This window comes from Numenius arquata, chromosome 16 (genome assembly GCF_964106895.1).
Source record: "Numenius arquata chromosome 16, bNumArq3.hap1.1, whole genome shotgun sequence".
NCBI lineage: Eukaryota > Metazoa > Chordata > Aves > Charadriiformes > Scolopacidae > Numenius > Numenius arquata.
The window spans coordinates 11795427-11925795 of record NC_133591.1 but is presented as its reverse complement, the minus strand read 5'-3'; the positions used below and the strand labels follow the sequence as shown (position 1 = coordinate 11925795).

Below are 130369 nucleotides of genomic sequence, written 5' to 3'. Positions count from 1 at the left end.
GATAAGACCTATAGAGCCGGTATCCCCCCGGTCCCGTTTCGGTAGACTGAGCACCCAGGCGGAGCGCTCCGGTGGGCCCCGGTGCCCACAGCGTGCTGGCTCCCGCTGGCCCCCTCGGAGGGACCTTCCGAGGGACACGCGTGGGGGGCCACCCCGCGGGGCAGGGGTGCTCGCCTTCCCGGCTCTGCCCTCGCAGGCACCCACCTCCTTCCCTGGGAGACGCGGGAGCCCCGGGGGTCAGGCCTCCCTCCCCGGGACCCCTCCGGGGGCGATGCTCCCGCGGCTCCGGCCCGCCGCCGCGCTGGGGGGGCCGCGGTCCCCCCTCCCCGCCGTGCCCGGGGCCGCCGGGCCCTGCCCGCCCGCCGCGCTGCGGGAGCGCCGCCCGCCGCCGCCCGCACCCCCTCGGCGGCGCCGCTTCGCTGCCGGCGCGCCCCGGCCTGGGCCGGCCCCCGGCGGGGGGAGGCCCCGGCTCACCTGGAGAGGCGGCGGCGCGGGGGGGAGCCCCGGCGGGGGGACGGTGCCCGCCAGCCCGCGCCGGAGCGCCCCTTCCGCGGCCTTTGTCTGCGCTGTCACATGGGCCGCGGTGCGGGATTTAAGCGGGTCTCCGCAGGACATGCCGTGAGCGGCGCGCCGCAGCCCTGCCCGCAGCGGCAGCGCTCCGCCCGGCCGGGGATGCGGCTCTAGCGGCCCCGCGATGAGCGGCTCCTCCATGGCGAAAAGCGAGTCCCGCACTTCGCTGCTGAAGGCGGCGGGGAGCCGGAGGGCGGCGGGCGCCCAACCCCAGCCCCGCGGCAACCGCGCCCGGGACGGCAGAGGACAAGGCGGGCAGGCGGGGAGGGAGCAGAGCCAGGAGCCGCTCCCCGGGGAGCCCAGTGCCCGCAGGCCGCTCTGCCACCCGGGCGCCCGGGAGGACGGAGCGAGGGGCGCGGGGAAGCTGTCACATGGACGGGGGGAGAGCCAGCCGGAGCCGGCGGAAGGAGGTCCAAGGAGAGGCAGCGGCAAGGAACCGGTGCGGACATCCAGGCATCACCACCACCTCCCGCAGCACGCCAGCCACGGTCACCCCCAGGACCAGCATCAGCTCTCAGACAGGGATGGGGAGGAGGCAGAGGAGGACTTTTTCTTCAGTCACAGGCAGAGGTCCAGCAGAGAGTCCCTGAAGCTCGCGGAAGGCGCGTCACCTCTGTCCAAATCCAGCAGCAAGTACTCCACCAAGTCCAGCGGCAGCGATCGGTCGGTGGAAGCGGACCCCCTTTTCCACCAGCTGCACCCCATGCTCAGCTCGGTCTTTGGCCAGGTAAGGGGCAAAGCGGCTCTCGCCCCCTCCGTCCCCCCTGCCTGCCAGTCCCCCGCGCCCCCTCCTCCTGCCCGCTCTCGGACCTTCGGCTCCTCGTCCCGGAGCCCCCCGCGCCTCCGGGCGCAGCCCGCAGCTGTAAATGCACTGCTTCCTGGCCGCCCCTGCCCAACTTCTCCCGGCGCTGCGGCACCGCCGGGGCGCTGCGGGGCCGGCACCGGTACCGACACCGGCAGCGAGGAGAGCTCCGCGCCGGGGTGGGGGCGCGGGTCGGAGCCGCCCGCAGCCCCCGGCCGCCCGCCCGCCCCGCCGGGCGCTGCGGAGGGCGCTCTCGGTTGTGCTGGCGGGGGAAGCGCCGGTGCTTTCCCTGTCGCCGGGGGAAGTTGTGGCTCTGCCTGCTGAGGGCGAGAGTCAGAGAAGCGGATTTTTAAAATGTATTTACTTATTAGATTCCATCTCTCTGGCTCCCCGCCTTGCTTTGCTCTATTTGTTTACATCTCCTTATGGTACATTTCTGTACAATCAGCATATGAATCATTTCTGATGGCAGAAGCTGTCAGGAGAAGGTAGTGGGGAGAACGACAAAAAAAATCCTGACCCAATTCCGAAGCCTTCCCAGTCACTATGTTAGGATGGAACAGATGCTTTCGGTGTTTGCAAGCTCTTTCAGTACAAAGCTGTTGCTTTTAGCTGCTTCTGGTAGTGAAATTACCCAACACGGCTACCCTCTAAAAATGAAAAGGCAGAGGGAGACTGGCTCAAAATTTTCTTTTAGAGCCATTTAGGGATGTTACTGGGAGATGTAATCTCCAGGAAGATTAATGTAACTGCAATCTCCCAGAAGCACAATTATAGGTATAAGCCAGTAGCCTGGGCGGCTAAGTTCCAGCCCTGGAAGTGATCGATTAAACCAGAATTATGATTTGTGGGGTTTGTTGTTGTTGTTGTGTCTTTTTTTTTTTTTTTTTTTTAAAGCGGGTTAGCGGGTTGGGAAGCTTTGCAGGGTGCCCATTCAAATCAAGATTATGGAGAGAATGGAAAGAATTTTTGTAACTGGGTGGAAGGAGATGATACACCCCTATCTCTTTAATCTGGTGTCAGGAAATATTGCCTACTTCTGTTCGTTTGGACTTCTCCAGAGAAAAATCAAAGCACATCTGTTTTCCTCAACGATTTTGCATCCTCACTGACAGTCTGCTATTTATGAACATTACGGTTGTGTTTAACTCAGAATGAGTATTACCCTCCCTGTGCCAGTGGTGTACCAGAAGTCTAGATTAAAATTTTGTAGTAGCGATAAGGAAGGGCCTGGTGAGCGGCTTGGTGCTCAACCAGGTTACAAAAAGCAAAATTCTAGCACCAGGCTTTGAAATCTGTGGGCTCTGACTTGTGCTGTCCCTGTAGTTCTGAGGAAAGTGAAGATGTATCTGAGAACAGATTTTAATTCTGTGGAGCTGTCTGTCCCCAAAGTGTCAGAAATACAAACAAATCCATGCCAGAGCTCCCGCTCACAGAAAGCTCTCTGGTTTTGAACTCAGTTCTTACCTGAAGGGTATCTTTATTTTACCTGCTTTGCTGCTTCCATCCCAGTGTCACAAGACACTTCTGAAAGCCGTAAACTTAGCAAAAACTAATTGCAGTGTCGAACGATGCCCCTTACAGAAAAGAGACGGATACAATTCTAGTTTTCACCCTTTCACTGGGTACATTACACCAGTGCTTATAAACAAACACCAACACCTTTCTTTTAGAGCGCAATATTGTTTATTCCCATTTCTCTTTGTATTTATCTCTCACTTGCTTTGTTTGAAGTAACTATGAGAGAATGACCATCTAGTGGAGATTCTAGGGCTGGCTTTTAGGAGTGGGCTGTACAGGTGATTTGTGGATACAAGAAGGGGACCTATAATGCAGGAAACACAAAGAGCTGGTTACAGGAAGGGAGATGTGAAAATTTTTTGGTAGTAATACCAAAATTCTGGGATGAATAAAGGCCCAAGGATAAGAACTGGAAATTCTGTCGTGGAACTGAATGATGGAAATTTTGTTTCTGTGAGTGAAGAAGCAAACGCTAAGCATTGTGTAAAAATGTGAGCAATGTTTTGAGACAGGCAGGGACTTAAACCTGCAGGAGCCTGAGTTGCGGCCTGGGCTGAGGCAGGGTCACAGGTACAGAAGTGTCCAGGGTTGCGGTGTAAGGCTGCAGGTTCTGTAACACTAGTCTGCTCCACTTTGTAATTAGTAGAGAGCAACAGCTCAGTAGACAATTTATTTAATACAAGAACTTCTCTCCAGCCCACACAGCCCACTGTGAAACAGTTAAAACAGTAATTTTGCAGTACGTAGAAGGAGAGGAGCACAGTGATGCATACCTGCAGCAGCAGAGCACTGTGGTCCAGCAGCACCAGTATATCTTGTCCCAGCTCTACAGATGTGGAACATCACCCTGTTCTTCCACGGTGGTGCAGTGATGTGGTCGCAGATGCAGACACTACAGTGGTACAAGCAGATACGCAGAAAAGATCGCAGGGATGACTTCTCGGAGGATGTTGTTATTGCAGTAACAGCAAAAAGGAGCAGCCCAGGACTACAGGGTTGTGTCTGAGGGAGACAGATTTGTGGCTGTGCAGAAAAAAAGACAGAGTGAAGGCAGAAGTGCCGTGTTTATATAACCAGCACAGCAATATAGTGCACTGTGGGTGTGTACTCCAGGAGAATGCTAAGATACTGCCAGGATACAGCATGCAGTGATATTTTATTAATTAGGCTTATGCTATATCAGTGCAGTGATGTTCTAATATAATAAAGCAATAATACTCTTTTAGGGCATTTTACCATTTTGTAATTGAGTGGTACATGAATTAACAAAGGCAGGGTAGTGTAATGATGTATTAGTATAAGCCAGGATGTCACCTTAGTCTAACAATGATGTGCTTGCACACTGGATTGGGGAGGCAGCTGCAGAAAAGCACTCTGCTGTGGAGTTTATACCGGGTTAGCATGCAGTGCCGCACAGCACTGACAGCGCGCTGGTGTGGTAATGCAATCCTGTGGCAGAACAGAGATGTGATACTGGTGCCATGCGGTAGGAGTTTGGCAGTGCACGGGTGTGATAATTGTGTACTGTTGTAGCCTGACAGAAGAGTTTAACAGTCTAATGATGTAGTAATACAATATTCCAGAAGGGAGCTAGTCTGTACAGCAGTGATTACTTCTGGTGTGATATTAGCAAAGGGCTGTGCTGATCTGACAGCACCATCCCCTTGTACCAGAAAGCAGTGAGTGAGATGTTACCACTGTGCCGTGGTTTTGGAAGCACGGCTGTAAGTTAGCACAAGGGCAATGTCACAGACTGACATGGTGACAGAAGTGCAGGGTGAGTACAGGCTGGCTATACGACGCGTGTGATAGCGGGGTGGCTGTGTTTTAAAGTAGCCCTGCAGCGGCAGTAGCTGGGTGCAGTGTGAGAGCAGTGCAGTGACTCACGGGTGTAATTGGCAAGGGATGCATGTGGGATAATGCCGTGAAGTGGGAAAGTGGCAAGAAAAGTGGGCGTGGGGAGCGCGTTTCGTATAATTTTGGCCTGGTAGCAGGATAGTGTTGGAGTGGCCAAGTGGCAAAGGAGTGTCATGGAGCAAAAAGGAGCATGCTATCACCCCAGCAGGGCAGTATAGCGTGATGGTCCTATAGCACTGATAGCATGGCTACAGGACAGAGTTTAGCAACAGTGTGGTATCGAGCAGTCACACATCTATAACAGGAGAGGAGCAGTGATCCCTTGGCAGCTGGGATGGCAGTGAAGTGGCAGCCTGGCAGCAGGACAGAGTTTATTAATGTGACAACAGTAGCAACAGCAGGACAGAGACTGGGACAGCAGTGCGGTGGCAGCAGGGACCACGGTGCAACAGTTTTGTGGCAGCAGGATTCCTGGGGCAGCAGAGATGCGGCAGCAGTACCTACAGTGCAGCGGCAGCTTGGCAGTGGGCTCGGGCACAGCACGGTATGGGTACTGCGGCATAGAAACCTGCCGCTTCTCCTCACTTCATTCCTCCTGTGCCACAGTGCTGGCCTAGCTGGCATCTTTAAGAAGAGCTTTTTCCGGGCCTTTGCTATGCAATATTAATTTGCAAGCGATCCTGCCATGTGAGACCTGACCATTTTCAGAGCCGTTTAGCTTTCACACCCTGCCCGACTGTTAAATTTTTCAGTGAAGTGATTCCCCAACAGTTTTCTGTCAATTGCCTCTGGTAGCATGGGGATCAGAGGGGTCAAACAATGCTGTAGGGAGTCATGAAATATTTACAGGCTTCTGCTGTTAGCACTGTGGCCAAAGGGGCTTTTGTATTTCTATTTGTACAGGGAGTTAAAAGCCTCTCCTATCTGCACCGATTCCCATTCCTGCTTTAATGTAAGCATCCACATTATCATGAAAAGAGGGAAGAAGTCTTTCTGCATTTCCTGTATAATACTCCTTTTCTTGTCCTGCTCCATCTTCCTTTACTCAAGGGCTTTAGTTCATCTTAACAGGTCTCAATGGGCCTTGGAGCAAACCGGGATGACAGAAGTGGCCCCGTGTTTGGTCCTGATGTGTCCCCAGGCTGCCTGTGTGGGAAACTGGTGTCAAGAACATTCTCCTCTAAACCAGCCGGGAGCGGCAAGGTAAAAAGCACCTTGTCCAGCCCCTCACTCTTCTGATCTCCTTGTCCAGAGGGTGACCTTGTTCCCTCCAATGGCTCAGCTCAGCTGATTCTGATGGGAGTTTTGCCCAAGAGCAGTCGCTGCGTCAGGACCATGTTTGGAGCTCCACCAGCAAAGAGCTGGGGAGCCCCAGCCAGTCCAGCTGAGGGAGAGGGGTTAATGGCTCAGTAATGGAAGTTTTTGGTTGCCCCCATGTGTTGCCGAGGGAGGCTGCAGTGTGTTGGGCTGTGCTGGAGCCGTGATGCCAGTGATGGAAACTTTTGGGTGTCGTGCTGTGGGATGGCAAAGGTGAAGGTGAAAGGTCTGTGTTTGCAGGTGCTGGCATGCGGTTTGTACCATGCTGTAAGGCAAGTGAAGCAGCGGTGTGCCAGGGCTGGTGGCAAACGGAGGACAGGCTCTAACAGCTACTCATTTACAATGTTAAATCAGTGCAGTAATTTGGGGTGAATAGACTTCTTCTGGCTCAAAATGACCAACCGCCGTAGTGATGCTGATCCCAATTCATAGTCTTAGCTCGCTGGTACGGAGCGTGGGTGCACAGGTTGGGAAGAAAAAAAACCCAGAAGCAGCACTGGATCCTTCCCCGACTTTTCCTGCTCTTTTACGGCACCTCTGAAGGCATGTTCCGTCCCCAAAGGGGTCCTCAAAGGGCGCGGAGAGGGAAGGCTGTCCCCGGGGCCGCGGGGGACAGTCCTGCAGCCGGCGGTACGCCCCGAGCTGCTGCCGGGGGCAGCCGTTCACAGCCCTTCTCTCCGCCGCGGGGGACACCCTCCCGCGGGGCTGCCCCGGGACAACAGCCGCTCCGCCTGGTGCTCCCCCGTCCCCCTCCCGTCCCGTCCCGTCCCGTCCCGTCCCGTCCGGTCCCGCCGCGCTCGGCGGCCCCAGGGCGCCCCCTGCTGCGGGCGGCGCTGCGCGGCCCGGCCGGCTCCTTCCCTCCCCGGGGCCGCTTCCCCGGTCAGTGCGCCCTGGGCACCCCGGGGCTGCCCGGGCCACCGGTGAGGGTGTCAGACCCGGGGATTGACCCGTGGTTGCCCTCATGTAGGCGAGAGCTGGACCGGTCGTCCCGCCGATTTCCAGGCGTGTATTTGCTGGGGTCTGGGTACCTGCATGGGGCTCGTAAAGCCTCCGTGCTTCCATCCCTGCATGTGTTGGCACAGCCCATGTCCATGCATGTAGCCTGACATAAAGAGCCTTCGTATAAACGTCTTGTCTGTATACACACAGCCTGTATGCGTCCAGCCTCTGCTAAGTCTTCTCTGTGCCTATGCAACCACCCCTGTACATGTATATGCGTTTCTGTGCTTAAAATGACCAACGTATTCATACATCCCTGCCTGCTGACACTCGCCATACCTTCCAAGGTACGTCTCATATGTTTTCTATATGTAACGGACACAGACACAGATGAACATTGTTCCACTTGAGCACATCCACTCAGCTCCCCCCTTGCTCAGCTTGGAGGAAAATTTATCACATTTATTGCTTGTGAAGAGCTTGAGGGATGGGAGCCAGACGTACAGAATCACTGAGGGGCAATGGATAAGCTTCCTGCCTGCAGTGGGTCTGCCAGCAAACATTAATCTTTGTCAGTGATTTACTTTTTAAACAAATCTGTTTTAAAAGGATATGGAAAGACATCAAAATAAAACCAAGCTAAAAGAACATTCATTAAATATTCTGTTCATGAAATATACAGCAGCATGATCTAATGCACTGAAATACACAAACCTTCTGGTTAGATTCAGCTTATCTTTTGAGGGAAGAAAATCTTTCAATAATAAATTAATCACAATTTAAATTAGTCCACTGTGCATTCCATCAACCTATACTGCCTTGAGTTTTGTTTCATGCAATATTGGGTTTGAACAAAGTGTCAGGGAAGAGTTTAGCTTTAGATGTAGTGGCTGGACTGCAGGTTTGTCAGCCGAATTAGCTGTGGTTCTTTGTAGCATCACAGCTTCAGTAACTGTTTTTCCCCGATGAGTCCATGAGTGGTATTGATTTCCAATAACAAGCAGCTATATGGTGTGCATCCAGTAAAAGATGCCTAGCTAACTTTGGGCTCCCTTTCAATAATCCTCTGACATTCCTCTGACCTTAGAGAGCAACAGCAGTGCCCAAGAACTTGAGTAATCCTCCAATTTCAATCAAATGCTCTGCTTAGAAATAAAGGCAAGCAGCTGTTGTAGCTCGTATGGTCAAATTTAGTTTTTTAGTAGCTTTCTGCACCAGCATAAGACCATGAACTCAATACTATCTATGAATGACGTCATTAGCAATATTTGAATATTTCTTCCACCTATTCCTCCCTTTGCACCTTGCAACCATCTTTGGAAAGAATATACAGCATTCCTTCATCCCACACAGATGAAATACATTCTTTGCTCTTGGAAGAAAACAGGCAACTGTGTAACGTTGCGAAGCATCATGTCACAATGGTTGAAGGCAGGAAGTAGAAAACCACCAGCAACCCCCCTGCATTCTGCTGAAATGACGCAAAAAGGGTTTAGGTAGCTTGTGACCAGCTGTGTTGAGATATAGCCAGAGATCTCATACTGGGATACACAGTTTGATCCCTTTGAAGGTGTTGTCAGGTCCTTACTCAAAATAGAAGTGAGGCAGACCTCGGTTTTATGGTGGCGTGTCTCTTGTAACGCTGCAGGGTTGCTTTCTAGCATTTGGTTAGCACTGGTTTCCAGGCCTCTCCTCACCTAATAATCAGCCACACTTTTCGTAGCACCTCCGTGTGCCAGCCGAATAGTGACCCCCTGTCCCTTTTACTTTGAAAGAGGGGAGGGAGCCAGGGCAGAATTAACTGCTTTTGCTGTAGTCCCAGACGGACAGAGAGTGACTTGCAATTCTCATATTTCTGAGCAAAGGGAAGGGACCACGTTAGGCTTGTTTTAAACAATCTTTGTACTGCTTATACATGGCAAATTGTCACAGCACCTTCTGGGCTGTCAAGCTTGTACTTGTCTTTTTGTAGCCCATTGATGATCTTGAAAGCAGAAAATTTCCACAACACGTTGTGCTCCGGCCAACACGTCTCCTATGCAGGGACTTGGAAGTTGGGATAGTGCAAAATACGTGGACCAGATCTGCATGGAAGGTGTCAAGAGATGGCACAGTCCCATCTCTTTTCATCTAATGCAGAATAAAGCCAGCTAATTACAGTCAAAGCTGTTCTAAACAGAAGTTGACAGTCCAGGCTTTGTTACCTTGAGAGGGATGGAAAATATCCTTGGTCTTTTTAATAACCTTTCTGTTGTTTGTGATTGAATATGATCCAATTGCTCTAATGGAGGAGAATATTATGCACAGCATGAGTCAGCAACACTTTCTTCCTGGAACAGCTGACAGCAAAGAAAGTTCCCAAACTCTCTGCAGAAATATTCCTCCCCCCAGATGAGGATCTGGACTGCATCCACCGATACCTGCTGGTGCCTCCCCTTGAGATGGACCTGTACTTGTCTGACTGGAATATGGAACCATCCAAGGTTCATTTGAGGTTAGAACAGACAACTCGGTGTGCAGCAAAAGCACTTGGGAGCCTGACGCAGAAGAAGAGAGGGAAGCCAGTTGCAGAAGTTCAGAGTGCCAGTGCGTGTTCCAGCGGTCAGGAGCTTTCAAATGAGGCCCTCGACAGCACTGGCAACAGGAGGATATTAACAATTCCAAATGCTTAGGCTCATCTGAGGTCATCCAGTAAACAAGATTGAGTTGTTTCTTGTAAAATACAGATCTATAACCACCAGCTAAAGGGTGGTTGGGAGCAGATTTAAAGCTACTGATCAATATGTGCACTCTCCACTCTGTGATAGGAAAAAATAGACCAAAAATTCTTACCCTGTTAGGATAAATTAAATAAGGTGGTGTATTTTAAAATACTAAATCCTCAAAGCATGCAATGACCTCTTAAGGAAAACTATGGACTTCAGTGAAAAGATGCTAGGAATGAGTTTTCCCTACTTTACAATGTACTCTCCTCAGAGAGTAACCCTGCTACCTACTGACACTGCCCTGTTGCAGTGTTTGTGTTGTGCTGAGAACAACCATCTGATATAACATTCCAGCAAGTGAAACACCATGCACTGAAATGGGCCTGGCATCTGAACAGTCTTCCTGTACAAATCCATACTTCCACTGGAAGTTTTTGCCAAGCAAAGCTACAGACCAATAAGCAATCACAAGATTTGGACTGACTTTTGTTCTTTCTGTTGTGGCTGTTGGATATTTGCTGCCACTGGATAAAGTTTCTGGCAGCTACAAAGTGATTAGCTATGGTGGGATCCAACATTTTCCTATGGAATGGGCATTTCTGCCAAAGGTGCCAACCTGAAGCACAGCACTGCTGCTTTTTAAAGAATCCAGACATATTAAACCACCTAAATCACTCCCTGTTCAATGCCAAGTCACCCAGCCTCCTCCCTGCTCTGTGCTCAGGTCAGTCAATGTGCCAAATGCTTCTTTCCTGTGAGCTGAGACCTTGCTCTGTGCCAAAGCACATCCACTGAGGTCTCTGCTCTTCACCTTGGGCCTGAGGGAAGAGGAAGGGATGTGGGCACATAGGTAAGACTCGCATTTCACAAAGTTCCTACTGATTTTTAGAAAGTTTACAACACAGCCCCAGACCTTAAAAGAACAGTGTGATTGCCACAAAGAACAGTGTGGGAAAACCAGTATACATGCATGTGCAGCCCTCCCACACGCACACTGACTACCCCAGATATAGGCATACCCACAGATCAGCACCTACACACAAATGTTTTTGACACACTTATTCTCAGCATCCTGTTCTCTTACAGCAGCCTCAGTTGGAGGAAGGGAGAAAATATGTTCCTTCTAACCTAATCTTCTAATGACCTTTCTGCCAACTCCACTTTCCTGCCTGACTCTTAAGCTGCTCGTGGTGGTGATGGGAACAAGATCCCAATGTAGAGGGCGATTTTCCTCCTCAGAGGTCAGCAGGGTCTGTCTGCTAAATTGTGATGTGCTGCCCAATTGCTCTTAAGAGATTCAGGATAAATAAGGAGATAAGCAAATTGTTGATCATTGCGTCTCTTGGGCCCCTTGCATCTCTGCCAGAGTTCTTGCAGAGTCGAAGCACTATGATTGTGCTGCAAACCTGGTGCAAGTGGGCTCCCATTTCCTCTTCTCTTCCTGGACTGTGACCTCCCTGCCAAGCCTGGCAGCAGGTCTCAGCCCTCTCCCTCTGCCCTGCACATTTCCTACAGCTGTCTGCAACTGAGGGGAAGAAAAGCAGGACTGCGGGCAAACGTGGCAGCGTGCCACGGTGGCTGGCTCTGCATGCTCGGGTACGAGCTATTATTTAGAGGATGACCATCTCAGTTTCTGTTGAGAGGCTTTTAATGGTCTGTAAGGCACACTCAATGCCTGTCTTCCAAAGCTGTCCCGTGGCAGTCTGGGGGCTGTAATGGATTCTCCTGGCAGGAGATGCCCGACTCCCTTGTTCCACTCCCTCTCTCTGGGAGGATGTGGGAGATGGGCACTTCTCAATTGCAGAGCGTTCCTGGCCTTCATGCTGCCTGTCAAGGGGAGATTCATTAGCAGCAGGGAGGCGATTCTCTCTCCTCTCTGCTCTGGAATTGGAGTCGTTTGTCTCGGGAAGGAGCCCAGGCGCCTCACTCGCTGTGTGGCAGCTTCTGCTCAAGGGAGACAAGCACTTCGTCAATAAACAAGCAGCCTGGGGAATGGCTCCAGCTGACAGAGGACATTATTAACGACCGGCACTTTGGCTGAGGGTGGATCAACCTCCCCTTAGCTGCTTTAAGAGAGGAAAGAGAAATAGAGCTAAAGATGGCAGCCCTGAGAGGAGCTGGGAGTTTCAGCATCCTCCCGCAAAGTGCCCTGCTGTGAGGTCCAGGGCTGGCACAGCCCCCAAGGAGTGACTGCATATTTCCCTAGCGTCAGGGGTCCTCAAACTGTGACAGCAGGAGACAGGCCCATCTCAGGAACAGTTTCGCTTCCCAGCCCACAATGGGTGGGCTCTGCTATGGAGGTCTTCCAGACCAGAGCTTTCTTACCCCCTCTGTCCATCTTTCAGTCTGCCCTGGGTACAAAGGATGTCTTCCAGTATCTGCTACTGCAGCTTTTTGCTTTGGAGAGCCTGTGGACCTTTGTGCAGCTCCTTCCCAGGCCATGCAGTGAAGAAAGCATTGAGGGGATCTGAGAGGAAGCAGTTTTGCTGCCTTCACTCTCGGGAAGCAGTTAGTACAAGGAAGAGCAAGAAACACCGTCCCGCATGGCTGTGCATTTCTGGTTGTGACTGGAACTGGAGAAGCTGTTGACTCTTGTTGTGGTTGGACTCCTAAACCCACCTCCTCAGGTAGAAGAAGCCTCTAACCTCTAAAGCAACCGTTGATTCACCTTACAGTCATACTTAATTTGACACAACACCATCAGGGTGGAAGCAGAGAAATCCCTGCTTTGTTGTGACATTGACAGTTCATCCTTCTCTGTCCTACAGCCCTAGAGCCGCCAGGAGAGCGAGTCCTTGGCTCCTGCATGAAAAAGCATGTGGTGCAAGTACTCAGCCCATGGATTAAGTCTTTGTAGAGCCTTTTGTTTGGAACCACACTCTCAAAGAAAGTTGTGAAATCTTTCAGCTGAGCACCTGAGTGTCCAACCGACCTACTGCATAGACAGGGTGTAGGATCAGTGTCATCTTGGTCTTCATGGTTCTTGAAGGAGGTAGCTCTTTGTGCCCTGGCTTCTTATTACTGTGGAGCTGCAGCTGTGGTGGCTTCATATCTAAGGGTGCATTCACTATCCTGTTCAGATCCTGTTGCCTGGGTGTGATGGTGAGGTTTTTATGCAATTTAAATCTCTTTTCAGACTGAATGCTCTTATGCTCAGCCTGAGATCAGAGGAAAATGTATTGGGGACTCATCCCTTTTCTTTCAGAGATTATTTGGTTACCACAACAAGCCTAAAGTCCAGAGTTCAGAGCTGGCTCTAGGCTTGGGAGCCTCTTCTTTATTTCATGACCTGGATGCTTGGAAATGGAATGGATGGATCTGACTTTCAGATTCTTTGCTTCACATTATCTAGCCTGGGGCTGGTCAGATTTAGGATTCAGGTGTGAGCCCATCTTTGGCAGACTTGTGCTGGTAAACCACCAGTTGATTTCTACTTGCAGAAAACTGGAAAAACTTTACCACAAGACTGGCTCAAGGTCTCTCCCTTGTGGTTAAAAGTTACTACCCTGGGGCTGAGAGTGTTTTAGGGTCCCTGGACCATTGCCTTCAGGCTTGCTTCTACTGTGGCAGGAAAAGGAGGAACTTCTAGGTCTGCTGGTATTTATAAGGTGAAACAGGTCCCACCCAGATAAATGGTCCATTTCTGCTCCGAAATGAGCTCTGGACTCTGCTCCAAGCCCCTAAGTGGATTGCCTTCTGGCCAGCCTAGCTCTTTGGTGATTGAAAAGCCAAGAGGAGTTAGAAGGGGGGTGGGTAGGGATGCGATGTTCAGAGGCTGTGTGGACCCAAACTAGCTGGATTCACTGAACTCATCACTGAAATCACTTCTTGCGATGCCTCTCTGTTTTAATTCTCCCTGAATCAGCCCTCTCCCATGAGTGAAACAATCTTGCCTGCAGATTGAGGGGGGTGGGAGGGATTTGAACATTAATCTGATGTAGATTATACATCCGCCTCCCTCTCTCTCCCCTTCTCACTCTCTCTCTCTCCCTCTCTCTCCCTCTCTTTCTGTCTGTTTCTCTCCCCTCCCTCTCCTTCCTGCTTCATCTCTTCAAGAAAGTGAACATAAAGTAAAAACACGGAGAGAGAGAGGCAGAGAGAGAAAAAGCTCCCTGAAGAGGGAAGCCCCAGCAGCCAGTAGCTGTTTGGATTTGCCTGGCGCTGCCTTTCTTACTTTGCTCCCAAGGAATACCTTTAATGGGATCAATTGCTTCAGTTCCTTTATAACCAAGTTCACCGGAAAGGCAGACTCAACATATTATGGGCAACTGTGTGAAGTCTCCACTGAGAAACCTCTCAAAAAAGGTATGTTCCCTGAATCAAAGTGCATTGTGCATTTCCAGCCCTGCTTCTTGGGACGGGTGACGTCGTGGGCAGATGGGAACGGGAGGTGGGAGAAACACAGAGATGTGTATGAAGGGTTCAGCTCACTTCACCAGACTTTTTTTGTAAGAGCTGCTCATGCAAGTGCAACCGTTAGAGCTATAACGTGTATAAATAAACGTGTGCGTGTGCATGCACGGGAGTAGGCTTGTGTCCTGCTCCGTGTGTGTGTATAGCTGTCCTCTGGGTACCTGCAAGCTTGTGCTTGGCGATGTGCACGGTGTGCTGGCACACGTCTTCTGTACGGGCAGCTTAATGTCGGTGTGTTTGTGTGAGTTTGTGTGTGTGCGTGCATGTGCTTCAGCTGGGAGGTATCTGCATGAGTCTAGCCATGTGTGTCGTTTCTGTAGGGATGTATGTTCATGTGCATGTGAATGGGGGTGTTGTGAATGGTATTCATGTTCGTGTGTAAGAGTATGCACACCTAATGAGCCCATCTGAAGTGTGTGTGTGTCCTTAGCTCCTTATGTCTCTGTGTACACATCCTGAGGTGCAGGAGCAGGCATGCATTGTTTGTTGTGAGCGTGTAGGGGGAATTTGTGCGTATCACACACGTATGCCCGCTTGTATGGCACTCTGTGTGTGTGTGTACCTGCTGGTGTATGTCCTCAGAGGTCTGTATGTAGACATGCATGTGTTTTTATGTATATCCATCCTCACGTATGCACACATCTAGTTTTGTTGGTATGTGTTTGGGTACAGAAGCTTGTTTTCCTCTGTGACCTGTTTGTCCATGCCTCTGTTTGCAAGGGGACACTCTGGGCCCTGGCTGCGTGTTCGTGCATCATGTTGCTCATCAGCAGGGCCCGTGTGTCTATATGCTTGGGCCCAGCTGGACTTCATCTGCGAGCCATCATGTGTACGTGTTCGGCTTCAGCCTGTGGTCCGCTCTGTGCTGAGGTTTTACAGTGATCCCAGGATAAATTAGATTCAGGAACGATTCTTCTATTAGGGACTAGATTGAAATGGGAATGACGTGCCCCAGAAATATTTCTTGTTTGACTGATGTCAGTGTCTCGGAGCACTGTGTACCTGTCAGCCACATGCTTCTCACTCAGCATTGCCGCAAATCTAATAACTCAGCAAAAAGCTATGCAATTCACTCCTCGTAAATGAAAAAGTTATGCTAAGCATCCAAAGTATTGCAATGAGGAGCTACCTCTGCGGAGACCTTGCCGACAGTGAAATGCCACTGCCATCAGGAGTCTCCACCCAGGAGACTTTGCCACCCGGGAAAGCTCCTCTGGAAGTCTCCACCCAGGAGACTTTGCCACCCGGGAAAGCTCCTCTGGAAGGGAGCTGTTGGGGAGAGGACCTCCCTAACAAGGAGTTTCTTCTGGCCAGAGATTTGCCTTTTCTGTAGAAACACGGTTTGCTTGTTATCTCAGCTGCTGTAAACAAGGCCAGTAATGGCACAGTGCTGCTGCGGGGGAGCTGGGATACATGAGGAGGGAATTCATCACCAAGCAGTTAGCCAGTGCTGAGACCAGTCCCTAGGTCGGGGTGACCTTCAGGGAGAGGCAGAAGTCGTCAAGGTTTACCCAAATGTTGCACATACAAAAACCCAACTTGGTTGCTTGTAGGTCACCTCCAACTTACAAAAAAGGCTGCAGCTGTGCTCAACATGATCAAGATGATTGCAATTAAATTCTGACGTGTGGCCAGGCTGCTTGAATCAAAATAAATTCAAGAACTTATAAGCTCTGTGTCGTCAGTCTTTTAGGTAATTTATGCTTTCATTCCTAAAAGCTGCTTCAAATAATGCACTTTGTGCCTGGTTAGAAGTCCTGAGATGGCAGGACTAAAGAAAGTTGCAAAGCTGAGTTAGAAAATTTCTCAGACGTCACTCCAGCTAGCTGTGAATTAAGGCCTCAGGCACTCATCCTGACAGGTCCTGCGGCTCTGCTGCTCTTTTGATCACAACACACAGGACTGTAGTGGAGACTTTGCAGATCAGTCTTAACATTGCACAACTTCACTTGGCTGTTTTACGATCCCGGTTGTTTTTTCTCAGATTTTACCTTGGGCAAACTAGTTTTGCTTAAATGGTAGAGGAGGGACTGTAGACAACATGTGTGAAACCTGCTCTTGGGTGACAGACTGATCTCTTGAATACAGGATTTCAGCACTCCCAGGCACCAGCTGTCTTGGTCTGGGTCTGGCTTGACACAGGGATAGCTTGCCTGTTTTGGTGTCAGTGCTCAGGCTTTGTCTCCACAACGTCTGTTGTTGGCAGCTTCACTTTCCCACTGTCACAGTGTCCCCCTAGTGATCCCAGCAGCCAGCCTGGCTGCTTTTCTCTCTGAGATGCACTGCAGTTGGGATGAAGAGGCCCCTCTGGGTTTTCCACTCTGCAAAGTCCCTCTGACACCCAGGCAGGAATATGAGGCGAATCCTGTTGCACTTCTGCTGCGCAGAAAGGAAAAGCTTTGGCGTCAAGATCTCTTGCTTTGCCACCCTTCACCATCACTATGGCCATCTCTAAGTCATGCTGGTCTCTTCCCTTTCCACAATCTGCTGGTTTGACACAGCCAAGGGCTGGACTCAGTCAGGAAGAGTAGTGGTCTTTTGTTCAAGGAATGGACAAGGAAAGCCTGAGGTCCCCAGTCCTGTCCTTGCATTTTTCTTGTCATGCACACTACTGTTTCCTCTGTAACAGGCGACTGACGTTGCTTTGCCCTGTACCCATATCACAGCTCCCTTCCCAGCTCTGCCAGGATGTAGGAACATGGTGGAGGGAACCTGTGGGGATACTTGGAGGAGAAACCTGGGGAGCTTCTGGCAGAGGGATCATGGAATGCCATGAATCCTGCCTGCAGTGGCAGAGCAGGGCAGGGATCCCCTGTTGGGGTCACACTAAACCATGCACCTTGATACCCTGGCACTGTGGCAGGTTGTCTGGTCAGGATCCTCAGTGGCTCTTGGGAATTGTTTCATCAAACTGGAAATCTCTACCCACACAGGAAAATAATGGGGTGACCATTCTGTGGTACTGCTCTGTGGCTTGGTAATAAACTCTGTTGACTGGAAGGGTCAGAAAACAAGGATTAGGGGGCTTTGGGGCCTTTGATCTTTCACGTGGCTTCGCTGGACTTAAATGCAGAACTGATGAGGGCTATTTTAAGTGATTCATATTATTTGGTATATTAAACTGAAAAATGTGCCAAGAAATAAAGCTGATAATTTTGAAAATATATTGCACTGATATCACGAAGCTGTGCAGTTCAACACAGATGCCTTGACATTTAGCTGAACTAGTAATATGCCATTTGTGGACGGATGCTCATCTTTCAGGTTTTTAAGGACAAGCACCCTATGTGTCAGATTTAATCAGAGACAGTTTTCTTTCCTCATCCATGACTGCAACGAAAATGCTTTTCTGCTTCATTATTTTCTTTCTCCATGGCTTGCTTTTTGAGTTGTTTTTGTTTTGATGCTTGTTATTCACATGACATTATACATGAGCCGATTGGTGTAAGACTGTGTACAAAAAAGCAAACTACAAACCATGTGTGCAATATAATAGCACACGGCAGACACAGCAAGTAGATACAAGAGACTTGGACAAGTGTGAACGGGGCATGTGTAGTATCTGGTCTTTTAGCCTGAAAAAGCACCTCAGGCTTTAAAGAAAGGGTTAATAGAGACAATGACAATTGACAGAACTTCTCTGATCACCCCTGGGAACACCGGCTGTAAAAGTAGAATCATTCCTGAAGAAGAATCTGATGTATGATTAATGTTTATTCTATAAAACCAAGGGTCCTGTGGGTTGTGCTGGCTTTTTATAGCTGCATGGGAATATCAGGATAAGAGTTTTCTTGCAGAGCCAGGGAAATGCATTTCTATAAAAGGAAAGCAGTGCCTCCTTATAAAATCCAGTGCTGGATTCTGTTCTGGAGCCCTAGCTTAGCAGGACGTGTGCACTTAGGAAAATGTGCAAATGCAAACAGCCAAAAATGTTGTGCCTGTGCCTGATCTCCACTTTGAGACTGTCAGTGATTAGAAGAGGGCAGTGCAGTAACTGCCTGAGACCCTGAGGATGTAACTAATTAGAAGTGGCACAGGGAGTGTGAGCCTGCAGTTGGCAAAGCCACCTGATGCCGTAAATGGCCTTCTAATAATATTACAAAGCGTGTGATGCTGTGTTGCTGAAATGTAACGCAGAGCCTAATGCGGGGTCTTTGCGCAGGCTGTGCCTGGTCTCCTGGGGATGCCCTGGCCGTGCGGCTCTGCCAGCAACTTTGCCCTGGGCACGGGCTGGCACACGTACTGTTAGGCTGGAGCGTGCTGGTCCTGTGCAGATCATTCAAGGGATCGTTAACTGTGGGGCTGATAGTGGGAGCGTGGCCCTTTGGGCTGTGTCTGGGTAGATGTGAGCAGTGCTGAGAGTTTGATGTCATTTCAAAGCGAAATTCTCCTGGTTGGTTGTACTTCTGTCAGCTTTTGAAAGTGAACTCCTGGACTTACTGCTTCTGTATAAATCCTAATAGACCGGTGGGGGGGACGCAGTGTGGACCAGATGAAGGAAATTTAGCAATAATGTCTCTGCGAGGCGGTTCAGTAAAACTTCAGAGGAACGGCTGGGCGAGACGGGGAGGTAACATCCTCTGTTGTGTTGTTTGCTTGCTGCTGGTTGGCTGGGAAGATCCGCCATGAGGAGAAGACGTGCTATAAGGCTGTCCAGACGAGTGAAGAGGGGCCATCGTCTTGCGAGTACCAGGGTCCGCTCATGGTGCTGGCCCAGAACTGCGCCGTCATGCACAACCTGCTGGGGCCAGCATGCATCTTCCTGAGGAAGGGCTTCGCAGAAAACAGGCAGCCTGTACGTAAGTTACACCCAGCCGGGCAAGACACGCACAAAGCCGTGTGGATGCGAGCCGGGGATGCGGAGCTGCCCACATGCTCCATCTGCTTGGAGCTCTGTAACCCCCATCCCTGGGTCTCGAGCATCCCGGCTCCAGCTCCAAGTGCAAATACAATCACAGGCAAATGTCTAACCCGAAGGATGTGCAGAGATATCCCTGTGCCTAAACACCAAGAAAGAAGGATTCTAAAAATGCAGCTATGGAAGATAGATCCAAGCCTACACTCAAGTAGGCATAATCATATGGACTCAGGAGGAGTCCAGTGTTCAAAGGTGTTATTCCAGCAAGACATCCACATCTCATTCCCAGAGGCTTGGATTAGCATTTAAGGCCTAAATAGCCACTTAAATGCAAATCAGGGCATCTGTATTGGGAACAAGCTGTCCCACAGAGGTGCCCGTATTTGATATTGTTCCTATCAGCTCACAGTAGGCACAATATTACCCGCAGAAATAAGCATGCATCTGCTTCCTCGCAGATACCCAAACACAATCTCTTATGCACTATCATACACAGCCTGACACTGCAGCAATCCCAGCCAAATAAACCCAAGAACATCAGTCTGTCCTCATATTTGCAAATAGTGCCAGACTACCAAATGCTATTACCCATATACACACAGATAAATAGCAAAAACACATCCATCCATTCAGTCACACTTCTTTGTAGCTATGTGTTCATATATATCTGGTGTATGCATTTATATACAAAAATGAAAAATATTTGTATGTCAATTCAAATGTATACAGCTGGACATGTTAAATATACAGAAATATGCACCCTATTTGATTCCTACAATAACATGAATTTAAAGACCTACACAAACATACGATTAACACACTTTTTAGGGATACATATGAGTGAATATGTGCATTGTTTGTCAGATATTCACCCAGTGCACTCCATGTTCTTCTGGTGAAAGAAAGCTCCCCTCAGTTACCTGAGAGTCAGAGCTTTCTTGACTCTGGAAGAAATCTGTCTTACTCATGCATTGATATCTGCAGCTGTAGGAGACACCTAGATCTTTATTTCTGAAACCTCTTCTTCAACCAACAGCCCCCAAAAGAGACATTATTTGTCATTACTGATCAAAGAGCTTTTGTTCCTCCCAACCTTTAGCCACTAAGTGATCACATATTCCTTGTGCCAGTTCACTAAAACACAAAACATAATTTTCTCACACAAGCACACTGCTGGCATGCACAGAGCTACCTGTCATAGGAGGTAGGTCCAGCTCCCTAGTGGAAGGCTCACAGCTGGACAGGTGTCCATCCTGTTTAGGCCCTGGAAACTCACGGTTCCCTAAGAAGTCTACAAAGTAGGATTAGTGATGTCTCCAACTACCCTGATGTAGAACAAGTGTATCTGATAAAAAGCTTTATTTTTACTGACTCTCTAGACCAACAGGATTTATTGTGCATAGAGCAGACATAAATGAGGGTAAGGCCATTATGTATAATGGACTCTTTGAGGGTCACCTCTGCTCATATCTAGGATCCAAACTCGCTGAACAGTTTTATTCCTCTTTCCATATGTTCTCCAAAAGCTTTAGGGTGATTCAGCCCATTTCTTCCCGAGCAATTTTCCTCATTTATCATTTTAGGGATCTTCTTTCAAATTTAAAACAGAAAACCTCTTCATGACGTTAGTTATCGCTTGAGTCAGATTTTTGGAGGGACACAAACCCTCCCCCTCCTTTTGCATTCGCAGTCTGTGGCTCTCTGATGGTAGAATCTGCATGTGCAAAGATATGCTCAGAGCCCTGCAAACGCAAATGCCTTGGTGTGCAAAATTAGAGCCGGTGCTGAAGCCCCCGTTTCTGACATGTGTCAGTCATGTCGGTTGCCACGTGGTCTTCAGCGAGCGAGGAGGAGGATGGCCTAGGTCCTACCCCAGCCACTCTCACACGACAGCGGTTACCGCGGGTGAGTCACGGCCCCCTTTGCACCGTGGCGGTGGTAATCAAACCCCTTCATCTGCTGCCGCGCCGAGCGGCTGCCGGCACACAGCAGTATCTCCGGGCATTAATGACTGTGAACTCTGGAATGAGGTGCACAAGGTGTTGGTACTGGTCACGGGTGGTTTTCATCTGCTATTTTATCTAAGGCAGGAGGGCAATAACGCCTCCTGCATCCGGTCTAAGGAGCTTGAATTGTTTTATTACTTGGTGTTGATGAAAGCGGAACAAATGGGATGACATGTTTGAAAATACCAGGTCTGTGAAGGATGAAACGGCAGAGCCAGTGTGCTCCGACAGTTCCATCCAGCACAGAGATGCCTCTGGGAAGGTTATGAGTGGCAAGCTGGTCATTTCTCTGGCACAGCCCACTTTTGCACAGACGTAAACCAGTGTGTGTCCTAGTTTGCTATGCACTCTGAGCAGCCGCCATTAGTTTCCAGAGGAGCCTGTGGTTAAATAGCAAAGGATCATCCTTCTCAAACTGATCAAGGGCACCATCTCCAGGGACGTGTGGTGAGGCTGGAGGACACCTGGAAGGCAAGGAGAAACTCCCCACGGTTGAGGGGAAAAGCTGAGAGTGAGACGACAAAAGAGATGGCGTTTCTGTGTTTCCAAATTCTCAGATGTTTTGGATTTGCCTGGGAGCCATGAGAGGAATTAGAAAGGGCATTTAAACCAGAAAGCAGTGCATTTCCATGCTCATCTCTTCTTCCTGGTGCAGTGTTGGAATTTTCCTATACTCTTTTATATCCTCCCCCTTCTTCCAAGAAATTCAGATTGGATGTTTGAAGTTGCAGTGTTTCCTGAACATGGTGAATCCTTGTCCTGTTTTGTTTGTAGATGACCTTGATGATGTATATGTCGTGTGTCTGCCTTCATGCCTGGTTTCAACATGCTGGGGGGAAGGGGGAAGTTCCTACCTTTTTGTGGGGACTGACTATAGGAGATGGCACTGGGATGTTGGCTCTAAGAGAGCTCGTGGCTGTCCCTGTCCTGCCAGAAGGACAGGGATCAAGCAGCGATCCAAGCACATGATGGTATAGACCTGCTGGTTACAGGGACTGCTTCCAGCTGTTTTGATCTGGCTGTCTCAGTGGAAGCTGCGGTAGGAAATACAGAGCTCTAGAGGAGATCATAATTGCTGCAGGACCAGTCTCTGCTCCAGGGCTTGGTGCTGGGAAGCTTCATGAAGGTGCTCAGAGTACTGTCAGGTGGGGAGGCCACACATATGGCTGTGCTGGCCCAGGTCTCTTCTATTTTGGGGGAGCACCTCTCATCCCCCTGTCCAGCAGATGAGATGGAGAGGGGCTTCCACAGGGAACTGTACAGGCTAACATGCCTCCTGTTGGGGAGGAGGCCTTGCTAGGTAGATGGTATTAAACATGTCATCACCTTCTTGTTTCTTCTCTCACTTTCTGGCTTGTCCCAGAACTGTTTGCACCAACAAGTGTTATTCTGAAACTGTATTTGTGGCAAGCTTGAACATAGTATGTTCTCTTTTTGCAGGATAGAGAACTGCGTCCGGAAGAAATTGAAGGTAAAATTTGTCACTCCTTCTGTGTCACCTTTCTCCCTGCCCAGTGAAAACCTACTGGCTGGCCCTTCCAGGTTGGCCCCCATGGGGTAAAATAATTTGAGGCAAATCAAAGGAAACAATTACTGGAATAATTCCTGGCAACCCCAGCAAAAAGAAATAATATGTAAAACTGCAAGAGTGCTAACTGTGAAGGAATTTGCGTCCATTCCAGCTTCTTCAGGGTGGGAGGATAAGTAAAGTAATGGGATATTAGCTGTCAGGGAACTGCTGTCCACCCCAGCTCCCACAGAAGTGTTGTAGAGCATGATGCAATAGTATGGCTCCAGGGAAGCTGTTTTATCTGCTAATCCCTACAATGAGTGCTATATAATATAGTGCAGGGGTAAAAGTTGGGAAAACATACTGCTTCCAGTTTGTTTAGGGGGTGCAGTTTAGGAACGATCAGTTCATGGCACTTGTAGTGCAAGCAAGCTTTCCTGTAAGGAATGGGTCAGCAGCGCTGCTGATAGAAGAGCTTAACATTGCTCCAGTCACTGCCTCTTTGCAGGGAGATCTGCTGGGAAAATACGGAGTATCTTAGGGAGTCTGGCCTCATAAAGGTTTCTGGGGAGGTTTCTTTGAAAAGGTATTTCAAGCTGTCACTGACAATATTGTTCTTTTTTGGATCCACTCCCACAGAGTTAAGAGAAGCCTTTAAGGAGTTTGATAAAGACAAGGATGGGTTTATTAACTGCAGGGACCTGGGGAACTGCATGCGAACCATGGGCTACATGCCTACTGAGATGGAGCTAATAGAGCTCTCCCAGCAGATCAACATGAACCGTGAGTAATGTCCACTTGGCTGTACCTCCCTGTTGCTGCTGTGCCCTGCATCGTTTCCTCTTGCTCCCTCAGTCTCCTGCTGTCTCTTTTCCTTTGGATTTTTCACTCCTCTTTTTTTGGTTCTCATTTTCTCTCCCTATCATCTCTCCTGTTTGATTGTGGTCCCTAGCAGTCGATGCCTTTGTTTTGCACTTATCAGAGGGGCTGGGTGGACTGTGCTGTATGGGAACAGTGTGTGGAAGGACTGTCCTTTGTGCTTACGCTGTCAGGTGTAAAACTGCCCTTGATGTGGGCAGTTAGACATCAGTGCACAGGTTGTGGGTGCTGTCGTATTGAAGCTGTTGTTAGATGGTGTCAGACTGAAGAAAGAGCCTGGGAAGATGGAGATGCTTTGGTTGGAATGGGTAATGGATGGGCTGTTCACTCTGTGGTGGGTGTTCATGGATCTGCTGTGTGCCTGGGGAAGGGCTGCGAGCGAGCTGTGCTGGCAGCGTCAGATGGGAGCATCTGATGGAGTCATGGAAAAATGTGACAAACATGTCCGATTCACTGTAACTGTGTTTGTGCCCCTTGCCTTTCACCATAATGCTTGTTGCCTCTTGTCTGTAGAAGTGGGAAAAAGGTTATCTAGTGCATGTTATTTCTGACACAGGATGATGTAAAAAGGACAAGTTACTTGGTCAAGGGAAGGAAAACAGTTGTGACACACAACCAGTCACACACAAAAGCAGCTGATAACCCTGCCAGACAAGTGCTTAGGAATTTCAGAGTGTTACCAGCTTTCAGATGGAGGACAAACAAGGAAAAGGACCAATACAATTAATAAACTGTTGGACATACATTAGCCACTGCCCATGGAGCAAGATTCCACCACTGCTGCAGGGCACTGCCCAGGCCATGCAGGAACATCGTTCTGTGCCCTTGCTGTACCCTTTGGCACAGGTGCAGCAGAGGGTTGCTGTAAGCACTAGAATGAGGCCTAATAATAATAATAAGCCTCTAATACCTAGTACGTGATACCATAAGGATGTGACAGTCCATGGCAGCCTAGGATAGAATAACTTGGGCTTATTCCACCTAGCCCACAATCCAGAAAATATAAAGACAGTGTAAAACTACCTCTGCTTTTCCTTCCACTGTCCTGCACCTTCTGTGCTCTGCTTCCTGGAGAACAAGCCCTCTCTGGGGCACACAGAAGTGCAAAGTGACTGTTGGGCTTGGCTAACGTATGGAGTCCTTACACATGATCTTTCATCTTGTCCCAAGTGGGTGGCCATGTGGATTTTGAAGATTTTGTTGAGCTGATGGGACCAAAGCTGCTAGCAGAAACTGCAGACATGATTGGTGTAAAAGAGCTCCGTGATGCCTTCAGAGAGGTGAGTGCTCCCTACCGCGTGCCCCCCAGAGAGGTGAGCAACAGGAGACAGGAAAGAGACAAGACCCACTGGGGAAGAGAAGAGGAGGAGGAGAGAGAAGCACAGTGGAAGACAGAGAAAGAGTCAAGCCAGGCATGAAACAAGGGAGGTGCAGAGAAAGTCACTAAGATAAGGGAACCATTGAGGAAAGGAAGAGGAAAGCTGATGCAGACACAGCAGTTACAAGGGGTTTCTGAGGAGAAAAGACAGACTGGATCCAAAGGGCACCCAAAGGAGGAAAAGCAGGGACAAAAGGAATACAGGAAAAATAGGGCACTCAGGAGCAGGACAATACAAAATCCAACCCAGAGCAAGATCTATTTCTGTTAACTGTATTTCCCCTGCTGGTGTTTTTCATGTACTTGCAGTTTGACACCAATGGTGATGGGGAGATCAGCACCAGTGAGCTGCGAGAAGCCATGAAGAAACTTCTAGGGCAGCAGGTGGGCCATCGGGATATTGAAGAGATCATCCGGGACGTGGATCTGAATGGAGATGGGCGTGTTGATTTTGAAGGTGAGAAGGGATGAACGCTCCCTGTCCATCTGCTCTGGTATGAGTCAGAGTTTCAGCTCAGAGGTGGAAGCGGAAGGGAAGATTTGCATGCTTGGAGCCCAAGTATCTGAAGTATGGAGAAAAAAGCAAACAAGGCGTGGGTTTTTTTCCTAGTCAGCTGAGGAAAATGGAGAATATTGGCCCACACAGGAAATTCCTTAGCTAAAGTGTTCATTTGTATATCATCTCTTGCTGCATCTCAGTTTCAATTAGGTCTCTCTCCATAATTCTAGCATGGTAAGAGACATGCCCTGTCACAGAGAAGCAGATTCTGGTGCACACATGCTATGGCAGCCTTCTTTTTATGAGGCGTTTTCCTTTTCATCAAATCTATTGCAAGAGCTGTGAGGAGGCTGGATTGGTTTGGATAATGCATTGCACCTTCCATTTCCTCTGGCTCACCTTGTTATCTGGGTTTATAGAGAATTTGTTTCTGTGCCTTTATGCCAGAAGATGGTCACATACCAGATGTACTCACTAGGATTGCAGATGTCTATGCAGATGCAGATCTAGAAGTGTCATGTTAAATCCTAGAGATAATTCATTTCTTCTTCCAATTTTTTAATGCCAGAAGGACTTGGAAAAATAAGAGTGGTTAGGCTACTATCCTAGCCATTAGCCATGGCAGAAGCAATATTAATAGAGCTCAGGGTTTCTGGCAAGGGAAGCAGTTGATATCAGACAGCTAAGCGGATCTAAGAGCTGGAAGGTGTGAGAGCATGGCAGGCTGCTTGTTTTCCTAGTGCAAATCCAGATGTCCCTTTGCAGCACAGGAGCTACAGAATTAAAATAAAATTGACATAATTTTTTTGGCTCAGAGGCATTCCTGGGTCTCCTGCATGACAAGGAGTCTCAGTCCTTGGGATTACTGAAGGTTCTGAGAGCTTTGAAAATGTGAAAAAAACTAGAAGTGTCTCCCTAGAAAGTATCTGGTAGCTGCAGTTGTTCTAATGCACTGGCTGATTACATGACAGTAGCTCTTCTTGTTTCCTACAGCTAAATGTTAGACAGCTAAAATACATGAAATGCTATCCTGGTATCATTTTCTCTGTGAGTTACTGCTTTAGTTGTCAAAGGACAGCTCCATCAATGGAAAAGGAGAAGTCAAGGGGGTAATTTCCACTGGCCTCCTCTTTGCAGAGTTATTAGTTCCTTGGCAGTTGAAGCACAGAATGAAAACACATTTATATTTGATGGCATTTACACTCAATTTGAACAATTGTAATTGACTTCACAAGCTGCAGGGTGGTGAAGAAATAGATCCAGGGTATCCTTACGGTTAACTTTTATTTTTAAAAACAAGTCCACCGAAGTAAACTTTTCTCTACAAGAATGCTGATACCTCCCAAAACATTGGTGTCTCTGTGAAGGGACAAGCTTATTGAGAAATCATACTGTGTTCCCAAGACTATAAATCAAGGTTCCCTGCAGTTACAGTGAAGGGAGACAGCACTTGCCGTAGTGTCTCACAAGGAGTTGCTTGCACAAACAAGACTATACAGTGGCTGGGAAGGAGTCCGAGGCAATTAAGTGACCTGCTGGTGGGATCATATCACCATATCTAATGCAAGGATTAAAGCCTGTTTTGTTTGAGCTCTCCAGGGCTGGTCATGGAGCGGCACAAGACCTGCTGGCAGTGTCTGGACTCTCAGTTTCACCCTGGCTGCATGCTGTCTCCAGGGAATGAGAGCTGGGTTTGGGACCATGGATGCCTTCTGCTTCAGGGCTGTCTTTTCTTGTTGGTTGCAGAGTTTGTCCGCATGATGTCCCGTTGAAGATAATTCTCAGCTAAAGAAGAATCAGCACCTTAGAGAGGGCAGAAGAGGACCTAGGTGGAGCATCTAGCCCCGATGTTCCCACATGAAGGTTTATCGGCTGGCTGCAACTGGGACATTGCAAGATGACCTGCTGCTCCTCCCTCATGCTGGTCCCCATGCCCCTCCACCCTTTCACACTGTGAAAGACTTGCATCTTCCTACAACTGGAACCATTCCTTGAAGATTGCAGGAAACTGCAGAGCCAGGACTTGCCATGATTGCTTTCATGGCATATTTGCAACTTCAGACTCCTCCTCCCCAGCTTTATTCTCCCACCAGCTGCTGCAAAGCAAAAGCAGGATAAATCCTCTTGGCTCGGTGGATGAGAGCAAAGCCATTGGGACTGGTGGCAGCCTCAGGGCGTGCTCTGCACTTCTTGGTTTCCCTTGGTGAACCGTGTCTGTGTTTGCTGTCTCTGTGTGTGTGTCTGTCTGTGTGGAGTTATTTATGCTTCCCCGGCACATATTCGCATCTCCTGTGGTTATGTTTACCAAGAGTAAATTCAAATACATGTCTTGTGGGGGGAAAGCGATAAATATGCACGCTGAAACAATGTGGAGCCTGGATGTCCCTTGTGAGACGTGGTGGCCGGGCTGGGGGAGAAGGGCTGCAGCAGATGCACACCAAGGTTATCTGCACTGGGTTCCAGAGGCAACTCCTTGCTGCCGGAAGGGGAGTCACTGCCGACCACTAAGCCTGTGGCAGGGCTCCCTCCTGCTGTCCTCATGGCAAAGGGGCCTGGAGGTGCCTCTCAGGGAGGGTCCCCACTTCTGCATCCTCCTCACTTGCAAGGGGGCAGGTGAGAGCCCCTTTGGTGGCCCGGCAAGGAGCAGTGGGAGAAAGGGCACAGAGGGGAGCTGGGTGGGAGGACGATAGGCAGCAAGAGTCAAAATCCCCCCATTTCCAGACCATTTCAAGCACAACTGTGAGTGTATGCACAGTGAGGGCCATGCTGCAGGAGCTGAGCTGTAACACCATTGGTGCCGGGGATTAGCCCGGGATTCTCCTTGTGTGGCAGTGCCCTGCTCTCTGGCTTGTTCACGCTCAAAAATGCTGCATGTGCCTGCAGTGGTGACAACAGCAGCTTCCAGCCCCAACCAGATGCTTTCAGAAACATCAGTCGCTCATCCTCCTTCCCCTTTCCCCAAGATGATCCCAGCCTCCTGCTCCCTTCTCCTACTCTGCCAGACCTACAGTTGTCCCCTTGCCCTATACAGAGGCTCAGTCACAATTTGCCAGTACTAATTTCTGCTTGGTTTCAAAGGGCATCATTATTGCTGTGTGTTTCTCAGTGTGACTGGGAGCTGTTTTCCTCCCAGTTGCCCCCTTACTCCAACTGGGAGGTTAGGGACCAATACCCTCCGACTTCCTCCATCTCAAATCTTTTACTTCCCAGGTTCCCTTTCAAATTCTCAGGGTCCACAAATCCGTGTCCCAAAGGAGGATTTTCTCTCCTGCTTTCCTGTTGCTGTGCCAACCAGCATAGCTGGAGCAATGGCTGGTATCTCAGCAATGGAAAAACTATGTTTCTCCTTATATTTGTGTGTGTGTGTACTCGTGTTTGCACAGGCATGTGCCCTGGGAAAGGTTTGTGTGTGTGCACGTAAAAGCAGGGAGTGCAGGTAGGTACCTGGGAGGGCAGCAGTAGAAGAGTTTGTTTGCAAGTGGGTGTATGCAAACTATCTATGGAGCTGGTCCAGTCCTAGAAGTGTGGGTGTGAGCCAAGAAATTGGAAAATGGGTATTTACAGATCTCCGTCTTTCCTGGTGCAGCAGCTGAGCTGCACAGTGCTTAGGAGATGAGGGTGATAAACTGAATGGAGTCCAGAGTCCTGGTAAGTTATATATGTACTTAGGGTAATACTGGGGAGGGAGAGACCTGTGCAGGCTTGTGCCGTAGGGAGTGTTGGTACATAAATGTGCTTCGCTTACAGTGGAGCCCGTTGAAGAAGCGGCGTGCGTGTGTCTGCAGAGCAAGGGGACAGCTGCACTGCTTGCCTGTATGCAGCAGTGACTGTGCCTGCCCACGGGGACTGGTGACGACTCAGGGCACATGCCTTGAGCGCTAGCCAGCATGCACAAGCCCTACAGACAGTCAGTGGCAACAGGCACGGTGGCCGCTTCTGGCTGCTTGTTCCTCGGTCCTGCACCGAGCAGTCACATCCTTTGCCTGCAGAGGCAGATGGCAGGACACAGTCTTAATTAATTTAAAATTGTAAAGCCATTTCTAGAGGCTGCACTGATCCACAGCGCAGCGTCACGGTGGCTGGGGATGTTCTCTGCAAACTACTGCTGTTTTCACTTAGGCAGGTCCCTGTGTTTGTATCATGGCAGAGCTGTGTATGTCTTCCCAAGAAACGCAGGGACACTGGTGCTAGGGGAAGGGTAGCCACAGGACACCTTTGTGTCATTGCAGAGGCAGTCCTGGAGCCACAGCTAGTTCCGACAAAAGCTGGGTCTCTGCCAATGTATCTGTAGCTCTTTTCTGCCAGGTTTTACCATGATGCAGTCAACAGGTCAGACAGGGCAGGTCTCCGAAGCATTCTTTTTTTTTTTTTCCTTCCAGCAGAAGCTCTTGCTGCAAGCCTGGCTTTACTTGCATAAAAACCCCAAATAATCCTAGAGAGTTTTACTATTTTCTTGTGCAGACGGGGTCAGAGATTAAAGCCCCAATCTAAATAATCTAATTCCAGAGATAATCTTTTTGCTCTCGGCTCCAATCTGCTACCAGGGAGGCTTCCAAACAGCTCCACATGGCAGGGCAGAGCTGGTCCCCTCTGGGCACCTCAGCCTCGTAGCCCCATGTGGTTCGGGAGCTGGTCCAGGCAGTGGGGCTGGCTCATGTTGGTTTCTTAGATGTCTCATTATCTACGAGGCCTGCTTCTGACCCACACATCTCCATTGCTCCTTTTGGACACCCTGAATCCTGATCCCTTTTTCCTGCAGTAAGTGATTAATACCCAAAACAGGTGCCCCCCCACCGCTTGTGAATGATCAGGGCTGTAGACAGGGCAGGACTGATTGAAGACTGAGAGTCATTTTGGCCAGGGGACAGGGAGAGATCAAAGGATTGAGAAGACAGCCGTGAGCCTTTCACTTGTAGGTTACTGGTGTAAATCCAGCCTGCATCAAGGGACTGATGGCTCAGTGGATTAGTAACAGGATACAGAGCCTTTGACATCTGGGACACAAGCTGGCATCAAGTTGTTGTGACCACAAGTAATGATTCAGGGGCAGCAGTGTAGGGCATCGTGAACACAGGCCATCGTGGCATGTCCGCTGTCCTCTGCCAACGTGAGCCAGGGTGAGTGCTCCTTCTGCACCCGGATAAGCACAGTCACTATCCCTCCTCACCCCCTGCTGCTCAGTTAATCCCTCTTGCTTCGTGATGGGCTGCTGATTCTTGGGAAATAATCACCCAGGCTAGTTATCAGAAGATGCTCTGACTGGGGAGGTGGAGGAGGTACTGCACTTCTCAGTGCCTTGCCCTCTAAAAAGGCTGAGTCCTCAGATGGAAGGGAAAGAGAGGGGTTTTCCCCTCTGTTCAAGGAAGGGAACTCTTCCTTTCCAAGGAAACTCTTTTCAAGGAAGAATTGCTGAAGTTTCACTGTGAGATGTTCAGGAGCCCTCGACAGGGACCCCAGGGCTTGGCACAGCCACAAAAGCCCCTGGTGACGTTCCCAAGGCAGGAGATGAGCTGAGTCAGCTCCCAGCTGTACAGTCTGGGGCCAGAGACACCCCTTCAGCTGAGGGATCTGTCCGAGTCATACCTAAACATTAGCTGGTAAATCCCTTCATGTTTGAATCCCTGCTCATGGGCACGTTTGGTTTGGGCCAAGCAGTTCGATGCTGTGTTTGTAATGAAGGCCCAGGCACCGGCTGCACAGTCCCTGTGCCCACCGAGGCAGTGAAGGTCCCACCGTGAGCCTCACACTCCCCAGCCCACCGAGAGGCACAGCAGGGTTTTGCCCAGGCTCTGCCCAGCCGACGCTGCCATTCTGTGTGTGTGAAGCCTTCAAAAGCCCTGCTGACCCCGGGGGCCATCAGGGCCAGCTGCCTCAGCCCACCCTGGCCATGCAAGGTGCTGTGCGTGGCCCTCAGTGGGACCTTTGCTGCCCTGGTGGGGTCTCAGGAGCGGAAACGTGAGGATTCACACCCATGGAAATTGCTGTTTGTAACCTCAGCCCCGCTGTCTCCTCAGCCCGCTCGTGATTCACACCGTCCCTCTTCTCACTTCACTTTCGCAGCTCATGGCAGTAACCCGGTGACACACAAAGTGCTTACGTGCTTTGAAGTTGCGCTCCTGACCCAAGCGCATTGCAGTTTAAGTTGAGAAATCTTGAGTGATTAGGGAGGATCGTCTGTAATCAGTACAAATGAGCTCTAATGAGGCCTCCCTCGGCCTCGCCAACTGGACAGCATTGTTCTGGCCACGGCTGCTTGCACTCCTTTGCTAACTGAACTTGGGGGACACCCAAGAGGTCACACCCGCCGCAGGGGATACGGGAGATGAGTCTGGATTTGATCAGCTGCTGCCAGGGTCTGTAACACCAAGACAATCTGCCAGGAACCAGCGTGAGGTGGCTTAACCTGGAGGGGTGCTAAGCGTGTGTGCTTGACACTACTTTCCTGGATGCCGTTTCCTCAGCCACCTTGCAGTTTCAGGAACCCCTTCCCAGCAGCAGTGCCATGTCTGCCCCAGCCCAGTTACACCACAAGCCCAGGAGCCTGCGTGGGACATGCAGGGACACGCTCTGGGACCCACACTGACCTGGGCAGGGCAGGGTAGGGAGCAGGGGGTGAGCGGTTTCTCTCCCCTTCCCAAACTGACTTCCCTTCTCCAAGGCTGTGTCCTGTTTAAGGGGCCTCCGAGTTACATTACAAAAGCAACAAGCCCATTTACTTCACGATCTGCAGCTCTAAGTCTTTATTCCTAAAGGCAAACGCATTGTGGAAGCCCGAGATTACTAAAATGTCATTGGGACTTAGGAGCAGCCGCCGGTAATGCAGTTAGTGACCAAAGTGCAGACGCAAGGCTTGGCTGGCATCCGCAGCTTTGAGGAACACTGAGATCAGGCAGAAGGGCAAACATGGAGGCAAACATTAAGTTATTTGCTCCGCTCCCCCTCCCCGGCATAGTGAGTGAGTTTCATCCGATCTCCATGAGTGAAGTCTCACTCCAGCCCTCCCAGGACCTCGCTAAGGTCCTCCAGAAAAAAACCCCACGATCTTAGGTTCTCCTGGAGAAACACAGCCAGAAAAATCACTGGCAGCGCAAGGGTTACCTGCCCGCCCCGTTTATTGGCTGTTTTACTTTTCAAGCACATTATTGTGGTCCAAAGCGGCTGCCCGCCACCCAGCTGTCTCACTCCTCACCGGGTGGACCGGTAGCTGCCTCTTCCCATACTCCACGGCGGGGGCGAACCGGGGAGCCTGCGTGTTTCGCTGAGGCGCGGTACTGGGAGCCGCTATCCGGAGTATAGCGGACACGAAACTACCGAGATGTAACGAGGATCCGCCCCCGACGGCAGCGGAGCTCCCGCTCCCCCGACGGCACTTCCAGCCGCTTCCCCGGGCCGTGCCCGGCCCGCACCGCCGCCCTCCCGCCGCTGGGCCCGGGCCTGGGCCCGCTCCCTCCGCAGCGCCGCCCGTTGCCCCGGCAACCCACCGCCCTCCCCGCTTCCCGCCGCCGTCCCACAGTGCTTTGCGCTCTGGCCGCGCTGGAGCTCCCTGATTGGCGGGGCGGAGGGGGCGGGGCTCTTCCCTCAGGCGTCCGGCGCTGAGGGGAGCTCGCTGGGCTGCGGCTCCGCTATGGAGGCTCCGCTGGGAAGCCTCGTTCTATCCCCGCCGCTCCCTCCTGGGGCAGCCGGTTCTGCCCTCGCTCCCCTCCCCGAGCGGGCGGGTACCAGCCCCGGGCACTCCCGGCTGGTAGGAACCGGCTACCGGCTCCCCGCTGCGCTCCCGCCGGGCGCGCCTCCCGCCGCAGCGCGCCGCCGTCCCCTCGCCTCTCAACCGAGCCTGCTCGCCCGCTCCCGCCGCCCATTGGCCCGGCGCGTTATGAATATGCAGATAAAGACCCGCGGCCGCCTAATGGCAGGCGGGCAGCTAATTAAAATTCGCCTTGCTGCGCGTGGATTGGTCTGGGCGCGCTCCGCCCCGGCAGCGGGTTAGGCTGCCCCCTGGCGGCGGCAGGAAGGGGCGGGCGCGGCGCCGGGAGCCCGAGATGGTGGGCGCCGGGGCGCGCGGGGCGCCGCTGCTGCCGCCCTTGCTGTTGCTGCTGCTGCCGCCGCTGCTGCTGCGGGGCGCGGCGGGCGGCCTGGCCGACAGCGTCATCTGGGCCGTCAACGCGGGCGGCGATGCCCATGTGGACGTAAACGGCATCCACTTCCGCAAGGACCCGCTCGAGGGCCGCGTGGGCCGAGGTGAGGGCGGGGGGAGGACGCCGGTACCGCGCGGGGGGCCCGTCCGGGGCGGGGGGTTGGAGGTGGTCGGTGTGGCCGCCCTCAGGGCCCCGCTCAGCTCCGCTCCGCTGGGGGGCGGCGAGGCACGCCTTGTGTCGGCGGGGGTCCGGGAGCCGCGTCCCCCCGGCGCCGTCCCGCCTCCTCCCGCAGCGCTGCGGCGGCCCGGGCAGGCTCCTCGCCCTCAGCCGCCAGGGCCCGGCGTCGCGGAGGGGGCGGGAGGGTGGGCGGCAGCGAGAGCCCGCGGGCAGCGCCGGCCCAGCCCCCGCATGGCACTTGTCACCCGCCGGGACGGCGGCCACCCCCGTCCTTCCCACCGGGCCGCATCCCCCCATCCCCGCGGGGGAGCCGGCCCCGGTCCCCGGCGGCGGCGGGGTGAGCCCTGCGGGCCGCGGGGTTGTGTAACGCCGGGGGGGAAGTCGCTCCTCGCGGGCTGGAGTGGAATTTCGGCTGGAAAGGGGAGGGGAGCGGTCAGGCTGCCAAACCGGCCGCATGCAGCCGCCTGGCTTTTTTTTTTTTTTTTTTTTTTTCCTTCCCCATTTTTCCACTGAAAGACCCCAGTTTCCACAGGGAGATCTGCCAGTTTGAAGCCCAGCCGGCGCCGCGCTCGCTGGAGTGAGAACACGCGTTGCCTCCTCTGCGCAGGGGAAGGGCTCACAGTACGAGGTGATGCTGGCCACCAGCAGCCTCGTCCCAGCGCGGGGATGGCCCAGGCTGGGGGCTGGGGCCCCGGTGCTGCGGACGGGCAGGAGGAAGGTGCAGGTGTCTGGCCTGCTCCTCTGCTCTGCTCCTGGCAGGGGGGGTGTTCAAGAGCAGGGCAGAGACAGAAGCAGAAGTGGAGGCAGATGGGATGTGATCAGCTGCTCTAACTACTGAATCAGTAAAAGCTTCTGTCTAGCAGATAGGACAGGATGGAGAACTAATATTGCGCTTCTGCTTGGGTTACCTTTGCCTACTTCCCCTGAAAGGGCTCAGGTTATAGGAATTTTGCACATTTCTGATAACTGGTGCATCAAAACGTAGTTGATTCACAAATGTATTGAAAACTTAGCTGTGCTGAGCTTGAGCTGTTCCTGCTGTCGGTTACAGGCGAGTGGTGAACTGCAGAGAAGATCTGTTTAAGTGTAACCTTCACTGTGTAGGATGGTGAGGACTATCCTGTGCTAGGACTGCCATTGCTTACCATGTGTGAGTGCCATCCTGGATGGAAAGCTGTTTTGTACACAATGGATACAGAGGAGGTTGCATTTAAATATTAATACGGTTTATTAGGAGTTTTTCGCTCTTGTGGAAGCTGGTGCCCCAGCCGCACAAGGTGCCCTGATTGCTGTAGGTCACCTTCCCTTCATAGACCTCTCACATATGTGACTTGAAGGAGAATGTCCTTGTGGACTTGAACGATTTATTTTTGAGTTGAGGAGAAAAAAGGGTCTTTTTCATGTACACTGTGACATGCTCTTCCTTTGGGGAAAGCCTGTGGTGTCTCTGAACAGCAAGCTGTTCCAGTAATCCTGCTTCAGCCAGCAGTGCCAGGCACAGTGGAGGAGACTTTACCCCTTTGAGCTCTCAGCTGCTTTTTCTTCAATGGCTTTTTATTGCACTATTGTTTCGGTTTACTCTGGGCTCCTCTTTGTGTTGATAGGCCTGTAATGGCTACAGCAGAAATGTGTGGCTGACTGGGTGGAAATGACCTAGGGATAGTGTTTCTGTGCTGAACTGCCTTTGGGCAAATTAAAGCTTTTTTTTTTTTTTTTTTTTCCCTCCAAGCTTCAGTTCAGATGCTGTGCCCTAAAGGACAGAATGTGCTGATGGCAATTACAGAATAGCCAGGTGCCAAACATAGCTGAGTCGCAGCTTAATGTGTACGGCTCGTCTCCGGGTGAGCTGCCTCTCGGCGCACCCGGCGCGCTGTGAAATCAAGCTCGCTTCCACAGCTATGTCAACAGACCTCTGATACGCAGGTGACAGCTCTTCCTCTCCAGTTACCTTCTTGGCTATTAAAGGACTTTCTTCCTCTGCAGGCTTTCCTCTAATAGGAGCTGACTTCTGCGAAGTCCTTGGTTCACTGTAATCTGTGGCTGGCCAGAAATATCTGTGTGGGAGGACAGGTCAAACTTTTCACCCTCTGTATTTCTGGTGATTAGAGTCTTCAGCCTTTGTGCCCGGGTTTGAGCGGTAAAGAGAAGCAGGAGGTTGTCTGAGTAGCTGCGTGTGAAACAGGAGACTAAGAACTGGCATTAATTTCCCCTCACTCGTTTGCATTGGCTCCATCTTTGGCAAAGTTCACCGGGTTCGTAGTTCTTGCTTTGTCTTGGCCAATGCAGTGTCGGTTCCCATGGAAATGGGGGTGGAAGTGGCAAGTGTCAGCAGAGAACTTTGTCTGGATCAGCTTCTCCTGACTGAAGTGCCGGTGGGCAGGTGGTGTCCAGAGTCTTCCCTCCTGCCCCTGCTTTGCTGGGGAGTTACTTGATTCTGAGGTCCCAAGGCACGCATCAGTTTGCATTTGTACAGTAACCCTGACACAATAAAATGTCGACTCAGGTTAAGATCTTTTGAGGGCTGCTCTAGAGGTGGTGAAACAATGACCGAGAAGAGGCAAATTTTAAGATTTCTGTTATGTTCTCAGGTATTGTCCTATTTTGGACATTGTTTGAATATTGTTTGGGCCCTTCTCAGGGGGTTGTTCAAATGCCTTCAGGCAGTGCTCATTTCAGGTGGGTGTCTGCAAGAACAGCAGCTGATGGAACTGCTGGTGCTCTTGAAACCCTTGTGTGTCTGTCTTGCTTCCTTCTTCCTGCCTTCAAGCTGGCAGCTATTGCATGGTTGTGGTGAGAAGAAAGGGTTTTGTAAGAAGTTTAATGCTTTTCACCCTTCTGCCATTCCCCAGGTTTTCACTTGAGGAGGGTGAGTCTCTAAAACCTGATGCCATCGACAGCTAACTTCAAATCTGTTGAATGAATGAGTCGAGTCAGTCCTGCGCTGACAGTTTTGGTTTTGTACTCAGAGTTTGTAATTTGAAAACCTTGTAAAGATATTCTAGGTGTTTTTCCTCTTTGAAGCAGGAGTCAATGGCCCAGTCCTTTGGCTCTGTGCCCTGGTTGTGAAACAGGCTCTTCTTTCTGAAATGGCACGAGTGAGTTTACTGTGTCTTAGACTACAGCTGGGCCAGACCTGTTTTTCTAGAGGACCCAGGTTCTGGGGCTTTGGCTACCTCTGCTTCTGCTCCAGTAGTGCCGCCTCCTGGTCAGAGCAAGGAGGGGAGACAGGTCTGACAGGGAATAAGTGCTAAGGCCACTTAGGGAGTTAAGCACTTCAAGAGTATATAAAGTGTCTCTTCTGTGTGCCTCAGAAATTAACCCTTCGCACTGTTTTGTGCTTGAAATCCAGCTTCTGACTACGGTATGAAGCTGCCAATCTTGCGGTCCAATGCGGAAGATCAGATTCTGTATCAGACCGAGCGTTACAATGAGGAAACCTTTGGCTATGAAGTTCCTATCAAAGAGGAAGGTGACTACGTGCTGGTGTTGAAGTTTGCAGAGGTCTATTTTGCACAGTCTCAACAGAAGGTAAGCAACAGCTCCTTGCTTGTATCTTTGATGCAAGTTCCTGGCTAAGACTGTGTGTATCAAGGTTGCCTCTGCTGCTTTGCATGCTGGAGAGAGGAGTGAAGTAAGGCACTAGTAGTTAATTTAATTACTAGAGCTCTCATGGGCTCTGAAACTTCAAGCTCTCTTCCACATTCCAGATACACAGTTGGCCTGGAAAACTGCATTACAAAGTATTCAAACAAATACATGCAACTAAACATAACCAGCACTAGAGTTTTATGATCTGTTTGGGCTGTGCTGGCTTTGAGAAAGTATTTTTGCCTTTTTCCTGAGCACTTGTTCCTGACCTGACATCACGCTCGTGCTGAAGGAAGCATTGCACAGATTGAATGGGGGAGCTGATCTGGGTTAAATAACCTACTCAAAACAATTTTTATGAATGTAGTAGGACTTAATACTGGTTCAAACTGATCCCAAAAGCACAGAGTTAAATTCAACCCTCTTTATTGCTTATTTAGAAAAGAATAATCCTTGCCCACTTTTGAAATCCCTCGTGTACAGACATGGAAGCAGAAGCACAAAGAACTCAAATCCCTGTGACAAGTTGGGAGAGAGGTGGTGTATGTTTTAGTCTGGCTTTTCCCGTCAGCTTTTGTAGAGTCCTGCTCCTTGTGCACTGTGCTGCTTTCCTGCCAGAGGAGTATTTCAGGGAACAGAACTGGTGGGGCTGGCTTACAGAATGGATGCAAAAAGCAACCTCAGATTAAACTGAAGGTCTGAGGCATCATTGGTTCCTCTTCCTTCATGTGGTTCTGCTGGGATTCCCCAGGTGCTGAGTGAAGTTTGAGTCATTACAGCCCTGAGGAGGACTTTCACTCTGAATTCACAGATGTGGTTAGCAGTTCAACATTTTACCTCCTTCAAACCCTGTGTCCTTCACCAGCTTGTTTCCTTTTCTGTGCTCTGCTGCAGGCTATTTGTTGGAAATGGCTTAATTCCCTGGGGTGTGGTGTGCAGCAGCCACCCTGGGGTGGTAGGAGCAGGTCTTCAGCCAGTAGGTGGAAAGTTGTAGAAGAAAAGTATGAATAAACCAGATGAAATTGTGCTGTCCTCAGTTCTAAACAGCAAGCATAGGGGTTGTTTTAAAAGGAGGAGTCAGATTTCAGGGTATTTGAAAGCAATGTTAATGCTTTGGAGTCCTTACTTGGCTGCTTTTGGGCTCTGGATCCTCAAGGGAGTGGAGCATGTGGTGGGACAGCGCATGCCGCAATGCTTTCTAGTCCTGGGTGCATAACAAGCAGAGACCTTTCCTGTTCTGTTCCCCTTTCAACCGTCGCGTGCCTGAATCCGTTCTGACACCCTGTCATTTCTTCCCCCCTGAAGGTATTTGATGTTCGCTTGAATGGCCATGTGGTGGTGAAGGACTTGGACATTTTTGACAGAGTTGGACACAGCACAGCTCATGATGAGATCATTCCCATGAGTATCAAAAAGGGGAAGCTGAGTGTCCAGGGAGAGGTTTCCACATTCACGGGGAAGCTCCACATTGAGTTTGTAAAGGTAATAAGCTTTTCTGGGCAGAGCCCCGGTCTTCCCTTTCCCCTTCTTTCCCCAGCCATGTGATGCAGCTGGGTGCTGGGGGAGGAGAGGTGATGGTAGCAGGGGGGGAGAATATTTCTTGCCTCAAAGCTGCAGCATTGACTTCCTCCTTTGCTTTCTCCAGGGCTACTATGACAATCCGAAAATCTGTGCCCTATACATCCTGCAAGGAACAGTGGAAGGTAAGCACGGTTTTTGAGCCAGAAGGCTCTTCCTCCTTGGAGAGCAGCCTGTTGCTTCTCAGACCATGAGATCATAGCTCTTGTTCACCCACCTCTGCCAAAACGGTTTCTCTCTCAGCAAGTTCCCACAGAGTGCAGTTGCAGGGTGAAATTGGTGTGTAGTGTCCTCCTGCTCCTCCAAGTGCACAAAGCTGTGTCATTTTTGGAATAAGAAAAATCAGCTTGGTTCGGGACGGCCTGCATATGGGGGTAGAGGAGAAGGGAACACATCTGGTCACTCTTAGCTTATAGCAACAGATGAATTCCCACTGGCCTTGGATGTCAGCAGCAGCCCTGCAGACAAGTAATTTACAGGAGATCTTTTAGCTAGTAGTTAAGTGTTTCTTACCTGGAGCTTTGTTTTGCCTTCTCAGCTCGAGGACAAGGCAGTGTTTTTTCCCAAATATCAGTTCCTCTGGATAGCAGTGGGGATCACTGGTAAAATCCTTGCTCTTTCATCACCCTCTTTGTCAGTCTGCACTGGAGTTGGAGCCCCTCCTGCTTCTGACCAGGGGAGGTTTAGGACCCCTCCCTGACCAAAGCATCAGTTTACTGGGAGGGTGCTCCTGTTTTCTGGGTGCTCTGGCCAGAGTGTTGGTGTGGTGTCAGGTGCCCCGTTACCCGTGTTCATGCTGGATCCGGGGGAGGGGAAGGGAGTGACCTGAGTGATTTCCCAGGTTACATTCTGCCTCTCTGCAACCTTTTGTCTTGTCCAACAGATGTTCCAAAGCTGCAGCCGCACCCGGGTCTGGAGAAGAAAGAGGAAGATGATGATGAAGATGAATATGATGATGGCTCCAGTGTTAAAAAACAGGCAAACAAGAACCGGGTTCAGTCGGGCCCACGCACACCAAACCCCTATGCCTCAGACAACAGCAGCCTCATGTTTCCTATATTGGTGGCCTTCGGTGTCTTCATTCCTACCCTCTTCTGCCTCTGCCGATTGTGAGAGCAAGCCCCACAGAGCATCAGCCAAGGGGCTGGGAGGGAAGGAGTTGGACCAAACACGGTTGCTTTCAATTTCTCCATATTGTTCATAATTTAAGGAAAAAAAAAAAAGATAAAAAAAAAAAAAGATGATTCATTTGGAATGAATAGCAGGTCCGGGTAAGAGGGAGCTTACCTTCCCCCTGCCAGCAAGCAGCGAGGCCCTCACCTTCCCCTTTGCACCATGTGCAGCCTCCAATCCTCCCTGGGGCATCCAAGAGTAAACTGAGTCCTGGCTGTCTGTGTGTTGGGCTGTTGGAAGCTGATGCTAGCAGTCCTGGGCCATGTCCCACGCTGAGAGAAAGCCATGTGCTGCAAGATCTCTGCCTTTTGCTGGGTGGAATACGGTTCCTTAAGCTGGAAAGCAGCTCTTAAAACCAGGCCTGGGTACACGTTTTGTCCGGGAGCGTGGAAGTGTTGTGGTGCTGTTGGGTGACTAACGACTATGGAGGATGGAGCCTGGCTCAGCATCTCCCCGAATATGTGCAACACGATGTATGGTACTCGCCTGCAGAAAGATACCGAGACTCCAGCTCAGCCTCTGTGGAGACATTCCCCTCCTAAGAGCGCGAGCTGCGCCAGGAGCAGGGGATTTATCTAGCCTGATATGCTACACCAGTTGGGAGAGACTTTCCTAGTCTGACAATTGTAATGTTAGATCCATTGCAGAGGGATTCTGCTGTAGCCTGCGAGAGGCTGATGTTTGCGTCGATCAGATGCACTTGTTTTCTGTATTGATTATGGCTTTTGTTTTCTTTAATATCCTTTTCTTTTTCAAAGGTTTCCTTTTAAGTCCAGTTCCTTGTTTTGCCCTTTCTAGCAAGTGACCTCTCCTTTGGAAGAAGCTGAGAATCAGATGACCTAGAGATGAGGTTCTGGACTTGTTCCTTGATCTTCCTAATGGTTAGCTCCCCACTCAGTGACTGTGAACAGCCTGTGCCGTAGGGCAGAGCGGAGCAACCTCGTGGATGCTCCCTGTGAGCTCTTGTCCCCTGTCCTAGGGACCAGGCCCACCTGCAGTGGTCAGAAGTGCAGTGGAGTTGGGTAGTGTCTTTAGTCAGCTCAGCCTTTTGTGCATCGAGGCGCTGTGGTGAAGGTGCAGATGTCCAGCATTTCAGTACTGTAGAGCAAGGTGGTCTGTTGCCCTCCAGAGATCTGAAAGCGAGCAGAACACTAGAGACAAGGTCACCCGCTTCCCCCGGGGATATTTCTGCAAGAGGCTTCTGTTTCCACACGCGAGGCCTGTCTCTGCCTGACAGAGGCTGAGCAGAGCGAAAGCCCTCGCTGTGCCGGCTGATCCAGAGCTGCAGGCCCCGAGGAGCTGCCTCCTGATGGTCTTGGCCTCTGGTGTGCTGAGCACTTCAGGTGGGTGGGAGGGAGATGTTCTGTGTGCTGGAGCAGCATCTGGCCCAGGCATGGTTGGGTCCTTGCGGGTCAGCTTCCATCCTGGTGAGCTCTGGGCTTGCAGAACACTTTACCTCATGCTATCTCCGGTGTTCTCAGAAGTGCTCTCTCTTTCACTGAGCGGTGTCCTGCTGCTGCTCCTCCCAGGGCCTGAGTTTTCCTAGCGATTGTTCCTGGGTTTGATCCTCTGTAGTGGCTCAGCCTTTCTTTGAGCTGAAAAGGGTCAGCAGAATTCCCTGGTTTCTGGAAAGGAAATGGCAGGAGCGGCCTTTCTGCTCTGCAGGGCCCAAGCAGCTGAAGCCTTCTCTTCCTCCTAACCCTCAAACTGTGATATGGGCTGCCAGCTCATGGGCTCCAGAACAGGAGCTGGGGGAGTTGCTAAAGCACTGCTATAGGCTTGACTCTAGTTCTGTGTCTGCGAGCTCAAAAGCAAGCAGTAGGACCTTAATTACCTTCTCTCTAATTGCTCGAGTGGTAACAGCTAGTTTGGGAGAAGTGGGAGGGTCCCTGCCACACCAGAGGACATAGAGAGGGCAGATCCTAAGGACAAACCTTAGGATGGAGAGGCAGTAAGCTTGAAGTTGTCTGCTTTGTCTCCTAGCTGCTGTTAAAATCCTAGTACTTGCAAAACTCTTATAAAATACGAGCTCTGTTTTGTTTGGTGACAATGCCTGCGGAGATTCTCCAGCGTTTTTTTGGGATTGCTGTAACTAGAGCACACAGACATTTAGATCTTTATCAGTTTTGAGAAGCATGAACTGCGCTGATTTGTTAAGCAAAGAACCTGAACTTGAAAGCAGGCTTCTCTGCAAGGAGCCGTTCTCCTCCAGGCCTTTCAGGTTCCATTTTATTTGAGCATCCTTGAAGCAAGGAATCACTCGGCTTCTCGTGGCTCACCCAGTAATCTCTGCACCTTGCCTAACAAGAGAAAAGGGGTGTGCATTTAGGTGTGCAAGAGTTGGAGACAAGTCTTCTAGGATAGTTTATCCTTGCCTCTCCTGACAGCCAGGGCACCCATCTGGTGCCGTCAGCCGCCCTGAGGCAAAGCTGAGCGGGGTGTGACCTGTTGTGTTCCAGTTGTTCAGTTCAAATGAATTTGTCTTATTTGAATAAGAATAGGGAGGAGGAATAGTTCATCCTTCGCAGCTTCCATTTAGTTGTTTTGGCTCTGGTTTTATGCGGTTGTCACTACAGAGCTGGTGGTTGGGGGTGTTCCTGACCCTGTAACGGTGCTATGAGCAGTTTTCCTTGTTGGCCCATGCCTTCCTGACAGGTTTGCCTCGGAAGGAGCCTTCAAACAAAGCATGTGGGAACCTGGGAGGATAGTAGGGGATAACCAGTCAGCAGCTCGCTGGGAATGGCATTCTCAGGCTGGTTCCCCTTGCCATCTCTGTCTGGTGCCTGCAAGCCGGCCAGATGGGCATAATGAGGTCATGCCCACCAGGGAAAGACAAAGTTTGAGTTGGCTGTAGATTTCCAGTGTGAGTGTTTGAGGAAATATGCAAGATGGTGTTTAACTGAGACGGGTTAGAGACAAGCTGGTGTGTGCTTTGTTGTCCCCAGGCAGATGAAGCACGTGTCCCTTGGCAGCAGCGTGGGGAGCTGGGTCAGAAGAGACCTTGTCGGAGCAGTTGTGTAGAGAGGGGCAGATAAGGCAATTCTAATAAAGCTTCCACTTAATAAAGGGGAGACAACACCATTGATCATCTTTTGGGCCTGGATCCAGCCTCAGGATAGTGTTTCCAAAGCCTGTTTTAATTACACCCACCCCCCCCCATCAGTTCCTCCTTTCATACCTTTAAGCCAGGCCGTTTCCCCTTGTGTGTGTGACTGAAACAACAGCTCTGACCCTTTGGAGTTTCCCAGGTGGCAGTGAGCAGAAAGCCAAATGAATTCCCTTCTCTTTTTGGTGCCTTTGTCTCAGGCTTTGAATAAAAGTCTATTTGAAGAAGCTTCTCTTTTTTTTTTCCTTTTTTTTTTTTTTTTTTTAAGGAGCTTCTGAGTTTTTTCTTTTATCCCAAGGGACAGGCATTCCCTGCCCTTGTGATCAGCTGGGGACTGTCCCACTCTCCCTGGATGCCAGCTCTGGAGGTACAGCTGAAGCAGAGAACTGTGAACGAGTATCTTTGGTTCCAGCCCTTGAGGTCAATGGGGAAAAAGCCTAGCAAGAGATAGAAGAACTGGAAGAGCTCCTTCAGGTCTGGTCTCCCCCAGAAATCTCCTGAAGGCAGGATGGAGAACTTCCAGACAGTCTGGAGCCTGCGTGTCTGCGCAGTTCAGAGCCGAGTGAGTCATGGCTGGGTCCTGGTAGTTGTATGTGTGCAGAGTATGGCTTAGGGGTCCTGCCCCCCGAACTCGCTCGCCAAGGGCTTGCCCTGCACCATTTGGGTCTGAACAGGATGCAGAGACACGTGCTTGGTCTCTCAGTCTTTCTTTCAGTTGAAATGGGATTGCAACAGCCAGGGAAATGTCTTGATATGGGAAGCCTGGGCTGAACATGCCTGTCTTTGATGGAAAACAGCAGGAGGAGGGAGAGGACCAGCAGAGCAGCTTCAGCCCTTGATGTGAGACAGATTCTGAGCAGCTGCGAAGTACCAAGTGTTTCAGGCTCTGTTTGGTGCTCAAATGTGGCAGAGATCCGTCTGCTTCTTGCACTTATGTGGCGGGGAGGGAAATATCCTTCCTGAGAATCCAAGAGAAATGGGAGCTGGGCCAGCACTGAGCTAATTTACCTACTGGCGCTTCTGCATCTCCACTACAAATGCCAAAGTCTAATACAATTCAAGGATGTGCTTTTTTTTTTTTAAGATCAGCCTGGTTCCACCAGTCTGTCTTCACTGCCTAGTCCCAAGTAGGCTCAGATGAGTGTTCTCAACGGCACAAACACACCACCAGGCTGGAGCTGTGAAGGCTCAGAAATGCGATGACAGGAATCGGCCGCCTGTGCTGCACCCCTGCTTCACATGCTGCCCGGCGGGGCTGGGGCGTTTCGCCTTGGATCCCAAGGGATTTATCCCAGGAATACAGTAGCAACCGTGTTGAAATGGTGCTGGGCTGGACGGGAGAGGTGAAAGCAGGTCTATGTCTTCCAGGACTCTGGCTTGCTCAGAGTTTATTGCTGTATATTAAATACTATTTTTGGAGATTTTTGGGAAAGATGTGGGAGGGGGAGGGATGTGGCAGCGCTATCCCCAGGCTGATCAGTGGGATGCTACTGCAGGTTATTGATAGGTTTTGATTTTTTTTGTTTCCCAAATAGTGCTTTATTTAAAAAAAAAAAAAAAAAAAAAGGAAAAAAAATAATCAATAAAACAGAAGTGCTTTCCTCCCTCCTAGGAACAGTGCTGGCTGATTAGGAAATGTGAATAATCTTTTGCAAACATCAAAGGTCTCTGCGGAAGAGTTTGTGTGATGGAGATTTCAAGGCAAGGGGGCAAAGTGTGGCTCCAACCAGTTTAACTGGGTAACTGGGGAGAGTGTGAATCTCGGAAACACGGGATCTCTGCCCTGGAGTTGTTCCCAGTCATGCGTAGTGGGGATGCTCTTGCTTGTGCTGCCACGGCTGTTCTGTCACACTAAGCGTTCCTGAGCTCGGGCGCTGGAGTGAAGCAGTGTCTGGAAACGTGCTGGCAGGTGACCTGGGCTTGCATTTTTCGTGGTTTCTATGGGGCCACCGTGTGTTGAGGGCTTGCCGGGTTGGTGAAGCAGCCCTGGAGAGCGTGAGAGCAGAGGCAGGCTTTGCCAGTATCCAGGGCTGGGAGATGCTGGGCAGGGGACGGCGATGTTTGGGTCCCATCGTTGTAGCATCTCTGTTGGCGTTGGCAGATGGTCCCACCGCCCCATAGCACCCGGCTGGGACGCGTGGAAGTGACCCGGGCTGTCGGCATTAAGGACTCTTCACAAAAATTACTTGAAGCTGCAGGTCTAGGTTGTCTGTGAAGGCTAAAGCAGCGTGGGGAGAGATCTCCAGCTGCTCTTGTCACCAGTACAAAAGGTTTTTAAGGAGGATTTTTTAATTTTTTTTATTTTACTGTCCATTGCTTTGTGTTATAACAACTTGCAGTGACATTATTTTGTTGTTTTGGTTTTTTTTAGTTTGTTTTGCAGCAAGCTTGGGCCCTGGGTGAAAAGCACAGATGTCTATTTCTGATTGCATTGGCTTTGCAGGGACTGGTTTGGGGGAGAAGACGGGTGTGGGGGTGGGTTATTTTATTTTTGGTACCTGGTAGCGGTTTTATTTTTTAATTTCCCCAGGATGTTTGGTTGAGGGAATGTTCTGAAATCAACTGTCTGGCGCTTTTAACCAGCAGTGCGTTAAAGGAAAATAAACAAAATTATATTGTCACTTGGATGAGGTGGTCCCTCTTTTCTAAGGCGGGGGGGGGGACGACACAGGGCAGCCGCCCCAATGGTTATTTTTGGCCATTTAAGCGCAAATTGAACGGTACAACATCCTCTTTTAAAGTGCTGATGGGGACCTTGTGGCTTCCTGCCGGGGCCGGGGACACCAGAGATGTAATCTACCTTCTTGGGGTTTTGCAAGATGCCCCGGTTTGGGCTCGAAAATGCGTCAGAGGCGGTGAGACGGGGCTGGGGCCGGCGGGAGGGAAAGCAGCACCTTCCCCCCTTGGGTGCCTGCTCTGGGGGGACGGGGGACCCCAGCCCGGGCAGGGCGGCCGCTCCTGGGGACAGAGGGGTCTTTGGTGTGTCCTTCCTGGGGCCGAGGGGGAGGATGGGGGAGCGCTGGCGTGTTTGAGAGGGCGGTGGTGTTGGCAGTGGCAGCAGCGAACGTCACTAACCACAGCTCTGCATCTCTCTTCCAGTCATCCTGAGCGTTGGCTGGAGTCCGAAAAGAGGACGCAGATGTTTCTTCTTCTTGCCCCCGCTCCCCGAAGGGCTGGAGGTGACTCTTAGCACCTAAGTGCCCGTGGCAGGCTGGGGGGGCAGCCCCTTTTTTGGGGAAGAAACGTGTCCTTTCCTCGGTTGTGGTGCTCCTGTGGGTCCCTCCTGGTGGGATGTCCCCGGGACGTCCCCAGTCCCTCCCTGGCTCCGGAGACTTGTCCGATGCCTGCCACCCTCCCCCCCGTGGGTGCTCCCAGGGTGCCGGGGTGGGGTGACAGTGGCAGGGCTGACCCGCACCAGCACTCCCTGGGTGACCCTCCTCAGGCACAGGGCCTGTCACTGTCCCTGCCCGGGCCAGGCTCCCAGCTCCTTGGGGACAGCAGCGGGGGGGTGTCTTTGTTAGTTTTCTTTCCCCCAGGTAACTCCCGGTTTTCTCCCCCCTCCCCGCTCCCGTCCGCCCGCTGGGTGTAGCCCCGGGTCGTGACGCGACGCTGGGGTCCCCCCTCCGGCCCACGCACCCGGTGGGCCCTGCTTAGCTTCGGGGGCCTCCCCCGGGCGTTGCTAGGCAGCGCCCGCGCCCTCTGACCCGCCGCGGCCCCGCCCCTGGCTCCCATAGCTACCGAGGGAGGCGGCGGCCATCTTGGCGGCGGCGGCGGGGCGATGAGCGGCTCGAAGGCGAGGGCGGCGGCGGCGGCAGCGGCGGGGCCGGAGAAGAAGCCGCCGCCGGGAACCGGGGGGGCCCTCAGCCGCCTGAGGGGGAGGCGCGGCTCGGCCGACGCGGCTCCGCGGCCGCCGTGGACCGAATCCGAGCTGCTGGCGCTGGAGACCGTCCGGCCCGAGCACGTCCTGGGGCTGTGCCGGGTGACGGAGAGTGAGTGCGGGCCGGGGAGCGCGGCCGCCGGGCCCGGCGAGGGGGAGGTCTCGGGTCGGCAGCGCTCGGACGGGGTCCGGCGGTCCCGGGCGGACACCACAAGCCCCGCGGTGCTTCGTTGACCCCCCCCCGTCGGCGGCCGGGGTCCCGGGGCCGGGGCGGAGGAGAGGGCGGCGGGAGCGGCGGAGCCTGGGCCGGCGAGGTCGGCGCTGCCCGCCGGTGCGCGGGCCTTGGATGCGGCTGAGGAGCGTGTGCGTGCCCTCAGCTTTGTTACAGCTTCCAGAAAGTTTGGGGTGTCTCGGGGTGTGTTTTCCTGTAGGTTTTTCGCTTTGGTTTGGTTTTCGTTTTGCCTCTGGGCTGCTGATCTCTGCTTTTCTGTCCTAATCCCTTCCCTTTCTCCCTCTGCTACCTGGCACCTGGCGTGCCTTTGTTTCTTCTACCTTCGGTTTTGTCCCGCTCTTACGAAGCTTCTGCTAAAGAACTTGCAGTACGTATCGTACCGAGCTGGGACTAGCAAAAGAAGGGAATTCCTTTGGTAATTGCTCGGACATCTTCTGAAATACTACTATATATTTTCTTTCTCTTCTAGATTATTTATGCAAACCTGAGGACAATATTTACAACATTGACTTCACCAGGTTTAAGATCCGGGACCTTGAAACTGGAACAGTGCTGTTTGAAATTGCAAAGCCCTCTGCTTCAGGTATGTTATGGTAACGTTGCCGGAGGGCTAAAGAGACTCGGGGAGCTGAAAAGTTGCAATGCAGGACCCATGCAAACCAAGCAGAAAGGCCCTTTGATATGTCCTGGTGACTGAATTCCTCTCCTTTAAGCGTAGGACTGAGTTTAGCTCTGCTGAGAAACTTATTGTAATAAAACCATGAAGTGATTATTGTGAGATGGGGAAGTACTATCAGCTGCAGATCTTCCCTTGCTGGCTGGTTATCGTACAGAGTTTCTTTCACGTGCTTTGGCAATTGCGAGGGGGGATATCCTGTGAGGTTGAGGGTGGTTTCAGCTCCGGAGCCACTAAGGCTGCGCCGACTGTCATAGCTGGCCTTTTCTTTATTACTTAGTTCCAGTATGAGTCTCAGACCAGTTATTAAACACCTTTATGTTTAGTGCCTAAATAGCAGGCTGGTCCTGATACACCCGCTAGCCAGTATGACCTTACATGTACACTATTAGCGAAATAACTCTGAGCTGGTGCATTTTCTAGAGCAAGATGAGGAGGATGAAGATGACAACAGTGAACTGGACGCTAGTGCAGGCCGCTTTGTTCGTTACCAGTTCACCCCAGCATTTCTCCGTCTTCGGACTGTTGGTGCAACGTAAGTATGGTTTCATAGAAAGAAGGGAGAATCAGATGTTTGCAAGGTGTCACTTTGACTGAGTCGAAGACTAGAGAGAATGCATCTTACACTACAAATATCAGAGTCTCTCTCTCTGGAATGATCTGTTGGATCCTTGTGTAGCCTTGGGTCTAAGGCTCTGTTCTTCCCAATAGGAAGAGAGGTATGTCATCTTAGCTGTTTTTTCCTGCTTTTTGCATACAGAGTGGAATTCACAGTGGGAGAAAAGCCAGTGTCAAACTTCCGAATGATTGAGAGACATTACTTCCGGGATCGCTTGCTGAAGAACTTTGACTTTGATTTTGGCTTCTGTATCCCCAGCAGCAGGAACACATGTGAACACATTTATGAATTCCCTCAGCTCTCAGAAGATCTTAGTAAGTGTCTCCTTCCCCGTAATGAGTTGTGTTTTGTTTGTGTGTGTGCACATGCTCATTTTCTCCCTCTCTCTACTTGTGAAAGAAGTTGTGACTGGGATGGGGGGACAGGAATAGATAGATACAGGTTCCTGGTTTAAGCTGTATGTAATCTTTACTGAAGTACAGATTTGTGCTGCAAATTCTCCTTTGAAAATTAAAGCCTAGGACAACTTGTGTTGTTGAGTCACAGGCTGCATGAACTGATCAGAGTCACAAGGCTGACATGGCTGATGCCTAACAGTGTAGCCCAGAAGATAACAAAACCCTGAAAAAGGGTTCTCTTGGTAGCCACGTGTCTGTTTTCAGCGCTTGCTTGTTAGGGCTTGAGCCTCCTGCTTTGGAACAGAACTGGTTCTTCTCTGAGAGGTGTGTTTTTGAGCCTACTAAGATCTCTGCAAATATACATTGCGTAGGGTATGTTTGACCTCAGGGGGTGGATAGAGGAGGAGCACGTGGGCCCTTCTGTGGCTGCCTGAGTGCAGGAGGAGGCGCAGGGTTTATACCCCGCCTGTGTACGTGTGGGGAGTGTCACCGCTTTTTCGTTTGTTACCTCTCTGCTTACAGACTGATTGCTGCTCTCACGGTTCCTGTCTCGTGTGAGATTACTCGATCCCCCTTTGTTTGCTTTTGACAGCACTTGTCCTAAGAATAGGAAGGGGCAGGCCGGAGCTTTTGAAACATGCTCAGCAGAGCAGTTTGCTTCTCTTACTTGGGTAGGGCAGAGCATCAGCCTGGTAAATCCAGCAGAGCGGCAGAGTCCTTTTTACCCTGACTTTGTGCTGTCCGGTGGAGTGTGGCAGGCTTTTGAATGTAATTGAGCTTTCTCTTTCACAGTTCGTCTAATGGTTGAAAACCCATACGAGACCCGCTCAGACAGCTTTTACTTTGTGGACAACAAGTTGATTATGCACAACAAGGCCGACTATGCTTACAATGGAGGACAGTAATCATTCTGTGTCCGCTGGATGCTGTGATGCCGTTAACCGTTCCGGATGTCCAGGAATGGACTGGAGTTGCTGTCTCGTGCAACAAGGCTTCTTGCCAAACCTTTTCTCCTTGCATGAGGCTGAAAACATGAAGCAAAGACAACAGCTCATGAAAGTGAAGGAAATCTCCCTGCAACACTTCTCTGTCCGACACTCAACGTATCCTGCCTCTCATCCTCTATTTCTGGTTACCTTCTGGTACCTTGGTTAGGTCATGGGTCAGAGGCACTGTTAGAAAATTCTTGCTGTTACAATCTTTATAGTTAGTTTGCACTTCCAGTGCTTCTGATGTTTCACCTTTTGGGTGACTACCCTCTTTCAAGAGGTCAGATAGTTTGGGTAAGCTATTTCTTAGCAGGACCATTTTCCCCCTTCCAAGTAGCCAGTGATCCCTGAAGAGCAGATCTCTTCTTTGGTTGGATAGATCATCTCTTTAGTGCACAACGGTTTAGTTTGTAGCATGGCTGAGATTGCTTTTCAGGATGCATCCCAGTGTTCTACAGTGAGAAAGATAAGAGACTAATTCAGCTTCTAAGCAGTGTAGGAATCTTCCTTCTGCCTGAGCTGCCCCTGAGAACAGTTTAATCTTTCTCTAGGAGATTTCACTAGGGATACGGGGTAGGGGGAGAGAAGGGGCTTTATCCAGGTTGGTCATCGAGTCAGTCTGATGGCATTTGTATTTGAGCTCTTGCGAGCAAAGCATTGACTTTTGGAACTTGGGGGTCAGCCTTAGAGCTGAAATTAATCTCACTGTATTTACCAGTTCTTTTGCTTCCCTTTGTGTAGGAATTTTGGCTCTTGCTACAGAATGTGTTGCTTTTTAGATTGACAGCACCTTGTCAGTCTAGCTGGGGAGGTGTCAATCTAGTGGGGCTTAGAGGGAAAAGGGAGAATGTGGCAAATCACTTGAAAAATGTGTAGGAAGCAGAGCTTCCTAGGCTTCAATCTCTATACTTTTAAACCTGAATCATCTGTCAGAGGTGCTAGAGGGAGAAACAGTAGTGTTATCAGCTCATTTGCTTTGTTTCGGTTGAGGTTACTGAGTAGGTAAAAGCTTCCTGGGTCAGATCACTCAGTGTTACGGAGTGGGATTCTCACAGAGAGAGAATTTACACGATTCTTTTTCTGATGGAGTTCCCATCGCTGCTTTGCCTTCTTATCTGCTTATTTATGGTTTAGGAAGTTCTGCTGCGTTAGTTACCGCCAGAGCAGAGGGTGTATTTCACAGCCGCGTTTGGGATCTGGCAATAGCACAGATCTTCAGCATCGTGCAGTGGGAAGAGGAGACCCATGTCTTCCCAGGAGCTCTGCTGGAGCCTAACTCCTGATCGTGCAAAATCTCAGCTAACAAAACCCTTTTCTGCTTATTTTGCTGGCTCTCAAGACTGGCATTTTTCCTGTCCCCAGGTGGGCTGGTCAGTCATGTCTCTTTTATGTGGGAGTTAGGTTCCATCTAGACTAGAGACGGTTGCTAGTATTAGTTCCGCTTGTTCCTTGAGACAGTTGAAACCTAACTCCTCGGTGGATACAGTTGGTTACCTGCTGCGTTAAGTAAGATTCAGCGTGGTTTATGTTTTAGCAGGATTAAGTGCAGTGGGCATCACAGCCTGGAGCCTGTTAATGCGTAGACAGCAGTAGGAAACCACTGCCTTCACCTCGCAGATTAATGATGTTAACTTTGGCATAGAAGATCAGCTGGCATCAGGGTAAGCAGTGAGAGTATGTGGGGTGGCAGCCATGAAAGAATCTCCAGCTCTTGGGAAAATATTTAATTATGATTAACCACAACAAATGACCTGTTCTGGGTGGAGCATTAATCATGAGCAACCACAACAAATGTCTTGGCAATGCAGAGGGGCAAGGTCTGCGTGGTTCAAAGATGAAGAGCAGTCCTGCTACCATCGGTCCCCTCCGTCATCTCCAAAGGCACGTGGGCAATCTCATTTAGTTATTTCAGAATTAAAGCTGCTTGTAAGGTGGAGCTTGAGATGCCTCCTGCAGCGATTGCCTTCAGAAGGCCTCGTGCCGGTGAGGTGGGAAAGATTTGTTTTGATGACAGAACAGGTAGTTACTTGTGACAAGGCAGGACTGCCTGGAAGTGAGTTTTTCATCCTGAAGTGTTGAGAGATGCTCAGGTAGTGTCTGGAGAGCCTGTTAATTATTCCCTGGGAAATTTTAGTGTATTGAGCTGAATTTGTATGTAGTATAAATCCAGGTGCCTTTAAATGTTACTTCTATCTCATTTTCTATATGAAGCAACCTCTTGCTTTTCTTATGGGTGTGATGATTCCCATCTGTTTTCTGTGTCACTGCGTAAAGGTTCTTAAAAAGAAGATGGACTGTTGCCAGAGTGAGCAGCAGAAATTACTGTACGGGCAAATACCAACTTGGTGTGAGCTGTTCCCGGTAGTCGGCGTGGAGCTCCACGCGGTCGGTTGGGGTGTCTGCCGGGCCGTGGGTGCCATCTAGCCGCTGCTCAGCAGAAGGCGAATGTACATGCGAATGTAAATGCTTACAGGGAAGTGGATTCCTGTCCTTCCTCGTTACCTCTGCCAGCAGTGATGAGATAAAAAAAAAAAAAAAACCATCGAAGCAGTTGCTTTCCCGTTGGCGAATGTATCGGCTATTCAGCAATAAAAAAAGGGAAACTGGAGGGAAATCGGAAGACTCGCAGGCAGGCACCAGCACCCTTCAGTTTCTACCTGAATTTGTTTGCCTTGCCAAATTTGAAGGTCTTTGCCCAAAAAGGCATGCTGCAGATAAAAAGTCCCTACAAGAGGGCAACCCAGCACTGAAAAAGCTGATTGTAATCCAGAAAGTCAGGGATTTCTAAACTCCTGTCCCCACTTTGGCCGCTTCCCTGACATTCCTTTTCTCTTAGATCCTGTCTATACGGTGTCTTCTCTTTGTGGCAGGCAGGATGTCTTTGGTAAACATGGTTTAACGGAGCATCTTCCTTCTGGGTTGTGTGCTCTGATGCTTTAATGATGGGTCAAAGCTACTCATGCCAGTGAGCTGGGAAGATATTCCAGTGGGATCTCATCCTTGTTGGGTGGATGGTCTGTCCTGGCCAGGTGCTGAACGCAAGGGAGATGCTTTCAGTGCGGGTTAAAGTTTGAGCAAGGGAAAAGGTATCTGTGCAGACAGCTTCTCACGGGTCCTGCTCAGTTGGAAAGAGAGTTGGGATCATACTGTGTTCTGCTCTAACAAAAAAAGGGACCAAACCCAGAAACTCATGTTAAATCTTTCCAGTATTTGTCCTCTTAGGACCAGGACCTCTTTTTCACATTTTTGAGGTGATTGCTTTGGATCCATGGAAGCAAGCTTCCCGGACAGCTATTTTCACGACTGACTGAGGAATACCTATTGCACCTTGTGAAGGGAGGTCATCTCTTGTTGTATGGACTGGGCACTGCTCTCCCTGTCCTCTGGTTTTGGTAGGAAGTGTCTTCTTTTGTGTGTTTTCCTTAGGATTGTCAACGTCTCTTGCTGTAGAGAAGCAGCAGCAGCCTCCTCTCTGGAGCTTGAGGATGTTTATTCTGCTTCTCCCAGGGTCCGGGAAGAACAAAACAAGTGTTTAGAAGGCAGAAATGAATGAGGAAGGCGTCGACGGTGAAGCAGTAAGGTCCAAATGTTGTAACTCTGCTTCTCAGCTCTGAGTTCCGCGACATCCTCTTCAGCCATTTCCCAGTGTTTGCCTTCTGCCTTGCTGGCCTGTCACATCGAGCTAAGGAGCCTTCTGCTGCCCCGGCTGTAACCCTGGGACTCGGACACCGCCGTCTCCCTGCCTTCGAGGAGGAGAGGGCTCAGGGAGGGCGTCCCGGCGGAGCCATCGCCTCCTCCTCTGCTGCAAACCGAAAATCGAACACCAGCAAACGCCGTCTCCCTCTGCCCGGATCTCGGTGCTGTTACAGGACACGTATTTGTATCTCTCACGGTGTGGCCTTGGGTGCTGCTGGTGGGACCGTCTCCTTCCTCCCTGCTCTCCCCTCCGGACGCTCCTCCCGCAGCACCCTGCCGAGGGGGGGCCCCGGCAGCCCTGCTGGTCCCGCACCTTCGCTCCCGGCTCCCTCTGTGGGTCCCAGCACGCTCCCGGCGCCCCCCCTCCTCCTCCTCCCCCCCCGCGGCGCCCGGGTGATGGTGTATTTGTATAAACGTGATTTTGTCACCAGCAATAGTAATAAAGAATCTCCCCTTTTCGCACAGGCGCTGCCCGCTCTGGGGGCGGGGCCGGAGCGCGGGGCGGGGGCGGGAGGGGCTGCGCCGCGAGGGGGCTCTCTCCTGGCGGCTCGCGCCTGCGCAGTCTCGCGCTCCCCTCAGGCGGCGGCTATGGCGGCGGCGGCGGCGTTCCTGTCCCGCGGCGGCGGGGCGCCCAGAGGTGAGGGCGGCGACCTCGGGCGGGCTCCGCTGCGGCTCCTCGGGGGGCCGCGGGGCAGGCGAGGGGGGGGGAGTTGGAAAGGGACGGCGGCCTGCGCGGGGGGCGGGCGGCCGCCTCGGTGTCCTTCAGGGCCTGAGGCGGGGCCCCTCAGCCGCGGCGGGTCCGCGCCGCGCCCGCCCTTCAGCTGAGTCCCCGGCCCGCTGTGACCCGGCTCCGGGGGGAAAGTGTCGCTGCGAGGAGGGCCCCAGCCGCGTTGCACGAGTCCCCCCCCCTGCGCCCCGGTCCTCTTGGGCCGGTTAAACCCTCTCCTCGGGGTGTGAAGGCGCTCGATTCCTTCCCTGCCTTTCAGCACTGGCCTTAGGGTGCCTCCGCCGGCTGCACACGGTCTATCAGTCAGCGGAGCTGCCGGAAACCCACCAGATGCTGCGTCAGACCTGCCGAGACTTCGCAGAGAAGGAGCTGATGCCTCTGGCAGCTCAGCTGGATAAGGAGCACCGGTTCCCGGCCGAGCAGGTGCGCGCAGCTCCCGCCGGGAGGTGGGCGGGGGGGCCTGATCGTTTGGAGCTCGACTTCCCTCAGCTGCTGTGGCAGGACCACCTGGACCTGAAGCAAAATGTACATTAAGCTTTGGTTTAGTAGCAAATTTAAGTTTAGGCCAGCTTGTGGGAGAGTTCTTTGAGTTTGGAAGTTGTAATGCCCACAGGACACTTTGAACTCTTTACCCTTACTTGTGTTTCTTTTTATCTGGGTTTAGTACCAGTGCATTTTCAGCTCTCTCACTGACTTTCCTGTGGGCTGTAATACAACAGACTTATACAATCAGTTAAATACTTTTATAGACTGCTCGTAACCATAAAAATGGTTTATAGTGAAGAAGCGTAGATGACCTGAGTGCATTTCAGGTGGTGAAAAGAAATGATCGGGAGACAGGAGATGCGTGTTGGTCATCCTCTAGGGCTATGAAGAAACTGAGATTCTGGTCAAACCTGTGACTTGTCTTGTGGAAAGCAATACAGACACAGCAGTAGTAGTACATTCTGTGCTGTGTTGAGCAGACTAACTCACCTGTTGTTGTATTGCAATGAAATACTAAGCTCCAGAAGAACATACTATTACCTTAGCCAAAAGGCTTCAAGCAAGCACAGTCAGAAGCATGTGAGTCATACACCCCTCTTTCTATTAAGGAGTAAGGAAGGTAGCCAGGAAAGTCATACTCTAAGGAAGGAAATACTTTCCTCTTTACTTCACTTTTCTTATCTGAGAATTTTACATTTGATTTTGAGTCTTTTCACTTAAATGTGTAGGGGAAAATTAAAAATGTAAACACTGTTTCTTAAGAGAAAGCGACATACATAGAACTAGTTGCTGTATTTTGTTCATCCTCTGGATTTGATGTGGAGGACTAGTGTTTTGGGTGCCCATACAGGAGGGAAAATATTTGTTTAAGAATTCCTCTTGGTTCCTCTTAAAGCAAGCAGAGGCTGGTAATACGCCTATTTCTGCAACATGAAAAGCTTGACATCTTAAGTATAAAAGCAGAGGACAGCTTGTTTTTTCTTGTGTGTGTTAACAAGAAGAGTAGAGTGAGACAGTCTGAAGAGCTTATGGTTAAGAAGCTGGGGGTCCAGCTGAGTAATTTGGGGTGCAATAATTTGGAATGTAATCAAAAATTAAATTCTCTGGGAAGCGAGGCCTGGCTTTATGGGAATGAAAAAATCACCTTCTTGCAGACTGTTCCATGGGTCATTCATTCTGTAAAATTCTTTCCTTGTGCAGTCCTAGGCTGAAGCTCAGCAGACTCAAAGGTAAAGTTCTAATGATTTTTATCAGCTAGATTGCCATTGAGAGCTTCCGACTGACAGGAGACATGTGAGGGGAAAAGCTTTGGTGGGAGGCTGAGGAAACATGGGTGGGGTTGTATCTCCCTATTTCATCTTCAAAAGGCTCCCTCCTTCCCAGTACTAAAGAGAGCTCTTTAAATAAGCAAGAGCCTTGTCTTAGGCAGCAGTGACTGTGTACAGCTGTTGTTGAAGTCATTGGAACCTAGGGACACTTAACCAGTTTGTACAGTCAGATTCCCATTTCACCAGGAGTTGTGCGCATCTTTTCCTCTGTGTGTTGCCCTGCTGTGACCTGTCTTTTTCTCCGTGTGTCTGTGTGTATTTGCTGGGACACAGGTGGTGCAGAGGATCTCACTTCTTTGTTCCCTACGTGCAGGTGAAGAAGATGGGTGGCTTAGGGCTGCTAGCTATGGACGTGCCAGAGGAGTACAAAGGAGCAGGCCTTGACTACCTGGCCTATTCCATTGCCGTGGAGGAGATCAGCAGGGGCTGCGCCTCCACGGGCGTCATTGTCAGCGTCAATAATGTAAGTGTCTCTGGTTGTGTGTGAGGGACAGGCATGGAACCCAGGCTGGCATCAGGGGGGTTAGTGGAGAGGGGTGTACTAGAGAAACGGGATCTCTTCCTGTGGTGGGTTCTGGTGTGTTGGAGAGCACTTGGATGTTAGGGAGTTACTGGATTGCTTGTAACCTTCAAGAGGCACTAACTCAACTCTCAATTCTTAAAGTCTCTGTATTTAGGGCCAATACTCAAGTTTGGCTCCGAAGAACAGAAGCACAAGTGGATTGCTCCCTTCACCAGCGGGGATAAAATTGGATGTTTTGCCCTTAGTGAACCAGGTGATGTGACTATTACTGTTCCTGTTGCAAAGAACATAGGGCGGCTTCTTTCCTTAACTCAGGTTTAGGATGGACTTTAGGTCTGTGAAATTGTAACAGTTTGAGCAGGATGGTTTATAGCAATTCTGTGTAAATGAAGTCTCAGTGCCCAAGGTATTAACTGCCATCCCCGTGGTCCACGCTGAAAGTTTTCATCCCCTCTGTGTGAGCAGAGCACTGGAGGTGGACACATCTTAGACATGTGGGCCTTTCACCTTCCTGTTGGGTCCTCTGGGAGGGACAGTGCTGACACTGCCACAGTTACAAGAGATGCCATGAGCCAGTGGTGGGGGTGTGGTGGAGGGGGGTGGGTTTGTGCCCCAGGCTGTCACTGCTTGGCTGAGTTTGTTTGCTGGTGCCTTGCTCAGGAAACGGCAGTGACGCAGGTGCAGCATCCACGATGGCACGTCTGGATGGTGACGAGTGGGTTCTGAATGGCACCAAGGCCTGGATCACCAATGCCTGGGACGCCTCGGCCACCGTGGTGTTTGCTACTACGGATAAATCCATGAAGCACAAGGTGCGTTCAGTGGGTCAGTCAGGAGGAAGGGGCGGAAGTAAAGGAGTTGAGCAGGAGAAGCACTTGGAAAAGGCTCTGGGGGGTGTCTCTGTTTAGAGCTGTGCAGGCATTAAGCAGAGGGGGGCTGATATGCGTTGTCTTTGTTCTGTCTCGGCTCTCTCCTCCTTTCCCCTCGTTACCTAGACATGGCTTCTATGAAAAATGTTTGGAGGAAGCCTGCTGACAGCCAGGTAAGTGGGAAGTTGGCACCATTCCTAAGAGTTTGGGTCTTGTTGCAGGGCATTAGCGCATTCCTGGTTCCCATGCCAACTGCTGGGCTCTCGCTGGGCAAGAAAGAAGACAAGCTGGGAATCCGAGCCTCTTCCACTGCCAACCTGATATTTGAGGACTGCCGGATACCCAAGGCCAACCTACTGGGGCAGCTGGGAATGGGCTTCAAAATCGCCATGGTAAGGGATGGATCAGAATGCAGCTGTGGTTGTGTAAAGCCATAGTTCCCAAGCTTACCATTTTCAAAATCAGTTTCAGACTTAAAGAACCGCTAGCATAAGTTGTTCTGTGTGACATTAAGCAGTTGACCCCTCTTGCCAACATAAGAGAAATCACTCCTAGAGCTTGATGAATCATTAATTTGCCACAGATCCTCGACAGCATGTTTTTTTTGTGGACCCAATGTAGCAGTTCTCAGATGCAAGAATGTCGATCCTGCTGAGGTGCTGTGTCAACAGGGGTGGTGTATTTTAATTTTGCTCCTTTCCCAACCCTCTATTCCTCCAGTATGTACCCACAGATAAAGGGAAGACACGGCATTTCCCCCTAAATACTTTGGCGGAGGAAAGCTGTCCTAGAAGCACAGGACAACCTCTGGATAATGTCTAAGGGTGGATGAAGTCTGAGTTACGGCACGTGTGTGACTTCTGAGGAGGATCCAGGCAGCTGCGGAACAGCATGTTCCTTGCAGTGACGCAGTCCCCCTTGGCACTGTTCATTGTTCTCTCTGTAGGGGCAAAACACCATTTGTTGGCCTGATTATTTTTTTTTTAAAAAGTCTGAGCTCCCTGGAGACTAGCCCCTTCCATTATGTCCACAACTAACAGAAAGCATCAGTCACCAGTCACTTTTTTAAGATGCTCAGCCCAGGACTGAGAAGATGGAGCCTTTTCTCACTGTGCTGTAAATGATTCATGTGCACGGGGAGGCAGGGAAGCAGTTAAAAGCCTAATGGGCATGTGTTTGAGGTAAGTCAGGTTATTGACTCAATTCACTACCCATTTTGAAAAAAATGCTTGCCTCAGTGTGTGTACTAATGATGAGGGCAAAGAGGAAAACTGACCAGAGTTCCATTTTTTTTTTTCCAGTTACAGTAAAATCAGCTGTGCAGTGAGCCAGGGTCTAGCTGAAGGGTTCTTTTCAGTCTCTGTCAGAGCAGGTGCTCCTTGTTGTGCCGTTTCCCTCATTTTGCACTCCCTCTTTTTTTTTTCCCCCAGCTAATAAGAAGCAATACCTCCCTTTTCTGCATTCCTTCTTGCACCTCCGGCTTCTCTCTGCAGTGCCCAGTACATTTTACAGCTCTTTGTTCCCGCATAACCGGGAATATTCTGAATCAAAGAGGTCTGGCCAGAGGATACTAAGGCTACAGCAGCTTCCCAGCAAAAACAGAAATGCAAGTGTACGCTTTTTGACCAAGTGCAACTTGACTTATCACATGTATTTTGTGTCTTTGGCAGCAAACGCTGGATGCAGGAAGGATTGGTATTGCCTCGCAGGCTCTTGGAATTGCACAGGCAGCTCTGGACTGTGCTGTGGATTACGCCGAAAAGAGAATGGCCTTTGGGTCGCCCATCACAAAGCTACAGGCGGTGCAGGTACGAGCCGGGCGCACAGGGCAGATCCAAACGGTGCTGGTGAGGGTGGAAAGGTCGTGTGGGCTCTCAGGCATGGTGTCAGGCACACTTTGCACCGCCTGGGATAAACAAGGTAATAACGTCTGTTTTCAAACACCGCTAGAACTGTTGGGATGGAGGCGCTCCTTTTCTAGCAATATTGGCCTCAGCGGTGGGAGATTTCTGCTGTATGCTCTTGCGCGGGCAGAGGCACAACTGTAAGGCCTGTTACAGCGGCAGTGTTGTTGCAGTTCAAGCTGGCCGATATGGCTGTGGCGCTGGAGGGTGCGCGCCTGCTGACCTGGAGAGCCGCTATGCTGAAAGACAACGGGAAGCCCTTCACAAAGGTACTTCCAGCCTTGCGTTTGTCCAGCAGTGACAGCGCTGGGCACAGGCTCAGGGCAAGGAAACCGCGCTACGTACAGCACCACTGTGTTCAGTGCTTGCCCAGCCCGCGCTGTCGGTGTTTAACTCGCCAGTGGATATCAGACTCTGCTGTCTGTCCTCGGGCAGCCTGCTGAGCCGAGTCCTGGCTTTAGCCAAGGGGAGAGGGGTGGCCACTGTCCGCTGGCACCAATGATCAGGCCTGTCTCGCTCCACAGCTGGTCTGTTGAGCGTTCAGGCTCCATGTGCAAGTGAGGGGTTCCCTTTTGTGATGGCTGCACCCTCAGTGATGCTTTCCTTCCCCAAAGGAAGCGGCAATGGCAAAGCTGGCTGCATCAGAAGCTGCAACAGCCATCGCTCATCAGGTAATTACTTTAATTGAGATCTCTGATATACAGCATGCTGAAAGGGAGAGTGTGTTGTCAAACAACAGGTGCTTGGGGAACACGGGGTGGAATTTACTAGATTTTGTAATTCTTTTTTTTTAAAAAACAAACAAAGCCATATGGCTGAAGCTGGTTAGCACAGGCACCTTGCTGGATTTTGGGGTGGGGAGTGTGCAGAGGTTTATGCTGGCCTGTGGCAGCTGTGATCTAAGCTAAAGTCTTCTGGTCCCTGCTGCTGTCTGGGGCAGTGCCAAAGTTTTGAGGGGGATCAGGGATGTGGGAGGGAGCGTGGGTGCACCAGTGAGGACTAGGAGTAAGTTTGCAACGTAGTGAGTAAATGGAACAGGAACTCTGGTGTCTGCATGCATTGTCCCCTGTTCCTTAATAAAAGTGTCTTTGCTGAGCGTGGATCACTAACAACTACCTCTGAAGCGATTCATTCTTTGTCTGGGACATCGGTATTGTTCTTACCTGTCTCAAAGACTGTTTATTCCTCTGCGAATGGGCAGCAGTCATCCCCATGTGCTGCCCCCCCTCCCCCCAGTTATGCTTGCAGTGGGCTTAGCTCCATTTAAGGTGGCTGTGTTCTGTAGAAAAAAGAATTCCTTGACCCTCCTTTCTTTCTAACCCTCTGCTTTTGTTTCAGGCCATCCAAATCTTGGGCGGGATGGGCTATGTGACAGAGATGCCAGCAGAACGCCATTACCGCGATGCTCGTATCACTGAGATCTACGAGGGGACCAGTGAGATCCAAAGACTGGTGATAGCAGGTCAGCTGCTGAAGGCCTACCGGAGCTGAAGCAGCCAACTTAAGCAAGACACTGCCCAAAGTGCCTCGTAACGGTGCACAACAGTGATCGAGCCTTGGCCCTCTTGAACAAGGCTACTGACAGAAGTTTTCGTCACCAATGAGTAACTGACCCTCTTGTTAAAATCTGCTGATTCTTCTTTGGACAAAGCATGGTGCATGGAAGGCTGTATCTAGGTTTGTAAGTGATGGCTGTGCGTGCAGGAGGGAGGAGGCAGCCTGTCCTTGTAGGGGAGCGCAGCGTTGTTTTGGTTCAGTAGTGGCAAAATGAAGTTGCTGTTCCGTAAAGTCAGCAGCTCTCCCTGTGCACTTCCCCACCACTGCCTGTTTTGCAAGGATTTGTCACTACGTGATCCTTCGTAACCAGTGCCAACGTTAGAGGCTCTGAGAGACTTGACCCGGGTGCCCTGCTCCAGCTGTGGGTTGTGCTGCCTCTTCTGATCAGGTTTTGATGACTCTCAGGTGGGGGATGCAGCTGTGTGTGAGCTCCTAATTGGATACAGGCTGTGCTGAGGTAATCCTCCCCACAGTGCACTTTTCCCCACTTCCAGCAGGAGAGGAGCCAGACGGGAGGACCAGCCTGGGGTTGCTGTCCATGTAGATGTCAAAACAAAGGTCAGAAAACCTCCCTCGATCTTGCCCAGTGCCCTGCTCGCTCGGCCACTTACAGATGTAGGTGTAAAAGCAAAGGACAGAAAAGCTGCAATGCCCAAGATGTGGGGTGTTTTTAAAAAAAAAAAAAAACCACCACAAAAACACCACACCAAAAAAACCTTCTGCTCCTAAAGCTGCTGTTACTAAACCAACAGCTACCCAACAGGAGAGAAAGCGCAGGAAGTGACAGTAACAGCCTTTAATCTGTACGTGTTTTGGGCAACAACAAGGAAATGAACAGATGACATAGAAAACCTTGCCAGGAAGCTTTAGCAGTAGCACATATCCTCAATCAGTTATCTTTGGCAAGAAATTAACTTTTAGAAGATTCAACAGCCAAAAGAGAAGCTCTAAACTCAGGAAAAGCTGGAGAGGATTAAGACTACAGCCTGTGTGGCCCCTGTGTCCAAACCATGAGTACACTAGAAGTAAATGGTTATTTTCCTGTGGTGCCATTTATGTAATTTGTGTGGAGAGAAAACCAGGAGGATTCTATTACACAGAAGACAAATAAAACCTGATTTTAAAGGACCACCGGTCCCCACTTTCTTTTTTTTTTTTTTATGCAAATGTGAATTCATTTAGAGTATTTTCTCCCAGTCACAAGACAGAGGACAACAAACCAGCAGGGCCTGCAGGCACCAGTCAGACAACGCTGTGAGGCACAGTGGGAGTTCGCTGGTGTCCCAGCAATATAAATAATGCCTTTGCAGGGCGCTAGAGGGCAACTGCATGTCAGGGCAAAGTCTTCAAGTCTCGAGTTTCTCCTTCCTGCTCTCACAAACTAAGGTTTAACAGGAACAGAGCCAGGCAGTGCATACAACAGGATTATTTCTACTGGAAAGCCATTCTAATGACTCTGAACGTGTTGCAGATTGATGATTGTTGTAGATTATGGAGAGCTTCTAGGAGTGAGAGACACTTTTCTAGCTTGATTTTAGCCCGTATCACCACTTTGATGATTGCCTAAGGCTCATATCTACGATCGTGTAGGAGGAAGTGATACTATTTTACACTCGGAACAGGCGCTGTAGGAGCTGCAAGAAAGCGAGGCCTTTGGGAACGGAGTTACTGTTCCGTGCTGGCCCTCACCGACCTGTGTGCTGAGGTACAGCTGAATCCCCGCTGGCCCAGAGCAGTCACTCACCATGCTTGGTGCACCATGAGCCCGCTCTTCATCGAGCTGCTTCTCTTAGCTCTGCTTTACCGTACTATCAGCATTTTCCCACTGTTCCCCTTCAACATCACACCTCCTTCATTTACCGACTCTGAGTGATTGTAGCTTCTGCAGAGCAGTGAGAAACTGCCCCTGTACACGCACCGTGGCTGACCTAAAGGAGAGAACAGCAATGAACACAGGCGACAGAGACCACACCTGAAGAACCCACACAGTAGATGTATCAAATCCCTTATGGACCTTCTGCTGAGAATACAGGGGACAGCATGGAATAACCGCCTGCTCTTGGGGGAGCCTTGCTGCTGCAGCTGTGACCAGAGCCTGCTTTTAGGAACACCTGGATCATCCACCATGTGCCTTGTTAACAAGCTTCTTGCTGGTGATGACAGGGGTACAGCAGCTGACCTGGCTCACAGCTCCATCCGTACCCCATGGGAACTTGCTGAGTGCTGCACCTCTGCCACCGTCTGTATCACATTACACCGCACATCATCAAATTACAGAAAAGGGCGGAGCTGGTCAAAAGTACAGGTCTAGGTACAGCTTACCAGTGAGGTTTCTGGGCCTCAGAACATATTCTATTAGAGTTCCATTTTGTTATTACCTAAAAACATACTTTAAGGGTGCAAAGTCTCACAGACAGAAGCTTTCTGATACCTTCCTTGCTGCCACGGGACCAGAGAGGGATTGGTGACCCCCTCCCACAGCACTGCTTTGGGTAAAAAAACCACAGTGATGCACGAAGCCTGCCCCAGAGCTCCCAGAGCAGGGAGCTGGCTTTTCTCAGCGCAAGAGCTTGCTCCTTGCTGCTGCTGGCTGAGAGATTTTTGGCTGTCACGCGTGTGCATCTGCTCCCGCAGGGCTGTTACAGCAGAGAACTGCTGAAAGCACAAAACGCAAACAAGTTTTGCAGCATTAAATAGGGAGCTCTTACCGAGAACCACCCCCAGACAGCACTAACCTGGCCAGGTGTGGGTAGGGCCAGGCCTTCCTTTGAGAAAAGGGTCTAGTTACAGGCAGAGCCAGAAGTTTTTAATCAAACTCGGCCAACACTGCAAAGTCGGGGCACTGAAATGGGAATATCGGGTCATACATAAATTAGAAAGAGCTACACTTATGAAGTAGCCACAGCTAGACTTTTCAAGGACATTGTGGGTTTTTTTCCCCCGACAATGCTCTAAGTGTACAGGAAACTGGTTACGAGGCAGACTACTGGGAATGAAGCAGGGGGGGCCTTGGAAGTTTACAGCTGGAGATGAAAAACACCAGTTTAAGGACAGTTTCCAGGGCAGGAGGACTGGTCACATGAAGGCAGCAGCTCTGTCTGGCATTGCCTGCTCCAGGAGTTCCTGTGAAGCCCTCCCTAACTTGAATCCTTTCTTAGGAAACACAGTAATGAGGAGTTACCTTTTTTTTTTTTCCTCACACATGTTTAGATTTGATCTATTTTACATCATATATAAAGCTCACCACCTCTTCATGCAAGTTCCCAACAGACTAAGGGAAGAGCCGAGCTGTTCTGGGCTGTCACAATTAAATACACACAGAGGAGAAATACTTAACTCTTCCTGGGGAGCGCAGACATGAGCCACATCCTTCTTGGCCTGTCCTTGGAGCTGCGTGTGGCACCGAGAACGAGGAGCTGCCTGGAGTCTGGATCCCCTTCTGAAGCATCTGCCTTCCTCGGGGCACAGCGGGACAGATCTCACCTCAATTTCACACAATTTTGAAAAAAAAAGAAGCAAGTCTCAGCCTTCCAAGTTTAAACAGTGTATAAAATGTTTTACGGGACTCAGCTGAAACTGCGGTAGTATTGTTTCCACATCAGAATACTTCTCCTCTACTAGTCTTTTCTGACAGTGTTATCTATAAGAAAAATAGGGCAAACTAGTTTGATATTAAATTAAATTTTGTTTTGTCTAAGTTGAGAGCCCTCATACACACAGATCTAGCAACAACCAGACACTCGGGTTTTGTTGGGGATCTTGGAAAGCAGGAAAAATACCAAATCTGAAAGACATCCTGAAGTAAAAAAGCAAAGTAGCTATAACAGGAAAAAGAAATGGACTAGAGATAAGAAAATGTGACAGTGTCGTAACGTGAATGAAAATGCAGATTACTACTATTTAGCTAAAAATTAATTTCAAATTCAACTCACTCCCTGCTTGTATAAAAAGACAAATACTTGGGAGCCTTCGCACCACTTCCCCATCCCGTGAGGTCAGGACTAAGCTGGGGAAGCCACCCAACCGTCAGTATAGATTTCCCAATTGCCTCAATGACTTCTTCCCCTTCTCTCACAGAATGTACCGTACTTCCACACTCAAGACAGGAAACGTTTCTGACCATCAGAAGATTGAAATGGCAGCGCTGGCCACCCTGGTATGCCCCTGAGCCTCTGCAGGCAGCACGGTGGCTACCAGCGGACCCATACAGACACGGAACGGCCACCTTGTGGCTCTAGTACACTTTACCCGTACTGGCTGGCCAGCAACCCCATGTCATTTCGGAATTCCTGTTTGCAAGACCAAGTGTGACCATCAGGAAACGTCAAAATACAAACAGTAACATTTCTAAGCCGACTATTCCCAAAGACACAGCAGAAAGCTGACTCCAGAACTGTTAACAGGTTTGTACATTACAATTCTGGTCCGTGTCCTGACAGCTTTGCTATAAATATGCTTTAGTCTATCACTTTTTTGCCAGTATCCTTTTACTTTCCTACAAAAAGGCTTACGTTAGTCAAACAATTATTAAAATTATGTTTTTCTGACAACTTCTCACAAGAAAGAGCTTGGTAATCTCCCTGCAGGACTTTGTGTCTAGTAGTTTATTAAGGAGTTCAATAAAACATTAAACCAAGAAGGGATGAACAACCAGACCAGACACCACAGGGACGGGGAACCTGCACGGTCTCGGGAAATCCAAAGGGCCCAAAGCAGCTTGTTCAGTTCAATCCTCAGGCTGAGGAGACGACGCGTAGTTGGCCAGACTGAAGAAACAAGGACCCAGCAGCTGAGCAGCAAGGTAGGAACCTGGTTTCTATTCTGAATGCTGAGGTTCTCGACAGGAGAGCCGTGGCACAAAGCTTTGCAGCTTTAACTTAAAAAACCCAGGAGAATGTTTTTCCCCTCTGCAAGTGTAATGGCTTTGTGTTTGGCACAGTTAGGCTTCAGTTCACCGCTGCAAAGCACCGGAATCCTTTTCCCACAGGTGGCGGCTGTGGTTCCACGCGGAAGGGGCAGGAAACACCCTTCCGTCCAGTTGTGCTCCCTGGCGGGTGGAAGCAGCGGGACAGCCGGTGCGGGACAGCCGGTGCGGGACAGCCGGTGCGGGGCGGCGGGCTCTGCCTGTGGGTTCAGAAACAAAGTGCTGCAGTTACAACTCAGTCCCTTACCTTGGTGCAAGTCAGAAGGTCACGGTGTGCAGGAGGGCAATACAGCTTAAAAAATAAGGCCAAGACATTTCTGGAAAGCTAAATGAATTCTCATTAAGCATTTTTCAATTAGCACTCCTACAACTTTTCCCAGAATCCTTTTTAAGTGTAGAAGATCACTCATAGGATGCTTTCCTGGCAGGGACTAAACAGTGTCCCTGCAAAACAGAGAAAGACCTTTTAGTTTAATTCCAAAGGCAGGAGGGAACTGCTGGGAAGCTGAAAGCACCTGAGATGTGCGTTACTGTCAGGTTGGTGGAAGGGCTGGGAAGATAAAGCAGCAGCAGACTGGATCTAAAGATGTTATTCCACTGCTTGGTACCTTTGGGGGAAAAAAAAAAAAAGTGTCTTTTTTCTCTCTCTGAATATCCTCATCAATATTTTATTCACCACAGTTTGAGGTGTTTAGCTGAAAGCTGATGCCTTTCTTTTGTCCTAAGCTGACAGCAAGTCTAGGGCCTAACACCTGCTATGAAAAGAAAAAGCAGATTTTTAATTAAAAACTATTTACTTCATTAAAACGTGACAGTTACCTGACGATGAGCATTGCAGACCCGTGCTAGAGGAAGGGCTTTCAACTAAGCCAAAGATATGAACTGAGGGGGTGAGGAATTAATAAAAATAAAGTCACAACATCCCCCCTGCAACACCCGCCCACCCACACTTGCTAAATCTTAGGTCTCCCCAAACCCCCAAATGGCTGTGCTGCTTCTTACTGTTTCCTCAGGTGTTTCACACTCTCGGATCCGTTACAGCCAGCGCAGAGGCTGTCAGCCCCAGCAGCCCCTCGCCCGCCAGCAGTGACAGACCTGCCTGAGAACAGGGAGAGGTTAATGACAGCGCACACCCGTCCCTGGACAACGTTTTCTACTGCGCTAAACGTGCTCTTGTCACATCGGCCAGAGCAGAAAGGATCAGACATTTCACCGAAGCTTCCTTACCTGTTGTAACAAAACCGGACCCAGAGTAACGTTACTGGTGAGTCAGGTTCATTCTTAAACATTCCCCTTTCCCTTCCGGTCAACCCAGCATCTATCAAACTAACAAGAGCTACGAGCTTTCGGGACAGTTCCCCAAACCCAACTTGGCAGAGTATTTTAAATGACAAAAGTTCTAGTTACCTCAGGGGGAGCCTTTTGGTCAATAAAATAAAAGAACTGGAACTGCTAGTTTAAACAAAAATAATAAAATCCACGTTTTAACAGGGTACAGGTACAAAGCACTCAACACACAAACTCCAACCAGCAACAACAGTAAAGGACAGTTTTCTTTTTCTTTTTTCCTTTTTTTTTTTTTCTTTAAGGGGCAGGGGCATGGAAAAATACAGCACACTAATGAAACAAAATGCAAAAAATACAAAAAAATAGAAAATAGAAAAAAATGTATTTACAAGTGATACATTACTATGATCAGAAAGCACAAAGACAATTGCTGCTATAATACATGCACTGGGTCAAGAAGGAACTACTAAAAACCTGCAAGGGAGCTGTTTGTAAAAAAAGGAAATTAAAAAAAAAGAAAAAAAAAAGAAAAAAAGACACACCACACCCCCCTCCCCCCTCAAACGAACAGGGTCAGGTTTGAACTTTTTTTTTCCCTAGTTTGCTACATTGATCAAAATCAAGTATCCCCTAAAGTCCATGAGTACAATCAGTACAAATACTACACTTGTTTTTAAACTGCAGGTTCAGTTGTAGGAGGGGGGGAAAAACAGCAGCTCATTGTAGATCCATATACAAGAAAGCCATAGTAAACTGCTCTACATGCTAAAAATTACAGCAAGCCCCTGTCTGCTACATAGCATGATCTTAGCAGGTTTTTCCTTTTTATTTATTCATATATATATCTATATGTGTGTATATATATATGTATAAAAATCGTGCCCTTTTTCACTGCAACATGACATCTGGGTGGAAATGTAACTTGTTACAACAAATTTTTCTATGTATACTGCAAGAAGTCACTCAATGTCTGTGGATTTAATAAGTAACCTCACACCACAGGAAATATTTAATAAATCAAAAAAAACCCAATATTGTGACAGAAGACCTTCTGTCTCAGTTCTTTTCAAAACCGAAGTCCAGCAGGAAACTGGTCCCAATGTACACGAGGGGTTCTCTGAAGAAGCTTCAGTTTGCTTAAACCGTTTTTTCTTTTAGTGTTCACAAGTTTTTGAACGACTTCAAGCCGTTTTCAGTTTCAAGTCTGTCTCTTCCTCTCTCACAAAGGTAATAGTCTGGTACTAATCCATCTGAGCGAGGAAAAGAGGAAAGTGGCTGCAGTTGCACAAAGGGTCCCCAGTTCCACATCTGCAGGGAGATACGGAGTCACACGCAGCTCCAGGACCTTCGCTTTTTTTTCTTTTCCTCCTTTTGATACAAAGTCCTTTCCTAGAAGTCCCGTAATTGGTACCTTCCCAAGTACCAGCCAGTCCAGACGGCAGGAGACGACAAAGCCACAAGTTAAAGTGAAAAGGACCAAGGCAGAAGTTCAGGTCACTTTCTATCTGTTCCATCATACTTCCAGGAAACGGGAGCTGCTGGACTTGGAGTGGAAAGGCTCAGACCACATGCGACGTAGATCGCCCTAGGCAGGAGAACAGCAGAAGGACCGTGCCCTCAGAAACTTCAAAGTCCATTTAGAATTCAGATTTTAAAATGCAAATATAATTGCAAGCATGTCTTAAAGCAAATCTATTCTTCACCTACTTTGCAAATGACGATAAAGATAGTAAAAAATAAATCCTTTCCCTGTCAGGCCAGAACATCTTATTTTGGCAGCAGATCTACCTAAAATGGGTTTCTGATGGGAAGGAAATATTTATGCAGGTGGAAAATTCTGCCATTTCTTATGCTCCACTCTGCAGAGTGCGAGGTGTGAGTTTCGACAACAGCCCCGTGCCAGGAAAGGTTACGTTTTAAAATTTCAGTTCAGAACCAGTGACTGGAAAGAGGTAAACAAGGATCTGCCTCTCCAATCTCTGTCCGACCTTTGTGCCCTCATTCTTCCACGACCAGCTGAGCGAGGACAAATTCACTCACTTAATTAAAACAGCACTTAATGCTCCAGAATTTGGTTAGTTTATAATTATTGGTACTTTATGGACATAAATTATCTTCTCTTTCAGGAACTCAACTCTCAGCTCCAAAGCGAAGGTTCACCCCAACAGCAGCGGTCCCCTAGTTCTGGGCTGGGGCTGCTCAGGAGGGGTAAGGACACGCGTCACCTCAGGAGAACTGGTGCCCAGCGCAAGAGCAGTGACCGCTTCCAGCTGAGCCCCGAGCTTCCTGCTGCGGATAAATAATCCTTCTTACCTTTAAATAGGCCATGGTGAGGAGCGGCAATAAAGTGAATGGTACCAAATAGAGTAGGGCAGGCTGGGCTGCCCGGTGAATACGAGAAGCTACTGTTGCAGTTAATAGACCTGTAACAGAAAAAAGTGACAATATCTTTAGGTTGCATATGAATGTTCTAATCAATTCATCCACACGTGGTTCCCTTCCCCACCATTTTAAGAGCCAAGCTATAGAAAAGTTACTTGTCTGTGCTTTGCCTTCCCTGAATAGATTTAAAACAAACAAAACAGTGAAAAATTACTCTGTGTTAATATCAGTCTGTGTTGAGCCACTTGCTCCAGATTTGAATCTCAAAGACTGAGCTAAGAGTAACTCAAACAAAAGGCAAGAAAAGGCGAAGGGGAGGAAGCTGAGCGTGCCGGGCTGAAGTGCTGCTCCAGTGCTGGTACCTCTCCAGACTGTCAGTCTGAGGCTCCTGGCCTGGGAAACAGGGGGTGAGAGGAAGGATTGTACACACCAGGAGGGATTTTCCTGGATACTTGCCCAAAGGGAATGTAGGGGGAAAGCCGGGGGGGTGGGAGGAGGAAGGCTATCGGTAGGAAACGATCTTTTCATCCTCAGGGCTGCAGGATGCCAGGATGAGCACACACATGTCCCGACCTTAGGGAAAAATCTATTTTACGTTAGGGAGGAGAGGGATGGCTACATCAAATGAGAGGCAGCGTTCCAGTTGTGACTACTTACAATTTTCTATACATACTAAAATGTCACAGGATCATAAACATTAACAGTAGAATACAAAAATTACCTAGATGTGCTCCTGCACAGCATAGCCACCTAGAACCCCCCATATTTTCCCCCATAACCCAGGTATGAGCTTCTATGCGAGTAAAGCAAAGTATAAAAAACTGCTAACAAAAATACACACACTGATAATCTCTTTCATCCTCTAAATTAAAGATAACAAAAAAAAAATTCTTAAAAGGGAGTCTATAAAAGTTTTTTTCTCCCTAGACCATCCCAATGAAACCCAAAGAGAGGAGGATTAAAAAAGAACCTAACCAAGCGTTCTCTCAAAGCCTCTTTACATTTGCTTTCATCATCTTTTAAACCTACTACAATAATCCCACTTCTGCTCACTAAGCAGCTATCCGTATTAAACTAATTACTTACCTACAAAATATCCAATAAGTGTGCAGTGAAAGTAAGAGACCTTCTGCATACGCCCAGAGATGTTCCCTGGTCCTGGGGCGCCACAGGAATCGCTGTTGGCTTGCTTTTTGTAGTTATCGTAGCGCAGGACGAAGCAGAGCAGAAGACCCGGCATCACAATGTCTCCGATTCCCAGCATGGAGAAGTGGCTGCCTGTGGAACTAGAGAGCAACCGGAATTGGGTTCGTGCCCAGGACACAAAGTTCGAAACTCCTCCACTTTGGTTCTGAGCTTCATTTTGCACATCCCTTCTTTCTACCGTCGAGCTTTGATGTAGCAGAAGCTCAGCGTTGGCTACTGGAGATTTTTTTCCTGAGTGATTTCACCTCTTCAGCTCAGTTTTAAACATACCCATTTTGACAGTAATGACATGTTGCTCCAAACCAGTTTATTTCTACCAGTAGTCTTTAAACTGCTTCTGCTCTTACCTCACTCAGTGAAACACATCCACCAACTCAGTATTTCCATCTCCTCTCTTGGAAGCACTGATGGGAGGTACCAGCTGACCCTTTTATCAGACTGATTATCACTGATAGGACACCGCACCTTCGCTCCCCTGTACACAGATCACCGCTAACTCAAGGCAATAACTCTATTTATGGGCTTCTCGGGTCGTTGGCCTCAATGTAGAAGACTAGTCTCACCAGACTCCCAGAAAAGAGCAAATTGCTAAGTAGACTAAGAACTAAAATTGCCCATTATCTTAAATCCAAGGTCTTTTTCATGAAAACTAAGCTAAATTAAGTTATCACAAAGTTGACAAAATAAACAATTTTGGTTTGATCGTTGCAGACAATCAACTCCTAATCACTGTAATTTCAGCATCCCAACATCTACAGAAGCGAGACTAAATACGCCAACACAACCCACCGCGTAACCGCTGGGGCTCGCAGCCCAGCCAGGCCTACGCGTGTCTGTTCAGAGCCTGAGACAGGAAGGAGCCCCTGCAGCAGAGAGACGGGGAAAAATCTCCCTCCGACACCGCACGTTCCCGGTAAGCCATCCTCGCTCACATCAGCTTCTAACTCCCTTCCCAATCACTTGCCATTATGCAGTAATCAAGACTATTCTGATTTTATAATAAACCTCAGGTCTTTTGCTTTTAAGCATTAGGTCATAAATCCTACAATAGCAGTCATTAAACAGTAGAACTCACTCCTATGTCGAAAAGTATCCTGTTCTGAACAGGCCACTTTTTAACCTAATTAGGATCATTTCTGCACACCATGAGTCAGCAAAGGCCATCATGTCCCATCCTCACTACTCATTATAGATCTTTTTATCATGAGGAGAGAAAGACTGAACAGGGAACTGAGCTGGTATGTTCCAACAGATTTAGTGCTACTAAAAAGTACAGAAAGGGAATTTTTTTCTTAAATAATACAGTAAAAGAACTACTGATTTTACCTTGGAAATACAAGTTTACCAGGCAGTGACAGACGGGGAACGTCTCTGCCCACATTTGGTCCCAGGTGAAGTTTCCGGGATAAAACGTCAAGGGGATTATCAGCTGGTTGTGTGGCCACTTTGACCATAACGTTGCTGTTAAAGATGTAGGCAGAAAAAAAGACCTATGGAGCAAGTAAATCATCAGAAATTACACACTGCAATTACACAGCGACTCAAAAATGTGTGTATTTTTGCTTTGCTTATTCAAGAAAAGAAAGGATATGGTCCAAATTTCCCACATACATACGTTGTACATATGATGATAAAAGGCAAAACGTATTTCAAAAATTCAGATAAGTTTTTTTACACTATTAATCCTCAAGAATAACTGGAATATACTTTCTGATATCGAGACGCCGGTCAACAGATAGAGACCCTTTAGCAAAGGACCTGTCCGGACTACAGGCAGGTGGTCCAGGACTAGAAAGGCAGGTACCAGGGTACTGAAAATATGAGAAATCTTGGAAGCAGAGACGAGGCGAGCGTGGCGCTCAGTGATGCGACACTTGCTTCAACCAAGCTCTTAGGCTGCAGCTCATCACTCTGGGAAATAGATTGGCCACCAGCCAGTACTGCCCTGGATCAGCGCTCAGTGTCACGCAAAGGTAAAACAAAATCCTTTCACTATTACAAAATATCTTCTGTCAGGTTCCTTGTAAAAGCGTGGTACGGTTTTATGCCAGCCTTACTGGCTATCCACCAGGCTGCACTCCTGTTTGGCCGTTTCACTGCTCATCAGAAGCTGGCACGTGTACGCTGTGCAAGCGTGGATCAGGCTTTGGGTTTACTTAGAAATGCTCGTTCTAATCTTCAGCCAGGCTTTCAAAACTTGAGGTCCACTTTTTTTTTTTTTTTAAACAATATGCCGAAGTTGAAACATTCTAAGCATGCTTCTGCTTTTGTCAACTAATTAGCAAGGAAATCATTCTGTATCCTGCTGCAGACGTTAACGTCTCAGAAAGGAGCAATGAAGCTGATCTTCTGGCTTTGCCAGGTTTCATCAACTTCATACTAGTACGTTTCATGTTAGAATGGCCCAAGGCCAATTACAAATCCCAAGGATAAAAACAGTTTTAGCAAAACGAAACAAAACACTTACCCAAAAGACATCATAAATTAGTAACCCAGAAAGTAGCAAGCAGGAAACCTTCAGGCTCGGCAGCCGAACAAAGGCTATCATTGCAACACACAGGCCCATAGCCAGAGCTACAAAAGGCAAGCACATAATTAGTTCACTAAAAAAGGCAAAGTAAAACAAAACAAAAAAACCCAAACCAATACCTGCCCCCAAAAAACCACCCCAATGAAGCCTCTGTTTGCACCTGCGCAGCACTGCGTGTGCTAGATGACCATCCACTGTTTCCAGAGAGTGAAATTCTTCTTACCACAGTTAAGAAAAGTCAAATACATTCAGTAGCCAAGGGCGACCGTGGTCCCATGGCAGCAGAAACGCCCCTGCAGGCACAGCTGCCCATTCCATCAGCTTCCACCACCCACCACAAAGAAATGCTTTCATGGCTTGTGTCCCAGAGACTCCATCTTCCCCATGAAATACTGACTACCCAGTCAAAAACACAAGCAACAAAACAACTTTGAATTCTTTGTGCCCCAGACATAAACCTCTACTTTTACACTATTAGGAGGTTTTCTAGTAAACGCATAAAATAAATAGAAACCTTGACTCTGAATTCAGAAACAGCGTGGTTATGTGGCGTGTTACAACATGATGTGACAAAAACCCACTCAAACCGATCTTCTGCTTGGGCAAGATTGTGCAAGGCTGCCCAAACGCACGCTATGAAATATTATCGTTTAGATATATCAGGATTTCCCAAGAACAAAAACCTATGTGAAAGCCCCTACCTACCAACAGGGGAAAAAAATACGGGCAAGTCTTTACCTAACCCCTCTCCCAGGGGTGAGTTTTCAGCCAGATCAACGAGCTGAACAACGTGCTGCGGCTCCCATGGTATTTCTGTTCCAAGGGGAATTTTGTCAGGGTAGAAAACTGAGATGTTACACTAAAATTAAAAATATAATCCCAGTCTTCACATTTGTGCAATTTCCTGCTACTGTAAGCCAAGCCTCAGCTACCAACTGACAATCAAACACACTTCAATTGGTTACAAGCAAATCCCTAAAGAGATACTTAAAATAAAAAAGTTAAAAACTTAAAAGGTAAATCAACTTTCATCTGTGATATCGGTATATTTACAAGGAATAACGGAGTCCCGTTGGGACCAGATTTCATTTAAGTACGCAGACATTTGTAAACAAAATGTCTAATATTCTGTCTCATGTGACACAGAATCTGTAAAAAGTTATAATCCTATTTTGACCAATTCACCTGAGAGATGTGGAGTTCTTCCATCAAAACACCAAGGAAATGTTTCCATACGGATTGAAGGGAAAAAAGAGCCACCGGTCACCTGCTGGGGGCTGATCCCATCTGCTGAGAGCTGACAAGCCCAGCACAACACTGTCACGGCTGCCAGTTTTAACAAAGTAATGGATTACTCAGATAAAAACGTACCCTAAATCATGCCACATAACTGTAACTGGTGATAAAACATAGAGCAAATTATTGAGGTTTAAAGAATTTGACACAGCAAAGCAGCGAGAGCCGCATTCAGTAATTCAATATAGCCTTCAGTTACAGACTTCCTCGGGCACAAGAGCAAATACAAGGGAACAATCTGTCTTAAATCAAAGAGGTTTCTCTAAAGCCAATGTTAATAATAGCTCAAACAAGCCTATATTTAGGAGGGGATCTCCAGGTTATAATTAACAAGAAGTGGAAATGTTTTAACCAGTGTGAAGTTTTATCTATTGTTCAGACACTCGATTTTTGTGTCACTGAAACAAACAGGCACACGTGCAAGACTTTCATCAAACTGAGCAAATACCGGGTAGAAAAGGAGGTGGAAAAAAAGTCCTTTAGATGACAGTGAAATACACATGTTAACAGTTATGCAGTTTTGCAACTTCTCTAAGAAACATTGGCAGATTTAAAAAACAGAAGAGCGAGTAGGTGTCATACAGGCCAAAGTGCAGTCAAACCAACGGGCTTCTCCAAATGGCCGGCAGCTTCCTTTTCCAGCAAAAGAGTCCAGAAATCATATGAGAAACAAAGTCATCCATATCCAAGCTCGTGGACAGTGTTGACAAATTAAATAAGGCAGATCTCCATTAAAATATACTCCAAATCGGAGAGGGAGGTGTAAAATAGCCACACAAACGGTAGCTCTGGGTTGGAAGTGTTGGGCAATGGGTTAACAAAGCTGAATAAGAGAGAACTAACTGAACGAGTTAACCTTCAATTAACAGAACAAATTAACTTCAGAGTCCCTGCAAACACACTCCTTATGGAATAAGGATATTCTGAGGATTATGCATATTCTTGCATTTTTGGTTAGACTCTCTGGATACAGCGTATTTTTCAGCTTCACTGCACTACTGCCCCCAGAACAGACAAAACCGCCGCGATGCTGCCGCGGTCTCTGGCTTACAAAGCATCATGCAAGTTGCCACGGGTAAAACTTCCCCCACAGCCCGCCCGCTGACCTTTGACAGACACAGGTACCACAGCTGTGACCTAATCGCGTTCCTAGAAAACTCTCAGATTATTTTTTAAAGAGCGGGAATAAGAACACACATCGGGAAGCAGCCTCTGGCCGACGGCCACAGCAGTTCCCGGGGTACCCCTGCCCGTTCCCCTCTCTCTGCAGCTGAGGACAGACGCTGCGCACATCTGCAGCATTCCCACTGCACCCTCTGGCTACGTCCACTGTTGAGGAAAGCTTTTAACCAGACTTTACAAGGGGACAGTGACCATCCTTGATGATTCTGTCATCAAACAATCCACTCTGAGAAATGAACATTTCAAGCCCTACAAACGTACATCATCATATGCCAGAACAACCCTCTAGAGACAATATCTGCTCATTCTGTCCTGTAAACTGTCCCTGGCTTCAGAAACAGTTCAACCAACTACTGTGCTGACGGGGGAGTTGTAGTATTTAAGCAATGAGGACTGTTCTGGCAGGAATTGCCACACCTCGATTTTATAAGGACTGGAAATCACCATGAACTATTTCCCCTCCTTTTTACTCAGCTCTCAAGTAGAAATACTCCTCTCATAAAGACGGAACCAACTGCACAGCAACAAGCCGCACACACAAACATCGAGGTGTACTGTTAGGAAGATCCGCCAGCCCTACGTCTCCCCCAGCCGCCGGCCGGGGCGATGTGAAGCACGTTCACAACATCTGTTCCATTTTCTGCCGACAGCGAAACAGAAGATCGTCCCTGCGCGAGCCGGGAGGAGGAGTCCGATCCCAGCAGAGCCGGCAGCTGGCAGGCGCCGGCTTAAAGACGAGCAAGTGCTCCACTTGCATATATTATCGAGCAGTACTTACTGCCCACATTTCCCTCCAAAGAAGATTAATTGGGGTCTCAAGTATCCAGTTACAGAGAAGCAAAGGGTAAAGGCAGAGACGATGTGATCCCACTTGCAGCAGCGTATCCCATTGCACGGTCTGCTTCCCTGATGAAGGCCCATAAATGCTGTTCCCTGTTCCATGGCACTTACAAACATTGATTTAATTGGATTTGAACAAAGGACAGGTGGCTTACCTGTATAGTACAAGTCCTCTTAATATAAAGTACATAAAATACTCCAAAGCTAGACAGTATCAACACAATTCAGTAAATAATAAACAACCACCAAGAGAAATAAACCCTCAAAACCACTCTGCATCAGTCAGCCATTACTCTGCAGATTAATTACCTCAAAGCCCACTATTTCGGACTGAAGCACTCACCAAAATAGCTATTTTTAAGTAAACGCTTCTGCAGATATCTCAGTGTAGACAAGTCTTTTCAGATTTTGTCAAAATCCACACTTGACACTCCATTTAGCTTTGTAGCTACTGCAGATCAAAAATCACCCTTGATTTCATGCTGGGCTTAACACAAAACAAGCATCATCGGCATTTTTTCAGTCAGTATCTGGGTCCTTTCAAAAGCACTCCCCAAAATACAACAGGTGGGACTTTTAAAGCAGCAAAAAGTATGAATGAAACATAACGCCCATATACAGAAGAAATAATCGAGGTGCCAGGAGAGGTTTCAGTGCTAAGGACTTTCCACTGTCTCGTTCAGGGGGAGCTGGGAAGCTGATGGGATGTCTATTTTCTATTGCAAGAATCCATTTCAAGAGCAGGCAGCGTGGTCCCAGCTATTTTTCCTGAAGCAATCACAACCTCGGGGTGCCATTTCATGAGATGTCCTAAGCCAATTTAGCTGCCTGACACGGCTGAGGAGCAGAGGTCCTGCTCCTTTCCTATCACATCCACTCCCATCCTCTTAGATCCCATCGTGCTGCCACTTACCTTCTGCCAGATTTAGCACATACCTGACTGCACAATAATCCGATTCATCTCCCTGCAACAGCAGCAAAATAGCCTGGCAAAAAGAGTACGCTGCCATTCTAGTGAGCTGAATCGGTTCACCATGTGATTAAATGAGTGCCAGAGCTGGCACAGGAGATGTGGAAGGCTGGAGGGAAGGAGGAAAGCTCCTTTTCGGAACAGTAAACTGTGAATTCAGTTCAACCAGCATGAAGAAAAAATAAATAAATCACACCTTCAAGCCAACTGGGTGCCTGCCAGCTTCACCCATCTCACCACACTAACTGGCAAGCGTCAAAGAGATCAAAGACAACCAGCTACTGTGAACCGTCTCACGACAAATTATTTGACCATCTGAACCAAAAAACAACAAGAAGCACAGCAAAAATTAACCAGATTGTTAAGATCAAGTTATGATTCATAAAGAACCACACATCCTTAACTAAAACTGGCATTCCACCCTACACCACACAGGTGCAGAGTCTTTCATGGGTGTTCTGGCACCTCCTTGCAAGCTTTTACAAACCAGAAAAACAGGCGTCCCAAACATCACCCTGGCGTGTTCCTGACAGCAGTTGTTTTCAGGGAGTCGACCACACAATATTACAACTCAGCAAGCCATTAATATCAGCACATTTCACCAATCACCAGGTGACTGGATGTGTCAGAACAGGCACGGAACAGTAGTAAAATCCCTTCATTCACATACTCACCATCCATAAGGAGCCAGTGGCCGGTCAGGACCCAGATAAGGACAAGCATCACAGAGAGAGAAAAGGAGAGCAGCTCAGCAGCAGTGAAACGCCCGCAGCAGCCAAAGGAAATCCTAGGGACAACATATAAACATTAGACGGCAGACTTTATGTTTCCATTTAAAGAACAGAAAATGGACACTGTTGGAACAAGGCTCAACTGCTGATGAAAGATGCCAAGAACAACTGAAGGGAAGTTCCTTTGCCACAAATAGGTACCAAAACAGCAACAAAATGAAAGCTTTCCTCACATTCAAATAAAGCGTGCAAAGCCTGAACTTCACAGGGATGGAAAAAACCCTGTAAATCCTGGCACCTCGCTTGAAATGGTTACCATGAATGCTATTTCCTAGTACCATCTAAGATGGTGTTTTTGCAACATGAACCCCAGTCACAAGGTTAAAAAAAAAAAAAGTTTCAAAACATGACATTAATAACTGCAATTTTCATTAGCGTAACTACAGTCCCTGCAAGAGCCAGCATTAAAATCCATAGTCCAATGTTAACAAACATTAAAATCCAATTCCAAATCCTGAACTCTGAAACCTCAGCCAAAATAAGCCAAACTTCTTAAAACCCCCCGTTGGGAAATGTAGTCCCCTGCAACGGTACCGTGTTTCCCAGGCTGGCAAGTCTGCGTGACTGGCAGAAATCGTGCTTCCTGGTTTCACAGTGGAAACATGGTGCTGGCACAAAAAAATATGCACAAACACCAGCCCTGAAGCCCCAAGGATAATGCTCGTAACCAAAGACTCCGCTGAAGAATTCTCATTAAAAGAAATGAATACAACATACAAGAAGACGAGCAAAAGATTTCTCAAGTCCTTACTTGTTTTGAGGCGAACAAGGCCGTGTTAAGTACTGGCACATCGGGAGCAGAAGGAAAGCAAAAGCTATTGTTGCAAGGACTAGAAAAAGAAGAAAAGGTAATATTAGTACATTCAGACCTGATTTCTACAGTACACAAACAAGCTTCTCCAATTTGAAAAAGCTCTTGCAATAATGTCCTATTATCATACGCTGCAGCATTATTATTAAAGCAAGAGCAGCTCAAGGCTCCAAGGTTTTCCGCAGAACTTCTATTGTTAGTACGCTTCAAACTGCAATCAACATAGAAGCTCTCAAAGGAATGCAACATCCCAAAACCTTAAAAAAACAAAGTCTTAACATTATTCATGACTACGTGGGCAAGAAAAAGTTTTCCGAGTCAAAAAAAAACCAAACTTGAAGGAACTTACTTCAAACTGGTTGTGAGATTCTTTTAAAATTCTTCAACATATGACACAGACTAAGGCAGCTTAATAAAGGGGTTTTTCCACTTTTTAACTCAGTTTTTTCCCCCCATCTCACTCAAACCCCTTTATTTGCTACTGAAACACAGCACAGCATAAGATAAGCTATATCCAGTAGCTGGCAACTTAAATATGTTAAAATATGAAGCGCTGTAAGTTTTTGAAAACAGGATGGTAAAAATACATAAATATCCAAATAGAATATTTCCATAAATATTTTCTTTTTTAAGAAGCGTACTTATCCCACCCACGCATTTGTAAAAGCATTTAGTAACTGCTGGTATTTATAATCATTTTTCCTTCCAGTTTTTTTAAAAATAACAGCACTGAATTTGTACTAAGGACTGTATAAAATGCTGAGGAGTGAGGGTGTGGAGACACAGCCATGTCGGCATCCAAAACTGCTGCAGCAAGAACAGACCGAAATGAAAAGGGAAGGGTCACTGGACATTTTCTGCAAATCCCATCTTTGTGCTGCCCTCTACTCATTGCTCACAACGTTGGGATGGTTGGTGGTGGTTTTTAAAAGGTTTTGGTTTTTTTTTTTTTTCTCTTCTCAAATGAAGACAATGGGAAGGAATCAAATATTCTCTTTAAGCAGACACCTTAAGCCAACTGGAGAAAAATGGTTTGGTCAAACCACATCTTTCCACCCCTCAATTCTGCCCTTTCTGGTGGGAGGAAGATTTTTTTAAAAAAAAAAAAGAATTCTACTCCTTTAAATTTTTTTTTTTTAAGTGTCTGTATGCAAATAGCACCATGGAAACTCACGGTTCTATCAATATTTCAGAGAGGAGGGAAAAAAGCAGAGTGGGTAGGGAAAGAGTGAAGAGTGTGGCAGCTCTGCACACACTGAGCTGGGAACACTTCCAGAGGCGCTCGGCAAAGAACGCTGCAGAGAAACCTGTGTCCCTGCTGCCCCACGTCCTGCCGGCCTCGCTGCCTCCTGCCCTGCTCCCTCCTGCGCCTCCACTGCAGCGGGTCTGACCTTTCATCACTCACTCTGACCCGCTTTGCCCTTGGAGTCTCTCCTTCCCCTTCCTCCCCTCCAGCGCTTCCCACAGGGAACCCTGTGCCTCCTGTCCTGCTCTCCCCAACTGCTGCCACTCCAAAGCTGGGCTCGTTTAGAGAGTATAAGAATTAAAATGTAATCACACTAATACACAGTGCCCACAAGTACCCACTCTTAATCTCATTCCTGACTGTTCAGGCTTCCAGTCATAAGTTTTCTCTCCCCTCTAGTCTCAATACCTATTATTCAACCAGCAATCCCTTGGCTTAACTGCTGTCTGCAGGCACCGCGCCAGCGCTTCAGCTCTGCCCTCTGCCACCAGCCGGACCCAGCCGCGGGCTGTGTGGCTCTTTGCTGTGCCCACTTTTGCTCCTGGCTCTTCCCGGAAAGGCAAATCTTTGCCAGAGGAAGATTTAAGAGGGGTTTAAGAAACCAGACATCAGCTGTAATTTACAAATCTCCCGTCATCAGCCTCCGAAATCTACAAAAAGAGGATGTAAAATAGCAGGATGGGAGCTTCAGGGGAGAGAGGGACGGAGTCCCACAGTTCCCAGCTCCAGCAGGGTCCGCATCCTGCTGTACAGCCTCTAATGGAGCTTTGCATTTCAGAAGTGCTGGGGCCAAAGTCCCCTGTGCTTAATGACACCCTCTGATGCAAGACCAAGGAATAGTATCATAAAACCGGGTTCAGGAATAAAGATGCCCAAGTGCACTAATCCAAACAGACTCAATCCTCTTAAACCTGCAACAAGCCCCGACTGACACAGTATCCTCTAATTACACACTGCAAATGTTACAAATGAAGTTACAAATGTCAAGGTCATTCCGGAAATAAATGGATTAATAATCTCTAAAATTTGTCTTTTGTCATAAATCTTCCCTCATAATATCTTGTATCTATGTATGTGTATATATATTCTCCCAATATCTAGCATATAGTGGAATTTATATGAAGCAATAATTTATTTTTAATAGGAAAGAATGTATCTGTCATAAGACAAAGTTATGAAGGCCATACTCAACAGACCTCTCCAGGACTGTGCCGCCAGAGCTAGAGACAGGAGCACCAAGACTCCTGTCAATAGCAGAGATTTAGATTTCACCCATCAACATCAGCCCTGTTAAAGAGGCTGGAGAGGATGCGCAGCTCAGGAGTGAAACCATGAGGGAAAAGCCTGCATCGATACACGTGAATTAGGAGAGGACGAGAGGAATTTAGGGGTTTAGAAATCTTCACAGACTCAGTATATGACTCAGTATATGGACCAAAGAGCACAATTTTTAAAAGCTGCTGCAAATCTGGAGCAGTAGGAAGAATCTTGCTACCCTGAACAGAAGCTGGTCTCTTGAAGAACTGCAAAAAGATCAAAAGGCCAAAATTTTCCAAAAATAAAAGCCCTGGTATTTACTTAAATGACAAAATGTAAACAATAACAAATGAGATCAGAGGACTTGCAACTTATTTGAGGACAACCATTTCATTTTTGTTCTAAATTCAAGCAGTGAAAAAAAGTAATATTGAAAATGCTACTGTGACCAGAAGTACCCTTGAAATGAAGAAAAATCACGTAACAGCAAAAACCAAAATTAAACTGGGAAAAGAAGTCTCTGGATAAGACCTCCATGATCCTATAGAGTACTTGAATGATGAAATACCACGCACAGTTGTGAGCACTGATTTATAAACAAGTGAACTTTAGGTAAATTAATACATCCAGCATCCTTCAAAACTCTGGCAATTTGTAGTTCAGTAGGTTTAGCAAATCTCTAAGTGGAAAATATTTCTCAAATAATACTTGTCGCTTTATTAATAGCTACAGAGACACGAAAATACAACTGTGAAACCTGATGAGGTTTCTTTTAGCTGTACTATGACATGTATTATAATTCTTATCAACACTATTTAATTATATCAATGCTTTCGGTCCTACTCCAAACTTTTATAAAGAGAATAAAACTTACTCACCTGCTGTGCATATTGTAAAGACAACTTGAACTGAATCAAAGAAGAAGAACATAACTAGGAGGGAGACAGACGCTCCGATCGGCAGGAACAGCGCCTGGGTGGAGTCAATGGTTTGAATACCTGCAGAAGAGAGAAAGGGACATTTAACTCGGGCTGTTTCTTACCACACACGTAGTGACGGGCTGTGCTCACCAGCACAGCTGAGGACTCGGACAATATATTCCATTTCAATTCTGGTGCAATAAGTGTTTACTCCGAGATCCTTATGCACAATCCTAACCAAGCACAGCCGTCTGTGCAAAACCAGGCTGGCTGAACTGTGCGACCGAGCGGCTGGGTGTGCACAGCAACAGCCCTGCTTGCAGAATCCAAGAACTGAAAGCTGAAAGAAAATGTATGATTTTTTTTTTTCTCGTGCCCTAGATAGAATGAATAACAAGTTTTAAAAAATTGACATTATTTAGGGCTCAGGAATCATATAGCAATTATATATTTGCTTCATTTTATACTAAGCAATATAAACGTGTGGAACAGAGCATATGAAAGTTGTATTTAACCTTTGCAGACGGTGTTAGACTGACTGAGCTCAGGCAAAGGGTGCCCCGGCTTCAAATTCCACTTGGGTGAAGGCCACCGTGCACTTAAACTGTATCACTGGCTGCAGTCACCAGATAACATCAAGCCTAACAATAACGGGCAGCTTTCAAAAAAACACCCAAGTCATTTACCCGTTTATGAAACTACCAACTCATTCAGCGTGCACTGTTATAATCGCCTTTTATGCTAAAAGCCAACAAAAATTCATACTCACATTTCATAGCTGGAAGCAATTTTAAGCAGTGCAGAGATACTGAAGTGTTTTATTCCGATTATTTCCCCCCTCTTAACCATGCAGTGTGACTACTAGGGGTATTAATAATGGGACAGGACATTTTTTCCTGTATTTTACCATGAGTTTTTAGAATTACTAACAAACTTGAGAAGATCAGGCTTTGAAAAGCCCTCCTATCCCTGCAAATTCTAAAACTTAACTGGATTCTGTAGCTGTATTTACATTAGATCATGGTTGGGGGGTGGAAGAAGCCATAAGTAGTACCATAATTAAAAATACAAGCCATACTTATACTTGTAGAGCATTAAAATAACAGGTAACAACTGAAGTAGTCACTTGATAAGAAGTATGCAAAATGTCTCTAATGAAAAATTAATAGAAGACTCAGACCTAGATGAGATCTAAAACCAACTCAACATCACTGTTTTATCCCAAAATAATTAGACACTGCTGTATGAAGCAGGGTTTTACCAGTCCCAGGATTCTAAGGAGAAGCATTTAGGTTATCAAGCAGAATATCTGTGTGTATGTATGTGTGACGCATACAAGTACACACACACATTGTTTGTGTCTGGTTTCTTTGTGTCTGTGGAAGTGTCTCAGTTTGAGGACACATGACAGGAATAGGGGTAAGTTGTCTAAATAACGGGTTACCCACACAACTCAGTTACCAGTGTATCTGAGTATGTTCAAAAACCTCAAACACACGTGAAATACACTCACTACAACTTGATATCTCTCGTAGGTATTTAATAATTTTCATAAAATTAAAGCTAAACAATGAGGATGGAAGCCGTGACACTTGCATTACATGGTCATTTACTAGTTCAGGTCACAGAGCTATTATTCTTAAACATAAATAGCACAATAAATTTTAAAAATAAAAAGCAGAACTCCTCAGTCACTTGGGCTTTCTGTGTTACTGAGGTCTGGTGCAAAAGGGTTAAGTACAATATAGATAGTCCGGTGATGTCAGTGCAAAGACAGAAATTCCTGTGCTCTAATCTGTGACTTAGATCTAGTTCCTTCTGCTTTGAGAAAGAGCATTTATTCACATGCCCTTCAACTTCCCAAGGGAAAAAACAAACAAAACAAAAACCCAGAAATGACACACTGCAAACCACCTTGGCATACGGCAATTAGTGCCTGCAGTGTTAAATGTCAACGCTCTTCATTTCATTTCTGATGGTTTTGACAGCTCATCCCCTTCCCGTGCCCATTCCCCAGCCCCACACTCTCTTCTCTCCCTGCCCAGATGCCTCGACCGTTCACTGCTGAATCACTGAGCACAGAAACCTCTTTGCTCTGCGGTGTCAAGAGCAGTAGTTCTTTAAAAAAAGCAAAAAAGTAAAAGACACTACAACACATGGTATTCGTTTTATAACATTTAAGTTATATTTCTTACTTTAAAAAAAGCAATCTTAGCATTCAGGGTTACGTGCACAGGGCTGCTCACATATCTCATTCCTGTCTTCCAAACTTGCTGAAACTATTCGTTCTAGAGCCTATTCTCAGAATATAAATTGTTGTAAGTTAAACCCAGGTGTGAATTTACAGCACACTGTGTACAACACATTCCACTCCAACTGTTCACATACATATTTTTACCTGTAAAACACTGCATCTCAAATGGCCAAGCTGCCTGGAATCTATTTATAGATTACAGAGGGGACAATCGCCATGGAGGAGCCGACATGTTAATCTCCATTCTGAATAGATCGTGTGTCCATTATTTTATTGTCCATTATAAATGAGTTGCCCAAAGCCATGTGAACTCTATACTTCAATTTCTCTTTTGATAAAGCTGAATCATGGACTTGTTCGCATACACTGAGACTCTCGTTGCTTACGGACTGGCTCATACGTCACAGCGATAAACTCCAGACAAAAAGAAATCACATTCCCTTCTCATAACTGTGTGGTATTTTGTGTTGGGTTGGTTTTTTTTCAAAGTAAAGCAGTTTCCATTTCCAGTAAAACCTGGCAAATTGTGCAGCGTGCAATTTCTATGCATTATGGAAATGTTACACTGATGTTTTAAATTTAGCTTCCATGGGCATGAACTAGACAGCAGTATTAATGCATAGCGAGATGGCGAGACAAAACAGTTCCATTATATCAGGTGAATCTACAGCCCACGTAGCTGAAACACACGGACAGATGAAGCAGAAGATGCAGCACGCTGAGGTGATGGAAAAAAGATAAGGAGTAAAGCTAACCCTTACTGTTATTGGTGCTGTTGCCATTAAAAGACCCAGCTGCGCTGCTGTTGTCCTTCTCTTTGTCTTGATTCTCAAAGTCCATGTTAAGAGACCTGCAGGAAACAAAGCAAAATTAACAGGCAAGTTTCAAACTCCTATTTAGGCTCATCAGCGACGGTCTCATTACAGCTCTACCACAGCACCCTCTCCCTGAATAGGCCCTTTAATGCTGGTTATTAGAAAAAACACCATATACGTAATGCTGGTTATTAAAAAAAACATGGAAAATAATAATTAAAAAAAGCTTACAGGTATAGATGAGGCACCAAATCACACAGGTTCTAACAGTGAGACTAGTCACCGTAGCGTCTAAATGGTAAGTGTTAACAAACTGTAACAGAGATATTTATCTGCCTTACTGGCAAGCGTAGAACATGATGGAAACGCAGTAAGTGTTTCACTTCTCTGATGTATATGAACTCTTTCCAAATTCTCACTTTGAATCCTTTTCATTCAAATTTAACTATCGGATTTCATTTTTAAAACAATATTATGTCCTTCCTCTAAATCTTGCTATGAATGATGACCAAAACTAGCTTGTAAGCACTTGTCTGCTGAATGTAAGGTCTTACTTAATTGACAAAGCTTCAGCAAAGCCTAGAAAATAACCAGATATGTATTTTGGATACAGGCAGAAGAGGTGACCAGAGGAAGCTCTGAAAAAATAGTACAAATTGATACAATTTAATTCATCCATAGGAGCTGACAACATTCCCCTCCATACCCAGCTCAGCTCTAATTGATTCACCTTTTCATTTTGATATACACACTTTTAAAAAGTTATAAAATAACACAGTATTCTACCCCCTTTTGCCACAGTCTTTGATGCAACTTCTAAATTATATTCTAGCAAATTTTGCTGTAACTTTCTGAAATAGGGGAATTTCATTTAAGGTCTGTTTTGGCCAACAGTGATATCTATCCTTAAATTCTAGTTTGCTTTATATAAAAATACTAGCAATCAAGTTTACCATGATAGTTTCTCATTCTGACATATCATGCTACCCATGACTTAGCTGCAGGTTTATTTATTCCAATAAGCTGCAGAGAACCAGCAGAAGCGCTGTACAGCTCCTGTCTGATGTCTGCAGCAGCATCAAATAACAAGTATCCCAATAAAACTTCCAGGTCAACAGGCATTAAACTCCTTTTCAAGTCAAGCTGTAACTGTACCACGCAAAGTAAACACATTTTATTAATTTGGCAGACAAGTAAAAATCACACCACAATCTTCTACACAATTCTGTAGGCAAGTTATTTCAATTTGGCTACTTATGGCAATGCACAGTGAGCAATTCCGTGCTGCCATCGCACAGCCTGAAATCAAGCACACACAGGTCTGTAGTATCAGAGAGGTGCGGTGTGGTAAAGAAAGAGGGATTGAGCAGTTTCACTGTATAAAATAAAAACAACAAAAGATGCTCTTCCAGTGTAAAACGTGTTTGTCTCTTCTGTTTCTATCATGCAAGTGCTCCCAAAGAGAGGTATGAAATTAAAGCAGCTCTTGGGTTCAGGCAAAACATGAGGAAGCTTCATAGAATCATAGAATGGTTAGAGTTGGAAGCGACCTTAACGACCATTTAGTTCCAACCCCCCTGCCCTGGGCAGGGACACCTCCACTAGAGCAGGTTGCTCAAAGCCCCATCCAACCTGGCCTTAAACACTTCCAGGGATGGGGCATCCACAACTTCCCCAGGGAACCTGTTCCAGCACTTCACCACCCTCACAGGAAAGAATTTTCTTCCTAATATCTAATCTAAATCTCCCCTCTTTCAATTTAAAACCATTACCCCTTGTCCTGTCACTTCAACCTCAGACAGACAGTACTTCTACACAGATTGCAGATCATCAGCTAAGAAGTTATCAAAAATACTAAGAGGCAAGGGAGAATACTAAAATTCTAACAAATTAATCTGTTCTTCTACAGATCCCTCTGCTTTGCCTCTTGTTTGCAGTGCCTTTATCCTTCGTTCACGCTTCCCTTTTCCCCATTAATGCACTGTAGCCTCATAATTTTCCTCTCAAGCTATAAAACTCCAGGAGGAGGCTGACAACCCTCCAGGACTTGTTCCAAGATTCAGCCAAACAAGATAATTCTTTTCCCTGAGCAGCGCTTCATTCCTCTCTGAATTAGCGCAGTTTAGCAAGAACTTTGCATCGTCGTTCTCCCAGTGGCATCGGGCAACTCGCAATTTAAGGGATTGCTATCAGCAAAGAAAAGTGGGAAGAGACTATTAGATCTACTGCTCATAAACAACTGCAGCCCTTTTTCCTTTCATTGTAATAGTGTCAGCAATTACTACCTATAAACATCCCTACTTCAAAAGTAAGCATAAATTAGGAAATTACTTTCACTTAGCAACACAGCTGCTCCGAGATCCAAGACAACTTCTGAATAACCTCCAACCCTTTTATGATTTGGCCCTTCCCTCTGCTACAAATTATCACTAACGTAGTAAAAAAATTGAGAAGCGATCACTAAAACATCCTCCAAGTTAGTTAAAAATTATATTGTAAAACAAGATATACTGAAATTGTATCTACTGGATTGTAAAGAAATCACAAGCTCAGAAACATTTGCTTTTTTATTCAAGTTTCTGCTGGGCTTCCAAAGGCGACATTGAGCCAGCACCTCCCGTCCGGCAATAAACTGGAGTTGTTTCTTCTGTGGGTCCTCCCAGTTCAAGCCGGTAGGATTTCCAGCACAGTGTTTCAAAGCAGGCATGGCTCAGCCTCCCACAGGGAGCCGCTCGGGAGGGTTACGCTGAGGCCAAAGGCATGAGTAAGCTGCTGGCACATTATTATCATGAAAGTTCAGATTCAACTATGGATCGCTTCCATCACAGTAACACTTCAGGGAAACCCTGCAGGAGAGTACTCTTATGAAACAATAGAGAAAATATGAAAGCAAGTATGTATCTATCGTGTCGCTGGCAGAGGCAATAATTTCTTGCTCTACTTTAGTGAGGACACTCACCCACCTTACCAGCTCCGGGGCTGGGAGAACCGTGGGTTGCCACAGAACTGCCAGATTTCGGTTGCTCCAAATAAAAAAATTACGATCAGAATCAGTCATTGACCTGAGAGTTTAATTCAATCAAATCTCAATGCATATTATAGAGAGAGCGTCTAAAATATGTTCTGTGCTCTAACATAGCTACTGTCGCTTATAAAACGTTGCTGCAAGATTAAAGGACAAGTTCCAATGCGAGATCTGGGGTGGGAATAAGAATAGGGGCAACAACAGCGAAAGTGCAGGTAAAAATGTCTTCCCTGCCTAGATGGAGTAAGAGTGCCCGAGTCCCACGTCCCTGGTAAGAACACCTCGCCTTCAGCAGTTTACATGCACCCACTTGTGTGTGCCCTTGCAGAGAACCTTTGTAGCATTCGGTGAGGTCTGTCCCAACCCCTGGTTCCCCCCCGAGTGCTGCGGCTGTAGGTGCTTATGAACTCCAAGCACGGCCTTTCTTTTTTTTTTTAATTGTGAAACATGTATCCCGATTTCAGTAAATGTCAAGTTGTAAAGCCAACCATGAGGACACTGTCTGAACTATTTTCTATTTACGCGCATACTTTAGGTACCCAGAGCCTAGAGACAGAAGACACCAGCTTCATCCCACGCTTCTTGGTTTGGTTTAAAAGCAGATACTTGAACAGGTAGATTCTGGGTTAAATCAGGCTTTACGTAAGCCGAGAGACTGTGTCTGGGTATGTGACAGGATAGAAAAAGATTTAGCTGTTACCTGCTTGCAAAGTAACCCGAACGTTTAAATCAGAGAAGCACCTGGACAAGAATAGGTGGCTGTCCTGCAAGAACCCATGGAAAACAACCTGTTTCAAGCTAAGCTCACCTCTTTAAAAATCCATAATCAATACAGACACATGCATGCTCCAGTTTACAGCCTGTAACTGTATGAAAGATTATACTTGCCCTTTTGACAGCCAATAATAAAGTATATCATGTTCAACGGCTGAGAGACAGTCAGAATGTATATGGGAGAGATGTTCAGAAGAGCTTGAAGCTAAAATTCCTGACCAAGCACAGATGTAGAAAGGAAACACTTGTTCATCCACAGTAAGAAAAGCAGGAACTTGACTCTATAAACTGCACTTTGTTCTGGATGTGGACTTTACCCATGATTTATTAGACATTCTTCTGAATATCTCACAGGTTTGGGGTTTTTTTGTTTGGGTTTTTTGTTTGGGTTTTGGACAAACACTGCTTGTATGAATAAGGACAGTGGCCCAAGGCTTTCCTTTGTTCCCCTGAAACCTCTTGCATTAGACCAGATCCACTGCGCACGTGGATTTTATCCTAATGACTCACCCACCCAATTCTTTCTGATCCTATTACTGCACTTCTGTTCAAGGCACCAGCCAGCGATACTGCAATACCTCTATTTCCTTCTTTTCAGACTAAAAATCAGAACCAAACGCGCTTTCTGCAACATGAAGGTTAACTAAGGAGTGCTATTTGCTTTTTGTCTTACGATAGCTCCATTTGAGACAAAGCACTTAAATCTAGATGAAGACTGAGAACAAGCACCATGAGCCGTTACTTTGGTCTTTCTGGCAAGTCACTTTTCTAAGAAAATCCACCCACTTTGCCAGAAGTTTTTATTTTACCACTTTAGGAATTTCCAGATTACTATAATTTTGCAAGTTATTCCCACGCTTGAATTTCTTAAATAACTTAGTTGTATCTTAGACCCCTTTGTTAACACCACTTCACAATTTTCTGTAAAAACCTGCTTTAGATGTCACTTGCTGACCAAACAGAATGGGAATTTGTCCAAGTCACCATCATAACTGCGGGTTTCCGCTCTGACACCTGCTAAAGAAACTACACATAGGAAATTAATTTTAAAACAATGGGACCCTATCTTGGTCTGTAATAACTCGTATCTTGGGGCCTTCGGGATACAGGCAAAGGAAGGGGACTAGAACAGGGCATTTCCTCAATTGATTTGTGTCCATCACCATCCCCCTACTCAGCCAATAAGGCAGATTGTTCTCAAGTTTGCGGTCCTTGTTACCTGAGCAGTTTTAAATGTAAATCATAGGACAGGACGGTTAAAGAGCATGTGTATATAGCAACAGGATGGCAAAGAGCAGGGGAATATTTTTAGGAGCAAAGAGCTCTGAGAAGGGGAGGCAATTTAAGTTCAAGCACTCCTGCTGTTTTATATTGCATTATGTTTTCAAAATTGAATTTTAATAAATGCTATGCCTTCTTGCAGCCAGATACAGTTCCTTTTACACAACTGCATAAATTCAAATAGTTAAAAACTGAATTAGTCCCTCAACTATATGCTAGATCAACTCAAAACTTGAAGAAAAAAATCTAAACAAATACAATATTTTCTTTTTTTTATTTTCATCATCTTTAGATTTTGTCTTCCTAATGCCTTCTATTTTAATCCCATCAACAGCGCTGTTACCTAATACTCTCTAGCAACAGCAGACAGCTCTTACCAAAAATTGGCTCTTTCATTATATGATTTTATTAACTTATGAATGTGATTTAAAACCTCTTATCCCAACAGCTGCGACATATCATATGTACAACCATGGCCATCATCTATTTCAGGAATACTCGGAGCAGTTCAGAGACTTCACAGTGAATGTATGGCCTTTCACCATAGACTTGTTAAATGAAGCAATGTTCTTCAAGAAACAGGAAGAAAAACATGCTGCACTTGGAAAAAAAAAATACTCTCATTCTGTGATTATTATTTTTTTTTAATATGTCAGTATGAATCTCATTCCTCAGGTGTCACTATGTTAAAGTTAACTGTGTAATCCAAGCTGCAAGTCTAATGAGACAGCAGTGTTTTCTCTCAACTATACTCACATCTCCCAAAGTGGGGAAATTTTGATTTTTCGGAGATCCGAACTTATCCTGCAGCAGTTCTCAGACACTCTGCTGGAATTCAACACTGACGGTGTTTCCCACTTCTCTTTAAAGCTGTTACTCACACCCAAAACATTATATATAGAATTCTACTACCGATAACATTACATTCCTGTCTCTCTTGACAATCCTTTTATGCCCTCCAAAATACAATTTTACACAGTCCTCTTCAAGGACTAACTTCTAAGTTACCTTATATGTGCTTGTAACTTGACATACAACTATGTCTTTCAGAAACCCCAATTAGGTACTTTTTCTTCCTTTTCCATTTCCTTTTCAGAAGCAAGAAATATTTCATTTACTTTAATCATCAGTCTGACAAAGATACAATGAAACAAAAGGCATAAACATAAACTGTATTGAGTCACTTGCCATATTTTTATTCGAAAGAAAAATTCTGCAGAACCATAAAGAAAAATCTTACCTGAAACTGCCATAGACTATGAGGAGAATAGAAATCAGGAAAGTAGACACTTGACTGGAATCCACAAGGGAATATGCCCTGGAATGGGGAAAAAGAAGGCAGGTGTGTCATCATGAGTGTCTATTTCTCCATTGCCATTTGCTAATTCTTTTTCTTGTAATACAAATGGAGAACTGGACGACAAGTCTTTACAGCAGCTCTCTCTAAAATTTTCCTATCATCTCAGAATAGAAAACCTGCAGCTTGTAAATTAACTTTTTTATATTCAAGACAGCAGCACGCAAAATCTGTACGACAATGAAAGGACAATTCAAGATCCTTGTGGCAATTTGTTCTGAGCTCACCACAATCAATTATTTTTTTCTCAAACACATTAAATTGCTTCAATTTTAACTAATGCAACCTTGCATGCAAATAACACTAACTTGTTTTCTGTAAGGCTTCTTATGCCTTAGCCAATAATAGTTAAGTCGCAATATAGCAGTCCAGGTTCATTTAGTCCAGGAAAAAAAAAAAAAATCCAAACACCCGAACCAAACTGAAACCCCACAAGCTGCAATATGTATTTATTAAACCACGCACAAGTACTTCCCTGTTGCATCTTGCAGACAACTTGATACGGGATTCCCCATAGCAATTTCAGCAGGAGACTTAAAACTCCACGTTATTTAAATTGATTTCCTGATACAACACACCTTTGTGTTTTAAGCACAGAAATATATATACTAATATTCGCTGGTTTTTTTTCCTATCTTTGAAAAGCAAACCCTGCTCTGTAGCTTACACTGAAACTTCTTTAGATGTGGGCATTGGGACAGAGGTGGCCTCAGCAAGCCCTCGGCTGATGGCCAGCTGGGGAGAGTGGGGTCAACGTACCAGTGGACAGACAACCCTTTAAGAGGGACATTGAGGAAGGGACCAACAAGACGCCGACAGCTCGCAGGTCAAGGGCAATGATCGCTCCCACTCCCCAGCACTTATGAAGCCGTATCTCAAGCCCTGCCTACAGTTTTAGGGACCCGGGAAGAGAAAAGCAGTTGGACGCTGGGGTAAGCCAAGCAGAGGGCCACCACGCTGGTGAGGGGTACAAGGTACAAGGAGGGGCTCCAGGAGTCACACTGCAAATCCCAGCTGCTTTCCAACAACTTGTGCTAAAGTAATGGAAAAGGAAAAGACTAACGCCCGACGTTAATTGCGTTAATCTTATGCTACGAAAAAAGATAACTAAACATTTCTGAAAATCAACTGAAAAGCTTAATTTCAGCAAGACTATGGATATGGAACAAAGATAATTGAATTACATGATAGTTCCAAATTAAATATCACTAAGCAAATAAAAACTACAGATAGAAGACAGTTAAAGAATCACTCAACCCATTCCCAATTTAAAAGCAATTTAGAGAAAATTACCAAACCACTAGACACACACTTTAAAATACTTTTTTTAATATATAAACACAAATGTGAACCTTCTACTACAGAAATTCAATATTAAACATCACTGAAAAACAGACTGACCCTTTTAGATGACATTACATACTGGTAGAATAAGCTTTTAAGAATTGAGAAACTACTTCTGTTCATTACCATAAATAACTTCAACATTACTCCACACTAAAAGTGAAAAACAAGATGCCTTAGTTGCTCATAAAGTTGGTGAACACATAAAGACTAACTTAAGCTTTATATATATTTATTCTTTATTTCGGTCATGTTTGACCTTTAGTTTCCAAGATGTGGAGCAGAGGTCTCTTAAAAACACCCATGAAGATCAATATACCGGATTGCAAATACATGCAATCTGTAACTAAGCACTTCCAATCAGTGGCTACACAAATGCTGTTCAGGTTATATACAACAGAGTTCGTAGCATATTTTTAGCCAATGATTACAGCCAAGCAGACACCGAGAAGAAAGGGATTAAGGATGAGCACATTAGTTTTATGTCCTGTTACTAGCTTCAATTTCAAGGAGACACATTCCCTCACCCAACCTTGAGAGAAGGGAAAGGGAAACTTCATATCCTGTTTGGATCTGAGAATAAATAGTGGAATTCGTCTATTAAAAGAATCTTCAGGAACTCCAAATTTATAAGAAAGGCAAAATGATTGAATGGAATTTCAGCTGGGATTAAACACACCCAGGGTTACGCACCAAACTTTATTAACTGATGTTAATAAAATTGTATCTTCATAAATCAGCAAGTACTTTTGAGATGAACAATGTTTCCTACATAATTCATCATTGGTGGCAACTTTGGAAGCTATGATAATTAAAATGCCATTTCATCATAATTACTAAACATTAGTCAAAACAAGGCTGTAAATGTTAGGAAGATTTATAAAATGGATAAAATAAGGATGATGCATGGGATCAGCCCTGTGCATAAACCATTGATTTTCGTATTAAAAACTGAAGGCCTTTTGGTACAATGAAATATACTGAATACCTGCACCCCCATTCCAAACAAGGATCTAATACACCATAACCCTGCTGAGAGGCTGCGGTGATGATGAGGACAGGTATCTGCTGATTCTTTGCAAGGGAGAAACGAGAATTAAAGTCCTTCCATCCTGCCCAAGAGAAGTGCGATAGTGTAATTATAAACTCATCGCAGACCAGCGACGTTTCCTGACTTCTCCACACAGAGATCTTACAGCGGGACAACCTAAAAACTCAGTGTTGGTGACGTGATTATGGTCTGGGAAAACTCACGTTCACTGATACCCCCGCAAACAGGGCCAGGGAGATGTAGCCACATGGCAGGAGTCAAGCGAGCAGCTTGGGCAGGTCCAGGTTCCATCCGAAGTTTCCAACACAAGTAGCCCACAAGCAAATTTCAAGAATAATTTTTATAATGCTGAAATCTCATTGTAATAAGCCTCTGCATCTTTTAAACATGTTAATTTTCCTACACCATAGATGGTATTGCACAAAAGCAGAACTGAAAGCAGAACTGATTCCTAAAACCTTAACCACTGGACAATTCATTAACAGACTGAAACCCTTGATCCCCAGTTGTGGCTGCCCCATCCCTGGAGGTGTTCAAGTCCAGGCTGGATGGGGCTTTGAGCAACCTGGTCTGGTGGGAGATGTCCCTGCCCATGGCAGGGGGGTTGGAACTCAATGATCTTTAAGGTCCCTTCCAACTCTAACCATTCTATGATTCTATGATCCCAAATAAACACTTTCTAATGCATTAATCCAGATTAGAGATAATAAGCAAATGACAGCATCACATGCAAAATTGAGAAGTAAGATTACTTCAAGGTTTTGACTATTATTCTAAATGCCAGACAGTGAGCTGCAAGCCCATTTGTATTTTTAACTGAGATTTAAAAGACCTTCTACAAGGTCTTCTAACAGAGTCCATGTGCATGTAACTGGATTCTCCAATAAAGCGTATTTCAAGTACGCAAGTTCAAACACTCCCACAGCCCAACGCAGCATCAGCACTACGTCCTTCCCAAATGGGATCGGCCACAACCAAAATAAAACCCCACACTTAAGAAATTTTCTGCAGTCACACATAGCCAGCCTTCCACTGCACATACAGAAATAAGCCATCTTCCTTCTACATGGAATTTTGTAAAATTAAGTATTTAATCTCAGAACAAGTAGTGGAAACATGCACAGAAAATGCCTGTAACAAGCCCGTGCATAGTTGTCCTTTGACTTAAATACTGATTTTTTACAAGCAATTCTTAGTACTTTAGAAACATGACAATCCACGAAGAAAAGATCATTACTCTTCATTCTCATTTTGAAAATTAATACTAGATCAGACCACACTAAAGACTGCTGTCTTTTGAAGGACTTACTTCAGTGCAGTTCACTGCGTGCCACGTTACAAGAACAACTACCAACCCATTTCTAAACTCTAGCATGTATGCAGAACACTGCTCAAAATACAAAGACACCATTGGTTTTCCCAGGGAAGTATGTTTTTTAGGATTCTTACACTACCACACCTAAAATTCAACATCCATGTAAGGAAGCTGTTTTAGAAGTAAGATATTTAATCAGGCTATCAGACAGATTCTTGTTACTCAGTCAAGTAACAAATAACTATTTATAGTTATGAGACTATAATATTAGACCCAAGTACTTCATAAAACCAAACACACCGATGGTTTGCCTTTCTCTCTAAGCCCCTTTTATCAGCCAGCCAGTGAGAGGTAACTTCCCAAATGCTGTCTCTACAACTCAAGATCTCACTCTGAACCTGCATCTTTACATGGCTGGGATCAATTTTAGCACATTCTCTGCCATTAGGCATCTATTTCTGGCAGCTTCATGGGCAAGTGCTTTCAACCCAGAGCCTGCTAAGGCATGCCAAGGCAGAGACACAGCAAGCACTGTTCTATAACATACTCTGTGTGTCAGCCCCATGGCTATACAGTGAAAGTATTGTCCAGACAACAATCCCAGCAGCGAGCTCTCCAGCCTGGCACAGACTGCTCCATAGACCTTTACCTACAGAACAATTCCAGGGATTCCCAGCCATCGCGACACACCACCACTTCCACGTGTCCCGAACAGTAACCCATAAAATACGCCACACCAGTTACAGCTGGCGTTCCAAGCAGCACTCTCCCTTCTTCTGGGAAAAAAAAAATGAATAACTTCTGTATTCCCAAGGGAACAGAGACCTGCTTCATTCACAGCTAGAGGAGATGGTAACCAGCTAATGAAAGCTGAAACAACAGTAATAGCGTTATAGAGACACTTGCAAGATCCCTCTCCTCTGTATCAGTACCTGCAGGTCGAGCTCTCTTTTCCCCTGTGGCCATAGGTCCAAGCTCACCTGTCTTTGACTGTGAACCTTCACCCTACAGGGTTTGCCATCTGACTGCTAGGAAATTTTTAAAAACACCCTTCTTTTAGACCTACTGTTCCCCTATTATGTACATACTTCTTAACTCCTCTGTTCTTGTTACTTCTTTGACGCTTCCAGCTCAAGAAAATCACCCAGTCAATGCAAGCACTGGTTTTCATGTTTTAGCTATTCCTTATCACCAAAAGATAAGCAGTTTCTTGATAAGAGTCTCAACAGTCCTTCCAAACCAGCAGGAGTCGTCCCTTGGGCAAAGCCTGGTACTTCTTTTTGCCCTCTGTGCTGAGCAATAAGTACCTGCAACTTTGTTCAATGAAGATGCAGAGAAAGAAAGAACTGGGAACCAAATATGTCTCCTGATGACAGCACAGAGCATTACCCTCTACACCATCTACTTACCATGGGCCAGTCTGACGTGACCACAAGCCAACACTGCTGTTACAAAAGCAACTTCTCACCTTTTACCACTCACCCGTTCTCTTTCTTCATCCCGTGCCAGCGCAACCATTTGCAAAACCACATGGAAAACTAGATCAGGGGACTTGTCTGCTTGAATAATAATGGAGAATGAATGGGAAGGTTTCTCAAGTGATCCAGATTCCCGATCTGGAATGTTTCTGGACATAAAAATCAAAGAGGAACGACTTTTCAGTGGCAGCATTGGCTTAAATACCCCAAAACTATCACCTCAGAGACCAGGCAAGTTTTATATAATTGAAATGAAAGCCTCTTTCTGTTTGTACAAGAAGCCTACTAAATGGATGATTAAAGAAATTCAGCCCCTCAACGTTTTGGTACCAAATATCACTCCCCTGACCTCCAGGTACAAGAGAAATCGTGAAAAATTCTGCCGAGGGGGCACTGAGAAGGCTGCGCACCGAAGTCTCCATAGCAATGCACACTAAAGACCTTGGGCATGAATCACTCTCCTACAGAAGCTGTTACACCAGCAGCAAGATAAACTTTCCCTGCTTTTACTGTACATATATGAGAATGCAAGCAATAGAGCAACAAATAAATCACATCGACTTGAAAAGCACAGTAGCTAAACTAACTTCACTGAAGTTCACATGAAGAACAGAAGATTGCATTTCATCAGGTACGTATCAGTGATCACAATATCCAAGCGCTTTTAAGATTAAGAAAAACAAAACTAAAAGGAAGGTAAGCACATTAGACAGACTGGAGTAAGGATGGATTAAAATAGAAGAGACAGGTCTTTTCCTTTGTTTAATGGGACCAAAACTACAACTTGCAGACATCTATCACAGAATCACAGAATTTCACACTGATGGGCATGTCAGGAGATCATTTAATTCCTCGAGTTACAATTTGTTCTTACTTTGGGGAAAAACAATCAGTTGGTCATGATAAATGTTTGTTTACCTGTTGTTTAAAACACTCTTTGGTGAAATGAGAAGACTTTAACGGCCTTCCAGTACCTGAAGGGGGCCTACAGGACAGATGGGGAGGGACTCTTTATGAAGGAGCAGTGATAGGACATGGGGTAATGGTTTTAAATTGAAAGAGGGGAGATTTAGATTAGATACTAGAAAGAAATTCTTTACTGTGAGGGTGGTGAGGCACTGGAACAGGTTGCCCAGAGAAGCTGTGGATGTCCCATCCCTGGAGGGGTTCAAGTCCAGGCTGGATGGGGCTTTGAGCAACCTGGTCTGGTGGGAGGTGTCCCTGCCCAGGGCAGGGGGGTTGGAACTCAATGATCTTTAAGGTCCCTTCCAACTCTAACCATTCTATGATTCTACGACTTCTCTTGACATCTAATGTAAGGTTTCCTGACAACAATTTCAGTCCATAGCTTTTCTCCTACACAAAAAGTCCTTCAAAACTCATGGGGAGCTTCTCATACCAGACACAAGCAGGATAAACTGGATCCATATGTGAATTCACCTTTATATTCCCGCTCCTGAAAGATGTGGCTGCTTGAAAAGTGACTACAAAAAACTTCAAATACCCTTCAGCCCATATTAAAAGCCACAACTGTTTATTCAATCAATATGGTACTCTTCATTTACAATTAAAGTATCGGTTTCATTATCAAATGTCGACTGTCTCCTCACAATGTAAGCGACATTAATCCATGCCCACCAAAACATGTATCCCACTTCTGTAACTTCTATTCTGTTTGAAAGAAAACTCCTTGTAGGTAGGTATCAGCATTGGAAAGGTGACAATGAAGCATCTCCTTCCCCGCCCTATTATTAATCATTCATTTTCAGAACTTGCTGAATGTGTGCATTCAGTTTGAGGGTTCCCTCTCAGCAGATGGGTTCAAAAGGAATCAGAAAAAAAGAAGAAAAAAGCCCCAAACCCCAACAACCAACTTGTGCTGGAAATTTGGTGTTAAATGACAAAATCAAGCACGGAGAAAGTTCATGCCCCCCCCCTCCTCCAGGGGTTTTATATATTTCGAAAGCTGTTTAATGTGTTTATTGCATCAGTGATTGCTACAGCAATAGAAAAACAGAAAGTCAAGAAATACTAGTTGGTAAATTCAAGACAAGTTGAAGAATATTTTGCAATGTGCTTCCCCTGCCCCACCCCTGGTTTTTGGAGCTACCAGCTCTAGGCAGAAATCAACATTCACCTTCACACACTGCTGCAATGACCCTCTGTGTCTATTTTCTTTTGATCATGCATGAGCATGCCACTCATGAGAAAAATGTTTTCTTGAATCTACTTGTCTCTGATATTTTCCAAACATTCTACTATTTCATTCCTTAAAAGAAGCATGAGAGAATACAGTGATCAGGACATGTACTGTATGTACTGCTACGTACAATGTACTGCTAAGAACAATTCCTTTTTGACGCTACAGTGCAAGGCATCTGTGAGATATCACTGGAGCATCATTTATTAAGACGAGAAAATGAAACCCAAGGACTCCAGAGCCCAGCCCCAGGGCACATGAAAGAAGAGCACCGCCATGTAGATGAAGATCAATTACAGTTAATTGCGCAAATATTCGTTTTGGTTGGGGGCAGACTCACTCCGTAGGTAAAACCAATACTACTTTTTTCCTTTCCCGAATTCCAGGTCAAGGGTATAACTAAAAAGCCTCTTTCAACAGCCTTACATATGCAAGATATATACATATTTAAGAGCCTCCATTAGGCTTGCTGCCAAACCAAAGTTAAATCTGAGTGTAACAGTTAAAGGTACAATTTTAAGCGTGAAGTCATGGCACCCACAGCTGTAAACATATCTCAACACTATTCCATTCTTTAGTGTGATTCATAGGAAAAACAAGCAAATTGCTATGGCTTCACTTACGTTAAAGGAATAGCTTGTTTTCTAAAGTAAGTTTACAATTTCATCTCATTGTCACGTGCAGATAAGGTCTGCTAAGTCTGAGTAATTTATGGAAACATGGATCACATCAGAAAAAAACCTAAAGCAAATCTGAAGTGAAAAAAAAAAAAAAAAAAAAAGAGTAATTTGAGATGTTCCACTAAACCAAGATTTTCCTATTCAGGCTTAGTCAGGGGTCAGGCAAGCATTTCAAAGTTGTAATTGGAGAACAATTCTGCGGTTTTATCAGACACGGGGCTCAGAACAATATTTTCACACTATTAGATACCAAATATATATATATATATATATATTACACATCCAACTAAAAAACCCAATTTCATCTTCTACCCTTTCCAGAGAGCCGCTTTCCTAAAACTCTCACCCTAAAACCAAACACCAAGTTCCCAACTAAGTTGCTAAGAGAGAAGACTCCTCTGAGCTCACTTTGAGAGGAAACTGAAGGATACAGCCAGAAAGGCATCAGGAGAGAAAATCTTGCAAAAAACAATTTTCTGTTAAAAACATTCTCTGAGCTACCCTTTTGGTTCACCCCACTGTTTGCCAACAGAACAAAGAATTACATGTTTCACAGTGTTTCAGAATTACAGTAACTGGAAGACTTCCAGAGTTCCCATTCAGCCTGGAGCACTCCCTTCCCCGCAGGAATGGGAGCACGACTTCCAGTCCCTGCACGGAAGCACAAAAATACCTTGCTCATTCAAAGGAGCAATATTTCCAACCAAGACAGAACAGTGTCCCCATACCTTAAAAGGATCCGCAGCTCCTGACCTCCCCACCTGTCAGGGGGAACAACACTAAATGGGATGCTTGAAAGGAAAATTTGCAATCAGTGGTTAGTGGAGAAAAATTACATGTATAACTAAGCTGTATTGGACACACGTATCTGCTTAAGTAGCCAGAACCCAAATAAATATCCAAAACCATCTTGGACATCTTTGACATTGCTGCAATAGAAAATACAGGCTGTTTTTTATTTCATGCTATCTACTTGTAGAAAGAATGGGAGTCTGGATACATAATTTTCACCTCTCACCTACCACAAAAATAGATTTACCTTTTTTTGAGGTCTATTATTTTATCGAGGAGGGTTGGTTGGCTGATTTGGTTTGGGTTGGGGTTTTTGCTCTAAAACACACAAACAAAAAAAAGACCTGGCAACCTCCCCTTCTTTCTTTCTTTCCCAAAGAAAGAAAAAACAAGATGTCACAAAAAGCAGGGCATGCTTTTACTGCCAAATATGTGTCACCACCAGCCAAGGAATCTCTTCAGAAGTACATTTTGAAACCGTATCACAAACATACACTACTGCAAACATTTTTTGAAAATGTGAACAGAACACCCATACAACATGTCTGCAATAATGGATCCCCGTGGAAGAAAAGTTAGTAGGTATCGTTTCAGTGAGTTAAACTGAACAAGAATATATGGAAAAATATATTTAATATCAAAACACAGAGCCTGTTAGTGGTGAATGTTTTACTCATTTTTTTATTTTAATTGTGTCATGTTTATTTTAATTGAGCTGTTTTAGCCCAGATAACTCATCCCAGAACACTGGCATCCTACTACAGACCAGCCCCAGCAACTGCTGAGCCAACGCACAGCTCTGGTTTTATTTTTTAAAACAATTATTACTTTTATCCCTTCTTGACAGTTAAGTCTAAAGGACTTTAGCTTAAGACAGGATTTGCCTCTGATGGTTGAAAAATCAAAAGTCTGAGGTGAGACAGACTAACAGGCCAGCCCTACACTGTAAATTTCAGCCACTTTAGCTAACCTCAATTTTTAGCTCATCTCTGACTTCAGCAGCACTAACAGAGCTCTGCCAACAAAACCTCCTTTTTCAAAAATTTGCCATTACAATTAGCTCGGGTTTTGCTAGTAAAACTTACTTTATTCACGGGCAGGAAAAGACGAAAGAGGTGGAAAAATTACCCCAGGAAACCAGCAAGCTGACCTGGCAAATTACCATTTTTGTGAAGTGAGTTTTTATTCAGGGCAGGAGTTGCACAATTACTAGGTATGACGCAAAGACAAAGGAGTCAACATGTGGCCAGGTACAAGGTGGGACTAAAACCCTGTCAGGAGCAGCTTACAGTTAGGCCTGATTAAGCACATTGTAATACATACACCTGTAATCCAAGTGGATTTTACTGGAGCTAATGTAGATTAAACATAACTAACCTTCCTATTGCCTTCTAACTAACCTTCTACACAGAAATTAGCACTGGTTTAATTAAGCTACTTTTCAAAACAGACCACAGGCAGTGTAGCTTCTGCAATCTATGACACCATTTTATAATATTTTGTGCTATTTCAGTGCTTCCAGATTTGTTTTCACAAGTAAACTCTACGGTTGCAGCACGCAGTAGTATCCATCTCCTGAAAACTGTAATGAAGTTATCTGTCCCCACAAGCCCTTTTGAGCGCCCGGACGCAGTTGTAACCCCCAGCTCACCAGATACCTTTGCTACAGCTGCATGGACCTACCACCATATAACATCTTGAGGCACGCACCATCCATTAATGAGACTGTCAAGTAAACCCCAGCATCATTAACACGTGAGGGTATTCAGTACAAGAAGCAGTCATAATGCATCTGCAAGGGCCAAACTGTAAGTATTTTAAAAAACATGTTTCATGAGAATGAGAAAAACAGATAAGACTCATTTGCTGAACTCTAAGTAAAACAATTTTCTTGCCTGTAACTATCTTCATAGTTTATCAATTTGTTGAGGACTTCAGTGGACTGCAGAGGACAGATTCAAGCTTTACTGGAGTACCATATAAATTGCCAAACAAAAATATGAATGTAATGCTTTTGTGAAAGAATTAAGATCAGCAAATAGCAGAACAAGATGTAAACATATAACTAAGAAAATATACATAAATATACGTATGAGACATCTGACAAAGCCAGAAGGTTGCGGCTCAGCCACAAGAACGCACTGAAGTTGCATAACACACATCGGAAGACTTTCCTCATCTGGAAAACTGTTTCTACCTTCCACAAATACTCAAAAGGAAGACTGTAAGGAGGGAGAAGAGAGGACATCAAATCAAGATGTTACTCACAATCCTTTCTTGCCAGAACCACAAGCATATTTTTCTCTGTAAATTTTCAGATTCCAACAGACCAGTGAACTCTGCAAAGGTCAGTCCAATATTTAGCCTATCCCAACGTTTTGCTGAAACAGCTCTTCTATCTAAATTACCACTTTCAACTGTACGAAACTTCCAAAAAAAGCCCATTTTACATCAGAAAAAAAAAAAAAGGCAGATCAAGGGTGTGGTTACTGTAATTTAACTCTACTGAGAAGCACTGTACAAGCTGCCTACAGTTTCGTGCTCGACGGCCTCAGCACAATCCAAACACCGCGCTCTCGGGCAGGGCCATATGGAAATGTCACGGGTTATCCCTGGTGCAGGAAAATTTTCTGCAATTTTGACAGCTAAGACCTTTTTTGGGTTATAAAGGTATCAATTTATATCCCAGTCATATATGGAACCCAGAGCTTTCAATCACTTGGTAGTACAGCTCTGCACTAGACAGGAGACTGCTTAGTGCTAGGTTTCATTTTACGGCACTTATTCTAGTTACAGGAAGAAGATAAAAACTTCCCCAAAGTCTTTGCCTTAGGCTCCCATCTATGTTTTGAGCTCTGTAAGCCTTTTTTTACTTAACAGAAAAGCCCATTAACGATGACTATAATTACCTAAAACATGAGGATGGTCCCTACTTCCAGTTTACAATGAAGTACATTTACTGCTTGAAGAACGGGTACAAGTCTCTTCCACACAAGAATCCTACATTCAGTAACAAAGCCTCATCCCAGCTATAAAGTGAGATACCTACAACCAAACAGTCCACACTGCCAGCCCCGGCACAGTCGGACCAGACGGGGGTGGGCTAAGCCTGGGGACTGTGCTCTCACAGGAGCAGGAGACCTGTTCTGAGCAGGGCCAGAAGCTGCTGCAGTGAAAATGCTGACAAGCCATTTATATCATGACTCAACATTGTTAACACAGCTACTACAGCACAAGTTATTACTTTCAGCCAGCAGCATCTCAGAGGACCCTAAACCGTAACTAAAAGCCATCTGACCTGATAAAATGTGGGAGTTCTCATTGTTTGGAATTAAATATTTGTCCCAGTCTTCACTGCACTGCTGCTCCATCTGGAGCAGGAAGACAGTGGTGAGCAAGCATCTCACCTCTGTCTCACAATTAAGAGATTTATATTGACTTTGCAATTGCCAAACAATTCATGTACAACCTCTGACAATAACATGTCCCGTAGAAGTCTTACACACACACAAAAATTATATTTTGACTAAAACGAAAAAAGAAGAAGAAAAAACCACAAACCCCCAAACCCAACCTCCCCCCCAGTATTCCCAGAGCACCCAAATAAGCTCATATAAATCAGTCATACTGGACTAGCCTTACTTTTGAGTACTTTAAAACTGTGCCACTCAGACTTGAAGTTTTTCTAAATTTAGAAAAGTGGGTGATAGTAAGACGTCAGCTCCACACTCACTCATCTCAAGAACAAAAAAACCCTTCTCGGGTCTGTAGTAGACCGAAAGCTCTACAATAATACAAGATTACTTTGGCCAACACACACACGCACAAGTCAAACACCCAAGATGAACCAATCTACTCTCCAAACATACAAACATGCTCAAAAAGCATATCAATATAAGCAGAAAGTACCGTTATTCCCGATAGTATGACAAAAAGTGCCAGTGGGGTAAAAAAGCTTCAAGTGGGTCAAGGAAGTACCAGCAGTTGAACCCAGAAAATTTAAAATATGTTTAATTTCTTCATTGAAGCAGAAGCACCGACTGAAAATAACAGATGTTTTACTTTCCAATGTAAGTGAAAAGCAAGGAATTTAAAACATAAAACAAAAAAACCCACAAAAAACCTCCAAACCTTACATGCAGTTTGAATTAAAAACTTTAAGTAAAATCTCACACCAGGTTTTCTGTAATACTGCAATGATAATATTTCATGGTTGCAGTACTTCATTTGTAGAATAATGTACTGCTGTTCACAAAACCAGAAGTACAATTCTAAAAAACAAACAAACAAACAAACAAAAAAAATCAAACAGCAACATAGTTTGCTTTTTAAAAAGCAAATGCAAGGCAGCTTGTTTACAAAAAAATAAACTCCTTTAAACAGGCAAAAAAGATCAAGCATCAACTATCGTTAGGATCTACATTACTGGTATGTCAAACAGCAGCTCAATGGATCCATCGCTGCCCAATGGATCCCACCCAGAGAGAATGCACAAAGCTGTATTTGAACACACAAAGATTCCCATAATTAGTTCAGTTACAACTGAGGAGGTGAAGGGGGGAAATTAAGCTTAAAACTGGGATTTTGCTCCTGTTCTGATGCAAGTCATTGACTCCCTATTAACTTGAGTTATAATTCTCACACCCACAAGCACATGACACACTCCACAGAGTCTTTTAATCAAAAGGAAAGAATGGCTATTTTACTTAGTACAGAAAAAAAATAGAAACAAGTGAATCAGAGAGCTACACGTATTTATTACAGGAAGAAAATTTCTGAGTGTAAAGCACCAAAATGTATAAAGCACTACAAAGAAATACAGATAATCAGTGTAGCATGTTTCCAAGGTACCTGTGCCAAAGGCTCCATGACTCAGGGTAGCGTGAAGCTAGGAAACAGAACTTCAGCTTCAATTGTTAGTATGGCACGAAATGCATATAAACAGACTCTAATGCAATTAACTTGTTAAAACTGCATATGATTTAGTACAGAAGTCAATTAAGGTTTTACATTATGAGCACTGTGATTTTCCCATACTAGTGAGCCTACTGATGCTAGTATTTTGGATCGACACTTCTGTAGTCACATTTTTCCTGAGCTGTTTTCTTTATTTCTCTTCTTTTTAATCCTATTTTGTAAGAGCAAACAATAAATACAGCCCAGGAAGGAGAAAGCGCTATTAAGGCAGAAGGCAGGCACTGGTATTTAAGTGTGAATTTAGCTTTAGTGTGAGAAGAATTATCAGGCTGGAACAAGTATAGAAAAGAGTTTCTAAGATGACGGGATAGGTAAGAACTGAGTTTATTTACCCTAGAACGACAGACAGGAAGGGGAGAAGTGGGAACACCGGCAAAAGGAAACACCAAATGGGGGAACTACAGATTAAAATGACCTAAAACTGTGTTACTAGCAATAGAGGAATGCACATTCTTTCCCAATACCAAATGGTAAACTGATGCAATTGAACAATTTTTTCCTCCCTCAACTCCAAGTTCATTTTCAGATTAACGTCTCCATAGTCACACGAACACTAGTGACAACACAAGAGATGGCAGATCTTCCACCTTCATGCGCTGTGCTTTCGGGGGGGAGGAACCAAAACCCAAAAACCCAAACAACACAAAAACCAAACAGACCCATTACAAATGTATTATCCAGTATGTTCTTTTCAGTCCTGAGAAACAAGAAAATGAAGGAGAACATGTCCTACTGCTCTTTTGTATTCACTTATTCTAAACAGTAGAGGTTTAATGAAACGATAATGTTCAGGCAGATTAATAGAAGCATCTCACAGGCTGAGCCTCAGAACATGGCCAGGCTTATTAACAGCAAACTCTAACAGCAGCTGTCACGTCCTCAGTATTGCACCACATAAACCTTTTGGACAAATTGAAGTATATGAGGCTTCACGTACAGGACGAAGTGTAATTTACATTTGACAGGACCAAATTGCACCACTCAAAAATTTAACTAGTTTTATCAGAGAGATATTGTAATTTCATTACGTACCATTCTTCTTCTACAAACACAGAATTGACATGTACATGCCAAATCCAGTGTCAGACAACAGAGGGTGAGCCTGTAATATTTCTGCAAGCCCAGGGGTAACTAGGTTCAAAAGCTACTATAAATCTAAAACAAAACCAAAAGATTATTTTTACCGAACGAAATGTTTGCCTTTTAAAAAACAAACTTCTATGTAAAGGCATCAGGGTAACGTCACAGAGGAAAGCAAGCTCTCTCCTATTCACCAGTCATCCATTCCTTTGCAACGGCTTCCTAAATATACAGCTGACACCCCGTAGCAATAGGACCCAAGAAGACAACTTCTGCTCACATCTCCCTCTTAGTGTAACATTCTTATTTCATTAACTCAATTTCTACTCACTTAATGGGCGTTGTAGGCTAGACAAACTAGAACACATCAGAGCAGTGATCCACGTATAAAAAAATGCTTTTACTTAGGTATTCATTAAATGTTACAGCAGAGTCAGATTAAATCTTCAACAACAGAACTTTAACCCAGGCAGAAGCGCAAGCCAGCACTGCCAGGAGCAGCCACATCAGATTTTTCAGGTGTTATTAAAAATCATGACACTTCCAACCACGTGGATAGAAAGGAAAACTCATAAATAGAAGTCAGGTTAACTTCTATTTTTCCCATCTTTAACAGAATTGCTTTGAAAAGTGCAAACTGACACTTCTGTACGAATCTTGAAGCCCACTGAAACAATAGTCTCTAATTTTTACATTAACTTAAAAATAATTTCCATAAGGATTTGGCAATTAATAGCTCAAGGTTTTTAGGAAAAATACAGAACTACTGAGCTTGATAGGGATGTCCATGTACCAGCAGGCTCAGAATGACTTAATATATGCCTAGCATCTATGAGCTACTATAAAACAAACACCATGTGGTTTTGAAGACATGCTGCTGATGCTATAGTAGAGGACTCAGCTTTCCAGGAAATTTTACATGCTGGAAGCCTAAATGCTGATCTTCAGCATTTATTTCAGTTTGCATTTTCCTGTATTACATGTAGTAAATAACAAAATACAAATTAAAAGTGAGTGGTCAGATATAAACATTTCAAATAAACAAAATAGTCTTCTCAACTCCGCAACAGTCTCATGCTACCATAATGCATACAAGTAAAATCAAACAGTATTTGTGGAGAGGAGCAAACTCTTATTAGACCAGCTAATATACAACTGGAGAGACATAAGCTTCTCAATACAGAAACACCAGAGGTTTTGAAATCCTCAAGGGGTACATAAACCACCTACTTACCAGTTAGTTAAAAAAAATTGTCTCTCACCACAAATATATTTACCATCACATCAACAATATTAGAAAATTGGCAGCTAACAAAAATTTGAAAATCTTGTTTTCCTGCTTGAGGAGAAAAAAAAAAATAGTGTAGAGCTAAAGATATGCAAAATGTAGTAAGAAAATGATAAAGGAATGTCACAGTTCTCTAAGCAGCACCTGGAAACTGTTAAGAGGGAAAAAACAGCCCTCAGCTGCAAATGCAATTTTTTTACCAATATTGCTGAAATTTGGAATTTCAAAACACATTAGTGTATTTGCACAAGACTTTTGTTCTAGCCATTCAAGTTTCAAACTAGGCAGCCCGGATACTTTTTTATACAGTATTCTGTACAATCAAGGGTGTAAAACAGCTCATATAAATCCAAAGTCTAGCTCTCTACAAAGTTATTTCCGTTAAACACATTTAATTCATTTAATTTTTAGAATTTCCTTGGGGTTTTCCCCCATACACATACAGTGCCTATGGAAATACCTTAAAACCATTATGTACCTAAATTTTCTTCTCTAAATCCTATACTGTACCTGTAATATTTTTGAATTTTCTGAATCCAGAAAACTGCTTAACACTGACAGAGGACAATTTTCTACAAATCAACCTATGTCAATCAAAAAATCTGGGTTTTTTTCAGCCAGAATGCAAACACGCGGAGTCTTAGAAACATTGCAAAGGTATTTCTTACGTCCCACATAACCATTCCTTCCTTTCTAATTTGGCACCCCTGCCCAGTTTCATCCTTGTTCTGGATTCCCATGTCTCAAAGCCAACTACAAAAATACTACAGAGGCAAATCCTCCCAATATCCTCCAGTAATCCTCAGAGTTACTTTAAGCAACAGACCAGTCTGAAAATACCAGAGTCCCCTGGGAAGCCAGAGATTACACGCTGTTGTGCTGCATTTATATTTCTGCTGATATTTCTTGCTCAGAAACAAAATGCTTTCCTGGAAAAGCTTTTGTAGTGAACATCCAGATGTTTAACCTTCCTAAAAATAACTGAGTTCACCCTTGGAACACTCTTTTAATCCCAGAGCAGTCTACAGGCAAAAGCACTCGCATCAGAACTAGACTAAGATAAACTCAACTCCAATAAAAGTTAAACTCCGAAAAACGTAGTAGCAAGATGACAAAGCTGATTCAAACACATCAGCATTTTTTGTTAATTGTTAAAGTATTATACATAAGCCACCTACTGAGTTTAGACATAATTCACATTCAGTTTGTCACTTTGCAGTAATTCCTGTAATTCAAAACTATATGCTATTTTGAGTCCGTAATAATATTAAAATGCTATTTCATTCGCTTTCACAGCATTATTCAGAATTGAATGTATAGAGTAAATTGAATGAATAAAGTAAACCCAATAATTTAAAAATATTGCTTTATCATCCTTAATATTTTATTTGAAAACTACTTTTACATAAGAAATAAAGCACAGTGGGGCTGTAGCTACCATAAACTTTAAGCTGTTTTTAAAACACTATTTCATTACTGCTTAGCCTTTGGGGGACTTTTTAAGTTAAGATCTTATACGTGAGCACCTGCATCTTGTATTTTTGAAATACAAAAAGAGAAAATTATCTTAATCAATATGCAAGTGATTAACTTTCATCAGCCATGCATAAAGTTGCAAATCAAATACTACAATCAGAGACAGAAAAGCAAATTAAATACATTTCATTCACAGACATTAATTCCAAAAGTTTTCAGACGCAAAGACACAGAATGCAGAAGAAGAAATGTGCTGCTGCTTCTGGACTTTCAAAAAGTGATTTTAATATTTGAAGTTTATAAGTAACACCTAGTAGGAACAAGCTCATGCTCTGTGTGTGAAAAATCAGCTCTGCTCAAATTCATCCCAAGCTAGGGAAGAAAAAAAGCAAGCCACAACACTCTGGTAAGTGTTATTTCAGTCCACACACAAGTACTAATACCTATTATGCAGCCATTTAACTGTCACTTTTGCATAGCTACTGGTATGTGAAAGTATCAAAAGCCCCTGGTTGAGAAACAGGAAGGAGCTTTGGAATTTATCTCAATTAAATATTATTCTTCCCCAGATTCCAAGAGTGAAGATCCAAGTGACTGCTTGCGACTTACAACAGAGATCTCGGATCATCCAGACCCGATCTTTGCCCAGGACATGAAGGCCAGAAGGATGCTGTTCCCGGGATGGACTAAAGCATGGCTAGAGGAGCTTCCCCAAGTGCAGGCACAAACCACAGCTAAATTCCCATGTCACTGTGTCTGGAAAGAAACACACACACGCACACGGAAAAGCCTTTCCCTTCAGGCTTCTCTCTCCACCACTCTGGGAAGCAGCAGAGGCGGATGACAAGGCATAAACTGCTTTCACACTTCACAGGGAGCAAAGCGCAGGATGAAGCAGTTTAAAATCAAAACAGGAGAAGTTTAAGACATTTTTCCTGCCTGCTTTGTTGCCTGTATTTGTATTTGAAGAGAGTTCTAAATCGAGGTATCTGAAATGCAAGAAGAAAAAAAACAACCCAAAAATTATGTAAAAGGAACAAATCTTGGCAACATCTTAATGGGAGAAAGTGACAAAAAAGGGACAGATGTGATTTCTGGATGAAAAACTGAAGGGAACTTTTCTTAATTTAGGACTTAACACTGATTTGTTCAAATGTTTTCCTCTAATCTCTCCAGAAATTACTATAACAGTACAACTCTTAAAAAGCACATTTTCAACCCCAAACTAGTTGTAAAAATACTAACCATATACAGACCAGGCACACACCTGATGGCAAGGGCTCACATTTATTTGTCACACTGCAGGGGATGCTGACGAGACTGCATTAGTGCAAGTTGGAACAAAGTTTTCAGACAGCAATTAGGACTCGCTGACACCTCAGCAGATGAACAGGAACACTTGCCTTTTTTTCAGCTGTCGTTCTCTACAAATTTGTTCGAGATGTCACGTCAAATGCTGTTGTAGCAAATGGATACAGAGGTTATTTGAGTTCTCCTACAAGCGCATCTGAAGCACTTCATTGACAAGACCAGGCTCCCTGCACAGTTAGTGGAGAAAGGCCACACTTCTGCCAAGGCTTTGCAATTATCCTCTGTTCTCCCCAGTTCAGGTCCTAAATTTGGAGTTTAAAATTAAGATGATGCAAATAATCATCCCATAATTTCGAAAGCAAAGAATTTCTATGAGTGAGTATTCAATAATCTACATAAACTTGGTTTAATAGTTGTTATTTTCTTTCTCTGATGAATAACTTATTGTGATGGTAAGAAACATGGATTGACGCTGGTATGATTTTGGAAAACTACATACAAAACACGTATACAATCCAAAATAGTTTTCACTCAATTTAGCTCATACTGAAGCCAGTCTTCATTCTTTTCTCTTTCGACAGCTCTCGCTTATTATGTTCACCTAAGCAACCCCATGGGAAACCACAGACATTACCAAATATTAGGAACTCTGGGGAAGGCAATGCTGGATTTGGTCAGGAATGTGATGACAAAGAGTTTGCTCTAGCCTTCTTTCATGTTTTAGAAAGCCAATTTGCTTTTCAATTCCTTTTAGAGGGAGAATGACATAGATTCCAGAGATGTAATCATCTATATGAAATCTTGTTTCACAAAACAGAAAGTACGAGCCACAATGTCTGCTCTCCTGGGAATGAAGGAGGATAAATTTCTAATCAGATAGGTCCTTGACAAAGGAAAACAAGTATCTTTTATTAAGAAGAAGAAAGACTAGAAAAGCACTTTCTCTTTTAGCATTAGGCATTTTATTTTCTCCTGCAGTAGGTGTGCAATGGGCAGCACTACCCAGTTACAGACACGGTGCAGCATGAACTACCATAATGGAGACATCTTTCACGCCAGTGTCATCAGCAATGTTGACTTTCGTCTTTTTATATTAAACAAGAATTACTAATAACTTTTTCTGAAGACAGAAAAGAGTATACAAATTATCCACCACAATTCAGACAAGACTGAACTGAATTCATACTACTTATATCAGGAGGAAAAGAGGCAGAAGTAGCACATCTGCCTTGTGATATGCTGTCACAACGTACCACAGAATTATCACTAGTTTTGGAGTCTCCAGGATTAGATGCAAACAACAAAGACACTACCATCAGTTTTTTTCAGTGTTGATATTTCCCAGATGTTTAACACATACCTCAATTAGGCTCCTAATTTCCCTTTGAACTCCAACCAGCACTAAAATAGTTTTCTGGATTCATTACCTACTCTCCCAGACCCTGCAATGGCTTCCCATTCATTTCACAATTGTAAAGATGGTTCCTTCTGCTTTCCGAGACCTTCATGAGAAACGCTGCTAAGCAAGAAACTGCCAGTCACCAGTTACTCAGGGAACCCACAGCCTCCCCAGCTTCAGGCCCTCCGTACTGAACAGAAGGGTCTCTCCGAATGTGCCTCTCTCTGCTGGAACACAAATCTAGTTCGAGCCACAATGTTTCTCGAACCACATCCCTCCATGTGCACCAGACAAAACAAGGCTCTTTGAAATACATGGCTCTTCCCTTCTACCTTCAGTAGATAAGATATCGCGCATCAGAAGGGCATATATTTTCATTTCTAAACTGTGAGCTACCTTAGCAATAACTGTGCTATAAATTTATAAGACAGATAAATTACGAGCATAAGTAGGCTGTATTTTTTCTCTGCCCATCTTTCTGTGTGATTCTAACAGTGTCTTAATTAGCAGCATGAATTATTTGCCATGGTAATAGGGAAATAATCAAAGCACGGAATGATTTCCCTGAAAGTTCAAACGGAAGACATTGGCTAGAGATACACCACTTGAGACGTTATTAGCAAAAGACAGAAATATAAGCATCTCTCCCATGTGCAGGCCCAGAGTACTGCACAAGTGAAAAATTCCTTTACAAAACACAATACAGCTATATGAATGCCATCATCCTCCTCATGGTGAGCTATGAGGAATGCAAGCAACTGAGCCTGGAAATGCCCTATCATATCCGTGACAGTCACCTCACTTAGTGTTCAGACAATTGTCACAGGCAAGCTGTAGGAAAACAGCGGTGTCTGTAGCATTCGATTACAGACTTCTGATGCCACAGCATAAACCATTCAATAGATTATTTTCTTTCAGGAAGTTAAACAATTATGAATTCCCAAAACAACAAAAAAACCCCTCAGTCTCCAAGTGAATGCCCCAAAGTACAGAAGCTCATCCTAAAGTTTGTGTATCCAGGTTATTTAGTTTATTTTAAACTTAAATTTAGTGCTTCCGGAGTCAATCATTCCTTCTCCAGAACAGTTTGGAGTAATTGAGTGCACTACAAAAAACAACTCAACTTTCTGGCATCTTAAAACAGAGGATGTTCTAGAATGCAGAAATATTTCTCTTTATAATTAGCATATAAACCAAACAATCTGAAGTGTCAGAATAAACAAATAAGCCAGAAGAAGCATCACAGAATTCCCCAGAGCTAACTGTCCACACAGACAAGTTTAATGACTAGTTACATGGAATTTCTTTTTAAGGAGAGTCCTTTAACAGTTAATATTGAGGGTTTTTTTGCTAATACTAATAATCTGTAACACTCCTTGTATTTTCCAAGTGACGAGCACTTAACAGTAACGAGTCCAAGAAGTGATAAAACAGAAATATTTTCATCGACTGCAGCACACGCAATGCAAAGCTGCTGCTTAGACAAACTGCCTGCTACACCCCAGACTGAAGAGGAACCCCAGTTCAGGAGCACATACCAGCTCTTAACTCCCATTTCAGCTACAGAGATGGAGTATGCCTTAGTGCGAAAATTACACTTGGTAGAGAACACAATGGCTTGTTAAGAAGGAAAGCAGGTAACTGATTACCTTGCCATTAAACTCTGCTGAGATCACGGACTTTCAGTTCTCTCTCACTGTCATGAAAACACCACGAATCTTAAATCCAGCCAACACAGCTACATAAAGGCTTTCTCAGCCGTTCTCTTCACATTTTTCTACTCAAGAGAGTTTTCTGTAACGTTCCAGCGGGGAAAGCATAGCTGGGCCAGGCAACAAGGAGGTTCTGTAGCTAATCTAAAACAGAGCAACACCTGAAGAGGAATCGGGAACCACTCCACTAATCACCCGGCAGCAGAAACACAACACGTTTCTTGAACCTTACCCAGCACGTTTCTTGAACCTTACCCAGCACACCTTCCATTCGCGGGATCTTTCCCCTTGGGGAGAGAGGAACCCAACTCAGGTTAGTCACTTCCCTAACTGCAAAATCAAAAGCAAGTTCTGGAACATGTCTGGTCCATTTATACCATAATAAAATGATTTGAAAAAAAATTACTTCTGTGATGAAAACTGCAAATGGTATTAAAGAGTTGTGCAGGATTTTTATTACCATTTGGCCTTATGTTCCCCATTTGCCTTGTATCAGAAACAGGGTGGGTATCTTTAGTAACACGAGATTTAAAATTAAAAAAAAAAGGAAAAGAAGAAAAAAGAAAAAAGGGGAAAAAAAAAGCTTAGTTACAAACATGCTAAAAATTTAACTGAGCCCCCCCATCATCAAGAAAACATCTGCTTAGCATTGATTTCTAAAAAAAAAATCTCTTGACATATAATATAGTCAAGACACTTTTAGTTACAAAACATCTACTACCCAAAGCAACCTTTGTTACCAAAATAAGAGCACTATGAATTTTTATTAGTTGGGCATTTTGTAGAGTCACCGGCCTCAGGTGTCCGCAATGTTAAGAAAATCTAAATACTTGCTTGATTTTATAGCATTGAGTAACTTGCATGGAAAAAATATGGGACATCACTCCCCTGCTAAGGCACCACACTTTCTAAAAATCATGAATTCACATCATTCCTACAACTATTTTTAAATTATTTCATTTGTTCCTCTCTCTTGCACAAATTGCCAGCAAAAGAATTAATAAGCCAGAGGAACGGAGGATAAGTTGGATCTCTTCAGATGATTGGGGGCATTAATCAGTGTCCGTAGGGGTCAGAAGATTCTGTTATCTCACTTCAACAAACAGGTCTAAATTTTGAAAGACTATGGCACTGCAGCCTTTCCAAATTAGTCATGTAGATCCTATTAAAAAATTGCCATGGAGTTCTGGAACCCTGTTCATCCAAAGCTATCCGTTTCCTAAGCAGTACCAAGATACAGGATATTCAACAGCAAGTTTCCTAATAGCACGGAAAAAATCCATTACAAAAAGCTTCCAATAGTTAAACTACAAACAGTAAATTCAAGGTTATTATTAGCAACAAGGGATAACAAATTTTCACACTTTACCATGATGAACGGAAATTATATTAGTGTTTTCCAGAACTGAAGCGGTAAGTTATCTGAACAAGGTTCCAGACAATTGAGTCTGTAACATAAGAGAACAGCCTGTCTTCCAGTAACACAATTCAGCCTCATCCCAGACACTGTCAGCCATCCAAGCCCAGCAATGGCATTCTTCCGAATAAGGTTGTTCAAGATAAATACTCTATACAACTAACAGCTCAACTTCACCTTTCTCCTCTTGCAGTGATATTACCCAAGTATCCAACATCCTCTGAAGATCCAGGGTTAAGTTCATCTGATGTGCAACTGAGCCAGCGCACATCATCCTGGCCATATTTATCAACATTTAATCATATGTGGAATATTATGGTTGTCACGGTGCCAGCAAGCAGCTAAAAATGGGCAATGACAAAAGAAAACAGATTAATTATGTGGCAGAAAGAGAGGACTCTCAGGACATGCAGGGCAATTTCTGCACATCTGTTAACCTGCAATATTGTACAAAAGGCAGAGCCTCACACCACGCTGCTGGGCTGAGACTGTCCTTCAGCCCCTTCAGGCAAGGGCAGATGTTGCATGGCCACAGTGGCCAGATGCCTGCCAAGGTGTCTTAATGTCAACCTCCTGAAAGGAGGTTGTAGAGAGGCCGGGGACGGTCTCTTCTCCCAAGTCACAGGTGATAGGACAAGAGGAAATGGCCTCAAGTTGTGCTGGGGGAAGTTCAGGTTGGATATTAGGAAAAATTTCTTCACTGAAAGGGTTATCAAGCATTGGAATGGGCGGCCCAGGAAAGTGGTTGAGGCACCATCCCTGGAGATGTTCAAAAGACGAGCTGACATGGTGCTCGGGAATATGGTTTAGTGTTGGTGGTTTGTTTATTTGTTTTGTGTTTTGTGGTTTTTGTTTTTGGTTTTTTTTTTTTAAGGTTGGACTAGATGATCTTAAAGGTCCCTTCCAACCTAGGCAATTCTGTGATTCTGTAATTGCGTGACCTGAAGCGACTGCTCAGTTTGCTACACCAAGAGCTAAGCAGGCAGCCCTCGGCTGAAAAGCACAAATAATCCAGCACTAGAGCCCGGACAAGCTGTCTTGCCTCTGAGGACCTAATAACCGACTTCACCTTGTAAATCTTACTGTAAAGCACCATAAGACAACTTTATAATCATTTTGGCAGCTTCGCCTGGACAGGAAACAACATACTGAGGAAAAAGGATACCTAAATATGTAAGACAATAAATCTTAACAAATCTGCAATCTGACTTCTTATGGGATGCAAAGTAACTGACTATAACAAACAGTTCAGGCCAGAGTAAGAGAAGTATCTCCATCTGAAGCAGCACAGAAGAACACACAGAAAAAGTACAGCAGGTTTCCTAACAAGCATACAAAGGAATAGCACTATTAAGTGACAGATTTGATCTCATCCAAGACCCAAGACAAAGATGAAGCTGGTCCTCTTCTACGTGGACAGCTTCACTGAAGACGCACACATTATACTGGAGAGTCCATCCTGAGTGGCCTAACTCATTCTCAAAGCATTACCTAAAAACATTCTGTGCATTTACGTGTTTTAACTTATTTTCCTCACGACCAGCTCCATCCTTTATCACCAGGCATTGGCTCTAGCCTTGCTCCTTGTCTTGCATGGGCATCCCCAGGCTGTAATTAAAGCTTCACTCCAGGACAGCACCCAGATCACTATAAAATCTGTACCCGGTTCTGGACTTTGTAACCATCACCACATCCAGAGCCAGCAGTGCAGGTACTGTGCCGCTAACCTCCTCCTAACTACCTGCAGTGTAATACTCACTGGAGCCAAGGCCTAATAAAATAGGTGTTGATTCACATTCATAAGGTTTTTTTCTGTTCGTGATAGAGCTGATCAAGCAGAGCAGAGCTCTGACGGCAGAACATGCTGCAAATCCCACCTCTTTGGTAAGTCACTGCCTCCTCGCAAAGGAAATGCAACAGCAATTCAGAGACCAAGTACTTTATTTACAAATATGCAGAATATCTTGGTTCTAACACTTTTTTTTAAGATATCAAAATGTAGTAGGCTCTCTAATCAGAAAATAAGGTTGCTTGGTTTTATCACGAAAGTCAGAAAAGAGTTTATTATCTCATGTAAATTGACTCTACTGTTGACTTAAAAAACCAAAACAAAACCACACCTCATGCCTTTGACACTTAGGCCAGTATTTTATTGATTATGTGCTTGGAAATCCAAACTTTTTTTAGCAATGTATTCAAAAGTCAGATCAAAAACTAAAACTAACAGCTAATAGTTTAATCAAAGCGTTTAACAATGAGGCCTTACAATCAACAAGCCAAAACCAAAGTCAAATTGATCAATATGACCTTGTCATACAGCAAGAGCAGCTCTGAGCGCTATTGATGAACTGACTTACCCACACACTACAGGATGATGATACATACTTTATCATAACATGCCTGGGCAGAATTTAACACTGTTTTCGTAAAAATTCCATAAAGAATGAGTTAACACCATCAGCACCAAACTATGAATCTTCAGTGACAATGCTGAAAGTACATTCCTGTATGAGTCGAAGCTCTAGGGCAGCCAGTCTGTCTGGCCAAAGTTAAGCAGCTTTCATTGTGCCGGGTCTGTATCAAGACAAAATAATGTTGTCAGATGATGGCTGGGGAGATTCTGAAGCGAACGTGACTATTTACAACTGCACAAAGTGAAGAAAGGGGATGCAGCTGGAATGAAAATAGAAAATACAGCCCGTCAAACGTGGCATCCTGGTTTTGCTACCTCCAAATAAGAGAGAGGCAAACTCAAAAAAGGTGGCCACATTTATTACTGTGAAGACTGTACAGAAAAACACCACACAGACCTGCATGCAAGAGACGCAGGGTATATTCATACACTTGAGTGTCAGGCTTAAGGTAGTAGTTTCAGTTCCAGGTGCAAAAAGCAGGCAGAAGAACAGATGGAGGCTATTTTCAACATATTCTAGCCCAAATATCTAAAAAACTTTGTGACAACAACAAAAAGTAGGCACATTCTTTAGAGAGGGTGCTTTTGGATTCTTATGAAACTTCTTCCAGTAAAACACCCTGCAGAGAAGTATTTCTGGTTTATGGCAGACTTTTTTCATCTTTTGATTTAGCTTTAAGGTAGCTCTTTTTTATGTTCTATCTTTAAAAACATAAAAAAATAAAGAGAAATATAACTAGTAGAAAATTAACATTGGGGTTCTTGTAAGGCACTTGAGTATGATAAAGAGGTTCTTTCTGTTCTGTACCATCTGTAACAGCTTACAGCTGCATCTGCTTTAGAAGTAGTCAAGTTAGCATAAAATTAAAAAAAAAAAAAAATTCCAGCTCTTCACTATTTAGCTTTAAAGTTTCCTTTTTCAAGAGGAAAAAAAAAAAAAGCTCTTTAAACTATTTTCAACACAAAGCTTAATTAGATTCTGCTCTTCATCTTCAAGACGCTACAGAGATCATAATATTCCCCACGAGAGCTTCTAGCCCTTTGTGATAACTTCTCAGAGCAGCCATTCAAGTGAAGGTATAGGATCAGCCACCTCGAGAAGGGTTCACAGAGCGGATAATCTTTCCTCCAGCAAACAGACCATCAATCTAAAAAGGACCAGAATGACCTTGCACCATCAAACCTAGAAAGCAAGACATAGACGTACCTCACCCCACCATACAGGCTACAGAAATCCATATAACCCAGCTCTGTTTGCCTCCTGCTATTCCACCAACCTCACCTTTAGCTAACAGTCACCTGGAAAGTGGACTTCCCATTGACTAAATAAGTCCAAGTCACACTGCACCTATTTTATCTTGCCAAATGGGTCTGACACAGATGATGGTAAGATGAATCACAAATGTAGCCTTGACAGTGGCAAATTTATACTAGTAAAAACAGTCCTTTGTATAACAACATACCATTGAGCCTTGGTCTCATACACCCAACATACCTGTACCAACAGCTGGTTGATCCTAATTACAATGATTATTCAGAATTCATTGCTGAATTTCTACCCACTACAAAAGTTTCCATATAAATTTAAATCACGTTTGAAATTGGAGCTAGCTATCTGACAGAAGAAGGGATGGCAGATTGCTAAGTGCCACAGACACCAGAACTACCAGTGCAGCAGAGCGAGCTGCAACTCAGCTGCTGTGCTCAGCTCCGTCCTGCTCATGGCACTGCCCCAGAGCTCAAACATTTTGTAATGCTCGCCCTTGCCCAAGCTATGCTATCTCCAGTGGAGTAAACTCAATTTATTAATCCAAGTGACCACTGAAATTAAAATAAACCCGGAGGACGTACACTTGCTACTAGCTTAGCCTGTGTGGAGAAACCCCCTGCAAAACTACCTGTGCCCCACTGCTGCAGGCAGACACACTGCATGTACATGCTGAGGCCACCTGAAGCTCGGCTGCTCCACGAATCCAGCTCTACGGCACTTCTGCTAATCCAGCGTGAAGCTGCTATTTGCGGTACTACTGCAAGGAGAAAATGGTGTAAGCAAAGAGTTCGCCGACTTTTGTGATTCCATGGAACACTCTCAAGTCTCAACATTTCTATTGATCTCTGTAAACTTCTGACAAACTTTTAAAGTTACTTGAAACGATGTATCATTGTAAATTTACTAGAAGTTATCTTCTGGCTAGTTATCAGACGAACAAAAGGACTTTTCAAAGATATCCCTGTCTAAAACCAGCAGAGTCCATAGGAATGGAGAAGTAAATTTGGGCTTTAGAAACAGAAAATGGCAAGCAGAAAAGCACTGACCAGGTAGAACTAATCGGTAACATCCAAGGACTGGAAGGTGCTTGGCTTTAAAATCCAATAGTTCACACTGCACAGCACTTTTTTTTTTTTCTTTTAGCAGCTGGACTGAATCTGGATTCCAGCCTATTCCTCAGGTAAGCTTGCCAACTCGTGCCTAAAGTTAGAGATTGTGTGTGTGGACAGAGGGTGGGACCCCCTGGGTTTCCTCCTGCTTCCCCCCCACTACCTCTGTCGTGGAGACGCCTGCAGAAATGCGGCGAAGGTGTAAAAATGGAAGAGAATCTCTTCACAGTCTTCAGTTACACACCTGTGCTGCATGGGAAAAGACTTTCTTGGGTCAAGAACCCATGAACTAGCTACAGGAAGTAAAGGAAGAATATCCAAACCTGACAGCACAGAAGAAAATACTGTTTTCCGAAGGAAGAAGACAAGAAATGAGAGTCAAACACCATCGTTTTCCTTTCAGATTCCACTGGTTAGGGAAAATGCTACCATATATAAACTGTAAGATATGATTATATCTCTCCAACTTCAGTAATAAGGGAGGCATCTGAAGCACAAGACTGTGCAATAGAGAATATTTTTCTTCGTGCGCTCTCCTCTACTTTAGGACACCAACTGTGACGATTTTAAAGAACTCCTGTCCTGACAGCATGAAAGAAAAAGTCGCTCCATCCTTACACCCTGTCCCCACACAAGCAAAGTATAAGGATTGTCTCACTTAATATATTTGTTATTTTGAATACTTGTTGTTGTAGGATATTAAGAACATTCTGGTTTAGTTGCTTAGTTATCAGTTACAGAATATCTCTCCAAAAAGTCAGCAGAACATTCTGACTTTCTGCCACCCCAGTCTATACCATGCCACTTACCGTGACATAGAGATATGGAGACTATCCAAGTGAATCTGGGTCCTGAGGCTTAGACCCGGCCCTAAAAAGAAATACTCAACAGAATCTAATAATGAAGATGACAGCACAACAGCTACACAATTAATCTGTTCCGGGATAATGTCATCATGGTGGTTCTAGTGGAGAAAGACACACTTAATGCATCATGAGAGCTGAGTTTCTGTAGGGATGGCCCATGAGAGGAAAACCCTGGTCTGGCAGCATCAGAGTAGTATCTGGCGTAGATCAGAGTATTTCAAGCAGATATATCACTTGAAAAAGACATAGGAGAAAAAATCGTCAACGTTAGCATCCTTGGAAGAATTAAAGAGGGAGAAAGGGAATGGGGAAGTGTTGCAATGACACATATGCTCCATTAATCTTATTAAATCATCACCTTTCAAAGTCAGTTTGATTGCCTGGCTCCAGTTCAGCTAGCCCACTAGCTTGTTTCACTCCACTTCACTCAACCCACATAATTGGCTAAATCGTTTCAAATTTTAATCTTAATCAGTTACACTAAAGCAATGCAGCACCAAAAAGAAAATGTGCACAATGATTTTTTTTTTTAATACCAATTTCAGCCTTGGTTCTTCCTGGAAACTTAACTTAGATGTCACCAGAATTAAATTAGACTGTTTGACTAAACTGCTTGTGTCAATTATTTGCTTTTAGATTACATTATAATGCTTAGAATCATCATAAAATGTCAAAGGGCAATAAAGATGGTGGCACTTAGACCAGAGACGTTGATACATCACATTGCTGAAATAATGAAATAAAATAGCTGAGACACTACAAAAAGACCAGAATCCATTTTGCTCTTCTTCCGAATTTTAGGAAATCAAAATCACTGTATTTTAAAAAGCATGACACATATTTCAAAGTACTTCTTATAGGAAGGTTTCATAAGTACACATTTTTTGGCATTGTGTTTCAGTGACAAACGATTAATGACAGAGATTTCAGCATCTGAGTCTATTATTTAAAACTGTGGTATTCACCAAAACATATCTAATCTCAAGAGAACTTAATATCCTGAATTAATGTGGCCTGTCTGATGGTCCTCACATAATTCCTCAAATTCCAACAGCATCAGGTTGCTTAACTCATACCAATCCCAAAATGTACAAAATAAGCAATTATTTTATTGGATCACATCCATCAATAAGAGAAAGAGATGCTCTCAGGTTCACCGAACCTGACACAGAACACAAGAAAAGGTAGTGATAACGGTAGATCCACATACCTAACAGCTCATTTATCTATGACACAGGAAATAACATTCAGGTTTTCTTCTGTTTCTGGGAATCCAAACTTTCACCTCTAGGAAAGCAGTCTGAATTATCCCCACAGACTACAGGCCTTTCAGTCTTCCAAATGACATTTTTACCAAGGCAGGAAGTGGAAGCCAGGTCACCGCCAATCCCAAATGAGTATTTTGATCATTAATGCCGAAAGGCAGGCCTGCTTCCCGGCCCAGCAAGTATTTACAGAACTCCACATGAAGTGATACAGATTTAAAAGGACACATAAAGCTCAACATCTGAATAACATATAGTTTGGTGATGAGAGCGCTCCCCTGGAAGGTGAGAGATGCAAGGTCAGAAACCTTGGGTGATGGAACTGATCTCCTACATCCTGGACAAGTTCTGTACTCACTAGGTAAAAAGCAAGGAACCATTGACTTCCACTGCCACAATATCCTGAAAAGGCTAAAGGCAGAACCAACAGAAAACTTAATTGAAATAGGTACGGCACGCCAGCACCAAGAAAACATTAATTTATATTCTTCACTTTTAAATTTTTCTTAAAGAATTATCAATATATTAGCAAATACAGCCTTCACATTGAAGTAGGAAAAATTTCATCCCTTTGCTAATCAGAGTCATTACACGTATCTACATTCAAGCAACTGTAAACTTCAACTAATCCCATGCTCTTTGCCTTTTCTGTCTTTCAACCCAGTGCTGCAGAGTCCCTGCCTACATGACACACAGTCTGAGATAGCAAAAGCTGGAGGGAGGGTGACAAACAAGTGAAGTGAGACTAGTACTGAAAGACAAACATATTAACTATAAACCTGATAGTCTCAAATTGACTGTGGTTTAAGTCACTTTTCTGATGTCAGACACACACACACGTTCATACAATGACATCCTTGTCCTCAGGAGGCTTCTAACAATCATTAAAATGGAATGTGGCTGGTAATTTCAGTTCCTGAAAAATGTGAGATTAAAGGCCAAACTCCGTGTTTGTATGCAAAGCTTTCATGAAAGATTTTAGACAGTACACACAACCGGATTCCATCTATACGCTTTGCAATCTGTCGCTTAAAAAGTGCAATACTTTGAAAATTCAGGTGAATGATTTGTTTTGTTTCTGTTGCAAACTGCCTTCCACCCTCAAAACACCTTAATTAGTCTGTTAAAGTCTCTCAGCCTAAACTAAGCAAAGCAAGTAAAAAATCTTGAATGCAAACGCTTATTTTACTAGTACGTGACAAGTTCTGTCAACAAGTTATAGCTCCTCTTACTCCCTGCCCTCCCACATACACATCTAATCCAGCCACTTAAAAGCACTACCTCAGTCTTCTGGAAGAGACTATTTTAACTCATGGCAGTAGCATGTTAAATGCTTAAAGGCAATGAAAGCAAATTCTCAGACCTCTGAATCTAGAAAGACTTTTAACACCAACCAATTTGAATTCTCCCAGGAGCAAAGACAGCATTGTACGTTTACACTTATTCCAGAACCCAGTAGCTTCATTGATTATTCTTACACATCATTAGACTTAATTTCCACACCCTTTGCATTACGCAGAAGTTTCTAAATATACCACCATTTCACTCATCAAACATTTGATGGCTAATACAAGAATCATTCCACTGATTAAACCATTTAAGAGGGAGTTCAGTCTTTTTAAGATTAGTGACTCAATACAGCAGCTTCTTTTTTTGTTCTCAGCTTACCCTCCCAGCCTGTCTCCTAATCATCACCCTGATAGGACACGCACGCATTGCAATCCATAGTACTCTTATACAACGCACTGGGAAAGGAAAAATTAAAAATATCTTTGATTTTGGTGTAGAAATCTCCTTCTTTCTCTCTTCACATACGAAGGAAACTGTGAAAATCTTTTGTGCATTCAAAGGGCAAAAAAAAGAACAAAGCAATCTCTATTGCCAGACTGGGCAGCAGTAAGAAGGGAGGGGGTGTTACATCAGGCCTTGAAAAACACTAAACACCTACTAACTGAAGATAAACAAGATACGCATGCTGCTGTGCCCTCTAAATAGGATCCCGTGCAAAAATCTCACCACAAGGTGCTAGAAATTAAGGAAAGACCAAGTATTTCATGAAGTCATGATCTAGGTCCTGCTGCTTCCATATTCATCTGCTGAAATACTTCCAACAGCTTGGTGCCTGAAGATAAAATCCTTGGCAGTTACTAACCTTTTACACACACACATTGGTGACGGGCAAACAGCTCTCCCCATATTTATTCCCTCCTCTGTTGTAGCAGGAGCTTTTGTCACTACTTGGTCCCATTTCCTTGCTGGAGTACAGACAGGAAGCAAAGGGAAAGAAGGGTATTCCACAACCTCTTTCCTCTCCCAATCCGTTCTACTTGCAGGAAATTAATTTCAGCTCTCGTTTAATCTAGAAAATCATGAGCAACCTTGCAATACATCAGTCACGTTCCTCTGTGGCTTGCAGATTTGAGTAACAGCAGTAGAATACGCAGCTCTCATAATGTCCTTCTATTATTGCAGGTACTTGACAAAGAAAGTTTCTCTACTAACTACTGACAAACATTTTATTCAGGCACTCTTTTTTCCAAAAAAGTGTGTATCCTTTGAAAGAGTATTTCCATCTGGCACTTTTCCCACATTTCATATTAAAATTGGTTTTTCCAGGACGACAGCATTCAGTTTCACCAGCAAAATTCTCAGTAGATCCTCCTTTCAGGGATAACACACATATCGGAAATACTGGGTCAGCAAGACTATTTAAGACATTAAAAAAGAGCTAAATAAAAGTACAGATGCTTATAGAGGTGGGCATTACTGAAGGCAAAAAGGAGAAGAGGTTGTTGCAAGAAATAACTCACAAGAATAGTGACAAAAGACAATCTATGTATTTAAAATTATGAAAGGGATGGGGGAAAGCACAAGTACTGCTTTATAATACCTTAATAAAAGTCATTGCAATCAATTTCACTTGGTAATTAAAAGAAAAATATAAATTCACCTTAGTATGTCAGATTTATGTTTTTTCAAAACAATAAATATAGCAAAATTAGAATTAGTTCTCATCTCCAAAATAACATCATTAACAGAGACATCAAGCACTGAAAAAAAGCCCTATTTTTCGTGTTTGGCAATGCTAATGGCCAGTAACCATAACTTGCAAGTACATTTTTTCAAGGGATTTCTAACACATCTGAGACAATTAAAAAAAAAAAAAATCAAACCCAAATAAACCTTTAACATATCTTATGAAGCTACAGCGATTCTACAATGCTTGTTGATAGTTATGCACAAAAAGAGGCATAATCGGGCCTTACGCTCCCGGACATAAGGGAAGCACTACTGGGGTCAGGGACCAATTTCCATCTATACAAAGACAGGTACGTGAAAGGATTTTTCTTAGTGTCAAACAAGATATCTGTTCAGCAGCTTGACACTACGACGAGCAACAGGGAAAGCACTTGTTCTGAGAAAGCCTTTGCAATGCACAAAAAAGACCGGGTCCAGCCAACAGACAGGATGCGACCTGCCAACTTCAAAACTGTGCAACTGCCCTAATTACCAGACACAATTCTGCACAACCCTTCTGTACAGAAGTACCAGTTTCCTCAGTGGACAACAAGCACATTTTTCCTAAAAGCACTAAAGCACTAGCCAATTTTATGCTGAGCTGCATTACCATAATTAAAAATAAACAAATGCAAGATTGTTGCTAGAAGTGTAAGTAATTAAACATGCATCTGCAGAGAAGAGTTACAAGTTACAGAACAGGACTCTGAAACTGGATTTTTTGCTCTTTCCATAGCTCCCAGACAATGCTGACCATGGGCCAAAACGTGAAGTGACAGAAACCTCAAAAACATGAAGGCACATCAGTGAATATAGACATGAACTTACAGTGTTTTGAGACGTAAGCCTCATATCCTTGTTCTGCTACAACCTCAGTACTGTAAGAAAGAACTACCATTCTTGTGATCCATCTAACAAGCAGTGAAGAACAACTCAAATCCCAACTTCAGTCCCTTAAAATACACCACCTAAAGAAGAGTTAATCCTCCTCCCAGCCTGTTAAAAACTGTCCCTCTAGAATAACACTATGGCAAAGACGCTTTTGCAAAAAAGCAAAGGAGTTAAAGATCAAAATAATGTACAATTGACATTTTGTTTCATTTAGTTTTTCAAAGAAAGCTGACAAATCCCAGAGCAGTTTATGAATTTATAATTTCCTTCTTCAGTTAAAACACACTAAGACAGTAGTTCATTAGACACATTTAACTGAACTACATTAAACTGCCTAAATCTGTACCAACATTCACTTACTGTAACAATATGTAGTAAACCCTTTAAGTCAAAGAAGTTGTCTTTTTGCTTATGTTTTAAAGCAGAGCAGATCACCGCCTGAACTGAGCTCATGAAACAAAATAAGAACATCTAAAAAGCAAACAACCAATACATATATTGGTTCTTGACAGAGAAGTGACACAAGATGGGAGAAGGGGCTGCCAAAGCCTCAACATGTGGCAGAACAGAAATCCCCACAAGTTCTGAAAAAGTAATGGGAAAGATTTCCAGAACCATTCAGAATAGGAATATTCCTTGCATAGTCAGGCCCTTTTCCACATTCAGCACACGCCAAGGTCAAAAGCTGAGATTTAACTCCGTATTAAATAAGGATATCATAACTTCATAAAGATCTAAGAAACAACTCTGGTTGGTATCACTGGAGTGGATTTAAAATTCAGCACGAGTATCACAAATTGCTGCAGTGGTCAGGTCAATAGAGCTGATGCACAGGCAAATTATTTGAGATATTTTGGTTGTGGTCCCTGACAACACCAAAAAAAACCCCATAATTATATGAAGAAACTGAACCCTGTCTCTTCGATCCACTGCCAGCTAGGCCCGAGACACTGTCAGGGCACAGGAAAAAATGCCCTCTACTTTCATTTGCTATACTTCATGTCTTCCCACAGGAACTGGTCTCTTCCTCCTCATTCTATTTCCTGTATACAGAACAAACCTATTGTCACTAGGTGAAAACACACACATGCCACTGACTTACCGGCCAGCCTGCGCTGACACAAACCTCCCTTTAGGCAGAGGGATTACCTGCAGCCTCACAGCCGGCACCGTCCCTCCTCCAGGCCCAGAGGATGGCCGGGTACCAGCCCCAGCCTCGCAGAGATCCAGCTCGCCTCTCACCTGAGGAGACCCCCGGGCCGGGGGAGGATGACAGCCACCCGCCTGCCCACAGCCATCCGGCATCGGTGGGGGGGGATTCCTCAAAGCCCAGCCACCCCCTCCTCTGGCTCGCACGGCGTCCCTCCTCCCTTCCCCCTAATCCCTCCTCCTCAGCCGCGCTTAAACCTCCGGCCACGGCCCCTCCGTCCCTTTATGCCCCAGCCCCCCACCGGCGGTCCCGCGGCCCCAGGCGAGGCGCGGCGCCGGCTCCCCCTCACACCCGCACCCCGCTCCCCGCTCGCCCCCGGGCCGGCCGGAAGGAGGCCGGGTCGGAACAACCCCCCCGCGCCCGGCCCGGTCCGGCCCTCACCGGGGCCGCTCCCCCCCACCCGCGGCCCGCAGCGCCGGCGCCCGGCCTCAGCCCCGCGGCTCACCAGGAGTAGGTCTGCTCCGCCATGGCTGCGGCTGGGCGGCCGGCCGGCTGGGCTGTGCGAGGCGGCCAGGCCTCGGGCTCCTCCTCCGCCTCCTCCTCCGCCTCCTCCTCCTCCGCCTCGCAGGCTCCGGGGCTCAGTGGCGGCCCCGCTGCGGCTCCCGGCCCAACATGGCGGCGGCTGTGAGGAGGGAGGGGAGCGAAGGGGGGGTCCCCGCCCGGGCGGGGAGGGGGTGGCGGAGAGGGCGATGGTGGTGGCGGGGAGAGCGAAGGCTCAGCAGCCGCGAGGCAGGGCCGCGCTGGGGCGCCGGCGGGGCCTCATGGCCGGCGAGGCGGCGGCGGCGGCGGCGGCGGCAGCAGCGCGGGGCGGGGCGGGGGCGGGGAGGCGGCGGGCACCGGGCGGCCCAGGGCCAGGCCGCGCCGCGTCCCCGCGCTCGCGCACGCCGGGGGCGGGGCCAGGCGGCGCGCGGGGTCACGTGCCCACAACAGCCTCACGTGCCGGTGGTGGCCGCCGGCCGCGCGCAGGCGCCCTGGGCGAGGGAGGAGGAAGCGGCGGGGTGCTGGTTGTCGGGCCCGGCCGCGCCTCGTCCCGCTGGTCAGGCGCGGGCGGCCGCCCCGCCGGTGTGCCCGGTGTCCGGAAGGAGCGTGCGGGAGAACCGGAGCTTTTCTCCGCCAGAAAAGCCGAGAGCGCCCTGGGGGTGGGCTGTGAGGGGCCGAGGAAGGGCGAGCGGGGGCTGGGTCCCGAGCCAGAGGGAGAGCCAGGCCGGTTTGGGTGCCGGCTGCGCTCCGGGCTCCGCCGGGAGACTTGGCGGCTCTTCCCCGGTTCTGACACGGCCGCCGGGCTCCTGCCGTCTCGCAGGGGAACGGCTGTGGATTGCTGCTGTGGTGGGGCTTCTTCTGAAGGAGGGTTAGGTGGTAAATGGAAAGTTCAGGTAAGATAACTTATAAATTCCAGTGTTTAATTTAAATTCGCAGTGTGCTTCCGGAGGGTATATCTACGTATCTTCGAATTTGTTAGCTTTTAAACAAAGCAAGTGAAATAAATAGGATCAAATGCTCAAAATGGTTTGTTTGGGTTTTTTTTTTTTTTAAGGAAGGAAAACAACATTCAAGAAGCTTTGACCAAATAAAAATCCTGTGCTCCGTGTTCTCGCCAGCCCGGGGTCAAAGCCGGCAGGTTCCTGGCAGAGGAACTGGCCGCCGTGGGTGCCGGTCTCGTCTCTCTCCTCCTGGTTTCTTTGGTGCTGCTGCCAAATCTCCAGTACTGGGTTACTGGAGTTACCCCCAGCTCCCGGCCCTTCCCCACCGAGCTCCGGGGCTGTGCGGAGCTGGGAGCCGTGGCTCCAGTCTCAGGCATCGCTCCTCTTGGTGTGGGAGGGAGAAGAGCCAGTCCTCACAGGTGGAGGTGATGTAACTGCATTAAATATAAATAGAAGAACAATGCCTGGGTCTGGTAAAAATAGGTATTTGTTTAAAACAAACAAAAAAAAAAAGTGTGGAGAAATTCTATTCCTTAATATAATTTTGCTTGAATCTTCAACAAATTAATGGGATGTTCTCATTGCCTCTGGAGAGATGCCAGGTGCCTCTAGAATGGCATTTGGAGCCCTCTCTGGTTTATTTCTAATAATGGGTTGAATTAATAATTTCCATTTTGTCCATCTCATTTATTCTCTTGAATGGAAAAGAACTTAGGCTGGTGTGTAGTTGTGACTCGGGATTAAAAGTAAGGAACAGCTGGTTTCTGCTGGGTTCTGTTACCGGTTGTCTGTGTAATCTTGGCCGGCTCGCTCGGCTCTGCCGGCTCGGTTCCTTCATCAGCGAAGAGGAAACTGCAGCCTGTTCCTGCCACCTGAAGTTTTGGGGCGCTGCAGAAGGAAGGTGCTGCCTCTGCAGCCCAGACTGAGCTGTCTCGGTGGAGGGAATGCCTGGGATTCATGCGCCTCAGTTAAATGGTGCTTTCAGTAAGGTGGAGCTGGGCTTCGAAGGCTTCCCTCCTAATAAAGATACGCCTGTATCTTTATTCATTGAAACCGAGTGATTTGGGTGGTTGTCACACCTTAGCATCCAAATCCTCTGCGCTTTTCACAGACCTTGTGGACAGGAAGGACCTAAGAGCTCCTGACATAATCAGCACTCAACCCACTTGCTAAAATCTGCTTGAGAATCAGATTTATCAACTATGAGGTGGAAATGCTCAAAGTACTGGGACTGATGAGCTTCCTGGGATCCCTGCTGGGGTCGGTCATGGCAGGCAGGTGTGTGGTAAGGATTAGATGGTGAGTAATGCTAATATTTCCTCTCATCCAGCTCGGGCTGGGCTACCTTG

General features: G+C 46.0%; 5 protein-coding genes across 7 annotated transcripts; 4 read left to right on the top strand and 1 right to left on the bottom strand.

Moving 5' to 3' along the window:
* The first annotated feature begins 694 nt into the window (after nucleotides 1-694).
* On the top strand, nucleotides 695-27615 carry CABP1 (calcium binding protein 1). 3 transcript variants are annotated; one of them, XM_074159606.1, is made up of 7 exons: nucleotides 13972-14016; nucleotides 18743-18919; nucleotides 22429-22459; nucleotides 23138-23281; nucleotides 24548-24657; nucleotides 25065-25212; nucleotides 27001-27026. In XM_074159606.1, the coding sequence occupies exons 1-7, from the start codon at nucleotides 13972-13974 to the stop codon at nucleotides 27024-27026; spliced, it is 681 nt and encodes a 226-aa protein (XP_074015707.1). The 3 variants fall into 3 exon arrangements, with proteins under 3 accessions (XP_074015705.1, XP_074015708.1, XP_074015707.1); XM_074159604.1 differs by lacking the exons at nucleotides 13972-14016; nucleotides 18743-18919 and adding an exon at nucleotides 695-1297; XM_074159607.1 differs by lacking the exon at nucleotides 18743-18919 and having other exon boundaries at nucleotides 13761-14016; nucleotides 27001-27615.
* A 5658-nt stretch (nucleotides 27616-33273) lies between these two features.
* MLEC (malectin) lies at nucleotides 33274-39940 on the top strand. Its single transcript, XM_074159696.1, has 5 exons — nucleotides 33274-33489; nucleotides 36913-37091; nucleotides 38457-38633; nucleotides 38797-38854; nucleotides 39613-39940. The coding sequence occupies exons 1-5, from the start codon at nucleotides 33291-33293 to the stop codon at nucleotides 39840-39842; spliced, it is 843 nt and encodes a 280-aa protein (XP_074015797.1). The 5' UTR covers nucleotides 33274-33290; the 3' UTR covers nucleotides 39843-39940.
* Nucleotides 39941-46786: 6846 nt separating this feature from the next.
* UNC119B (unc-119 lipid binding chaperone B) lies at nucleotides 46787-52322 on the top strand. Its single transcript, XM_074159652.1, has 5 exons — nucleotides 46787-46997; nucleotides 47587-47700; nucleotides 48217-48328; nucleotides 48554-48726; nucleotides 49603-52322. Exons 1-5 carry the CDS (start codon nucleotides 46787-46789, stop codon nucleotides 49713-49715), a joined length of 723 nt encoding a protein of 240 aa, XP_074015753.1. The 3' UTR covers nucleotides 49716-52322.
* A 1751-nt stretch (nucleotides 52323-54073) lies between these two features.
* ACADS (acyl-CoA dehydrogenase short chain) lies at nucleotides 54074-62018 on the top strand. Its single transcript, XM_074159367.1, has 10 exons — nucleotides 54074-54132; nucleotides 54482-54645; nucleotides 56350-56499; nucleotides 56701-56812; nucleotides 57220-57371; nucleotides 57650-57820; nucleotides 59099-59236; nucleotides 59506-59601; nucleotides 59947-60003; nucleotides 60671-62018. Exons 1-10 carry the CDS (start codon nucleotides 54084-54086, stop codon nucleotides 60821-60823), a joined length of 1242 nt encoding a protein of 413 aa, XP_074015468.1. The 5' UTR covers nucleotides 54074-54083; the 3' UTR covers nucleotides 60824-62018.
* A 5381-nt stretch (nucleotides 62019-67399) lies between these two features.
* On the bottom strand, nucleotides 67400-129397 carry SPPL3 (signal peptide peptidase like 3). Its single transcript, XM_074159799.1, has 12 exons — nucleotides 129306-129397; nucleotides 128045-128221; nucleotides 91921-91998; nucleotides 85547-85635; nucleotides 82490-82609; nucleotides 79049-79127; nucleotides 78181-78293; nucleotides 73156-73262; nucleotides 72015-72178; nucleotides 70569-70768; nucleotides 69414-69523; nucleotides 67400-68685 (listed from the first exon to the last, which is right to left on the bottom strand). Exons 1-12 carry the CDS (start codon nucleotides 129395-129397, stop codon nucleotides 68614-68616), a joined length of 1401 nt encoding a protein of 466 aa, XP_074015900.1. The 3' UTR covers nucleotides 67400-68613.
* Nucleotides 129398-130369: the final 972 nt, after the last annotated feature.

Excerpts from the sequence above, each read along its gene's own strand:
- CABP1 (XM_074159604.1), top strand. The coding sequence starts at position 695 with ATGAGCGGCTCCTCCATGGCGAAAAGCGAGTCCCGCACTTCGCTGCTG. Across the intron at positions 23,282-24,547 it reads CCAGCAGATCAACATGAACC|TGGGTGGCCATGTGGATTTT; the intron begins GTGAGTAATGTC and ends TCTTGTCCCAAG. Across the intron at positions 24,658-25,064 it reads TCCGTGATGCCTTCAGAGAG|TTTGACACCAATGGTGATGG; the intron begins GTGAGTGCTCCC and ends ATGTACTTGCAG.
- MLEC (XM_074159696.1), top strand. The coding sequence starts at position 33,291 with ATGGTGGGCGCCGGGGCGCGCGGGGCGCCGCTGCTGCCGCCCTTGCTG. Across the intron at positions 37,092-38,456 it reads TTGCACAGTCTCAACAGAAG|GTATTTGATGTTCGCTTGAA; the intron begins GTAAGCAACAGC and ends TCCCCCCTGAAG. Across the intron at positions 38,855-39,612 it reads CCTGCAAGGAACAGTGGAAG|ATGTTCCAAAGCTGCAGCCG; the intron begins GTAAGCACGGTT and ends CTTGTCCAACAG.
- UNC119B (XM_074159652.1), top strand. The coding sequence starts at position 46,787 with ATGAGCGGCTCGAAGGCGAGGGCGGCGGCGGCGGCAGCGGCGGGGCCG. Across the intron at positions 47,701-48,216 it reads TGCAAAGCCCTCTGCTTCAG|AGCAAGATGAGGAGGATGAA; the intron begins GTATGTTATGGT and ends TGCATTTTCTAG. Across the intron at positions 48,727-49,602 it reads TCAGCTCTCAGAAGATCTTA|TTCGTCTAATGGTTGAAAAC; the intron begins GTAAGTGTCTCC and ends TCTCTTTCACAG.
- ACADS (XM_074159367.1), top strand. The coding sequence starts at position 54,084 with ATGGCGGCGGCGGCGGCGTTCCTGTCCCGCGGCGGCGGGGCGCCCAGA. Across the intron at positions 54,646-56,349 it reads ACCGGTTCCCGGCCGAGCAG|GTGAAGAAGATGGGTGGCTT; the intron begins GTGCGCGCAGCT and ends CCCTACGTGCAG. Across the intron at positions 59,602-59,946 it reads ACGGGAAGCCCTTCACAAAG|GAAGCGGCAATGGCAAAGCT; the intron begins GTACTTCCAGCC and ends CCTTCCCCAAAG.
- SPPL3 (XM_074159799.1), bottom strand. The coding sequence starts at position 129,397 with ATGCCTGAGACTGGAGCCACGGCTCCCAGCTCCGCACAGCCCCGGAGC. Across the intron at positions 72,179-73,155 it reads TAATTTATGATGTCTTTTGG|GTCTTTTTTTCTGCCTACAT; the intron begins GTAAGTGTTTTG and ends CTTGCTCCATAG. Across the intron at positions 69,524-70,568 it reads ACTTATTGGATATTTTGTAG|GTCTATTAACTGCAACAGTA; the intron begins GTAAGTAATTAG and ends TTTCTGTTACAG.